At 37.7% G+C, this 144179-nt stretch overlaps 2 protein-coding genes and 2 non-coding genes across 4 annotated transcripts in view; 2 read left to right on the top strand and 2 right to left on the bottom strand.

Annotated features, from left to right (window-relative positions):
- Nucleotides 1-48868: 48868 nt before the first annotated feature.
- LOC139701121 (phospholipase B1, membrane-associated-like) lies at nucleotides 48869-119189 on the bottom strand. Its single transcript, XM_071599698.1, has 8 exons — nucleotides 119102-119189; nucleotides 113009-113235; nucleotides 61309-61585; nucleotides 57210-57439; nucleotides 54693-54852; nucleotides 53979-54133; nucleotides 51063-51249; nucleotides 48869-49029 (listed from the first exon to the last, which is right to left on the bottom strand). The coding sequence occupies exons 1-8, from the start codon at nucleotides 119187-119189 to the stop codon at nucleotides 48869-48871; spliced, it is 1485 nt and encodes a 494-aa protein (XP_071455799.1).
- Nucleotides 72181-72252, top strand: TRNAD-GUC (transfer RNA aspartic acid (anticodon GUC)). Its single transcript has one exon. It is a non-coding gene; the product is annotated as a tRNA-Asp (tRNA).
- On the top strand, nucleotides 75979-76050 carry TRNAD-GUC (transfer RNA aspartic acid (anticodon GUC)). Its single transcript has one exon. It is a non-coding gene; the product is annotated as a tRNA-Asp (tRNA).
- Nucleotides 119190-139226: 20037 nt separating the features above from the next.
- LOC139701120 (phospholipase B1, membrane-associated-like) overlaps nucleotides 139227-144179 on the bottom strand; it is a 9501-nt gene continuing 4548 nt past the window's right edge. Inside the window, exons 6-7 of the mRNA XM_071599697.1 lie at nucleotides 141650-141836; nucleotides 139227-139387 (exon numbers count right to left, since the gene is read on the bottom strand). Coding sequence (XP_071455798.1) covers nucleotides 139227-139387; nucleotides 141650-141836 — 348 coding nt within the window. The remainder of the gene's footprint in view (nucleotides 139388-141649; nucleotides 141837-144179) is intronic.

The raw sequence follows: 144179 nt of genomic DNA, 5'->3' as shown, positions 1-144179 counted from the left end.
GAAATACATGACTCGAGAATTTCTCTTTAAACTGATGCTCAATTCCATTGAGAAATGTCCAGTGATGTCAGAAAATTCGTGGCGTGTTGGAAATTGAGACTGAGGGTATAGCGTTTTCAGTTTTCTGTTTTGTGATGTGGGAAATTATTGCTGAGTATTTGTGAATTTTTAATACCATGGTAGTCACTTATATCCTAATATGTAAATTTCAAACGTCGTCGTGTTTAGAATGGGGTGATATATGCCCTCATTTATCCACACCAAAAGGCAAGTTGATAATTGTGTTTGCACTCCGATAGCCTGCATTGGTATAATTCATTGGCTTCCGATGTGTAATAGAAATACGTAATGAGTGCGCAAGTAAACGTAATGCCATTTTGGTTGTCAGCCTCGCCCATTAATATTCATGACAACTGGTTGTTTATTAATTGAAATTAGAATTTGCAAAAAATTCAAAAGTAATATTGTATTTGTTCATGGTATTCTACCTATTTAAAGGTTGCTTTAGGACAGTCCATTAAGAATATTTACTTCATGTAACGCTTTCCCAACGTTCTACCTCCATCACGGCCTTCAACATGCTCTACCTTTGGAAGTTCCCTCTCTTCCCCATCCTATAATAACGTCAGTGTTAGTCTTCTTCTCTGTCCAACATTCAATTGTATTTTTTACATTTTCTATCACATCCACATCTAAGAAGCCTACAAAATACATTCACCCTCTTGCCTCAAAGAGTAGGTCTCGTGTCAACAAAGCACTGCGTACCCTGTTTATAGTCTTTACTCATCTTTTCTTCACGTCAATACTCTGTGTACCTGTCATGATTCCTCTTTTTCTAGCAAATGCCTCGTTCCAATGGCGTTCTTCTTCTAGGATTCATTTTTTGTCTCTTTTAGATATGCCAAATTTATAATTTTGCGGACATGGTAATGCCGCAACTCAAAGAGGGTAATATCATCATTGTATGTCATAGCGTCAGTCATGGACATCAAACATCCAATTTTACACTGATTATATCTTTAATTTTTGAGAAGAATACCGCTTCATATCCATGTCTGCTTCTTCCAACCTTCTTCCCCTCTCCCGAGTGAAAACATTCCACCTTTTCCACTTAACTCGTGCTCGTCCGCTATATTTGATAACTATATTATCGATCCTAAGCCTAAAATATATATGGACCATTAAAAATATCTGGGTAAAATATATGCGTCAATCCATGTAAATACAAAATAAATTAGAAATATTTTCTCTGTACCTTGTTCAATACCTTAATCAGTGTTTTATGAGATGGATCCCATATGGTTGCCACATACTCTATTGGGGAAGGGGTCACTAAAGAAAAATTGAGCATCTCCTTTAATTTCTCATCGCTTAATTTTCCAAATAAACGTTTGATGAATGCCAGATTCTTTAAATTTCCTCCACTAATAGCGTGGCATAAGTCCTCCCCATGTAAGATCCGATGCGAATGTGACATCCAAGTATTTTTTGCGGTCTGCAACGTTCATCCGAACACCTCGGACTGTGTCAGTTGATAACGCCTGCTCGTGTTTGCAGGCACTATGAAGCTTAGTTTCGCCAACCTTCTCCAAACATCTCAGTGGTCTTTAGTGAGTCTAACTACTCTGCCTGTGTTTGATAATGCAAGTCGTCATCACATTGACTAAAAAAAATGTAACTTTGTGAAGAGGCTTTAAGTGTTCCGTCATTCATAATGTTGAGCAGCAAATTGGTTTATGTTGCGAGGATTTCAGATAAATTATTCTCTTCATTACATGTATAAGTATTTGAATTTCAAATGGGAAGTATTGAATAAAGACCAATCCGAGTATAAGTTGGTTTCTGGCTCAACTTTGTGGAAGTTCATATTTACCAAATTAAGAACACAATGCGTTTTTCCGCTGTTCTTTATTTTGGTTCTTAGTACAGTACCTGTAGTGGTGCGAAAATAAAGAACAGTGGAAAAATGCATTGTGTTCTTCACTTAATGCCCCATCCGAGGCTTGCATAATCTCCGTTTTCTGCATAAATTTTGGCATTGGTTGATTATTAATTCCTCTTTAGAAAGGACTTCGCAATTCTGGTATTGAGCAATTACATTCTCTCGAAGGCACGACGTATTTGAAGAACTCGAATGCGTTTAGAGTCTTTTAGCAGTGGCCCTAAGCACAGACTGTACCGTGATAGTGTGGTGAAGTAACATAATATCGCTAAAGGAAGCGGAAAAGAAGCAGCCAATGATTTTCGGTATTTATTAGAAAATCCAATTCATTACGACATCGCACAGTCATTGGTTGATTCGAGGATAGTTTTATTTTCACTAATTATTGTACATCATAAAATATAAAATACAACCTTAAATTCTTTTTGTGATTACATGAACTAATGTCTTAAAATTTAAACATCTGTTCACCGAGCTAATGCGTTACATTTTACTACACTATTAAAAGGACTCGAAAGAATATATTTGATGAGAATAAGAAAGGTTTCCATCGATTTCTCTTGAACCTCTTCTTTAGTAAATTTCCTGGGTTGGATACTGATTTGAAAAGTTCTTCCACAAGAAAGAAAATGAAGCCTTATTCTTCCGGAAGGAATAATATGTTGAAAATTCTGTGGAACTCCTTGCTATTCCAGAAATGCTGACTACATGTAAACTGTGTAGGAACGTTTTATGGTTTAGGATTAAGAAAAAAATGCTGCCTAGATATACACTCAGCGGACAGTATACCTTCTTCCATGGGAAACCAGCTGATCTTGCGAATCCAGGAGAACACCACAGGAAAGAAAGTGCCTGTTGTAATGGGCGCATAGTCTCCCTGCATAGACCGTAAATTAATCATGGTATTGAACGTAATGAATGTTTAAAAAAAACTCACTGTTGATTATTAGCAGAGTTCATTTGGTGTGCACTGGCTTTCACTTATATTAAAGCCAAGGCCAGGGGGGCAAAACATGGCTATTCCATTTCCTTGCTCGCAAAAACAGTAGCCACACGCATCTGTGGGAGAAGGGACCGGACCAATTAAGTCGGGAGGGCACTGAACACCAATACACTGCTCATCTGCATTGTGTGATGTTGCCGCAATGATGCAAGCAAGCGCTGCCATCAAAGTGAGCTGCAGCAATTGTCGGCCTAAAAAAAGAAAGTAAGCGAATTAGTTCAATCAAAAACCAAAACACGACTAAATTTGAAGAAGTTGGACAAAAAATATGTTATTTGTCCCATTTGAACTAGACACCGAATTAGAATACACTTGATTTGCTCTTATCATAGGGACACCAGAAAAGGGGAGATAATTTTCGTATGAAAATAAGAAAATTTTCAATTTATTAGAATGCTAATTTAGGAATTAATTAACTTATGCCCTTTCACTCTGGACGATGCTCATTATTTCAAAAAATAATGAGCTGGTAATTGTCGTCAATAAAATTTTTTGACTCAGCTGCTTTCCTTCGGTTAAATAGGCCATCAGAATTGTTTTACACTCACGTTTTCTTAATATACTTCCTTAGCGTCCCTGTACTGTAATCAACTTTTTTCTATCTTGGGGATGCTTCTTTGTATAACACAATTCTTCATCTTCATGATATATCTCCTGCTATGACAATCTTGGTCGAAAAGTCTTTCAAGATAGGTAAACTGTTTTACTTTGATCTAGTTTTTGCTCTCCCATTTTAACTTTTAATTTAGCCTTTCTTCATCACGAAAACCTCATATTTTCTGTTCCAAAGGAAGTATGGCTACCGGGCTGTCATGCTACATAAAGTTTTTTATTGTGAAGCACGAAATCGCTTGGTTCAGTAAACTAGACAGTTTTCTACTCTCCTTCCAATCGCCATTCTTCACGTTTATATTGAATTCATTACTATTTTATGCCGATTTTCCTAATCTAGTTGGTATGCATGTCCATTAGTCTTTTTCTGGTTAATTCGTCATATGGAAGAAGTCACCACTAAGTTTTTCAATCCTTTGAGGTTGAATTATAATTCCATTTTTTATAAATCTGTAACTTTTGTATTACTTTAATTATGAATCATATTATGTATAAACGTAACAATATTTTTACTAAGCACTAAACTTAATGATTAGAGGTACAGATTTATTAAGATCCTCTCGAGAGCGTTCGTAAATTCTTGCCTAGGGCCGGTTATAGGAGGCCACCCTTAGGCCACCTCCGTACTCGTGTACCAACTAACTGTATGAATAACATTAGTGTAGCCTTTAAAGGTACCCTAATTGCCAATCTGCAAACACGAAAACTAGATGTTAAGGACACATCATACACAATTACCAAACAAGTTACCTTTCATGATTGCAGGCTCGTCAATGTTGCTTCGCAATAGACGGTTAGTTTATTGACGTGCATCTTGCTCGCACTCCGTTTTATATCGTCAGTGATAGGTTACAATTTTTATCATCCTCTTCTCTATTTATGATAAGATCGCGTGCATCGTTTTCGCACTCCGTTGTATATCGTCAGTATTAGATTACATTTTTTCATCATCCTCTTCTATATTTATGATAAGATCAAAGTGTGGGTTGTGCTAGGTGATAAATTATGGGAATAACAATTATCTGATAATGAGAAACAAATTTGCACTTTTCGATAGATTTATTATAGAATTATTTTAGATTAATTATAGAATTATCTGATGTCCATTATGAAAGAATTACAACGGATAACAGTCAGAAAAGTGAGTGAATTAATAATTGCTCGATTGTTTTTCATTAAATACGAGGGTAAGTAAATTAATAAGTCGCAAACGCAACAGAAAAACGCAGGAGCTGTTACGAGGATTTCATTGGGAGCGCTTGGAAAATCCACCATACAGTGTCCACAGCTTAGCCCCAGGGAATTCCATTTTTCGGGCCCCTAAAAAATCATTTGGGTGGCCGGCTTTTTCTAAAAGATAATACCGTAGTCTCGGAGGTTACTGGTTTGCTGCGGTAGCAAAGAAAAGCAATCTTTACTGTGGGTTATTAAGGGCTTGTAAGAAGACGAAATTCCTAAATATACCGGGTGAATGTGTAGAAAAGTGAAAAAATTTTAAGATGCTACTTTGATTATTATTGCATCTATCCAGTTTTTCAAGTTATTTATTGACTTACTTTCGTATTATATGGAATTTCTATGCGCATAGCATCACGAAATTCACTTAAGGTATACGAAGGGTAATTTACAATTATTTTTCTTCTGCAAGCACACAAAGTTCTTCTACGAGAATTGAAATGGCAAAGAGGAAAAGTTTTATTTTTATGTCGTCTCTCAGAAGTTTTCAAGATTCTTTATCCCATCGCCTCAATACGTTATTTTACGGGTATTTAAACCCTAATATTTTGCAGTGACATCCTATATCATTTGAACTGTCAACAATTTTTTCAAAAACTTGTATAGCCGCTTATTTATAGCATAACGTCTTATCTCCAAAGCTGGCAACGAGCATTCTCGTAGCCTGATTGGAATATGTGAAAATCTTTGTGAGATGTTTTCTTAATTTTGCTTTATGACTCTAGTGTGGATCGGATATTGTGGAAAGCTTCTTATCTCATTTTATTCGTCTAATCCTTGAATTTTTGCGAGCCCTGATGATCACACACGGGGTAATAAATCTTTCCCACTGATTACTTGTGGCCATGTCTTTGTAGTTTAACTTTCAGTTTGTCTGTCGCAAACGGTAATCTCGTCTTTTTTGTTTTCAAATCGTACTTTTTTACCGTAAGGTAGTCAGTCTCTCGAAAAACAGTGCTCGGAACGTGAACTTAACGTAGACTCCTCCGATAACAGAAGCTGTGACGCATATCCAGTAAAATGAGGAAACCATAGGGACGCATACGTGCATTTCATCTTTTGTTGCTGGTATACACGTAGAATTTACTAGTGCTTCGAGCTGAGTTGTACATTCCTCTGTTAGAAGTAGAATATGAAGTATGGGAGCAGTGAAAGAAGACATAAACTGTAGCTTAATAATGAGCAATAAACGTTTTTGGGGCATTCATTTATTTAAAGGTATAATCAGGCGATTTTTAAAGGGTTATTCATGAAGTCCGCTTTTCTACGATTCTGAGACTTGGACGATACGTAGTAGTATGTAGAAGAGAAAAAAATAATGGAAGCGATGGAAATGTTACTAAAAAGATTAGTGAAAAAATTGATCAGAGTAATTAATGAAAAATGGCTTTGAAGTGTGCAATTGAAGAGGGAAACTTATGGATTACACTTACAAGAAGAAGTGAGAAGTTGATTGGACACATCTTGAGCCATGATAGCTGACTGAAAATCATAATTAAAGGACACATTGAAGGGAATAATAACATAGGAAGACCTAGGATGAATATCGAGTTGTGTTCCATTGGAAAGTCTTTATTTGTCGGCCTGGATCATCGCTCATTCACGGAGGAATTAACTTATTTTTTTATGTATGACATGCAAGGAGAAAATAACAGGGTCTTATGACAAGGAATACTTGGAATTTTAGGAATTATTTTAGGAGCCCATAAACTAATAACAAACTATCGCCCAGAAACGTCCAGGACACTTAATACGGGAATTGTTGAGTTTAAGGCAAGTGTAGGGAATGATGTTGTTGAAAGATAACTATGTCCTTGGGATAAAAATATGTCGAAGATATGTACAATATATGGAATAATAATCTCCTTATCCATTGAAATAAATGAAAAAATACGTAATTGAGATTTTTTAATGCCATTCATCCCTCGCACAATTCTCGAACGCAATGAAACATTACATACCACAACCTCTATGCAAATACGAGATAAATATTATACGGTATACATGCAGGTGTTATCGTAGATATGGCCTCGTATAGATATCTTAGAACTTTTAATTTCCTTTCCTGAACTAAGAGGTAAATTATTATTTACATTTCGATGCAGGTGTGAAATTAAAGGCAGGTGAAACATCCAGTCTAGAAAATCTTACTACATGGGTTTGTAACAACTCGATGAAAATGATAACTGACAACACGGACCAGGGGGCGTACACTATCCTTAAACTCTATTCGTCTTGCATACTTTAATAACAACTCTGTGTAGTGGTACTCTCTACTGTCATTTTTTGTCCTCATTTTTGAATAGGATAAACCACCCTCTTCCCAACAAGAGTATAATGCTAATATAATAAGGAACTCCTGGTTATTCATTGCCGTAAATTTTACACAAGTAATACAATTTAGGGTCGAAATAGGCATGCGTGCATATATTTTTAATCCACATTTATTTGACTTGAGATGCATTGATAAGAGCCACATCGACCCATAAAACTTTCCAGTTTTTTAATCTTTTGTCACATTTTTCGCTAGAGGGTAACATTTTTGGCATTTCCCTACGAAAAAGGTGAACATATTTATTATAGCAGTTGGCAGGTTGTGTAGTCTCCTATCTGGTCATGTTTCTCTTCTGCGAGTGTGATTTTTTATCCCATCGCCGTTTCAAGGTTGGTCATAATAATTTTCCACCCACAATTTGTACATTGTCATCATTATACAGTCGAATTTCACCAATATGTTGTATCATAACCTCGAAGTCATGACCTCGAATATTTTCTCCTTAACTGCCACCCAACAATCTCGTTCCTACATATATAGGGGTATAAGGAAGTTTTTGTTAGACGTTTTCTTATTTCGCGATGCTTGTTTTACGTCACGAATATGGTTCAGATCTTTCAGGAAACCTTCTTGATTTCATATTATTTGCTACTCCTCTTTTACCTACCTCTGGAGGTTTACCTTCTGGAGGAAGACTTCCGTGATCTTACTGAGTTTTTTCTCAAACACTCCGGCTTCCTTTGGAGCGGGAAAGATTTCCAGCAAAACGATGGAACGGCCGCGAAGTTACCCTTGTGACAAGTAGTAGTCAATCTTTGTATGAAAGTCGTTGAACTGAAGGTCGTAGAATTATCCCAAAAGAACCGTTTATATGAGTCAAAAAGGAGAAAAATACATTTGTGGCATGGTCACACGGAAGAAAGAAACTTGTTGTTCTCGGAAAATGTGGACCAACAACAACCTGCCAGTCGTTACTCCCACAGAAATAAAGCTAATCTCTGAATTAGGGAAAAGAGACGAATGGTCCTATAAGGGACTATGCAGAAAAAGGAAGAACGTAAGAAGGGCGCACTGGACTGGTGAAGATGCGGAAGCAACCAAGCAGGAAAATGAAAATTAGGCGCATACGCCGCTATCTCGTATGTTTCTAGAACATCAAAAAATATTCCGAGTATTTTGAAAACAACTTGGTTATGAGGTTCTCAATGGCACGGAAAATCGGATATATCTTTTTCTCGACGAAAGATTTCATTGCAATTTTCTTATTCACGAAAGACTGTGTCAGGTTGGTTATCCCGTGGAAAGATATGCCTACAGCGACCCTAAAGAAATATAAGTGGAATACAGAAGGAAGGAACTTGTAATGCTAGCTATGAAAAAGTAACTTCTTAGTCTCTCTACCATAGCCGATCATGCGTAGTCGTAACATGGACACCAACAACAGTCTCGAAGATGCATTCTTTCTGGTCAAAGGAAAATAGGTGACCTCCCAGAAAAAATATGAAAGTAGTATAAATAACGGAGATCTGTAATAACTTTAGCCGTGAATACGGATACTGCATCTCCTCAATATGGAAGAGGGTCTTTTAGACAAGGGTCAATCAGAGGGCTCCGGTGGACTACGCGCGGGCGACTGATGGGATACTTCTCCGAGGGCGCCGAAACTGAAACGAATATAGTATGTTTTTACCAGCGGACGCCTCTGGGACCGATGGCGAAACCGTTATCCAGGAGATCAACCTTGGCGAAAAACCCGGAGGAAGAAGATCTTTATCTTAAGGCCTTTATCTTCAATTTTTATTAAAAATGGTAATGCAGTAAATCAATCTCAGGATGAGGAATACGTATGTGGGGGTCGAGCTGCGGCGATAACGAAGTCAGAAGCGAATATCTAGGAAATTATAAGGTCGCATACGTTATAGTTTTCTCATATCATTGGAGCAGATTGTACTGGTACTTCAAGTCGAGTTTTACTCATCATTTTGAAGAGAGAGAGAGATGAGAGAGGAGGTCTGAAAGGTGATGAACAAAGTGCTTGAGTGATGGAAGATAATGGATTGCGGAGATCTCTTCTATCGAGGTTGATAACCAGTGAAGAGTGAGTGGAAAGTGCCACTACGGTCTCTATTATCACTTAGTTTGAATTTCTGCAATTGGAGACAGGTAATATCTAATCTTGATAATTTGTCACCATTGTGTGAACTTTTTGACAATGCATGTTTCTGCACCAAAAAAAATAGAAATTGAATGGACCGTTTGGGTATCTTTTGAGGAAGCACAAAATAACATTTCTTTAAACTTTCGCATGCGATTTACGCATTGCTAACCGTCTACAATATTATATTGCTATATAAAGATCGGGGAGTAATATTTTAATCGATTACCAACCGACTTTTTAACGTAAAATATAATGTAAAAAAATTAAACGTGAGAACGTTTTCATAATTTCAACATCAAAACATGTTCCGTAGAAATACATGTAGATTTTGTTAACTGATTGGTTATGTCTCGAATAAATGCTTCCAAAACATCTTTATTTCCTTTAAGCTAAACCATCGGTTTTTCCAATTATCTCAGGAGTAAATTAGTTAGAGGTCCCACGCATGACATCTTTAAGAGACTAGACTCCTTATATTTCGATGGGAATTTTTGTCGTTAAAGGTATTTTAAAATGCATCCCTAAAGAGTGGACCAAAATTTTGAAGTTTGCTGTTGTAATTATTGATTATTTTGGTAGCAAATATATATTATGGCCAAATCATCTTTAGAAGTCTACTCTGTTGAAAAAAAACTATTTACTTTATTTTTAACTTTAATGTTGACGCTTTGAGCAAACTGCTTTAAATTTACCTTCCATTGTACCACTATGGTTTTACAAAAGATTTTTTGAACCCCTAAAGAGTAGGTAGAAATTTTGAAGTCAGTCATTGTTATTACTAACTCATTCGGCGGAAAATACACTCATGAAATAGCTAAGATTTTGTTCAAAGTTTTATATGATTGCAAATTTAATTTATTTTTAACGAAGCTTTGAGCCAACGACTTAAAAATTTATTGTATTGTGCCATCCTTAGTCTGCTGGAGGGGCTCTATAGAGTTGCATAATTTTTTCAGTTTAGAAATATAAATTTATGGACTCAAATCATAAATTTAGTTTAATGTATACTGGCCATAAACACCATAGGGGGTCGCGGTAGTCCAGGGGGTAGAGGGTTGGACTACTGACCGAAGGGCCCGGGTTCCCGGGCATGCCTCCGGGCACCCTTAGCTCCACCCAGGCTAGGTGATTTTTGGGGTACCAGATCTTCCTGGGAAACCATAACCGGCACAGGGAAAGAAACTGGTCCTCCTTCTCTGATATGTGAATTTGACACACCGTATAGGGCTTAGTACTGGGTGTTTTTTAAACGCCGCTGAATTCAATAAACCTCTTCTTAATATCATTTTAATTAGAGTGCATTGATAAACATTAATTAGTTGTTAAAATAAGGCTAATAGAGATAGTGAAAATAAAAATTACATCTGTACAATGATTGGAATTTTAATTTACTCCGTTTTTCCTTATTCTTCTTCATGTAATTTCTCCAATTTCAATTGACGATAAATAAGTGACATTTCTCTTCATATTAGCGTTAGACCGTTTTGATATCCAATGAAGGGGAACGTACTAATCCTCCACACTGTCAGTATATTTGTAAGAAGAGTTCAATTCCAAAGGTTAACTAATTTGAGGTGTTCTCACAAGAAATAATTTTTTAAATACTGAATTGTTTTATTTGTAGCTGTCTGACTGTCGTGATATTATAATTTAACATAATACGTAGTAATGGATACACAAAAAGTTAATGGCATATATTTTTATGAATTCCAGATGGAGACAACTCGAGAATGTGGACAAGAATTGACAGCCGTTAAGGTATGGATATTGTAGTATAAGTGCGTGCAAAGTACTTAATTAATACAGGTATTCTATGAAGAATACGTTATATTTTTAGCAGTACCTAAAAATTATGTTCCCTTCAAGTTCCAAGGTCTCGTAGTTTTTACGGACAAAATACTTGGGTACACTCGAAAGTTGAAATTTCTCCTTCACTTCTGAACTTAAATTTCTCAACTTAATCTACCTGTAGACGGACACATTTTACACAACGATGACGCCATGATTCCTTGGCCGCCGAGAACGCCTCTGCAGGGATCCTATTTATCCACTTGAAAATTGATGATGGCCTGTGGCCAATGCTTCTTGGGGGCATTATCTCACAACATAAGGCCTTCTTTGAACTGTCGCACCCGCGAACACACATTTTTCACATCCATAATACCCTGACACTGTATGCTTCACTCAATTGACGATGAATTTAAAAGGGTGTTAAACCTTGTAAGTATCGAAAACGAATGATCACTGGCTGTTCCTGAACATGAAACGATATCATTTCAATTGCTAACTATGCTTCTCAATCACGCGGCAGCATAAGAGCCCTTTCCTACAACCATATTTGTTTTGCATTTATGAAATGTACTCACGTAAGCTAAACTAAACCTTAGAATTTGAGCCCACCTCGTGCATGCTTAAAGTTATATTGGAAAGGGCAAATAACACAATTAAATGAATAAGTTGGTTGATTTTTAGCGTCGAATAGCTAAAATGAAAACATGAAATATATACTATTATTACAGTACTATATTACATTCCAAAGAGAAGGTTTTTCTATTCAAACTTTAAAATAGATTAAAAATGTCAATTTCACGAAAAAATTTTGGGGTTACTGATATCCTCCGCGTTATCACCTCTTGCGCGAGGTGATAACGCTACCTGCTGTGATGTTTTCAGCCTTTCCCGAGCTACCCGGAATTAATCACGCTCAGTCAGGTCGTCTCACGCCACTTTTCCCTCGAAAAGTGAACCTGGTAACACCGACCTTCAAATCTCTATCATGAATATGTGAATTTTACTTATCATTTTAAGCTTACGATAATACCATCGAGGCCCTTGGTGGTAAAATCGACTTATTTTCATGAATATTTCAAAAAGCCACGGTAAACGGCGTTGGTGCTGCAAAACACTGAAAACCTTGTATAATTTAGCTTGATATCCTTAGTAATTATATTTTATTTATTTTGCAAGAGCGAGATAGAAATACAATATTTCAATCGATCAAATTCAGTATAATTATGGCATTGGAGATATATCTCTCGGTACTTCGAAACCATAGGATAATTTTATGTTCAATTTTTTTTGCAAAAATACTAACATTGAAAATGTGTCCTTTTTGACAGCTAAATAAAAAAGCATAAAGTATTTGGGGATATCCAATTTGGATATCGTATCCCGTGTGTTTCTACTCTAGAACACTACAGGTATAAAGATTGGATGGCATTTATATATTTGGGAAATATACACTCATTACTTTTTTTTAGTTGGAACATGATGTTTATACTCGCTAGCCGTTGTGAATTCATTTGTTTAAATTCGCTAAAGGCTATATGGTGCATCTCATGAGGATTTTTTTTGTTTTGGGAAGTTAAATAAATCTAATTATTAGTGAATTATGCTAGTTGAACAATTTTTTCATGGATGTACAAACATTTTTTTTGTTGCTTGTCATTACATCATTTGCATGGTCTGCTGTTAACAAATTTATCCTTTACATTTAGCGTTAACGCTAAAAAAAATGTTTTGCATAAGCCTTTCTTTTCCCATCCGCCTCTGTCTCCAGATATACGAAAAAATGTGATAGGTGATATACTTTATTGAGTAAAGTCATTTTAACATGGGAGTACTGATTGATAATGTTAAAGTTTTTTTGAACATGCATAGAATAATTCATCGTCCGTCAGCGGCTAAATGTATTTCTGAGTCATTGGTAGATAATTGATTGTCATTATAACTCTTGCTGCTATATGACTGCCGCCGTTTTGATGAAGTACGTTGCGACGTAGAAAACGAATTTGTTGCATGCATACCTCCGTTGCCTTAAGTCGTTTAAGGTTTTTCTGCGTCTTACTGATGTCCTTCTTTGAGAAATTTCACAGAATTCTTTTTGGTAAAGAGATAAGGTCTTTCTTTAGTGGGACACTTATAGTATCTAAATAGAAAAGTCTCTGCCTTATCACTTTTATTTCCAACGGGCTCCATCAGATTGTTCCAGAGACTGCGAGAAACTGAAAATAGAAGGAAGTTATTAGTGTTAGACGACCGACAGCTAAGGTCAATGACGCCATTAGGTATAAGTGGGTAATTCGTTATGGGTAGGATGTTCAGGGATTGGAGAAGGATGGAGAGAAACCCTGCGTTGGCATTAGCCTACGCTCAAGGAAAGGCGCCAGGGGGTCCACAGGTTAATATCCCGTCCGACGGACTTGGTACTTTACTTGAATTGCTCTCCACTAAGCACTGCAAGTAGGGATTGGGATACTTCTAAAAAAACCTTTCACCTTCGGGATTCTAACCCTGGCCTGGGAGTGGGAAGCCATTAAGTAAGCCACCGCAACATGCCGACCTCCGGTAAGTTGATGCTGTCCGTACAGCAATGATTATATACTATCTTAGTGGCACTCGTAATTTTTACAGGTGAACAGGAAGCTTTAATTTTTCTATGGCATCACAGGAATCGCAAGTTGCAAGAAAATGATCTTAGGACAAGTCTCGGCCAAGACCCGTGAGCAATTTTTCAGTGAATAAAAAGGGCCTCTGCAAAAGCTCTATCCGCGGCCATGAAATCATTGCGTCCACGTTGTGAGAAATTTGTGCAAGGAGAATATTTTGAGAAGTAACGGAAGTTGCCATTATCTGCTGTTAATAGCTTGCAAAAAATGATTAGGAGATATTAGACTTTTAAAGCACCTGGTGAATAATACTTATAAAAAAAGTATTTTCATTACTCAGAAACTCCGGGTCCTCAAAAACGTTAATCAGATGTTAAAAATATTTGCGAAATCATCTTCCTTCTGACGTTCATTGGCTTCTTTAACCGCGAAGGGAATTTTTCAATAGATTCAAATTATCCACACTCGTTCGTTTCGTTGGTATGACCGAGTGTGAATAAAGGAACTTAAGTATAATCTTTCCATAGTAAAATTAGTTGTCTCCGGCGTAACGTTATCGACTTTACACAACATATATAAATGAAAGAAGTAACTTCTAAGTAAGTCTAACGTCGGAACCTAGGTCGTATTTTAATTCATTTCGTGTTAAATTACCAAGTTACTTTTTTTTTAAATGTCTATGATGAAATATGAAGGTTATGCAGGGCAACGGTGTTTACTGTTTGCATGGAGCCGAAAAGTTTGATTGCTATGTACGAATTGCTTCTTCCTGTTTGGATTTAATTGCTGAAAACCTCTGGGTACGGGAGTTAAATAAAAGTGTTTTGTCAGCGTGAAATACACGTAATTCTTAAGGTTTCGGTGACCCTGAAAGAATCCTTATCTGCTCTTAAGACAGGAATTTCAAATAAAGACATTAGAGCCGTTCTTGACCAATACAATGATGTGTTACAGAAAGACTATGTATGCACTCCTAGCGAGTTTTTATTTATTTTTTAGATGTTCGTGTAAAGACAAAGCTAGTGGTAATAAGAAATCCGTATGATGCATCTATTAGATTTTATTCATAGTTTCATTGTGATTAGGAATTTCAACAAATGAATACTTGAAAAACGTCAGCTTGGATGTCTGTGTGTAGTTTCATCAAAGTTTCATTGACGTAATACGTTTTGTGAGGAAATACTGATTTACTGTATCTGAAGTATGCAGTACGTTTGTGAGACTTTTTATGAGTCATCTTACCTTTTTTCCTCTGTGATTGGAGGGTAAAATGTCTTGTAGTGCTGTTATGTACTTTCGAACATTTACTTTCTTATTGTGAGAACAAAAGGACTGCAGGGGTGAGCGTTCAGCTCAGTTGTAGCTGGGTGAAATCCATGGGAAGATGAAATTGGAGCTCACCTTCTGCCAATCCCCTTTGGTTGAAATGGAAGCAGTCTGCACTCCATATAGGTAATTTTCTATCTATCAATTCCCTCAGCAATGGATTTTCACTTTCTTCAATCTCTGTCGGTCCGTTGAGCACCTGAAGAAATGGCTGAAATTCCACAGTGAAATCCTCCCTTCCTTCATATCTGCCACTGAATACCTGTAAACAATATTTTCTCCAAAAAGTGAATAAGAAAAACAAGGTTTTATAAGTTCATGCATTACAACTCATATAACAAATATCAAATGTTGCAATTTCACAGTGCCATGTTAGTAATAAGATAATGCATGTTACGCCAATGGACCTTCTCTAATACGAGTATATTTCCCTGAGTAATGAGGTGTATTAGGTGAAGGTGTCGCCTTCACCTCATAGAGCGAATAGAAATGGAATGGGAAGGGAAAAATTTTTATTTATATGGAAAAATATTCCCTCGGGGCACTTAAGAGAGAATATATCACAGTTGCGTTGAGAAAGTTTTCCCTAGGTTTGGCTTGTTGCAGCTCTGCAAACTATCGCGTTATCTGCTCGTATCTTCACTCCCCCCATATCTTCTTACACCGTAATTTTGTACTACTTGCTTCTCGTTGCTCATCCTTGACCTTCCTCTGTAATTCTTCCTCTCTATGTTTCTTTCAGTTACGGTATTCATGGAGATATCCTGCCTCAGGATATTCTCGGTTAGTTTCCCTCTTATTCATGTAAGTGTCCTCCATAGGCGTCACTCATTAAGTACTTAATTTGTGACTCGGACAATCCGATTTGTTCTCATGATACTTCTGTTACACCATATTTCCCTATCCACCATATATCCAATATTCTTTTCTCTTCCGTCCCTATCGTCCAAGTGTTACATCCTTAGAAAAGTAGATTCTTTATTTAAGTTTCAATAAATTGCTTCCTCACCCTCCATGCCATAACTATTTAAAGTAGTAGTTATTTCCCCTGGTATAAAAAATCCCTTGCTATTCTAATTCTGCCTAACTGAAAAACTCTTTCAACTGTTTTAGTTGGTCATTTCCATGTTTTAATGTACGTCGTATTTCCAAATGTAGCTCTAGAACATCACCGTGGTGTTAATCTTGAGGTTCTGCTTCGATATCCTCTTCTCCAAAGCAAATTCCTTGTCAAGTCTTCTTCATTTTCTCCAGGTTTTGTTATCTATGCGCAAATTGCAGCATGCGTACAGTATTTCCTTGTATTTATATGCCGCCTCTTTATCCTTTCCTTGATCTCGTCAATTTTCTATGGTTCTAAATCAATATCGATCCTCACTTTAGTGCTTTCTTCTCCATCCTTCAGTATACTAGTGTTGCCCGAATCTTCGATGCTGGGATCGTCAGCTTAATGGTGGTGCAGTTTTGACCATTTCTGCCTTTTTATCCTTTGAGAATGGGACAATTCAATTGCCCTTAATTTTCCTTCTGATTGTTTTTTTCTCCTCTCATATACACTTAGCATAATAGGCTGCATTGCTATTTCAGAGTCTTATTTCCTGTTTTTTTCTTCGTTTCTAGGGTTTCGTCAATCTTTGGTGCCTTGTGTTTATTTAAGTCCTATGCTGCACCGTCACTTGAGAAAACGTCTTCATAATATAAGAAATTAGATAATGTTGCTGGTCCACAAACACTGTCTCATTTGCGATTGTTTTCGATGCATTGTTTCATCTTCGCGCGTATTTAATACGCTTGCCCGTGCTTAAATACAAATTTTGTTTTGGTGAGGTTGAAATTGAAGAAAACATTAAATTCTCTTCCTTTAAAATTGCAAACAGAAGTAAATGTATGGCGTATCTCATAAGGTGATTTGACGTATATTTTGTTTCCGATCGCAAGTAAAGTGTTTTTTGTGGAAGAATAACGCTCTGTTTCTTTCTTCATGTAGTTAGTTTTCTCTTCGTGAAGACGTGAATTTCATAGAAGGTAACCCAACATCGGAAAGAAATCTCATTTTTGCGAGAGTTTTTTCGGTGTGTACATTGCGAATAATGCGTGCTGTAAGATTTCAACGCGTTTGTTATAATTAATAAAAACAATTTAGACAGTATTCGATAGCTGATGTTTTCAGGTCGAAGGTTATTCATGCTGAAGAAAATTCTTTGGGTTAAAGCCGGTTTTTACAATAAGAAGAAGCGGTGAAACTCGAGATCCTGAAGCCTTTGAAATTATATTGTTTTTGGCCTGCTGCGTTTTAACAATTTACACACATGGTAACAGTATTTGGTAGACGGTAATGTTTGTTGGCGTTGGCGCAATACTGGACTGAAATCAATGAAAATTATATCACGTATAGATTACACATTTTATAACAACTTCTTAAAATATAAAAATTTCCACAATGAATCACACGACTAAAAAGCATCATCACCCTTAATTGTCCAAACTCTCTTGCCAGGGAGACTCCGTGTCTCCTTGACCGGGTTCCGTTGGAATCCAATAAAAAATTTAGTAAGATCACCCTAAGTAAGTAATTGAAATGTATCCCAACGCAGAATTTATTTGAGGTTGCTATATCGCATTTAATTTTAAATAAAAAATTATTAAACCACGTTTTAAACAGTTGTATTACAAACACAGCTGTCGATTCTCCTTATCCTTTGAGACAATATGGCTGATTTGACCAATGTTTATTTTTCACGTATTGAGCATCTAATGTAAGCTTTTGTTGAAATTATCTAAACTGAATGATATTTTCCAATAGTTCTTAAATATTTGTGGAGTAAATTTTTTAAAGCCCCTTTTAGATAAACGCATGGGAAATAAGGTGACTATAGGGGCTTTCACTTGGTGAAAATCCATCTTAAAATTAACATTGATAGATAAAATTACGAAGTAGATATTTTTTATTTATGAAGTTTGTACTTTGATTTTTACCCGTACATATTATATGGGAATATTTTACAATACAAATGGATACAATGTAGGAAAAGGAAATTAACCATATTGGAAATTATGAGTGAATAACATCAGCGCCCATAATTGCCCGGAAGGTATTTGTTTGTTATTTTATATTATTTTTTTAGAGACAAGTGATTAAACAAACTATTTTAAAATGTAGGGGCAACATTGTGATCAATGGAAAGAAATTAAATAATGTATTAAAATTCAAAAACTCTGTATTGTTGACTTTTTTGTTTCTTTCTCTCTATGCATGATCTATTGCATTCATTTATCCCCTATCTATATAAATTTTATAGACGTGATGCCACTCAGCGTACTTAGTTTAAATTACTCTACTTATTTTAAAATTTACATAACCGAGATTTTGTTTCCGTTCATTCTTTGCTTACATCCAAATTTCATCGCGTAATTATTATAGTTACCAGTTCCTTCTCAGCTTCCTGGTATCTGCGCACAACTCTGGACAGTTGAACCATGCCTTCTCTTAAGGTACTATTCCTGTGCATACATGTACATCCCAGTTTCGATAGGAGTTGGCAGGGTAAACTGATCGGGAGTCTCTGCTGAATAGTTGGATCTGAGGACAAAATATTTCTTTTCAAAACTTTTGAAAAAGTTTACTAGTCCGTTAATTTTAGTAAAACTACGTTATTGCATTGAATACTTTAATTATTGAATTAATTTGTTCATTTAGGAGTCAATTGCCGGACACTTATGGTTCAGATGGCTCAAGACATTATTTTAAATGCATATAAATGCCACCCAGCCCAATGTGGGTTAAGACATAATTCCAAGTAGCATTTTTTAAATGCATACATGCGAACGTGAGATCGAGTTTAGACTTGCAGTGGATTTCATGCCCTACTGATTAGTTATTATGACATGACATTATAGAAGATTTCGGTAGTTACAAATAATAGCGGAAACTGACCATAACTATTTTATGGAAAAGTATATAAATAAAGTTTTATAGAAAAGTTTATAAATGCACCTTTACGCCCAGAATGGGCCAGTTACTTTATTTAAGTGTATATAGGACTAGAGTTTGTAGGATTTTTTATGAACGGGAAAGATGTATGACAGTTTCATGTGAGGAATAACTTACCTAAAACACTCAGAATGTTTACGTATATTCTGGGAACATTTTTGTACAAGTAATCGAGAGCTTCTTGCAAGGAACTTTTGTGGATCTCTGGCGAGTTTTTCTCTCGGTCAATGCACTCGTAGGAGCACATGTTATTATGGCCGATTAAAATGGTGAGCATCTGTTTTGATGAGGGAAAAGAAAATGCCATTTAAATCGAAGTCCACGAGTGGTTTTGAGAGATTATTCAAAATATTTTTAGGCAGTTTTCCACGATGCTTATTTAATTTCCTGAAACCAGAACTGAAATCAGGATGAAGAGTGTTGGTTACTAACTTGTTCCTTTTGGTTGTTTCGTATACAAGCATTAACTACATTTTTACAGTGGCTCTTTTATTATTAGGATTGAGTGACTTCATTTGCAGCTTGATTCAGTAAATTAATCTGGACTTGATTAATTTTGTAACTCAGATTTAAGTATCATCTCTCGGTGGTAATTATCAACTCAAAAGTGTTAATTTACCTTTTGGTCACAGTGAGATATTTTTCCTATGCTAATGAATTATTTAGCAAGGTGAAATAAACATTTTCTTCTCAATGGTCACGTATAAAGGTTCCACGCAACTAGCCGCTTTTGATTGATCCTTGTCATTGATCGTGTTTCAAACTTGAGAAGCATCATTTTACCTTCCAATCCTTGTAGAAATTAATCCTTCTATCTCTTTTCATCTTGTACATGAATAACCCGATTTGGTTCATTATTTCGTAATCAAGGGATCCAGGGACGGCGACATTCAGTTGTGCGTTGTATGACAAGAAATCACCCCTGCCCAGTGCTTGGCCAATCAAATTTGGATTAAACACTTTGATGATATTTGGTAGCGTGGTGAATTCCCTCCAACTTCCCTGTCCTCCTGAAAAAAAGAATTCCTCTATAAGCGATTTCCTTCTGACATTGAGGTGGTCTATTCGAACGACCAAGTTTGGTCATTTGTCCGGATTTGAAATTGGACGGAATAAATATCTTTTTTTTCGTCATTACCGCCGGAGAAAGACACTCCCCTATCAATGATCAGAATTCCAAGAGAGGTCTCCTCCCTGGCTGCGTTGCCACCGGATATCGAGTCACCCATAGCAGCAATGACGTCGATGTCTCCCGGTCTGAGCTTGTGTACACTCGTGGGCCTCGTATCCGACCTCCATTTTGGTTTGTCTTCCGCGAGCCCGCAAGGAAACGGCGTGGACGGAGCAATTTTATCTTGGACTATCAGGTGAAAATCATCCGGTGGGTAGGTGGCAGTTTCTGCTTCCTGTGTGAGAATGAAGGGCAATATTAATTTCCTTAGGGTTTTTTCTTAAAGGTAGTCTCGCTTTTATTTATTAGTCGACTAAATTATGGGATTGAGACTAGTAATCACTTCTTTAACCTAAACTTTTAAGGCAGGCTTTGGATGGACCAAGACAAGACACGCCTATATATATTAACCTTACCTAACAAGATACAACCTGACAACCCACAGTACAATAAACCCTTCTTAAATGACGCATGCTTGCTATTCCCTTCCTTACGTCCGACATGCCTATTCTTTTCCTCCTCCCAACTCGCTTGCTTAATATTTAACCCGTCATCTCACTATTCAACATTTACTCACCAATCGATATGCTTTATATTCGCCTTTCCCACCTCCTTTGTATTCGTCTCAGTAATCCTCTCTGCCTTAGCATTCGTAGTACTTCCCAGTTTGTTTTATTTTCTGCCCATTTAACTTTTTCCATCCTTCTCCAGAGCCACATCTCAAAATTATCCTATCTACGCCTTTCACATTGCTTCAGCTTCATCTTACGTGGCGTTTTGTAGGTGAAGGGTGGATTTTTTCTTATCAGCACTCAACACAACGACATAAGAAAGTCACGGGGCAGTAGGGATCGGACCCTTTTCCAGTGCCACCATTGGCCAGGAAGGCATGATGCTTAAGAAGCGGAAGAGTTTATGTACAAATTTGTAGCTGGATAAATATAAATATCCATCATTATTGACAAATAATATATGAGACGTAAATGAGCAGTAGGTTAACTATATTCTTGAGTTATCTTTCCTAAGGTCGGTTTGTCAGGTGATGGTAGAGTTCACCCAGTACTAAGCCCAATGGCGTGTGAAATTTATACATCAGAGAAGGGGATAAACACATATATATATATATATATATATATATATATATATATATATATATATGTTTATATATATATGTTTATATATATATATATATATATATATATATATATATATATATATTTCTTTCCATTATATATCTTCTGTGGGATAGGTATGGAATGAGAGTTGATCCTAAGAAAACAAAGTTAATGAGATTCCTAATAAGTAGGATGGCTAAAATAAACAAAAATAAAGAAAAATTGGAGAATATAGGCTATAACAGAAAGAACACCTCGGATATTTAGGAAGTGTTTTGGAGGAATTTAAACAAACTATTTGAGTCATAAAAAGAAGAATTGTGGTAGGTAAGAAAGCGTTTATGAAGAGTTGGTAGTTGGTCACAGGAACCTGAAATAAAGATAGTGAAATTAATTGGAATACTGAAAAGGCTAGTGAAAACCTTAATAGGGAGCGTACTTTTAAGTGTCGGAAACTGGATCGTTTAGTCATAAATATAAGCGTATGTTGGAGATAGTCGAGATTTGGGCGTGGAGAAAATGAAATTCACGGAAAGAAATACAAAGCATGAAATTATCGGCTTGGTATGGAAGAGGGACTCGGAGCTAATGGCAGACTTTTGAAAAAGGCAGCCCAAGTGGATACAGTAGATGCTGTTAGGCAATGGGATGCTGAAGACGAAGATTCAGGGAAGAATTGTCGGAAAGCGAGGTAGAGTGAAGAAGAAAATGGGAATTTTGAGTGGAATTAAGGGAGATAAAATATATGTATTATTGATGAGAAAAGACTCGCCAAAACTTTTGTACGGAGCGAAGTTATGTGTGGCGTAGAAACATGGTCACTGAAGCATGATGATAGTTGTAGATTGGAAGCTCTTGAAATGTGGATGTGGAGAAGAATGGAGGTGAAGTGGAGAGAAAGGAAAACAAATGAGGAAGTGCTAGGTAAGTCGGGCGATGAAAAGGGATTGTTGGGAGAAATGATAAGAACACAGGAAAAGTGGATGGAGGGCGTTTCGGTAGGGGGATGTTGAAGACTGTTATAGAGGGGAGAATGTTAGACAAACGAGGGGAGGGCAGGAATAGGATAGGGATGGATATTGGACGGGTTGAAGGGAGGATGGAAGTACACAGAGATGAAGAGGGGCCTGTTGTAGAGCAGAATGTTGGGTAGTGTTTTTTTAGGAGAAACAAAATATTTATTTGGTAGTTGTGTCCATCCAAAACCTTCCTTAATAGGTAGATTACTTGATAATAATATGTATTTTAATATTTAGAGTTGGGTTTTAGGATTCTGTATTTCCCATTAGTTAGAGCTTACTAGTGCAGTAGTCTGCCGTGTTATGGTGCTTCGAAAACTTACCATAAGCCAGCAGACCACTGCTAATGATAGAGTTCGAGGAGTTTTTGTGTCATGTTATATAGGGCGTAAGAGTACAGTGGTGTGTAGCGCCATGGTACATAAAATCTCAAAGATATAAGCCAGGAGCCTACACATAATAATAATATCAACTATATCATGTATGTATTTAAACCATTGAATAATAAAGGGGCATAATATATTTTCGACAAATTGTAAATGAATAAATGAATTCGACGAAATAGATAATTTGCTAAGCAACACCTCGTTATACTATGGTAACTAATCATTACTGTGGTTTACCTTTTAAAAAGTATGAAATGACTGGTAATTTCAGTATACATATATTTTAGCAGCACTCAATTTTGGTTTAAAATGGGCTAAATAAGAAATGAACCGCTCCCTAGTGTAAGTCCGTGGATACTGGAGACGTTTTGAGTACGTGATTCAGAACACGAAGGCATCATTCACGACTGAGTTTTTCAAGGTGAATTTTGTCGGCGACCTTGGTGATTTACACTTTAAATATTCTTTTTTAACTTGTCTTTTCATTTTTATTTTAGGTAGTCATTTAATATATATTATAATGGTTGGAATTGGAATACTATTGTATTCCATTAAATTAATTGAAAACTGCTAGCCTCTAAACCTTGTGATTCAATTTTTCGCTATAGATATTTTTTAAATATTTTACCATAAAATGTAAAGTTAAAACGTAAGAAATTCTGAGAAGATTAAGGTCAATGCCCTTTTTCACGAGCTATAACACCTCCAAGGTAATCAACATGGTCAGTTTAACTGGTCTATTGGGAGTTTCCGTGAACTAGTCCCTCAGGCGTGCTAAATTTACATTCTTATGGTTGGGGAACCGGCTCTTTTTCCTGTGGCAACATTTGGTTCCCTAAAATTTCCAGTAGCCAGAGCATCACTCCAATTGAATTACGAAGAAGCACTATGCATGGTGGGCGAGGGGAAAGGGTTGTTGAGAGAAACTCGGAGGGAGGACAGGTGGATACAGCGCATTTTAAATGGCTGTGGAATACTAACGACTGTGAAAGAGAGGAGAATGTTAGGAAAACTAGGAAGGAGCAGAAATAGGATAGGCATGTTGGACGGAATGAGGGGTGATAGAATATATGCAGAATTGAAGAAGTTTACCGAAGTGTGTGATGCCAGGTTGTGTCTTGTTAGACCAAGCTAAGAAATTTAGTACACTTTAGACAGTATCCACCCAAAACCCATCTTAAACGCTATGCAAACATTTAATAATAATAAGAGGTATTCGTAAGAACAAATTGATTTGAAAAATACTCCCCCTCTCCAGACCCTTCCGGATCTGGCGTGCACGGATGACCTATAATTGCGCAAAACTTTCGAGTGGGAAGAGGGTGTACATCATTTAATTCGGGGAGGGGAGGGAGAGCAAAAACGATTTACGGCTGGTTTCTTACGTACGATTTTATTACATTATTTCAACCATTGCTTATCACATAAAAATCACTGATCACCGGAGAAAATATTGCGTTCCAATGCCATTCAAAAAAAAATGTAACCTTGAAGATAATATTAATTTTAACCGTAAACATACAAAGAAATCATTGGCTTGTATCACATAGAAAATTGCTTCTTTAAACCGAAATGCTCTTCATTTCTTCTTTAACGTCCCTTTTTTACTTCATTTTTTTAAAAGGTCACCTTTGGATATTAATGATGAATCTCATAATCTCGTAATGCTGGAAAGGGGGGGGGTTCACATCTTTCGCATCCCAACAAAGGGGAGAGGAAGGTTACAAGAATGGTGATAATAATCTTACATTTACATTGTATTGCTTTCAGGACACCTACTCGTCCCCAAAACATATTAAACATATAATTTGCAGGCCATTATATGAAAAATTGTGGATTGTTTACTCAGTATTTTTTTATGATTAACTTAGTGAATTTGCAAATAAAGGTGTAGGTATATTTCAATGTAATAATATTTAACCTACTAAGCTATGTCGAATATTGAGTTTTTTGTGTAGCACCGCAGTCAAGTAATGAAAGATTAGTTTTTTATTATAGAATATGAGGTATCAGCTCTATGTGCTCTTTGTTTTTATTCCGGGCTACCTTTTGGCTGAGATAAAGCAGTGAGCCCCTTACTTGTTTCAGTATTTTCCTTCAAGTCTTGTTTTTTCTAAAAATACCGTGACTAAGTAACTGGGTTGCGTTTATATTCTATCAATCACAGTTGATCTACCTGTTTCAGGTGGATTTTTGACGGTGCGTAGCAGCTATCATATACTTTGTTTCTCGTGAACTTTCCTTTGCTTTCCCAACACTATTCACACATTCATGTCCTCATACTTTCTGCCTGCCTTCACTCTGTCTGAAATTACTCTTCCTTCCTTCATCATCCACCTGACCTATAATTCTCCCTTCTAACGTGGTCTTTGACATCCCATTTCCTACCTCTCAATATAACCTCTACTCACTCTCTCTACCTTTTCCAAGTACCACCGAGTGACTTCCTCTACGTCAAATAAATTCAGCGCTTAATTACAGTGGTAAGCTAGATCATGGCGGGCACTTAAGGAAAATTGACTATTGATTGATCAATAAAAGAAAAAGTTTTCTTCTCGCGTTAGGGAAAACGAAACTTCTGCTCCTACACTACAAGCCAAAGCAGTAGAAACCACAACTTATGACAGTTTGAACTACCCAAATGCTTTCCATTGCCCATTAATCTAATGGTTTGCGATACTACACTTTCTGCTACATGCTCGACTGTGTAAGATATGATTTTAACGTATATTTGTAGTTGAAATTTAGTCTATATATTTCGACGAATTACATCGAGATTCATGGATGTTTCACCCCGATGGAGGAAGAGGTCGGATTAGAGGGAGGCCCCTACAATATCTTTGGAGGAAGATTTCGCTCATTGGGAGAAGTCCCTTTTAGACCTCTACTCGAAACTACGGCGGTAGCCTAACCGGTAGTGTCGGCAGAGCAGATCAGGGGACGGTTATCGATGGCAAGGTGTCACGCGTGGGCGGGGACTGCGAGAGAGGAGAGTGAGAATCCAGTGTGGTTGGTTTCGTTGTTTGCGATACCGGTTGAATCCAGATCGACCGATGTGGAGGAAAACATGTACTCTAAGGGCAAACTGGAAAGCCGTCGAGGAGGGACCTACTACCATTTGAATCGCGCGCGGATCCTTTCATTTTCAGTTATCAAACTTGTGCTCGGAACGGATGGCAGGGATCATGCTAGGCACTTCCAGTGAAAAGCTGCTATGCTAGAGGCTCCGTGAAAACTTCTCCGTAGATGCATTGTTTCTAGGCAATAGCTTTCCTAGTTTGCTCAGAATGCAACCGTATAAATAGTGGAAAATGCAACCTTATCAAGTGGAAAAGTGCTAAGATCAGTTATTCCTTATGAATAGTCTTCTTGCCTCTTTGTATTGAAGTCTCAAATCCCGAAATGTGTTGTGAATTTGAGTGCGTGCGTTCTCGTCTCTATGAGTTTTGTGTGTGCGTTCACTTGCTTTTGTCAGTGTGTGTGGGTTTGTGTTGTCTCGGGTATTATGAGTCTATACATACATAAACGGCGTGTAAATATTTATGTATTGGCTTTTGCCTAGCGTAAATGTGCTGAATTGTTCAATGATTTTATTGTAAAGAGTTATTGATTAAATTTATCAAAGGTTGTATACCACTTAACTTAGGTCTAGATGGACTCATGGACTAAGAGCCGCTACATTTTTGTGTTATTCCACTCGACACAGTGTGAAACCCCACACTACCATCAGCCATTCTTCAATTCTGTCTATCACCCTTCATTCTGTCCAACATGACCATCCTTTTTCTCCCCCTACCCTGCCTACTCAGAATTCTAACTCTTTTCAGGCAATATTTCATGCTCACTCAAAATTCTCTGAATACACCTTTTCTCCGTTATGTGTGTTTATCCCATCAATATTGTCTTCTGCCTCACCATGACTAGTGCTTCGCTCCATCCATTTCAACATGTCCAACTTTTCCCGACTCGCATCTCTAAATCTCCAATCTACGCCTATCTTCTTGCCTCAATGACAGCATTTCCATGCCATACAAAATTGCACTCCATTTTCATGATTCTGCAAATATTATAAGCCCTGAATTTGCAATTGTTATAGATATTTATTTGTCCATTTGTCTCCAAAAAATTAACAAATATAGATTGACTTTCCTACATCTCACAATTTTTTAAAATTAAAGAATTACTCGCACGTTTTGTAAATATATTATGCGGAACAGAATAAAGTGACTATTTTGTAATACAGGTACCTGTAAATCATATTGGATATTGTTTTTAATTAATTTCCCACCAATATTGAAATTTTATGTATTGATGTAGTTCGGAGTACAGATGACTTGTTTTTTTTATCCATTAATTTGCTACGTGAAGTTGTCTTTGCCATTTATCAAGTTTTTGTTTGAAACGAGAGGGACATAGTCTTGCTGACCAAGGGAGACTCTTCACCATCCTCACTGCCCAGCGCCCTAAAAACGAATTCAATTTTAATGAATCAGCTAAATTCTCGCTTAGTGAAAGAGTTGTCTTTTACGAATTTCGTACGAATGATGGGGGTTATATCATGAAAAATACGATTTCATGGTTGCAACGACGCCATAGTGGGCAGAGCGTTTGACTAATGGTCGGATGATCTGGGCTAAAATCTTGGTGACGCCCTTGAACCGCTAAAGTTTCAACCTACTTCACACGAAATGTTGCACATCAGAACTTCCTGGAAAAACAAATTTGGCACAGGGGAAGGAATTGACTCCTTTTTCCACACTGATGTTTAGTTTCACACGTACTAGGGTATGATGACAGCTCTACACTAATCTATCAAATCAACCTTCGGGTTGATTACTATGGTATTGGTGGCTGACTGCGATCTTTCGAAAAGTCGAGATTCCCAATTAAGTACGACTATTCATATTTTAGTCTAAACTTGATGTCATAGCGGATGAAACGAAATAATGGAATAACCAATATTTTATACGGGAGCAGTAATATTTTTAGGTATTCTGTTTGGTGAGTATTTTGCATGTATAGGTTCACATTCAGAAATTATATTAGCCCTCAACGCAAAATCCAATAAAATATTTCTGGGATTATATTTCACTCGCAATGTTTTCTTTAGCAGCTAATCACTTTATATGCTCATTACATAAAAGTCGGAGTGTCGGTGAGGGAGACACTGCCCTTGTCACGGGAACTTTTCACCCGTTTCCCTTTTATGCGATCACTTTTGCCATGATTACTTTCCAAGCGTCGTCCTAGCTAACCCGCATCTTTTCCTGCCCTTCGCTGCGACGGAAGTCTCGCAAAAACAGCGATTTTGCGTCCGATTCTAAATTAGGGTGCCTATTCTGTCCAAAAAAATCGATGAAATTCCAACATTTGAATTCTCTTCCATCGAAACCGCGGCAGAAACTGGTAGAAAAGGTCTATTATTTTTGGAAAATCGGAAATGGGTCTTACGAAACAGGAATTTCCAAGGAGATCGAGTTTACCTTTAGTCGTGAGACCAGTTGATATTACCTGGAGAGCATCTCACTTGCGAGCCAAAGTTCTAAACAATAGTTTCGGAGCGACTTCATTGATACTAGTGGAATGCGAAGCGATTAGGTTGTGCTTAAATGAAATAGATGCGTAATCCAAGGCCAACCAGTCAAGGGACGATTCGGAATAAAAGTAAGTTACTCAGATAAATGAAGGAAAATAATTTTATTCATTGCACTTATTTATACACCCTGTAATCCGCCGCTAGGGTATGTGGCAGGGGGTGAATATACACCAGAATAATTTGACCCGAAAATGACCCTGCCGAGGTAGAATAACTCGAGTAGGGGAAACCGTAAAACAAGTGGACACCCTGAGAATATTCTCTCGGGTGACGGTAGTCCGGTCACTTCGATGCGAAGCCGAAGCGAATGCAAAAATATTCTCACAGCTAGAAGTTTCACGGTCACTCGCGAATCAATAACGATTTACGCAGTCGTAACAAAATGTGACTGGACTGTAGGTTTTCACGTCACAGCTTTGTAGAACTGACTGGGATTCAACGGAGAACTTGAGGTTTTCGGGAAACGCACTCACCTTCACGATGGAATCAATCCTCCTGGGCGAAAAAAGCTGTTGTGAGAGATTAATGAGCGAAGGAAGCCCAAAATTTCGCTGTCCCACGGTGGTTTTTGCGTTCCAAATCAGGAAGAGACAGGCAAGAGCGACGCAGGATCGAAATCGCTCCAGCTTCACGGGCGACGAGACCTCGCTCACGTCTTCTCCCATGGTGGACGATGGTGATTAATGAGGGATAAACTCCCTGCCGGGACCTTTAAAATCTAGAAATCCTTGTGGTCATGGGGCGCTCTGCCATAAAATTGGTCTTTCCCGCTCGGAGAGTGACCCACGAAAACGCAGCCGCCGAAGGCCTCCCCTCTGCGGAGGGACGGGCTCTTATTTCCGCAATTTATTTTTTTCCCACTGCCAAGGAAGGCCCTTGAATTCAACCAGACATATACGTCATTCACTGCACATACGGCCCCGCCCCCTCTTTTTTTCCCCTATGGGTGGAATTCTGGAACGATATAAATAAATATTATTAGCCGAAAAACTATTAGGAAATTTAGAAGTTATTTTATCTATTATTTATTAGCTGTTGTCCACCATATCAGGGAACCTTTTTTTGGTGAACCTTTGAGCTATATCGTACTGTTTTTCTAAACTCGAACTAATTTGAAACCTAAAACTCCCGGAATCTCATGCTGCAAAATACAATAACTCATCCTTAAGCTCTGCATAATAATTACATCCCTTGATCCCAACGAAAACGCCTGGAATTTTCCTCCCTCAGCCATTTTGACTAACATTATACACTCTATTTAAGTATTCATCATTGCATAGCCTCTCAATATTTACTGCATCCAATTTCCGGCCTACGAATTTCGCCCAACGGCTGCCTCTCTTCACCTACCTTGTCTATGAATTCTTCGTTTATTTTCTTTCTATCCATTATATCTGTTCCATTTTTCTGCACACGCGCATCTTAGAAGCCTCTAATCGACGCATATCCTCCTGCCTCAACGACCAAGTTTCCGAGTCATAGAAAACTTTGCATCATATTCAAGCTTTAACCAGTTTTGTATTTACGCCTTTACGTGTCGATTCGTGTCATCAACCCCTAACTCTTTGTAAACGCTTTCTTACTGACCCTAATTTCTCAAATCTCCCTACTACTCTGCCCATCTTCCTTGAAAACTCTTCCTATATAGCTGTATTATTTTGTTTATTTCCGGCCAACTTTAATGTTTATATTCTTCCTACTTCATGAGAATCTCATTAATTTAGTTTTCTTTTGTTTGATCCTCATCCCATGACGAATACAATGATTCTGCAATTCACCTAGTAATTACTGTAACTCTTGGCTTAGATGAAAAATTATTTCTCTCATTTTCTCTTATTCCAAACTTATTCCCACATATAAGTATAATAAATCAAACTGCAATGTAGTTTGTTTTATGATGCTTGGGATACGTGGGAATGGCCCTAAAGTTGCTCTATGTAAACGATATATCTAATGAATGTTTTGCTATCTGCATTCTGTAATTTTCCTCTTCGTGATAATAATAATCAACTCAAAGGTTGTTTTGATGGCTGATGGTAGAGGTTATAGCCTGGACTTATTGTTCTAATTCGCCCAGAAAGATCTAGAACCCGAAAAATCACACATATTAGGTTAGGCTAAATGTCCCCGGGGCCCTAACTCGTAGTCCATTCTGGAGCCTTCAGTCTGTAGCCCAGCGCGTCACACACTGGAATACCGCTTCTCTATTCCTTTCATTCGCTGCATTAATTTTTTTAGTAATTCTTTCGACTGCTGAGGTCATTTCGAACCGGAAATTCCACTCGAAACTGTCCATTTCAACGACAACATATTATCCATTCTGGGGAATGTACCTTTCCATCCATGGCCTTCCAGTCAGCCGCAGACCGCATTATGTGGACGGATAATCTTCTACTTTTTTTATCTTCTACTTGACGACCTGCGAGTCACAATCGGTGAGTGCGGCAAAGAGTGATAAAATATTATGTCATATCTATTGCCTGCTAGTCAGTCTTAGGCGCCACCTGCAGCTTCCTCCGTATTTATCTTTATATCTTGTATCTTTCTACTGTCTTTGACCTCGTGCATATTCATTGTAAATCGATTGTCATTATCTAGTTCTCTTTTCATATTATCTAGTACTCAAATGTAATCATATTTTCATGGAATGTATTTGACGATGGGTCAGATGGAAGAAGGGACTGCCACAGTTTCAATATCATCCGAATAAATAATAATTATGATCGCCTAATTATCATTATCTTACATCATAGTAGTAGTATTAATGGGAGGCTGAGGTTATGGGAACGGACGAAGGGTGGAGAGAAACCCGGCGTCGGCATTAGCCTGCTCTTATCGAAAGACGCAAAGGGGTCCACAGCTTAACGTCCCATCCGACGGACGGCGTACTCACTTAAAGGGCTCTCCACCAAGCACCTGAAGTAGGGATCGGCATACCACTAAAAAAGATCAACCTCCAGGAGTCGGACCCAGGCCCTCTTTACTGGGAAACCAGTAGTTAGCCACCGCACCATCCCGATCCGCCTCCTTCATCATCTTCGTGTCTATACCCGTCTACTTTTTTCCAGGTAATTTATCTTATTTTTCTTCTTACTGTACCATCCTACGAATAATGTGCATCTTCTCAGCGTATATATTAAATGAATCATTGTTCATGATACTCTTGCTATGTAAATGTGAGAAAAGGAGTTATTTCCGTTATAATAATTTTAGATTACAATTCGGCTCTCGGTTACAGGTTTTTCGGTGCGTATATCTCCTTCCTTTTATTTTGACAAACCGAATTATCATTGTTATAGAGAGTACACCGGTTACCATTGCCTCTCAATATTCCTTTCATCCACTTGTACTGGATTCTTTGAGTTTCTCTCGACGACCTTCCCTTTTCCTCTATAATGCCTACGCCGCAAAACCTAGACATTTTAAGCCAAAACAAAATTTGCTGAAAATCATCCAAATATCTTCAATTCAATATCTCGCTATCAAGTTTTTCTCGTTAACATTTTATTAAATTCCTAGATTCCTAGATTAGACCGCAGCCCATCTAATGAAGCCAAGTTTATTTACGTCGAGTTCGTACACTCTTTTAATGCGTTTGCGCCGAGAAAGATTGGGGGTCATGGTCATTGATTAATTTTGTCAATGATCATTTACGAAACTTAAAAGTAGAAAAAATAATGTAAGATACGCTGCTAAAGAATATGCCGATATTTATTTAATATTTCAATAAAGCTGTTTTGTTCATCGAGTATGTCATTCTATGAATATCATGTATCAGTTCACTGATTAGAAAAGTGCTGCTCTTTCCTTTTTTTTAATGCACTAGGCTACCAAGGTGTTCTGTATCAAGGCGGGTATTGGTTTAAAGGATTACTATACTTATTAATTTGCTTGTCTTAATGAGATGCCTCTAATATATAGCTTTAATTAAGTTCCGTAGTCCTTTTCTTTTGTCAATGGGTTACTAAGGTCGTTATAACAATGCCTAAATATTGTGGGAATAAAATATAAGAACTGTTTTTAGGCTACTAAATTTTAACGCAAAGGTACCAATTTATAAGCGAGTCGACCTTGTTTTTTCGGCGGTCAAAACAATCTCCGGAAAACTAGAACCACCTTTGGCATTTCGGAATGCCTCCTCGGACTTGGTTTCTGTTTTTTTTGAGAATCGGTGATGACTCTCATTCACAGCCATAATAATAATAATGCAATTATACAAAACTAGTGGTAATAAAATATTAGCCAAAGTATCTTTACCTCAGTTGGAAGATAATCTATTCATCCGCAGTTAATGTTCGGTAAACGTGAGGTTTTCGCAATACGTAGAAGATAGAGATCATTAAGGAACGTCCAAAATCCATCGTTAAATACGGTGAACACCTTGATTTGATGACAGGTAGCTTTGAACGTAGTAATAGCGACTTTCAAAACAAAATTTCATGAGCCCAATTTTCCGAAAATAATACACATTTTTAAAGGACATTTTAAGTTTGCAATTAAACGCGAGGGACAAATGATATTGTAACTTTTAAAGTTCGTTTTATCTTCCATATAAAAGAGTGAGTATTTTCCAGAGACTTGCAAAGTCTTTTAATATAGGCATCAAACAATGCCGCGAAGTAAAGTCTGGAAGTTTAAAGTGTATTGGTTTTATTGTGATCATGTTTAACCCGATCGAGCTCTGAAAAATTTGATTAAACTTGATGAAATTTAAATACTTGAAAGTTGTAGAATGGTAGGATGTTGTGGAGTCAAAAATCTTCCTACATTATTTAATGAAAATAAAATTTGGGCTTGCCAAAGTAAATATTGAGAAAATGCTGTGGTTACGGGGTACTTCAGGAGTGTTTGCATTTAAAATAGACGAAATCGGAAGATAACTGATTGGGTCATGAAAAACGGCTGATTGGGTGCACGGGAGTGAGATAATCATCAATAGTGAAAGAATGGAGAAGAGAGTAATCATGTTAACAAATAAATGACGAAGGAGTGAAAGGTGTGAAGGAAATGGATGGGCCGATAAAATTCGTGTGTGACTGTGGTTGAATACGAGGAGAACTGTAACTTGAGGGACTTGAAAGCATGTCTGAAACAAGGTAGATCTATGTCTACCTATTTCCCCCTATTGTGTAGTTCGGAGTATTAGGCCACTCTTTGCGCGTAAATATTCACTCGCGCATAAGTATATGAAAACGAGTTAGCCGGGACCGTAAACTTGACCGTAATCAAATTTACGGTCTCAGCTATCTCGTTTTTATTGCTTCACGACCGTAGGTACGTCCATTTTATATTTACGCATGAGTGTATATTTCGCACAAATACACACATTTACACCTACCCTTTGAAACGTTTATTTACATCATGCATTAATGGGTGCTCTAGTAAAGTTTTAAATATACGTTTTTGAATTTAGAAAGTAGTCGTGGTTTCGTCTGATATTGTAATGATTATGTATCTTAAGAAAAGAGGGATTACCTAAATTAGTATGTGGTGGGATCTCTATTTCTTTTTTTATCCTGTTGGTCCATTCATTCAGTGTAACTTAGAGTCATAATAATTCCCTTGTTGACAAAAGTAAACTCAGTTGTTCTGTACCTATCTAGTAGTCTTAGTCTTGACTGCTCTCTGCGTGACTCCTGGGGATTCCATCCGAATTCGTTAGTATACCCGTCATGCTCACTCTTACAAAGCAACTTTTGACAAACCTAGTGGATTTTACCTCGAACATTTTCCCATTCTTAAATACCAACCTTTTCTCGTGGATTCCAAACACCCGCCGCGGATTCCAAATGTGATCGAACTAAAGCAAAGTCCAACCTCTCGTTTAATCTCTCATCGCACTCTCCCACAACCCGTGTAATGAAACCTAAGGCTATTTTCTGTTAGGCAGGCGCTCACTTTTTCTGATGTGCGAGCCGCAGGAAAGGTTTGATGATGGTGTGGAACCCAAGTATTTGACCTGTTCCGAGTAGCTTAATTTGAGCCTCTCTATTGTACACTTGTATTCCTGCTTCTTTCTTTTATTTCAAAAATACAGTGCCGTAAAATTTCATATGATTAATTTTGACACCTCAAATCCTTTACCACTGCGATGCCTAGTTGAAATCGCTAGAGTGTAGAATGAAAACTCCGGGGGTTTTTGTTTATTTGGAAGTCGTCGGCAAATAATCTGAGTTAATGTGTGAATGACATAAAAGTTGAAGGATCATGTTAGGGTAGGGATGTATGGAAGGAATTATTAATGTCTGTTTCCTGGAATTAAAATTTCAATTATCTTACCCAACCCGATACGAAATAACGCGAAAAATGTGTTTGTCTTCCCTATTGGTGGTGGGTTACAATCCTCGCCTTCCAACCTGAAGGTCGTGGTTTAGATTCCCTCGTACCTACGTTTTTTTTCACCTACGGCTAGGATATTTGTAATCGTCTATGTTATTTTATTCAGGTTAAAAATCTGAAGTACAGTGCCAAAATAGGTAGTTTTCGAATTGTGCTAAATAGAAAAGTAAATGTCTGTAACTATGATTGCAACCGGCTGAAATAAGTGTTTTTTATTTTTGTATTTATCACATGATGATTTTCGCAATACATCGGCTAAATGGCTGGGTAGTAAAGGATGCGGTGAGTGTAGGAAATTTTGTCCCTTTCTTTTATAATATGCTGAGAATATTAATTTGCATGAGACTCAATATAACTAAATGACTCACCAGGACAAAACTGTTAATTTTATTTAGCACGAATAGCAATTATATTTCGCACTGCCCTTGTGAATAGCATTTAGTACAGTTTTTTTGCTTTAGCCTCCAATACTGTCCCACTTCTTCATTTTAAGTACCCCGCTACCCATATTATCTCCCAAATATATTTCCTTGACGTTCTTTCCACGCCCAAAATGTTTTCCCCACCCATTCCTCTTCCCTTATTTGTATACCACAAACAACTCGATAAATGAGTATAAAGTTCATTATATCTTTTCCTTGATAAGATACTGTCCACTCTGGGTGAATCAATTCTTTGCATCCGTATGAGAAACTGCGAACTCACTTCAGTTAGATTAAATTTAAACAAAATTCGCCCGTGTTTCTTCCTGTGAAAATCTTTGGGCTGTACAACAGACCGTAATAAGCAATCGTTCCTATTTTTTTAATACTTCAAATTTATGTCGATCCCTGCCTCTCAATATATTAATTCATCATCTAATAGAGTTTTTATTTTGAAATTACATCATCGTTACTTAATTTTTAAGAATTTTACTGTGTTATTTTGCTCTACAAAGTGGTATGTGCCATCTAATATTAATTTTAAATGCTTACCGGAGGTATTTTTCATCTAAATCCACAGCTTAATCAACTCCTTACTAAATAGCTTTTCATTATTTGATAAAAGAGTCAAAAATTGTGTACTTTTTTATTATATCTGCAAAGCATTCCTTTCTATTTATTGGCCCATTGATAGGACAGAGGATGTTTAGTTAAGTGTAACGGCAAGGTTGCTACGCGTCTTGATAGGTACGTCAGATCGATTTGTTTATGCGAGTGGTTAAATGAGCGCAACAAATACTTGTATATAGCGCTATACTTTGTTCATTTTTACCCTTTTTGAAAATTCAGGTATGATTTGATAAGTATACCCATCCCACTCTATTTTTTTATAAAATTACACATTCCCTTCAGCTAATTTTCATCTTACATCTTCGATTTATTGAAATTTCTCATCAACCATGCCTATCCTACGCATAACTTTTTCATAAATTTTATGTTTTTATATTGTTCTTTAGAAGGCTTAATTCAGTGAGAAATTCAGTAAAATTTTACTTTTTCCCTGTTTGATAGAGTGGAATTTCAACTATGATTTAAAATAAATGGAGTTTTTAAACTAGTGTCCATGTGCAATAATTTCAGAGTGGAAAAATCATTCGCCTTGACTGGGAACTGGGATCCCGGTCAAGGCGAATGATTTTTACACTGTGAAATGGTTGCATTGAAATGCATAATAGCGGATGACTCCGTTAAAAATAGTTACTGTTGCGGCATCTCCCGCAGCTCCTTATTTAGCTTCAACGTGATTATGGTAAGAGGTGGAATCGAGCTTCTTACGGCCCTTATAGAATAACTATTTGAAATAATTTTTTCCTCAAGACGTTAAGGGTTTTTTAAATTTACCTTTTAAGGCTTAAAGGAAAAATTATTTCACATAGTGATTCTTCAACGTGATCATACTATCTTAAGTACCCTAGGTAGTCCAGCATAATAAAAATCAATGCAATTCAATTATAATTGGTTTGCTCATGTTATTTAAGTAAGAGACAATACTACCAAGAAAACTACGGGAAATCCTGCGCTACACTCAAGCGTATATCATGCATAGAAATATTCCCGATTCGCCTTTAAAACTGATTCGCACCAACGGTAAATGTCCTCTGGAACTTACATTATCTGCCCAAGTTCCATTATGACAGATAACCATAAAGTAGTAGGTTTGGGGAGTCAGTTATCTAATCCAATTAACGGTGTTAGTGAGTTGGGGAACTCCCTTCACCCTTGCGCCTCTTAGTAAGACATCTCCTTAGGGAAGACATGACTGTTCACGTCGGAGTATACAAGTATCATATGTCTCGTATAATATGGCACCGACATTGATAATCATTAATTTTTAGGTACATTTTCATGTGTTATTTGTATATATTGCAATTGAAATTGGCAATTTAAAATCAACGGAACAAACAGTTGCCATACATTTTTATACTGTTTTAAATGCAAAGGCGTTGATTGGTGGGATTATTTTGAAGGTAATATACACTTTAAGGTTGGTTTTGGGTGGACTCTTACCAATCACCGCTACTTTTCTAAGCCTTTACAAACAATAATAACCCTAAACCTCTACAGTTGACCCTTTAATTTCCCATAATTTTTACCCATCTTCACGTCTTGCAAAGCTGAATCAAGTTGTAGATTTTTTATGAAAAAGTTTTTGAACCGTAGACTCCTTGATGACAAGCATACTGGAAATTACGATACAGTTCTATGACTTGACTATGATAGTTCTTTTAAGAGTTTTCGTTATTTTAATCCACTCAAAAATGAGTGTGCATAGAATTTGATTGAAAGGAGAGGTTAGGCTTTGTTTCTTTCCTACATTCGCCGGTGTACATTTAGAGGTGACGTTTACTTCTTCCTAATCTCTATGTCGAAACTTATCAACCAATGGAAAATAAAAGTGCTTGGACTTGTCTGATTTCGACACTGTTTCAGGCAAAACTTTTCGGAAATCCTTCACGATAGGAATAAATGAAATTTCTTTGCAGCTTCCACATGAATAGTCATTATTCATGGCCGCTGTTTCGTAGCAAAGCTTCATCTTCGAGCGTGCGTATCTTCATCTACACCTAAAGCTATAGCCACGGAACGATAGTCGTGAATAATAAAAATTCATGTGCTAACTACAAAATTAATTTACTTACAGTCTAATCTATTTGGACATTCATCATTGACGATGAACATTAAGAGTTACTCATTAACCTTAACTTTATTCAACTTATCAAATAAGAGTTAAAAATAGTTCCATCTGCGTTCGTCTCAGTTGCTGACTTATTTCCGTTCCACTCAGAATCAGGTCTCAGTGAAAGCGCTCTTCTCCTTTCCGACTGGCAAAAAACGGGTTGCGCAATAATTGAGATAATTATTCGTTTCCACAGAAACTTATGAAACCGGTTACGATAATTAAGGAATTAACCCCACTAGGTGTCTGTCGCTTCCCCTAATGCTGTTGTGATTATTTGACAAACCCAGAATACTATTTGTAATTGGCTTACATATTTCATCAGAGTATTCCACTTAAAAACATATTTATTAAATTAAGTTTTGAAAACTATATTTGATCGTCCACAGCAGCATCATGGGGGTTTCTTTGATAGGTGGGGCTGCAGGTCATCTAGTACTTATTATCTTAATCAGACAATTGGCTGAAACACGTGTGCGTTTAGGCAAATTATGTGAAAGTGCAATTGAGTTTCATTGGTAAAGTTAGACCTTAAAATTAAATTGATGTTTAAGAAGTCCTCGGGGTTTTGATTTCGAATTATAATTTTTCTTAATAGATTTTCGCTTCAATCCTATTGATTCGATTTAAAATCGAATAAGATTAGTTTGTACGTGTGAGATATTTTAAAGTTGTAATTTTAATTTTTTAATATGTTAGGCTTGATAATACTAAAATCATTTAATCTAGTGAAATATGGGCATTAGTATTCACGGGTGGCATTCATGTAAAGGGAGATAAACGAAGAGTTCTGACTACTTGGTAGGGGAATAATGATAATAATTTTAATTAAGGAGAGATTGAGACTAGACAGAGACCCACCTAACCGCTCGTCGTTTGAATGAATAAATAAATCAGCAGCCATAGAAACAAACACTGTTGATAGTTATTATAGGAGAATAAGAAATAAAATCTACTTAAAAAATAAAAATATTTAAAGAAAATAAATGCTACACTGAGGAAAAATAAAATTGGGTACATTGTAAAAAGACACATGTTACATTTGTGAGAAAAGCGTAAGGGTTGTGAACTGATATCCTTGACGAAAAAAACCACTGCGAAAAAAAAACTCGCAGAACGGGAGGGTTAGAAAAACCCGCGAAAACTACTGAGAAATGGCTAACGTGCGGATACCTACATAATAGCAGTGAAAGGGTGATGCATGTCAGGAGAAAACTGAGAAAAAAAATTCATTTTGTTCAAAATAAATTGTAGAATTAATGCATGGAGCAAAGTCAGCTTTAAAGAAAATCAGTAAATAAATCAGTAAAAAAAAAGAAAATGTATGTATATAAATATAAAAATAAAATAAAATATGGAAGTTACTACTATAGTGGTTACAATATTAAGATAAAATATTTATATGCATCGATAAAACCTATAGCTAAGAATGTATTAAATATATATTAATAAAATTATCATAAATATATTAATAAAAGATAAAATTGAAATTCAAACAAATAATATGCAATATATGAAGGTTTAGGAATATATATGCTTACCAATTATATAATATATGCATGTATAAAACTAGTGAACATGGAATTATTTTTAAACATGATGGAATGTTTACATATGGAATATTCAATTACCGATGGCGTTAATCCGAGCGTATTTTGCGGATTAATTTTACTTCTGGGACTTATGATGTCGAAATATATTTTTACCTGTGAAAATTAAGCGTCTAGTACCAAAAATTATCGTTCATAATGTTGTAGCAGACGTAAAATTTCCATGGTTTATTTTCCTTTCGCCTCTCCTGAAAGTTGTGAGCATTTCTTTTGTGTCATTCATTTGAAAGTGAGTTTAGGTTTCCTCACAGTTTTTGCAGTTGTTTGGAGCGCAACATGGAAAAAATAAGTCAAGCAAATCAAACTTTTGAACAATTTAAATACTACTTCTGAACTCAAAGACATAAGTGTTCTTCCTCCATGAAACCAGGCGCAGCTCTTTGCAAAACTTTCGTCTACCTTCTGACGTTTTCGGCAACCTTCGAGGCGTTTGCGCCGAACCTGGAGGATCCAGTTTTTCGAGAAACATTTTTGGTGCTAAAACTGGAAGTTGAAGGATTTCGAAAGTGTCACCTCTAATTTTTCATTTTTAATTCCAAACTTTCATTTTTTTAAATTTGATTTTATTACCACTGTCTTCAATTGCTCTTTGGTCACCGCGTGTCCGTCATATTTTAAGTAAGTTATCCTTGTACATGCACTTTTTTCAACTCCCTCCATCTGTGCTGTTTCTTTGTGCGGTGAAGGGAATCGTCATGGTGGCCTCTCCAAGAAAGTTAATTGCTAGTAACCTCAATTTTGTAATGGTGGTTGCATCATAATTTTCGTTTCTGTTTTGAACACGTAACTCTTGTAAGACTTAATCTACGTCATATAGCAAGGTGTAATCCCGTGAGATCTGTGACTAGGTTTTTACTGGCAAAAAACCATAAGCCAATTGAAATTCATAGGCAACTTTTTGAAGTGTACAGAGACCGAATGACGAGTGAAGGCAGATTGAGGCACTGGTGCATTCAGTTTAAAAATTTAGGCTCAACGGTCTACGAGGAGGATCGAAGTGGTCGGCCTAGCCTTGTGACAGATTAACTGACGGTGAAAATCAACGAAAAAATAAAAAAAATCGCCGATTTACTCTAACGGATCTCTCGCTAGACGTGATTTACAACAAAATTCTCTGACAGTGACGTAGAATTGCATGCTGGTGTAAACAAGTAGTCAGAATGTAAGGTTGCAGATTTCTTCAGAGATGGAATTGGAAAGCTTGTGTATCGTTATCATAAATACCTCAATTTAATTGGCGACTATGTAGAAAAATAGTTTAAGCACGTGCCTTTCGAATGTATGTAATAAAAATTTGTCTTGTCAATAGGTTCTTACTTTATTTCAAAACTTAAGTTAATTTTTGGACAGCCCTTGCTGACTACTCTAAATTTTAATACTAAATTAAAATTTACGAAAAATTAAAATTTTTATTTGATTCGGGAAAGTATTATATCGAAAGTTGCAACTGTGGGCTGATCATTCGTTAAAGATTTTGCGTTTGGGAACGTTTTAACATCATGTGGTATGCTGCGTTTGTGCCCACAGAAACGGAATAGAGGAAACTGGGATGAAAAATTAAATATCATAACGCCGATTCAGTTGCCTTCAGACGTAGGTACTTCATTCTTCTTAGCCGCAAAAATTCCTTCACTAAATAAAACATACACAATATGCCCTTTTCTCACCTTCTCCAGAGTTGATCTTAATTTGATTACCTAAAACCTCTTTTCCAATTTAATTATCCCTTCCTTTCCCTAACTGACCGATCGAGTAATACATCATAATGTTTGACATAAAATGCATCATTCGAGAGCAGGCGTCTCTTCTTTTTTAGCCAGATTTCCATCAGTCTCAATTTTCACTTTAATTAACCCTCTTGTAGTGGGTCGCGGTACTCCTGGGAGTAGCTCGCGAAAACTGGTTGATGTACTTCACCGTTTAAGTGGGTTTTGAATGGAAACCGACTGAGCACGCCTACAATTCTTAACCTCGCCCCTTACAAGGCACAATGTGACACCGCACAATAAAATAAACTTTTCTCCAACTATACATTCTACCTCCCTTTATTCCGTCAAGCATGCATATCATTTTCTTATCTCTTCCTCGTTTTTCGAAAACTCTCCTGTCCATCAGTATCTTGTAAACCCCATTGCCAATCAAAACGCTGTGCATCCATCTTTCCTGACTCCTTTGTATTTCTCCCAAGAATCCATTCTACTCCACCATACTAGAACTTCTTTGTTTGTTTACCTTATTCTTCATTTCACCTTTGTCATCCTTCTGTACACCCACCTTTCAAAACCCTCAGATCTGTGCCTATCATCTGGTTTCAACGACCTAGTTCCCGCAACGTAGAAAACCACGCCCCGTACCAATGATCTCAGTAGTCATTTCTTAACATTCTCACTCAATATTACTGCCATTTATTCCCTTTCCTGTGAAAATTTCCTTGACTTATGCATTTTCAGTCCAAAACACTTTCAAGATGGGTAAACTGTTCGACCTGCTTTAATTTATGATCTCCTATTTTAACATTTAAATTATAGTTCCTCTTTCTCCAAAGCAATGCCAAGCCAATGGTTTTGTTTACGTACATTAACTCTTATCTACACAACATTTTTAATGTGGACATTTAAACATAAGTATGACAAATAATTAGATATAGGTGTGCATCTGCAAGTACTTTCGGTTTCCTTTAGTCCAAGCGCAGCACTGGAGAGCAGGCGGAGTCTTCACTTACCAACTGAGAGCCTTAAACTGACCATAATATCAAAGTCATTGCTCTGCTTCTGCCAGGTTTTTCTCCTTAGTCAGAGATTTTATGCTGGCTTTAGCGCCATCCCCGAAAAGGATATATTGTGGTTGCGATCCGGTCGGGACAGCTTACCTGCGGAATATTGAAGACTTTTGACCTTTCCAAATGATTTTTTGTGTCTCTCGCTACTCAAATCATTGATAATTTGATCTGAAAAGTGCAAATCTATTCTATAAATCGTGCTTCCCAAATAATTGGAAAATAAGTCGACATCTTTGCGGACAAAATGTTTTGAAAATAAAAGAAATGCTTAAAAAGCAAGACTGTTGAAGATGAGGGTAAAAAATAAACTTTTCATTTCCACAATAAAAATTTAATATTTAACGACCATGGTTTCGATGCATCGCATTATCATCAGGAAATGATGACCTGATGATGATGCACAACATTGAAACCATGGATTGTGAAATATTAAATTTTTATTGTGTAAGTGTAAAGTTTCTTTTTTACCCTCATCATGAAGGAAATCCACAAAGTTAAACCTGAAACTGTTATGTTTATCAAGACTGTTGAACTTGAAGTGTCGAGACGCAAAAAGTTGCAATTTTTTATAAACTAGTCCAGATCCGCGTACTTATACGCTGTATTAGCATAGGATGGGGTTTAAATACGAACCCCGAATTTTCCCCTCGTTGACCTAAAGCGTTCAAAAATTTACTCTCTCGAATCACCTTAGAGTTTAACTTTGTCATGTATCTCACATTAAAAAGCACTCTTTGATCGCATTTGGGGAATCAATATTTAAAAATGCTGGTATTGGTTTGATACTTACCTCCACTTGTTCCTAAGTCCATTCGTTTTCACCGTGAGGGCTCGTACTCTAGAGAAGATGATAAGTGATAGTCATGGGAAATGAGTCGAAGTGTTCATGCTGAGAAGACCACCAAAGATTGGTAGTCAAACGAGTTAAAAGCCACAAATGCTCCCTAACATTTTATTTTTTCACTTTCTTCTTTGAAAGGTCTATCCCTTTCAGCCTTGATCTTTATTACTGTTTCAAAGTACCACTTTAATTATTTCCTGGCTCATAATTTGTTCCCAACTCGGAATAAAATCCTCGAGCAGCGTGGAAAAGATTAAGATGAAAAAATTGAAAATCCATAAAAATAAAATACTTAGCTATCGAAATTTATCGACGATCATATTGAAAACTTGTGTCATTATCACTTTTCTTGTAGTGACGACAGAAGTTTTGTACTAAAAGGTAATACTTTAATGAAAACTATATAATTTTTCACCCTTTCACGGTTTTGATGGCAAAACTCCACGATATCTTGGTTTCTTATTAAATTATTTCAAGCAATTTACTCTTTCTAACTTTAGCTCAAATAATTAAAGCATTTTGAACCTTCCATCCTATCACGTGGACGAAGGTTCCATCTCCGGTGGTGTGGATGTCTTCATGTTTTTCTGACTCTTCTAGTGTCATACTTTGGAAGTTTCAAGTGAAGTAGTGCTTGAAATAGTAGCTTCCTTATGCTTTTTAACCTAAGTAGGTTGTATTGAAATTTCAGGCTCATGTTATTTTAATAAACTGTCCTTTCTTGATTGTACTGTCTCAATCGGCGATGACGAAATAGGTTCTTCAATTGCTAGTTTTCGTAGAAATTGACATCGAAAATTCAAGATTTTATACATGCTCTTATTGCAGTTTAGGACCACCACCAGAAAAATGGTGATGCAGAAATGCATTTCGTTCTCACGAAAACAAATATCTTCTAAACGTTATATGTGAAATAAAAGTGTCAAGATAATAGGACCCACCAGCCTTTTTTAAGATGATATTTAATAATTATTGATAAAAAAAGCAGAAGTCGCAGAGTTTCAATAATTGGCGCCTCATAGCTAGTCCAAATTAAGATTTAGAGCCCGTTTCAAAAATTAATAAGAACCTCCGAGTGCTACATATGCACATATACACACCATATATATATATATATATATATATATATATATATATATATATATATATATATATATATGTATTTATTTATATTGAACGTGTATAATCATATCTTTTTATCATTCGGTTGAGTGACTATTGCATTAATTTCATCTTTAGTCATTAAAACCTACATGAACTACTGGTATATATATATATATATATATATATATATATATATGTATTTATTTATATTGAACGTGAATAATCATATCTTTTTATCATTCGGTTGAGTGACTATTGCACTAATTTCATCTTTAGTCATTAAAACCTACATGAACTACTGGTAAATTGACAAGTTGACTCGCGCAGTCCCGATGAAAACTTAAGAATAGGAGAATGCGGACGCCAGGATCCTCTTTACCCTGTTTCTGATATGCTAGCTGTCTGTATTTAAATCCAAATATTCGTTTTATTGCGGTCCCTCAATCTTTCGATTCTGCAGCTAACTCTCTTACATCCTGATAGACCTTCCGTGTAATATAGGTCATCCGTCACTGGGTTGAAATGTTTTAAGTTCCATGTGGTGCATTTAAAATCACTTGGCAGACTTTCACATGCATTTTATTACGCCGACAATTGTGTGGCGTAATACTTGGCGTTTTACCGAAATTATGATCAGCCCTCCAGGTCAAGTAGAAGAGTGGAATGATTCAGGACATATTTGTACGAAACTTTAAACGATAAGCTTAAACAGGTAGTCGACATCAGCAGATCTGTTTATTAATAATTGGTGGTTTACCTTTTAAGGTAGGTTTCGGATGGACACAGACTTAACACCCCTACATTTTTAAATAACTTAAACTCACTACAATAAACCTTCAACTTCGTATGCATTCTACGTCCCCTCATTTCGTATTACATGCCTGTCCTTTTCCTCCGTCTTCCTCACTTTCCTAGGGTTATCTCCTGTATCACAGGCCACAACATGCTATTTTCAATCAAAGTACTGCCTTTCCCGCCTCATTTGCATTTCTTCTAACAATGCTCTCTCCTCCTCAACCAAGCATTGTGCTTCTTCGTTGGGTTTCTACACATACATGTACATAATACACCGCAGCCGCCGAAAGGGCGCGTGGCAGGAGGGTGCTAGGTGACCACTCGAAAAAGAGAACAAAGCCACACGAAAAATCAACACATTCATGCAAACCTACACCCACAGTGGCGCATACATTCAGGCAAAAATTCTTTCAACTTATACGCATTCAACTATATATACTATCAACTAACAAACTCACGCACCTTAGAATGTGGTAAAAATTTATTATCCAATAAGCAAGCTAGAATTTGAAAAGTAAGAAGGCAAAATTTCACAACCATATGGACATGCAACATACAATTGTCTCCTTCGCCTACGACACCGGTAGGGAATATGACCCAACGTTGCAGGCAGCGGGAGGGTCCCACCTAGAGAGTGAGATGTGGGATGGAAGGGGAGACTTAAAAACAAACAGAAAAAGCAGAGCAGGCATGATTGTAACGAACACTTTATTCTTTAGTGGTATTCCCATCTGGTCATGCGGATAGGGTTTTGATAACAAAACACACGAGGTTGTGAAAGTGCATGCATTTGAGTAGAACTAATAATTATTCCCTAGACACTGTGACTGTAAAGTGGACTTTTTGGTATCTATAATCCTGGAGTCGAAATCCCGTCTTGTCTGTGGGAAGAAGTCATTGAGATGCTAGTTCTGGCATCCTGTTTCCCGAATTTTATATACATGATCAAAGCGACCAATGTATATTGAAGTGCGAATAATTTGCGAGACCTCGGCGCTGATGCGGATCTGAATTATTTCATTTTACCTTTTCCATTCTCCTCCTCACTCACATCTAAAAAGTCATCAATCTACGCCTACCATCTTGACTTAATGACTTAAGTTTCCGCGTCATACAAAACCACGCTTCATGTCACTGTTAACGAGTCTTGTCTCAACATCCTTACTCACAGTCCATGTCATTAACTCCCGCCTCCTTGTGGATGCTTCTTTGCCTAAGAGAATTCTTTTTCTTATGTCCCTACTTCTTGGACCATCTTGGGCAACCCCCCCAAGTAAGGAAATTGTTCAATTGTTCCACTTGCCCTAGTTTAGGGCCTCCTCCTTTTTTGACGCTTGACTTGGAATTTCTCTCTCTCGAAAACCTCATGACCTTTATTTTGTTTACATTGATCCTCTTCCTATACTTAGTATTGATGTTTTAATGCGCTCAGCAATGATTGTTATCCGTTGGCTGACTGTCAAATTAAAACGTGATCATCTATAAATCTAAGTGATTTTATGGATTCCCCTTTTAACTTTACTCCTGCTTACAGCCCTTCCCGTACATCACCATCGTTTTCGCATATATATTGCTCAGTGTGACGATCTCACTCCACTGTCTAGAGTACTATCCATTTTAACTCTCTTTCCACCAAAATCAGCTGAGCAGTCTGAGACATGTACATGTAGCGGATAAGTTGCTTATTCTCTTAATTTATTGGATGGCTAAGTTTTTCTTCAGCGTTTGCGAATTTAAGTTTTGAATGAAAACTGTGGAATCTGCAGATGTATTTTTTAACATTACAGTTAACTTCCTTCGATTTTTATTCTTCTTTACTTTGCTTGCGTATTTGATTATTCGGTCTAATCCATGACATCTTCATTTCTGTTTCCCGAGCAAGGTCATTTTTTCTCCGTTTTCTTAAGTAATCTTGTTTTTCTCTTCCTTATGGTATTCCGATATTCCGTGTCGTCTTATCCTCCTCTTCTCTTCTGTACCCTTCTTCATTTGATATATAGTCCATCCGCTCAGTACTTAATCCATCATCAGGTTTCAAGGTCTTCCACTCCACTCTATACACTCAAGGTAAAACGTTTTCCCTATTTCCCAACTCTCTAAAAAAATGCACGATACTTTAATAGTCTAGAGCCTGCTGTAAATGCTGTTTTTGTTCCATAAACTGTCCAACTGCTTTTAAAATTACTGCGCCACTTTGAAAAAAATTGAGTATTTGCAAAAATAAAAGCTACTGAAAATCGTGCTAATTATTTTATCATTCGCCCTTGAAACGGAATATATCGTGAAATACGCCACCGTTCAAAGTGCAAGGAATCCCTCTCGAAAACCTGTTTCATCATAATATCACCAAGGATGTCGTTCAAAGCGCGACATTTTAATTCTGTTCATATTATATGGCTACCTTTCCCATCCTAATGATATTGTAAGTGGTTGGAGCAGGAAGTCGGGTTCTTTGAACTTTCTCAATATTTGTATAATTTCCACCCTCAGAAATGCGGAACCCAGTTTCATCTCTGTATTAATAGATAAATAAGAACATCAGCCATTTGACTCATGACTGATAGGGCATTAGAGATATGATTATCCCCAACCCTTTACATGCCTCCCTTACCATTTTCTCTACATATGCATTGAAAAGGACAGGTGATAGCGGGCATCCCTGTCTTAATCTTCTTTCTAGCACCGCCTACCCCGATTATTCATCTGCCATGCACATCTGAGCAGTCTGGTACCTATAGGTTCCGTAGAGAATCTAAGCGGGCAAGGTGAAAAGTTCTCTGCCTGACAAAGAGATGGCGTTCCAATTGGCGAAAATTTATGATTTCTACCTGGGTGCACGTGTCATTAGTTCCCATCTCTTCCACAACCTTGTTAGTCTGTATCAACGTACGTTTTATCTCTGGCCTGCGAGGACGCAGTGGATAGCAGAATTCTATCAATTCGTAATGAAAGTGACAGCATTCAAAGTATTTACATTAAAAATATTAGTTTTTTGTCCTCGCCACACTGGGGCACTGCAAGAGCGATTGCTGCGCTACGCTGCCAACTGCTGTGAAGACAGCGAGTTGTGTTATCGGCAGTAATAGATATTTGTTTCATGAACAAACTCGTTAAATTTCATTTTACTGGTCTGTACCACAAATTTGAAACCCCTCAAAACTTTTGCGGAACCCAGGTTGAAAAACTTTGATTTACAGGATTGAAATTTACTCGTATATTTGATGCGTTGTGAGTCACGTGGTTAATTAGTGTTGGGAAATCTTCTTGGATGATATATTCAGGGAAATAGCTGTGTAACCTCGTGTGTGTTGTTGTCAAAACCCTTCCCGCATCAGAATCCCATTAAGTGGTTTACTGCTCTTAACAGTTTTGCTTGCTCTGCTTTATCTGTTTTTAGGTTTCCACTTCCATCCCTCATCCGTCTCCTCAGGGGGGGGGGGGCTCCCACTGCCTGCAGCGTTTGGTCAAATTCCCTACCTGTGTCCTTGGGGAGGGGAGCGTTATATGTTGCATGCTCATTTGGTGTTGGAGTTTCGCATTCTTGCTTTTCATATTCTAGCTTGCTCCTTGTTGGATGGATTTCATACTGCATCCTGGGGTGAAATTGCTTGTTGGATGATAGGGTATGTGTTTGTATGCGTGTTGGATGAAGGGATTTTTGCATGAGTGTATACGCCTCTGTGGGTATAGCTTAGAATGCATGTGTTGATTTTGTTTGGGGTATTGTTCCTTTTTACAGGTGGTGACCTAACACCTTCCGCCACACGCCCTTGCGGCGACTTGCGGGGTATAATGTAGATGTAGAGCACAGGTAATGGTTCAACTTGTGTCCGTTTTCTGTGTGATAGTTCATAGCGTCCAAATAAATAGTGGGAAATATCTAATTCGAGGAGTAAAAGAAGGTTCTTCTTGGATATCGAGCGGATCCCATGATAAGTTTACACACCAATGTTAGCATACAATTTCGTGACTCATTGACTTGAAGTCAATAATGGGCAGTGCATTGTTATATTTTACTGAAATTTATTGATGCTCTTCGCTGAAGAAAGTCTCTGAATTCTTTTTGGTGAACAGGTATGGGTGCTCTTTGGTTGGACACTTGTACTTATTGATCAGGAACCGATCAAAGGTCTCCGTCTTGTTCCCCACCGGTTCGAGCATGTTGTTCCACATTTGAATGGCCACTAAAACAGAGAAAGAGCGTATTACTTCCCAGAAGATACCAAAGAAACTTTCATTCAATTCAACTCGTTAATTACTCCTATTTTACTTCTAATATCCACTTCAAATGAAGGACTTGTTCTCTATACGGGTTGTGCAGATGTAATAGTAAATGATAGGTATATATAAAAAATAGCAGAGTTCCTTAAAAGAATCTGCAGCAGAAAAGGCCAGTTGATTGGGCAAGCACAAACTAACCCTGAAAGCCAGAAAAACTGATTTCATAAAAATAAAAAAGAAGCGTGTTGTGCCTCCTATAATTACATTGGCAAGGCCGACAATTGCTGCAAAATTAGATAGTTAAATTGCCGAACTGATAGATTCAAGTATTCGTTTTTCCCGCGCCCTATTTGCAACCGCAATAATAGCGGGAACACCTAAGAAAAAAACAGGTATACGCTGCCGAAAATAGGGGTATGAAAGATTAAATTCCCAACAAAAAATTCTCCCAGTCTGGCGCCCTAACGCCCCCCGCCGTGCGCCCTTGTGCAAGGTGGGGTGGAGGTGAATGTATATTAAGTCTATTGTATTTGTGAATTGCCCGTCCGGAAGGCGTTGAATACTAACTGGTAGTAAGTGTCTGAATTGCATGTGTGCCTGCCCTCTCTTAACGCATTTTCTTATCCTCTTTGTTTAGGCATAGGAATGGCTGCTAACCATGTAATACTCAAAATATATAGCATGTAGGCATGTTGCATGCTTGTTGTTCAGTCGTCCCCTTTCAACGCGGTTTTTGGTGGATCGCGGAATGCCAGGTGCATAAGGAAATAGAGGGAATATATGTAGAATGGATGATGACCTACCACCCCCAGTCACTTGTCCTTCCGACGGCTTGTGGGGTATTATATACGAGAGATGCAGATGATTATCGTAGATGTGGATGTAAATGCATGCGTTGGAGATGAGCAAGCGCAGTAAGTGAGCTCAATGTAAATTCCCTAGCCTAATTAATGTAAACCTTCACAATTAGAACGAGCATACACTAAAGTAGGCGGAAAACTGAAAGGAAAATACAATGGGTGTTAGCGAAGTGAATTCTGCTCCTCCAGACCTAGTTTGAAAAGTGCCCTTGGGCAAAGGAACGTAATCTTCGACAAACTGGTGTTAAGCCGAAGCAAATAAAACGCGTGGATGTTAAATTTTTCATAAATAGACTTAATAGTGAGCTGTAATTTAATGAGGAAGAATTAGATAGATTGGTGGATATTGGTGGATAAAAGTTTTTAATCGGGCAACATTAATGCCATAAGATCCCTTCTTCTATAGCGAGTGATTTTTTTACCGTCATTTTAGAACTGGAAATATCAGGACTGAATATTTGAGAGGATAGAAAGACTTTGAGATGCAATGAAAGACCATTGAAATGTTCCTATGGTTCATTGCTTTGTAATGCTTTAAAGACCTTAACCTTAAGGGTAAGAGAATGATCGTAATTACGTATATTACTTTGTGAGCAAGCTGAAATATGGAACACGTAAGCTGGAGAGAGAGGATTGTAAATGAAATGGTGCGGATCGGGTGTTATCATTAAGGCATTATTGGATGTATTTCGAATAAGACAGGAGAGGTTTATGTGACAAGTGGGATGCTGGAAAATATTAAGTTAATGAATGGCTTCCTAATCTGTATAAAAGAAAGGCCAACATTCCAAGTAGAAGAGGGAGAATCACAAGTATAAATTTGGGGAAAATGTTGTTTGTAATTGTTCCAAAATGCTAGAGAGCGTGGGCATGCGAGCTTTCAGGGACCAACTAAATCTTTCTTAGAGTGGTACCTCTAGCAATCAAAAATATATAAAGTGTAGGGAAATGAATTATTAAGAGCCTGGAAGAAGACTAAGGTCATGTTTTTATGTTGATCGGCGATTTCTTAAGGGTGCTAAGAATGTGTTCGTCATATCTACATTCGTAGGCGATTCTTTTCATCACTATTATACCACGCTAGTCAGAATTTCAATGGCTTGGATAAAATAAAATAAATATCTCTGTTTTCTCACTTGTCATGTGACCTCTTTGGTTGAAGTGAAAGCAGTCCATCGTCCATATAGACGCCTCCTTTTCCAGTAATTCCAACATTCTTGGATCCTCAGGCTCCCCAATTCGCTGCGGGGCGTTCAGCGCGCGGAAAAATGGCTGCCATTCCACGGTGAAATCATCCCTTCCGTCATAAAGTCCTCCGAAAACCTGTGAAAAAGAATAAAACATATTAGAGCATTAATGAATTACTGATAAAATATTTTTATATCCCTCTTGGGGTGTATGTATGTTTATTTCATGCTTATTACCGAAATGATCAATTTTTGATATTTTAAGCTCAACAGATTCAGGCTTGAGGTCGTGGAAGTTCATCATAATGAAATAAGGACAATTTGCACTTTTCCACAGTTTATTTAACGTACGACGCGTTTCAACTAACAGAGTCATCATCAGGTACAACCTGTATCTATCTGTACCTGATGATGACTCTGTTAGTTGAAACGCGTCGTACGTTAAATAAACTGTGGAAATGTGCAAATTGTCCTTATTTCATTTTGATATTTTATTTTTTCAAGTACAGAAAAATTACATTCACTCGTCTATTTCAGTATTAAAATTGAGATCAATACTTGAGAATGCCTTCAAATAAATCTCATAAAATAAAAAAGGACTATTTAGCCGCTGTCAGCGTGCATAAAGTTCTACAACTAAGAAACTCCGTTGAGTGTACTCATATTGCTAGCTTTTTCCGCAGGCGACTCATCGGCGATTGCTAATATGTTGACATAACAGGTACCATGCGGAATTAAGAGGAAGTGTTCCAATTAAGAGGAACATTTCCAGTGATATATATATATATATATATATATATATATATATATATCATCTACATAATACCCCGCAAACCACCGCAAGGGCGTGTGGCGGGGGGTGTAAGGGCGGGCGGAGGCACCACCGGTAATTAAGAAAAAACCGCATACAAAAGCCATAAATGTATACAAGCTACAAAAAAAACATGGCATGCATTCATGCAAAAACCATTTAATCCCACACATGTGCAAACATAATACCAACTGACATACACATGCACCTACAAATATACCTGATGTCTTTGCAATGTTTAATTTTGTTCCGACTCGTAAATTCAATGTTTTAATATTTATAAATTGACTTCGGTTTCTTACTATTATGATTATTGATTGTATGGGGAATGAATGAGTATTTGTGTCTCCCTTTTTTTATCTTTATGGTCTGATCTACCGAAGTAGCGTGGGGGCATAATAATGTCTGCAGAGTCAATGTTAAACTCGTTTGTTTTGAACCTTTCTAAAAGTCTAAGTCGCTTTTTTTCTTCGTAATTCAAGTGGCTCCCAGCCTAAATCCTCTAAGAGACCTGTCACAATCGCCTTCTTACTATAAAAATTTTTAACGAATCTGACCGACTTTCTCTGGACTTGATCAGATTCTTTTTGCCAAATTTTCTTCCAAGGATCCCAAATACTTGCGGTATATTCAAAATCAGGTCTAACTAGAGCATAATAATACCTATCTTTTACTTTCTCATTACATTTTCCAACCATTTAGGCACTGTTTAGTGAAGCTGAGTTTCTTTAAAGCGGATCCGCATATTGTCCTGATATGTGCTCCCCATGAAAGTGGTTTTAGAACTACCCCCAAAATATTTAACTCGATTGACCGTAGTTAGCCCTCTACTTCATAGTTTATGTCCTGTTCGCCACTTCCTTTGTTCCTAAATATCAAAACTGCGCATTTTTCTATAGAAAGCATAATTCCCAATTCCTTGCACCAATCCGAAATTGTGTCTAGGTCTCTAGCTCGCGATCTAATTGGCTCCTTATTTCCCTGTATACAGCCGTGTCGTCAGAAATATTCTGAGGCTACTACTAACATATGAGCTTGAGACGTAAATGTATATAGAATAGAAGCGGCCCTATTACCCTTTCCTGGAGGACGTATGAAGTTATATCTCTGTCTGTTGAGCACAACCCATCGATGGCAACCACTTTTTTGCGATTTAACAAGAAGTATCTAATAAAATTTATTATTTTCTCATTGATTCCATTGTATTTAAGTTTATGTAACAGTTCATTGTGGGCGACTTTATCGAAAGCTTTTTGAAAACTAGGAATACTGCATCGACTTGTATGTTGTTTCCTCCCGATCTAAGTATATCGTGAATGATAAAACCTAGTTGTGTTTTCTCAAAGATCTGCTTTTCCTAAATCAGTGCTGGTTGTGGGTTAGTATTTTCCTACTATCAAGAAATCTGGGTGGGTGTGGAGGATCGTTTGATGCGTTTGTGTTTTTATTGTAGGCGCTCTGGAAAAAATGATTTAAAATATTTGTCTTTTTCACGCTGTTTTATGTATTTCAGTGAAATTTTCAAACAATCTTTTCTCCTAATTCTGGAATTAGAAGTAATCTTCTCTAATTACCAAATACCCATATCTCAGATGATTTTAAAAGAAAATAAAGAAGACTAAAAGCTACCACTAACTTCTTTTATGGTAAAAATTCGTGCGTTGATATTCAAAGAAAAACCGTAGTTTTCTTACTTTTGAGGACCCAAGTGGAAAAAGAAGTTCTTCATAGGCCTGCGGGGGAGTATGATATATATGACTTCATTGCTAGTATTCATAGGACATGTTAGACAAAACATGAGCGAAGCCTAATGGTTAAATCTGTGAAAGATAATAGCATTAAAAAATATTTCGTATATAGTCAGTACACAAAATATGAATATTGTTTGTCACCCGGAAGACTTTAAGCATTGCATTAGGTTTGAGCCTTATTGCTAGAGCACTTCTTGTTCATACGAAAAACTAATATTTGCACCAGAATTTAAAAAGTAATGAAGCTTTAAATAAACTAGTAGACTGTGGAGTATACTAAAGAGTATAATTCAAGAATCTTACCAGATCTTTCTCAGCTTCCTGGTATTGGCGAACAATAGAGCTGAGTTTAAGCACTCCTTCTTCAACGGTTGATTCTGTAAAAAGACAGCGGCATCCAAGCCTCCTAATTATACTGCACACTACTCCAGAAGTTGTTCTTGGGTTAATGGTTGGATCTGGAAAAGAAACACATTTATTAATTCTTTCCATGCCAATAGAATGATATATATATATATATATATATATATATATATATATATATATATATATATATATATATATATATATATACATATATATAATATGTATATACACATATTATATATATGTATATATAATATGGCGTATATAATATATGGCGTAGATTTAACTTGTTTTTTGCTTATTTAATAGTCAACTAGGTTACGTTTCTTAAATTAACCGCTGACTCATCACATTTTTTCTTAAAACTTGTTCATTCGGAGGCTTAAATGTAAAATATTCGACAATAATTATTACTTCAACGCTTTGGAAACATACCCGTGGTAAATGAATCCTTGTGTAAAAAGTACGCGACTTCGAAATTGGACTGTGGGTTTCTTTAAAAGTGGTCCCCAGTACCCCAATGGATTCTCTCCCAGCATGCATTAGCAATTCATTTTTTTCAGGTAATTATACGATGCATTGACAGTTTACTCTTGGACCATGTGCTATAAGTTGTCATTACATAATTCATAAATCGTGAAAGGAACTTACCTATTATAGGAATTATGTTAATAAACAGCCTTGGAACATTATCGTACAAATAATCAAGTGCTTTCTGGAGATTCTTCTTATGAGCTTCTGGAGAGTGGAGTTCCTTATCATGGCATTCAAATGTGCATATGTTATTGTGCCCAGTAAGAATGCTTAGCATCTGTGAAGATATAACATATATTATTTGCGTGTACTTATAATACCGAAGGTTTTCATAGCTTTAAGTTGTCTCTTGAGATAAATTAAGTGTTGATGGTGGTGGTAAAGTAATAATTTTGCAATTCCTTTCATTTGATCAAATGTACAGGTATATCGAACTCCCGAGCCAGATCTTCCCAGCCATGTGAAAGTGAATCCATAGCGTTGAGTTGTTACACGTAATTTCTAATGATAGACGTAAACGTTCTGCATTTCACAGTAGCTAGGCAGTTTCTGTATGATTTGAATACACGTAGTCTTGGTTGGTTGAAATAACTGAGTGACGAAAAATGCTACCCCGTTGTTGGGAGAAGCTCACTTCAACCAACTAACGTCACTAGGCGCATGCTGATTAGCGATAGAAATATAAATTGTAGATATGTTGCTAATGTTTTCATGACATTATTAACGCTATTGAAAATATGTGAATGGATTCAGTACTGCGTAATACTAGGGCTGGCGGCGGTGGCGGCGGGGTAACGTCCTCATCTGGCAAGGTAATGTTCGCGGGTTCGATTCCCGCCGTAGTGGGTTTTCATAGAGCTTAGATGTTTGAAATCGTTGTAATAATTATCACTTTTAAGTACTGTTTTTGGGCTGAAGCTAAATAAATAGAAAGTAACCTCCATTAGGCTATAAGACTAAACATCTCTACTGTTTTTCTACATACCACTAAACATATTCAGTTCTACTAGTTCAGAGACATGACATATGTTTAATATGTCATGTCTCTGAACTGTGTGTCTGTCTCTGACATGACATATGTTTAATATGTCATGTCTCTGAACTAGTTTAGAAATTTTTTTGCATTAAAATCTACCGCCTAAGATCGCAGCCAACTGATGATGGCATATTAATGTTCCTCGTCGAGACGAGCACAAAACTTTAGACAGCCTGACTTTTTAATCTGGATTCCCTGCAAGGTACTCCTAGAAATCTGTATAAAAAAACTTTTTAAAGAACTCAGATAACGTAAAACGCTAGTTTTGACAAATTTTTATTCAGCTTTCTGTAGCAGTTTATTTTTCGCCACAGACGGGCTGCCAAATCTGTCATCATCATGGACATTTGTCCGTCCGCTCTTAAACGAACTGCACCACTGACGCACGACACTGTTACTCATCACATTTGGCCCGTATGCAGCACTAATTTCCCGATGAAGCCACCAATTTTGAAGTTTTTTGTCAGTAACAATTTTATTTTTGTACGGACTTAACAATAGACGGGATTTTAAATTGTATTATTTATTTTGACTCGCCACTGTAAACAAACGAGAAGCGGTTCGACCTTTCAACCGTTGCAACTTGAAGTACTGACCGTACTGGCATACTTTTGTGCATCAGTACAGCGAAAATTCGCCTTTACCTATTAGAGGTTACTTTGTGGAACGCTCTCCTAGCTGCTCAAATTTTTACCCGATTTGAAAAAAATGCAAATGTATTAATTGACTTGTGTTCTGCGGGCAAAATGCTGCTAAATAGCAACAAGTCGGAACGGATTATATATTTTTTACTTATAAATAATTTTAAATCTGCAGTTTGAATCCATTCGTGTGTAGAATAATTATTTGAAAGGTTTTTCTGCAAAAAGAAATACGTTTGTGCTCACGAGGTAATAAGATTTTTTGATAAATTGTACTATAAAAACCTTGTCAGCAAAATTAAATGATTGAATCGCGATTTGTCTATTTTAGTTTCTGTTTAGAAATACTGATTATTTTTTAGGTATACTTTGAATGATAGCCTGAAAGGACGTAAAAATGAATATTTTTATAAATTTTTAGCGAGTGGAGATAGAACACCTAGGAATTTTATCGAATGGAAACATATTTTATGATTAAATTTTGGAAGCTTCGGCGTTCTCTCACGATTATGTAAAGAGAAGTGTGTTAGGAAAATCCTTCGAGGACGGATTTGACTGTGTTTGTACGAACATTCATACTAAATACTTGAATTTTTTTCATGTTAATATATTTATCCGCATATAAATTTCTAAGTTTCCACGCTTATTGTGTAAGCATTTTACTCTGTCTTTTATGCATATGTGTAGTAAATTTTCATCCACGAAGCACATTTTTTCCATTTGCCCAAATGGAAGTAAACTAGGACTTGAAACGATTTTCATCGAACATACACATGCAAAAAAGGCAAGGAAAATAAACGTGCCAGGTCCGGGCTTGTGGAATAGTTCAAAAAGCATAAGTGTTGGTAAAATTTATTGTGCACTGTGGCGATTTTAAACCACCCTGTGGATCAAGCATTAATATTCATTATTGAAGTAACAGTTTTGTCATCGGCAGCCCTCCTATAAAATATTTACCTTCCAGTCATTGTTAAAATCATACGTTCTCTCTGTTCGAAGTTTCTTCACGAATTCTTTTGCCATTATTATCAAGTCACCATCGCGCGTTCCTGGACCTGCCAAATTTAATTCCCCCGAACTGCTCAATGACAGGAGACCTCTTCCAGTTGCGAAGCCAGTCAGGTGCGGATTGAAGACCTTAATAATATTTGGTAGTGTTGTAAACTCGTGCCACGTCCCTTGACCACCTATTTGAAAAAAAAGAATCAGTCAGTCAGCCGTCAGTAAAAGCCGCTTACGTCTATTAATGATTTATTTATTACAAATGGGAATTAATAAATTAATGATCTACGAAAAATTAGATTTTTTACTTTCAAGCATTCATTTAAATATTGCTGTATCCAAGATGTTCGTATAAATGAGAAGCCGAACACTTCCACATTATTATTTTTATAAACCAGAGTTTTTTATGCATATAACTGGTATACTGTGACATTTCAGCAATTTCTTCAATGCTCTATTAGTTTTAAACAATTGAAAATATTAGCCATCTACTACTGATGATACATCTTGGATGCTGGGCACTAACGTGTCTATCCGTACCATTTTAATTATGAAATTTAGGCCGCAAATTAAGTGAGAATAAGATTTTGATGTAATTTGTCGATTATTGATAAATGGTTGATGCATGAAGGAGATTTTTCCAGAGCCAGTGACTTCATTCCCTTTACTGATGCATAGAAAAGAGTTTTTCTTCTTATATTAGGACAATGAATATGTTGTTTATTGCCATTACATGAAAATAGGTTATTGATTTCCAGTGCATTTATAGTTTGGCTAGGTTTTATGCAAGTAGTTGTTTTGAGACCGATGTTGTTTCAACAACGGCAAGGATTTAATTAGTACCAGTAAGCATTTCCTGGTACACTTCATTGAATTTTCTTTGTGAGGCCAACTGGAACTTGTTTCCTTTTTGGTATTTGCGTTTTGGTTGTTGATATACGGGGTTGTTAATTGAGGAGTCGACTTTCAACCTGTATTGACGTTGTAAGTGTGTCCTGGAAGTGAAATTGGATGGAATGAAAAAGGGGCCGTGAGACAAGGAATTTATGGGGAACGAGTACGGCTTTACTTCCTTGGAATCAGGGCATCATAAGTACAGCGAAAGAAAATACATAGCCTCCTCTGCATATTAATTTTCTTACATAGTTGATTTTACATGAATGTTCAGATGCGGTATACGAGCACAAGCTTGTATTATCTTGTTCACCATTTTGCTTGTAACTCCGTAGATTGACAGTTGTTCGGCCAGTCCGCGTCACATCCCAAACCAAGCTTTTGCCTTCGCATACTATTTTCTTTGATCACCAATGACTGACATACGTAAAGCGATGGTTTGCTAGCTTTATAGAACCTCCTAATGGTCCTTGTAATCTGGAATCCCAGTCATCTACCCTTGACTCGTTGCAATGTTTCCCGGGGATCGAAACGCCAGGCTTTACAGGTAATGCATTCCTAACGCTTTAATCGAACTCATGACTATTCGGCTAGCAGAGGAAGCTAGCGTCGTCAGTCATGCTTATTGGCACTGGTCGGCAGCTTATGTCTGACCATGACGTGGAGTAGTATTTTGCTCTTATGCAATCCTATGTTGTTTTAACGATACGAAACTACCTAACCATTCCGAGAATCTGCACTAACAACCCGTAACTCGCTGTATATTTTTAACTGATTTGTTTAGTAAAAATGGAAGCCTTCACAGAACATTCAGCAAGAGAGCAAATTAACTGGAAAATGAGGAATAGAGGTATTGTAAGCAGACAAAGAAATAGTTTTTTTTAATTGATAGAAGTGTCAGTACCTCGCGACTGGAAGATAGCCCATTTAACTCCCATTTATAAAGGCGGTGATAAGGATAAACCAACCAATTACCGACCCATTTCTTTAACATCGATCCCTTGCAAAATATTAGAACATATTGTTGTCAGTAACATTATGAAATTTGTTGATAGTAGGAAGATACTAAGCCACAATCAGCACGGATTTAGGAAGAGTGGATCTTGCGAAACACAATCTACATCTACTTAATACCCCGCAAGCCGCCGCAAGGGCATTGTGGCGGACAATGGCGGACAATTTGGTCTTTTCATTAACGATATACTTAGATCGGGAGAAAACAACGCAGTATTGATGCAGTATTTCTGAATTACAAGAAAACTTTCGATAAAGTCCCGTACAATTAATTGATACACAAACTTAAATACTATGAAGTCAATGAGAAAATAATAAATTGGATTAGAAACTTCTTGTCAAATCGCAAACAACTGGTTTCCATCGATTGGTTGAGCTCAACAGATATACATATAACTTAATGCGTCCCCCAAGAAAGTGTAATAGGGCAACTTCTATTCTTAATACACATTTACGACTCAAGCTCACATGTTTGTAGTAGCCATAGAATATTTTCTGACGACACGGTTGTATGCAGGGAAATAAGGAGCCAACTAGATCGCGAGCTACTCTCTAGAGACCTAGACACAATCTCGGATTGGTGCAAGAAATGGAGATTAATGCTTAATATAGACAAATGCGCAGTTTTGAAATTTTGGAACAAAGGAAGGGGTGAGCAGGACATAAACTATGAAGTAGAGGGCTAACTACGGCCAATCGAGTTAAATATTTTGGGGGTAGTTCTAAAACCACGCCTTTCATGGGGAGCACATATCAGGACAATATGCGGATCCGCTTTAAAGAAACTCGGCCTCATTAAACGGGTGGTTGGGAAATGTAATGAGAAAGTAAAAGAGAGGTGTTATTTTTCTCTAGTTAAACCTAGTTTTGAATTTGCCGTAAGTATTTAGGATTTGGGAAAAATTTGGCAAAAAGAATCTGAGAAAGTCCAGAGAAAATCCGCCAGATTCGTTAAAAATTGTTATAATAAGAAGGCGATTGTGACAGGTCTCTTAAGGGATTTAGGCTGGGGGCCACTTGAAGTACGAAGAAAACAAGCGAGACTTAGACTTTTAGAAAGGTTCAGAACAAACGATTTTGACATTGACTCTGCAGACATTATTATGCCCCCACACTACTTCGGTAGATCAGACCATAAAGATAAGGGAGATAGATTCCAGTACAGATATATACAAGTACTCATTACTTCCACGGACAATAAGGAACCACAATAATAGGAAACCGAAGTAACCCCTGAAATATTAAAGACAATTAATTTGCAAGTCAGGACAGGATTAACCTTTGAGTGGACATATGGTGCATGTGTGTGTTGGTTGAAAGTAAACGTGTATGTATACGTGTATATGTGCAATTTTTAAAGGTTTTTGCATAAATATATACGATTTTGTGTATGTAGATTGGCTTCGATTTCTTTTGGTTTAATTCTTAATATTTGGTGTTGACCTAACACCCCCACACGCCCTTGCGGCGTCTTGGCGGGGTACTATGTAGATGTAAATGTGTTGTAAAATAGACATGGGATTGACTAAATAGACTTGTCAAATACCCTTTGCTGGTTAATTATGTAAGAGTTTCTTCGTGAATTACCGGTGAAAACCATTCATGTAAACTTGTAATTGTGCAAGGAGAGATTCTTGCCTCATGCATTCATGCATCTGCATGCATTCATGAATCTTGCATCTGCATTTATGAATGTAATTCGTGTCACTGAGGAGAGCAATCAAAAGTATTAATCTTCAAGAGAACAAATGAAATAAACATTTTGAAAATACTCTTTGATCGCCAGGAATCATGAACACCCATGGTAACTTTTTTTGTGCAAAAATATTTAATCCTACAAAATAATAAAAAATATATCAATTATCAATGAATAAATCATGATTTTATTAAATGAGTCCGTTATGGTAGATAGATTTGTGTTGCATGTGAAATGCCAACGATCAACAGGTGACTCTGGTATGGTTTGTTTACATTTAAATTTACACAAATATTTCTCGAAGACGTATGGAATCTTCTGAAATTATCATTTTATACAATTTTAATTTGTGCAAAACTCAAATATATCTTTTCTGTCATCATTTAATGCATTTCATTTCGTATACAACTATTGTGCTATGTACTTATGAATGGACCAGAGTTCCCTTACCTCCAAGGAATGAAACTCCTCTGTCTTCAATGAATATTCCCAATGCATTATTCTCCCTCGCTCCATTTGCCGACACGATGGAATCTCCAAATGCGGCAATTACGTCAATATCTCCTGGTCTTAACTTGTGCACGCTTGTGGGACGAGTTTCCGATCTCCAAAGAGGCTTGTCCGGATTTATTTCACAGGGGTGTGGGGTTGATAGAGGCAGTTTATCTTGCAATGTTTTAATGTACTCAACATCTGGTGGATAGGTGATTTCGTTGGTACTCTGATTCTGGAGCCAAAAAAAGATAAACTGTTAAAATATTGAGCACCAATTTTCATATTTCATATGCTCTTCTGTTAGCTTTGACAAGCGTTACTTGTTGAATTGATGTCGACTTTTTTGTCAGAATGAATAATCCAGAAATGAACCCATGTCAAAAATGGAGGGTTTTCACAACATATTTTTTCTCTTTCAATAACTCATCGCTTAAAACTAATTACACGCACGTACATACTGAAGTTAAACTGTCGAAAATATTGGCCAAAGATCTTTCTTTTCGCATTGCTATCCTTTGCAGTTTCACAACACTGTAAAACGGAAATATGCTGAATTGTTGTGAAACGCGTCGTGCCACTGTCCAATGAAGTTATGAAAAAATTAGTAAGATGATGCTCATTGTGGCTTTAATAATTGGAAAAAAATTAAGGTAATTTTAATTTAGTTCGTTAAAAACCGCTGCGAAATAACCCAGAGATCGTTCCAAAATGATGTGATTGAAAATTTGAATGGTTTTAAACATGGATCGTTCAATAACTCTGTTTCAGCTATATCCATCCCCCGGTTTCATTTTCATAGTCCATTGAAGTAGCAATCCTTTAATAATTTAGAAAAATGGAAAAAAACTGAATTTCGTGTGAATGTTAAACATATCCATTTAAAAGACAACCCTGAAAGAGAGCAAATACGAGTTTGAAGAAGTTCATGACACATATGCCCCTGTGTTTACGACTGTTCTCGATTGGGTGAATTAATTTAAACCTGGTCGTACATTCACAAGTGATGAATAACGTTCGGGACGTCCAACGGAAGTGACTTCCTCCGAAATGTTTGACAAAGTCCACGACATAGTTTTGAGTGATCGGCAAATCTAAGTTCGTGAAATATTTGAGGCCACAGGCATATGACGAGGTGCAGTGTTTTTTATTTTTCACGAAAAATTGTGTGAAAAATACTCAGCCAGATGGGTGTCGTGTTTGCTTTCAGAGGAGATTAAACGTAATCTTGCAGTCGATTCAGGGGTAGGTTTGGTGCTTTTCCGTCACAATCCTGACTGTCTGTGCAGATACGTACACCACTATGGACGATATGGATACGCTGTTAAACTCCAGAAACAAGGATTAGTCAAAGCAATCGGTCTCTACAGGCTATTCGGCTACAAAGAAAACGAAGACAATGAAATCGGCCGACAAGTTTATTTAGGATGCGCACGGATTCATCCACAACGATTAATTGTACAAGGGGTAACGATACATTGAGAGTATTATGCGTCGTCATTGCACCGACTGAGCGAAGAAATCAAGAAAAAACGTCCTCATTTGGCGAAGAAAAATATTCTCTTCCGTCAAGACAGCGCGCGAGAGCACCCGTGTGCAGTTTTTTGACGAGGAAAATTATGGAATTTAAGTTCGAATAATGACAACATCCACCATTTTCACCAGATTTGACCCCCAATGACTTTCCTCTCTTTCCGAACTTAAAAAAATGACTCGGCGGAAAACTATTCACGTAAAACGAGAATACAATCGCCATTAAGAATACCTTTTTTGAGGACCTTCCGAAATCCAAATTGAACGGTTTCAGAAAATAAAGAAATGCTGGTAAAAGTACATCGAGCTGGAAGGGGGCAATATGGATCAATAAAAGAAACATACCCTGAAAATTTTGTTTATATTTGTTGTTTATAAGACCTGAATTGACGACTCGCTTGCATAATTTATGAAAACATATCAGTCATGTTATGTTACTTAGATAATAATCGGTAATCTGCCGACCTGATTACATATTCATTAAGGCAGCATCTCAATGCTACGCCCACGAAAGGATACGCTTCATATTCATAAGTTTTTTACGAGCAACATTGTACTAAGCATTACAATTTATCATTCTTCATTTCTACATAATTTATACCTTCCGTAACTTCGGCTAATATGCGTTGAGTGAATTTGGGTCCGGTGTGTGAAATATGTACGATATATTCACAATTGTTTAGCAGTTCCCTGTTACTCCCAATGCTGCCTGTATTGAACTAATATCCGCTTATTACCCGGTTAACTTGTGCGCTTTCCTTCGGAAGCTATTTCACTGGTACCTGTATGCTGTCAACTTGTTCCAATCCTCTTTAAGTTAGCGTCATTTGATGATTGATTGAAGAAAATCCACATTGTTGTTGAAACTTTGGAGTGGAAAGAAACCGTTTCAGTTTTCAAAACAGCGATATCATATATTGAAGAGTAATGGATCGCTTTAAAGGACGATTAGGGTGAAATGTTTTCCACTGAATTGTACCTCCGGATTTAACCTCAGCCCAGAATAATTGCATTCTTTTCTAGTGCCAAAGGAGGAAAATCTTCCTTATGATTGAGTGCTACGGATGATTATTCCGGATAATTTAAGAGTGAAATACCCGCGGGTTATGCTAGAAATTTGTTTCTAAGACAGATATCCTTCACGGAATGATTTTTATTGACGAGGAGGGTAACATCATTGGCGCGGTAGGAATTCATTTACTATAAATACATGTAACTTATTAAGGCTCCAGCCTATTTATGTTTGTAATTGTTTGTTTTATTGTAGCCTTGATTTAGCGATTTCAGTTTACAATCTATGGTCTTATCAATTATCATTTATTATTTTCCACGCAAAACAGCATATATTATTTTACGTTGGTGCTAATGACATAACACCATCTTCCACACGCCTTGGTGGCGACTTACGGTGTATCGTGTGACCTCACCATTTCTTCGGGTAACTATAATTGAAATAATGATGCGACCATCTTTAACGGGCTATTGGAATTTCGTACGGTGGTTTGTGATGTACCGGACTCCCCCGCTTAGGGTTACGAGTTCGATGCTCAAGTATCCTCAATTCTTTGGTAGCATTTCTGCCCCTGCTGGACAGGACGTTGAAAAATTGAAAAATATTGAAATGTTCGAAAATTGAAAAATAATATTGAAAATGTTCGTGTGATATTTGAAAACCGGTGGGCAGAAAACTGGGCCACCTGAGATTTCTTTGAGAGTAAATATGCTTCTCAGGTTAGAGTAGGCGACGCATGGCTTCTCTCACCACCCCGTCCTCTCCACAATGCCCAGTTTTCTCTGATCCCCCAAACATTCTAAATAAACATGATGACCTCTGACGACGTCATGTGCCTCCTACAATAACGCCTACGTTACAGCCCACACTCAAGAGTACCGCGACTGCGTAATCGTACCTCAGCATTTTCATACAGCTCTCTCCCGACCGGTTTCGACTATTTTAGGGTACCTTGACCGATAAAAGGATGGGGGTTGCCAAAAAACGGATCGGAAAACATATTTTGGGTCATCGGTGAAGAACCATGTGATAGTTACGATAAGCAAGATGCGTTATATATCCCGGTAAACCTAAATAAACCTGATGTCATCGGCTCATGCATTCCTCCGTACGGTTTATGTTGCTATGCCCAAAGATAAGGACTGCATTTACTAATTTATTAACTTATTGCATTACTCATGCTTGTTGAAAGTTTTTGTGTTTGCCTCTGAAAGGCGAAGTGATGGAATAGTCTCGAAAACCTCACATCTTATGGTTATTTCTAGATACGCACATTTCTAATGTTTTCTTAAAATGTGCTTTTGATTCGGCATTTGGATTTTGAGCAGAACGAGTCGGTGGAGGTAAAATTCGGGTGAATGTGGTGACCACATTCAAAATTGCAAAGAGGAAATTAATAGAACGCCTATTAACATCGATTTATTATTCCACCATGAAAAATATGACAAATTGTGAACAGAATAAGAGCATTAAAACATTTATGCATACATATATAGCAATTCAGGTTACGCGCTAAAATCTCAGTTCATTTAAATTTTAATAGGAAAATAAAATGGTACTTCATGGATATTCGTGTTTTAAAAAAATTGCAAAATACTTAGTAAAATTATGTTAATGAAAATAGTTTCTTCTGCTCTTTTAAAAATGTTTTGCGGCATCCTTATCGCTGAAACCTTAAAACACTACTGAACCAAAACGCATTTTGAAGTGTTTTGAGCGGCCGTCAATGTCAGGTATTAAAAAAACAGGCAAAACAGTGACTTTGTTCGTAGAATTCGGGCAAAATATTATGACTTTACCTTCTCTAATAACGTATGCTAAATATAAAGCTTAATACTGATCAAATGAATAGTTTTTGAGCTATTCCGCTCACAGAAAACCATCACATGGACATGCAGTCACAAATAAGGACATTCTCGAAGAATGGTCGAAACTTATTCTGGACCCTTCAAAACATATTGAAATACCAAATTTTTTAAAGAAAAAGTAATTTCCCCTCTACTATGTATTAATAATGTAAAAAAACCTTTATGTGTCCTGGCTATTTTACAGCTTAAAAATGCGATTTCGTATCCAAACCTTTATGGTATATAAAGCGTTTTTTTCGGGCCAGTAATTATCAACTTCCTTAATTCCCGATGAAATTATAATCAAATTAGGACACGAAAAAATAATAGAAATATCATGCGCGTTGCGCTGCTTTAGATCTTTAACTTTCATTTCAGTTATAAAGAGAACGATTCAATTTTACAGTCATGTTTCAAAACGTTAAGTCTGGCTGTGTATTCAGTATCAAAGGGCCAAATCGTTAATAAATTCAATTAATTAAAAAGCCGCGTGTTTTTGTGTGATTAATTAAAGGACTGGAGAAAAGGGTCACGGCATGATCAGATCAGTTTTTTTTGGTGTTCTGATGCTCATGTGAATGTGGCGTGGTAGCTTAGAGGATAGGGAGTTTAGCTACTGACTGGAGAATTAGTGTTCGATTCCCAGGCACTTGGCACACATCTAGATGAGAACGTCCTAGAAAACCACTTGCGGCACAAGAGGAGGGACCTACTCTGATGAATGAACTTTACTTTCTTAGCATCCAATTCAACGTACCTGTCATCAACTCCGTTCTCCTTGTGCAAGCTTCTTTTCATAACGAAATTCTTCATTTTTTAACCCTATTCTTTCGACCATCTTGGTTCAAAAAACTTCCAAGATAGGCTAACTATTCTCCCTGCTCTACTTTCCCACCCCCAATTTTAACGATTCTAATAGCTTCTGCCTTCTCAAAAATATGAGCACCTTTATTTGGTTTTTATTGATTTACATCTAACATCTATTACGCTGATTTTTATTTTCCAATGCACTTGCCAATAATTGTGATCCTTATTGCTGACTTGCTGACTAAAGCTTAATCATTTGCAAAAACTACTGCTTTCAAGGGTTCCCCCTTACTTTTTAGTCTCTTCTCAAGCCTCTCTTACAATACCGTCACATACGTATTGGAAAGAGCAGGTGATAATGTGCATCCTTATCTCAGTGTCTTGCCTAACACTACCCATTCTAAATCTACATCCGTCAAGAGCATGTAATGGTTGGATGAGTTGCTTATACCTCAAATGTACCACTATTTTCAGCCGAACATTCATTAATTCTAATCGATTCATTCTATCGTTTGCCTCCACGAAATCTACGAAACGATTTTATTCTATGATGCTCTCTATAAGTGACGTTCCTGCTGTGACATTCATCTCTCATGCCTGTTGTGGTGTTCAAACCAAGTATTCGTTATAACAAAACTGCCTACTACAGACTCTTGTGCTTCCTCCCTGTGGTCATTCCTATTTCCAAACCGTAATTCCCTACCTCACTACTGTTTAGTGGGATTGAAGTGCCATGTGGCACTTCAATCCCACATCACTATAAAACGTTCTCTTCTAGGAACTACCACATTTATTCACTCTAATTTATTGAATATCCTGTCGACATCATCCTCCTTGCTTGATGGCACGTCGAACTGGTAAATGACTAAGTTCGTTGTTTCAGCTCTTTTTTCTACTAAGAATATTCTATCACTCCCCTGAACCAATTAAGCTTCTTAATTGCTTTTTGTCCAATATTCCAGCCATTATTTTGGCATTGATTGGATATTTAGGCAAGACACTGGACAATCGTATTGATCTTGTAAATGCTACAACTTGATTATATTGGATTTTAATGCCAGAGCCATTGACACTTCCACCAGAGATGTGAGGGGTAAGTTAAAAGATTCTGTATTCCCTTAAGGAATACAGAATCTCTTCAGATCCACGGTCGACGGCATCTTTGACGCCAACATGAGCCACGACCCGCAGCCTGGAACACTGTGCCCGCAGCCGCGCTCCAACCGTCTTCGTCACCTTGGGTACGTCGCCAGCAGGAATGCACTTTGCCGTCAGGCGCTCTCTCACACCCTCATGGTCTGCCCTCCCTGCAATAGGACCATTGCACGTCTGACGTTACAGCTGCCTCTCAATAGAATATCCCCCTTCCCACTCTGACGGTTCCTTATCGGTGGTGCTCTAACAGGGGCGGGGGTAGGGGCTGTAGACCCCTGCCCTGGGCTATCATCCAATAGCACCTAAATAACTAACCTGCCAAAATTTAAGCAGTAAATTTAACTTGTGTTTAAGCCTACGGTCAACTAATGGCTCCTATTCCAATTCTTCCAATAGTGTCGTGACACTGCTACCTTGTTCAAAGCAAGTTTTCATAAACCTAGCTGCTCTTCGACCTGAACAGTTCTTCGACCTGAAGACGCCGGATGAAACTTCGGCGAAACTGTTGTCGGCTTCAAACAACAACGCGGTGAAAACCCGGACATGCAGAATTCTTCTAGCTGCTCTTTTAATATAAATTACAGAGTCAGGTGTGATGTGGTGGAATTGTCCCATAATAACAGAGACGAAGACTGTTACAATATTCCTCTTTATAAAGATGTATTTCCGACTAGTTTTGATTCACTATATCATTTTTAAGTGTCAAGTGTTTCAAGTGTGAACTTGAAAATGATGCAGTGCTTCGAAACTAGTCGGGAATAAATCTTTATCAAATGGAAAATTGTAATAGTCTTCGTCTCTGTTACTACCTGCTCTTCGTTGCACTCGGCCTAGTCCCAAAATTAAGCCTACTTCATGAGGATCCCATGCACTTGCCGCATACTCAAGGGGGGCCTTACTTAAGTGAAACAACAAAGCTTCATGACCCTTTCATTAAATTTCCCAAGTGTTATTTTTATGAATATTAACTTTTTATTAGGTATTCCATAAATTTCACGAATGTGTTTTCCCCAGGAAATATCATTTACCCCAAGGATTTTACCAATACCACGTGTACGAGTATCATATCGGTTCCCTGTATAGTGTAAATGTTTTCTGGTGAAGTACTTTTCCTCCAAAAATTTATCGAAACTTTATATTTATTTATTTATTCAAGTTTAATTATAGCTTCCATGTCTCGCACAACTTTTGAATTCCATTTAGATCGTTAGCTAATGATACTCTGTCTTCATGATTGGATATATCGCAATAAATCACGGCATCGTCATTGAATATACGAAGTTTACTGGAAACCTGAGACCAGATATCATTAATGTATGAAAGGAACGATAGCGGACCAATAACACTTATTGCGCCCAATGGCACGTCAAGGCAATGGAATCTTTAAAAATGTTTGCTATGACTGTGTCATTGATAAATCAGGATTTTTCTCTTGCTAATACATATTTATAATCGTATTTCGAGAAATCATTCGGCAGGTAGGCCAGCACTCTGGTTTGGGTTCAATTTCAAAACATATATTATGGTCTTCCAAATTATCAAAATATGTAATTAATATTTAACTATATCAGGTATTCGACAGCGCATAGATACCATTAAGTTCCGTTGACATCTCACTAAGTTCAAAAGACTTCTGAAAAGCACCTACAGCCTCTTCACAGTACTCTACTTCGGCTACTCACCCATCTCACGCTCATCTTGCCTTCAGAATTTTAAATTCTCCTCCATCCAAACACTATTCTTGTTGAATGATATATATATATATATATATATATATATATATATATATATATATATACACATACTCTTACTTATTCATTTGTGGAGGGCACTTTGAGTAAGTACGCCGTCCGTCGGATGGGACGTTAAGCTGCGGACCCCATGGCGCCTTTCGTAAAGAGTAGGCTAATGCCGACGCCGGGTTTTTCTCCACCCTTCATCCTTTCCGGTTCATCCCCTTTGGCGCAAATGACCTCAGTTGTCGGTCGCCTCCCCTAAAAACTACTACATATTTTCTTCATCCACTTTCTCTTTTCCTTTCAGTAGTTTTCGTCAACCTCTCTGCCTTAGGCTTACATTAATTACTTCATTCTTGACCATTGTTTCGTTGGCCTTCCGTTCTATCCACGTTAAGTTATTCTATCTGTCTTCATAAATACCTATAGAAACCTCCAGTGTTCATGAAACAATAGGCATCGGGTTCGGAAAACATTTAAGACTACAGGTACTTCGCATTTAGGCTTTTAATTATCTTTCCCTCTCTACTGAAAAAAAATCTCGTGAATAAATCTCTCCCTTATGGTGAAAGTTGGTTATGACATTCGCACGCGGAACCATTATCCCGTTTTTATGTTGTTATTTATCAAAATACTAAAACATTTCATTTCATTTATTACTTTGATAAGTTTTTCTACGCATGAAATGTTTCACCAAATTCATTCCTTTCTGTGAATAAGTTAATAACAAGAAGATGGATTATTTTATGTCATTTTCTTGAGGGGTGGAGAACTAAATGGGAATAAAATGTGTGAATAGTTTTCAATTTGCAAACACTAATATGAATACATACATTATAACCCTTGCTTTTTGACGTATTTGTAGAGGAAGTGATAAAAGAGCCATGGGAGAGTAGTAATAGGAATGACAGTCGTTGGGATATTTTTATCAGTTAGGTTTACTGATAATCAGTATATTGTTAGCCGGCCAGCTGAGGAGTCACGATTCTACATCTACATAATACCCCGCGAGCCGTCGCAAGGACGTGTGGCATGGGGTGGTAGGTCACCATCCTTTCTATATATACTCCTTCTACTTACTCATTCACCTGACATCCCACGACACCACACCGCCCGGGATCGAATGCCGGCGGCGGCAGATATTTTTTAGTGGTATCCCGATCCCTAGGTTCTTTGTGGAGGGCACATTGAGTACGCCGCCCGTTGAATGGAGAATTAAGCTGCGGACCCCTTGGCGGCTTTCGTTAAGAGTAGGCTAATAACGACGCCGGGTTTTTCTCCACCCTTTATCATTTCCTGCCCATCCCTAATGGCGAAAATTACCTAAGCTGTTGGTCACCTCCCCTGAATACTACTACTACGATTTTATTAGGTGACCTTAATGATATACAATGCTGGTTCGACACTTGGAAATTAGGAATGGGCTTAAAAAGTGCGTAGTGATAAATTTTTGGAAAATATCAATTCCTTCCCGAACGCCTACTGCATTGGAAATACTGAAATGGGATGTGTAGACTCAATTAAATACCTAGGCGTTACCCTCACTCGCCATATCTCCTGGGTGAAACACATTCGGGGATTAACAAAATTAGGATTTATTAGAAGAGTACTAGGTAAATGTGATGAAAAGATCAAAGAGAAATATTATCCGCCGCTGGTTAGGCCTCATTGAGAATATGCTGCAAGCTAATTGTTTAATTGATGAAATACCAATATACTTTTCAAATAATGGACCAAAACTACTGTTACTATTTTCATGCCTACACATGTTTCCGTGGGTGTCATCACTTATTAGAATAGGATATGGAGTCAGGGGCTCTATATACAAAAGAAAAAGCTTTAGGTACTTTTCCTTGATTAGGTACCAAAACCTCCAAGATACCAGAAGAAAAATCAAAATTATGATATATAATTTTGTGCAGGAGAAATTTGATAATTATGTCGTCAATGAAAAGTGGTTTCTCGAAATGATTGGAAGATAACCGGTTCGTCTCCTTTCAAATCCGCTTCGCTGAATAAGAATGAAGTCCAGATTTTCCTTCTGTGTGAAGGTTAGAAAACACGGAAGAATTGTAAATACCGTTCAAGTGATTGTAATAGCAATCGCTCATGCTGAGACACCAAGTATCCAGGGGTCATTTACACTTTTGCATAACTTAGCGATTGTAATTAATTTTTCTGTGGCTATTCGATACACGCCGTGAATTTTACGTGAATTTTTAAAACTTAAGTATAATTTCTATATCATAATATTACTATTTCGTGGGGCAAGGTCCGCTTAAGCTCAATTAAGTTTTTTTTGGGCTGGACTAGGTCAGGATCGGGATGCGTAAATACTTGTTTCGTTGTCTTTCAATTAGTCAATCGGGGTGCTGTACCTATTTTAAAAGTAGGTTTTATTCAATCTTTAACGACTTCTAAGTGGCATGGGAACTTCCTCTTTCTTTTTTTCATTTCTTCATAACCTCTGCCTTCCTTCGTGCCATCTAAAAAGACCACTCCCAACATATTCCCTTCTGCCATAACCTTAAACAAACCTACACTACTCCTAAGTGCTTCCTCCACTTACTTTCTCTGTCTTTTTCGGATGTATTCCCTCTAAGTGTCCTTCTACGCCCGCCCTATTAAAAACCATGTGCATGTACATATTGTTAGAGCGAATTTTTCAAAATGTGAACGGCATTCACGGACAGATACCTTCAATTGATAAGAACAGTAAAATTTCGTCAGTTAATACAAGTCCTCGGTAGTATAGTGGTCAGTATCCCCGCCTGTCACGCGGGAGACCGGGGTTCGATTCCCCGCCGGGGAGGAATTTTTTGCAATAGCATAAGCTATTCTTTTTTACTCAATGCTGTATAAATTTATTATACATTATCAGGAAGTAGATGATATGTAACGCGTTTGTCTGTTTTTTATGCTGGAAAATATAATTTACTTGTTATTTTGCTTTAAAATAATTTTAGGTCCTCATAGATCCTAGTTTTCTGAATAAAGATAATATGGTCGTAGTAATGCAAAATTTAACAAGGCTCTAGAATAAAAAGAGACGTTTCATGCGTGATATGGTGGAATATCATGATTAATTAAAAGTAGCAATTTTCCACAAAAATAAAGTTTAATGCGACCGGTTTCAATGTTACTACATCATTGATGATGATGATGTAGTAACATTGAAACAGGTCGCATTACACTTTATTTTTGTGTAAAATTGCTATTTTTAATTAACGCTCTAGAAATTTACATGAAAAAATAAATTGGTAAACGTCTTAGAACTGATATTTATTCAGCACATATACAGGGTTCGTCCGGAAAATAAGTGTAATGAGCTCAGGAAAAAAAATTATTACACTTTTACATATCTTAAGCTAATATTCCTCAAAATAGGACCCTTGTGAGTCGATACACTTGTTCCAGCGGCGTTCCCATTCCTGGAACGCTCCCGCGAAGGCATCATCGGGAACCTCTCGAAGACACGTTGTCACGGCCTCTTTGACGGCGTCCAAAGTCCCGTATCGCGTTCCTTTCAAACTCCTCTTTATCTTCGGGAACAGAAAGAAGTCCGGTGGTGCCAAGTCCGGGCTGTAGGTTGCCACGCCGTGCTTGGCCAAGAAGTCCGACACGACAAGCGCGGTGTGAGACGGCGCATTGTCGTGATGCAGCCGCCAGATGTTTTTGATCGCTGGCCGGACGCGGGCGACTCGTTTTCGAAGCCTGTCGAGCACTTGGACGTAAAATGCAGCATTTACAGTTTGTTGTTCAGGTACAAATTCGTAGTGGACGACTCCCCTTTTGTCAAAAAAGACAATGAGCATCGCCTTAATCCGAGATTTGCTCATGCGAGCTTTCTTTTGACGTGGTGATGATGGGGTGTACCACTCCGCACTTTGTCTCTTCGACTCCGGGTCGTACTCAAAGATCCACGCCTCGTCACCCGAAACAACGTTCTCTAAAAAATGTGGATCATTTTTGCAGTGATACGCAAGTTGTGTCGCGATTTCCAAACGATTGAGTCTTTGACCATCACTGAGCACTTTCGGCACCAACTTTGCACAAATTTTTCGCATCTGTAATTGGTGCCTCATAATCTAGTGCACTATTGTTTTTGGCACATTACACTGCTCTGCTATTATCCGGACACTAAGACGACGATCAGAGTTCAGTACATCGCGAACTTTTCGCACATTTTCGTCGGTGAGTGTCGTTGATGGGCGTCCAGGCCGTGGTTCGTCGTCGACCTCTTCTCTGCCCTCCACGAACATCTTGTGCCACCGAAAGATCATGTTTCTGGACATGGCTGACTCCCCGTAAGCCTGGTTAATCATACCGACAGTTTCGGTAGACGATTTCCCAAGCTTTACTGCAAATTTGATGGAATAACGCTGCTCCAAAAACTTCGGCATCGCGTTCCGTGACGTGGGTCGAGCGTAGAGGTTCGCGTTAACAGAGCTCCTCACTACACCACAGCTCAGAGCCGACTGCCTTTTTCAGCGTCGCTTGCCAACATACCCCCCTCCAATTGCAGCCCGTCAGAGCGGTGCTGGGCGCGTCTGGAGCGGCGGGGAAAAAATCAGTACACTTATTTTCCGGACGAACCCTGTATTCCCTTCACGCCCACCCTCATTACGAAAGTAAAGTCTTCAACAAAAAATCATATGGTGCGGGTAGCTTATTAAGTTATTGCTCAAAGATTAATAAGACTAATCAATTGTTACATACGAATTATTCGTTACTATATCAATAAGACGAATGAAGTATTTTAATTTTATCTTATACAGCAATGGTTCTGTTATACGCACGCACAATACTACCAATTCTTATGAAACCTATCAGGTCTGAATTAACAGAGCACCCAGGACCCTAACAATCTATCCCTATAACCTCTATGAGGTTAGATCGTGAATGCACGGGTCACCGAACTCCATATACTAATGACGAGTAATGAAATAATGTAGCATTCTTTTATTTATATTTGGTAAACCTATAAAATTCGACTCGAACATTTTTTTAGCGCTCTGAGGCTCTAATTAATTTTTAAAAAGCGCTCAAAATTTGTTTTTTACTAATCCTGAAACGCTAATTTTTGAAGCTTTGGGATTTTAGCAGTTTTTGCGAAACATTTATCGATGCCATCGGAATAAAAGCGGGAAGGTACGACTATTACATGATTTCACCCTTTGTAATATCAGTGTTTTGTGAGAACGGCATTTTTTTCACACCATGGATACATACATAAATCTTATGTTGGTAGTCTTCCACTGCCATAAATCTTGTATACGATATTGGTTTTTCTGTATCAATTTCTAGCTTTGGGACACTCTGTTACTTCATGATCATTTGCGATAGTATGCATGGGATTTCAAGCACGGAAAATTATTTCAAATTAACATATGCCTGACAACTCAGTGCAATCTTCTCGACTCTTTAAGTGTGAGGGAAACATTTCATGTAATAGACCATTTGACCGGTGTCTTGTGGTATATTATTGGCCAATACGTAATTACTCCCTCGGTGGACGGAATGAAATGGTAATAAAAATGATGAACCCATTTGATCGTAGATTTTCGCGGCGTTCAGATGAAAGACTCTCGCGATGTCACCGCGTAGGTTGTTTCACCGCAACCGTCTACCTCGTCTAGGTCTGGGTCACCGCACTAACGTCAAGGCCACCGCAACAACCTACGCGGTGACATCCCGAGAATGGAGAGTCTTCCATTTGAAAGGTTTAGGATCCAATGGGGGCAATTTCCGTTAAATAATTAAAACTCGAGGACGATGGGATGGATTTGTCCAAAGTGTTTACAATAGAGCAGTGAGTTTAGCAGATATGACCCACAGTCTACTTTATTTCCTTCTAAGGGAATATGGACATAATATTCCTATTCAGGAAAAAGTAACTCCTAACCCATAAACGAGTATTTAACTCATAGCTTTCCCTTGCACTGTTCACAACGACAAGTAAAGACGTGGCAATAAACCATAAGATATTTACCGTGTATCGATATTGTTTGTAATCTGCATTTTATGTTTACGGACATAGCATAACATGAAGTCCGAATCGCCACTGAATACGCAAGTAAAGGCTGACGTGCGCGACACCAGCTGTCACACGCGAATCATCGTCACAGCTATCGTATGCGACTTGAAAAGTACGATATGGCTGGTTCGAATTTAATGTTCAGTAACATACTATATTTCTGCCATTGCATAATCTAGATAGTTTGGAGGAAGAATACGTATTAAATTCCGTAAATTGGCAGTAAAAATGAGTTTTATAAGAATTTAAAAGCAACGTTGAGATAATATGGTATTTGGTCATGGGATACATTATATCTCCTCGCCATATTAAAACTCACGCAGAGTTGACGTAATTTTTCTTAAGCTAACAAATGCTTTTTATAAAGACCCATTGTTTATTCATCCTAAAGTAATTCTCGAATGAAAACGAAATATTGACGAGACTAGTATAAATGCATGTATATGCATGCAATATGCACAATGGAGATAAGAATTTTTAACTTGCTGCCTGAACGTGGAGTCCTCGGTAGTATAGTGGTCAGTATCCCCGCCTGTCACGCGGGAGACCGGGGTTCGATTCCCCGCCGGGGAGATTTTTTTCGTGGTTCCTTTCGTGTATTTGTCACTCAATTTTGTTTAAATTTCATTAATGTCATCTTAATAATCTGGAATAAGAAGATAGGCTACACACTGGAATTTTTTGTGGCTGCAAATTTTGTGTTGCTTTTATGTGATGTATTTGGCCTATTCGTTCGTAATGGGAGCATCCATATGAAACGTATCACATATCTCGTACCAGGTTTCGGCTCACCAGAAATACATTTAAAATGGGCTCGGGGTGAAAGTGGCCTGAAGGCGCCAGCTTTAACCAAATATAATCTAACACAAATATAAGATAATTTTATAGCGAAGGTAGCCCATTTGTGTCGGAAAACTGCACATAAAATGAGTTAATAATGCAGTTAACGTTACTGTTTGGTTGAAACCGCAGATTTAATTTGATTGTAGCCGTATATATTTTACAGGCTGTTGAGTCTACGTTTCGATTTACTCATATTTAGCGTTCCCTGTTTTAAATTAGATTTGCTTGATTTAAAGAAATGGCTGCGGTACCTCCGTATGCCTATATGGGGTTACATAAAATTGTGTTATCCACCTATTCCTAGTGGCGCAAATGGGCTATCGGTTGCCTCAAATAATATATGCTCTGTAGTAATGCAGAGTGACGACCAAATGTATGAAGTTTATTTATAATTATTAGCGCATTAAACACACACACATTTTTAGCACATGGAGAGCATCAGAGTGACGCCTTTAAACATCAGTTTAGGTAATTACAAAAAAATATTTTAATTCCACACTGAAAATTAACTTTAATGCGACCTAGGTTTCTCTGCTGTGCAGCATCATCAGGCCTTATATATTTTTTTCTGTATGGAAATACGAAGTTGTATTTTGAGGTTATTCATCATGGACTAATTCCACTAAATCGGGTCTGAAACGATTAGTTGTATCAGTTTTCGTTGCAATTAGAAACACAAACTTGGCAGGTTGAAATACAAGAAGGGCGAAAGACAAAGTTTCCTCAGTGATCGCTACCGTTCCTGCTCATTCCATTCCATTTAGTCGAGTGTTATAAGCTTCTGGCATATTTTCGTGTTAGATGAAATTTAGCTGTCTCTGTTACCGAAATAAATTAAAGTGCACTAGTGTAGTAGTAGATAAAGTTTACGAGAGTAATTTTAATGAGCATGTACCCTAAAACAGTGGGTAAACGCTTTTTAAAACGGTATGATTGCTCATATTATTAACGATCAAAGTTCTCAAATGTATTTTGCGCAAAAATTGCGTTCATCAGTAACTGAATCTTCGAAAAAATCATCCGTTAATTATTACATCAACTGATTAGCAAAGAAAAATCTTGAAACTGGGCTGAAATATAAAGAATGCTGTAATAAATAAATTTTACTTTGCGTTTGGAGATGGTTATTCTTTAATACGATTTATTTCGTACTTTGTGTGTCAAATGTTATGCCGCTAGTATCGAGTATGTGAAATGTTGGCCACCACTCCATTTGCTATACTTCTAAACAACGAGTTCGGCAATCAAGGTGCTAAGTAAACCACTGAATCCTAAATTTTTGCTGAGTTGTCAATACCTTAATTGTTTCAATTGCCTAAGATCACGTGGCGTTGGTAACTTTTGACATCTTCGCCACTTCGGGTGACGTCATAAGCACTCCAACTTTTCGTAACTCTATTCTTCGCGAATTTATGAGATGCAGAGCTCACAGTGTTATTGTTTATTACTTAATTAATACTTAATTAATATCGCGATCAATCTCAACAAAAACAATGTAAAAGGGTGTATATTTAAGTTTTGCACATAAACGAAAATATTACCTTCATGTATCTTTAAAATGTTAGTTATTTTAAACTGTATTTTCTCTTATAATTTTAAATAAAGTTTTTCGTGAGCCCAAGTTCATATTTTCAAGAAGATATCACGAAGAAGAAACAGGTTAAAACCACCCTAATTAAATTTTGGAATGGATTAAAACCCTTTCGGGTTGCTTCGTTGAACCTTTTAAAATGCCTATGTATGGCATGTCCGACTTGAAGCTAGGACCACATATTAAATAATGCCTGGAAATATTTATGGTAACAGCATATCCTAAGTAATAGAATATAACAGGTAGAACATGCCATCAAAATTTCAAGGATGCAATTTGATGATGAAAAATTTCCCATTTCGCTTTCGCTCTCGTCTTTTCGTGTTTTCATTTCCTCATGCGATGATGATCGATCGAACAATCACGAAAGACTGGGTATCAAGTCATGGTCCCCATTGTGACGGAGGAGTCGTGAGCGAAGGATAACGTCGGGTTGGACGGACAATGAGCCCGAGATGATGGAGAAATTTCGCGCAAATTACGACAACGGTTAATGAGACCCCGCGTGGAGGCATCAAGCGGCGTTGTGGCGATGCAGTTCGAGGGCGTCAGACTTTATTGGAATCTAGGTTTCACTGCGGTGGGCCATAATTTTCGTGCTCTTGCAAGAGAATAGTTTCTCTCTCCGCATATGTTGTAAGGTCCAAAATTTAATTCCAGAACAAAACAGGAAGTGCACCTTTAAATTGCAGTATGCCTATAGCATTCTCGGCAAATACTCTCAGAGAGCTGCGGAAGAGTATCACATTAAGAGCTGTCATAAATCCCGGTATTCGTTTTAGCGCTATAATTTCCATTGTTCCCAAATTTAACATACCATCATCAATGTCAGCAAATGCTCGAGGCTGTCTTATTTAGTAAAAAAACATAATGATTCGTTGGAAGCTATCTTAGAGTTTAAATTCTAATGCTTCTTTTGGCTTGAATACCGTCCGTAAAAGCACCAAATGAACACTTGAGTTGATTTTATATTTTAGTGAAAGTGATTTCAGAACTTTAACGGCAACGCCACCGCCGAATAATTTGAAAGCACAAGCACCAAGTGCATGAATAGTCGAGTCCTTGAGAAAAAAATGTAAATAAACTTTTCTGAGATGGATTTGTATAGGTGGTTTATTTACATACAGCCAGAGCACACCGTCCGTGGAAGAAGCAAAAATGTTATTGTGAAATATTATTTCAATGATATGAAGCACGATGCACAAAATATCTAGATTTAGAAATAAGGTTCTTTATATTAAATATTAGCAATAAGGTGGAATAATGTGCATTTTATGCGGTGTTACCTATTTATCCAAAGTTGTTGTCTTTGTAGAATCACAAAACTTTCTCGAACGTTCTCAGAAATATTGTAAGTACATTGCTGGATCGCACAAAACTGAAGTGCATTTAATATAGTAATCGGAATTAAAAAATAAGTTTGCTTACAATATCACTTTTTATTAATGAAGATAAATTAGACGTTGTGGTTGCTATAACGATCACAAAACTTTCTTTTAGTTTCTCTAGGATGAAGTTAGTAAATTGTAGTAGGATGAAACGTAGGTGACATGTGCCATACATAATAATCCGTATTGGAAATTACATATTACTAATAAAATCCTATTATGAGTAAAGAGACGTAACATACTATTCATACGTTTTCATCAATCATTAAAAATAATGCCAACATAACTTTTTGCAGGAGAAATTAATGAAACACTGGAGTGAAAATCTCTGATAACGTAGTAATGGATAAAGTTATCTATAGACATGCTTTCGTGACATTTTCGTAATATCCTGAGTAATAGGAAGTAAGAGCAGAACCACTTTAAAAAGCTTTTTTCATGAGTTAACAGGTGCACACGTGCGAACCAATTGCTCAGAAATGAATGAAGTGAGTCGGGAATACCACCGCTCACCTTGAATCAAAACCATGATCATTTAGCGGGTAACTATTTTCGTGACTTGTATATTTGGAAAGAAGTAGAATTCAAACACGTGTACCCTTCACGCTATGAAAAACCTTTCGTGGGGAAGCAAATTACACAAAAGTCTCATTTCAAGTTTCTCCAGGAAACTTAATCCCTTTTAAAAAAAATCTTCCATGCCTTAATCACGTTCTTGAATATGTTTTTCCAGCACATCACATTTATTAATTGCTTCACAAATGTTCACCGTAACCAGCCCTTTCGATGTTCCTTTCCTTGACTCTCTTCGAATACAATTGCTCATTTGTCTAGCCTTTTAATACAACCACTTTCTCTTTCCTCAGATATCGTTTTGGGGATTCGTCTATCAAACATTCTCTCAATTTGACCATATCAGCGCAACACCCCTCTGACGTAATTACGATCATCTATGTATAACCGGCGCAGCCAGTGCATTTATCTTCATAACTCACACCATTTCGTCGACATCTATCCCTGTTTGGACATACCAAAATTTCACTTCCTTACAAAAGAATTAATATTGTGCGCAAAGGTCGCGTCACGTTTGCAAACTTTCTGCAGAAATTTCAAAGTATAAAAATCATTCCCCTTGACCGGGATACGAACCGGGATTCCTCGACGTCCGGCCGAGTGCTTTGGCCACTTAAGCTACCGAGATGTGCTCTTGCATTCCGAAATGATTTCTAAAATTTGAAATATCATTTTAATGCATATTAGTGGATGACTCCGTTAAAAGTAAATGTCGCGACATCTCCCGCAGTTCTTTGAATTTGCAAACTTTCTGTTCTGGATTCCGACAGAGATATCTCATCCGACTTGTGTGCAGACTTAGATTTTTAGAAAGGTTCTGAACAAACGAGTTTAACGATGACACCAAAGGAATTATAATGGCCCCCACATTACTTATGTAGATCAGACCGCAAAGATAAAATAATGGAGATAGATTCCAGTACAGATAGATGCGCGCAAAAATACTCATTATTTCCCCGAACATTCAGAAATCATAATAGGAGGAAACCGAGTTCACTTTAGAAATATTAAAAACATTAAATTTACAAGACGGAACAAAATTAAACATTGTGAAGACATCAGGTATATTTGTAGGTGCATGTGTATTTTAGTTGGTAGTTTTTGTGTTTGCATGTGTGTGAGGTGTAAGGGTTCTTGCATCAATGTATACCTTGTTTTCTTTGTGGATTGTCTAAATTTGTGTCTTTTGTAAGCGGGTTTTTTTCTTTCTTAATTACGGGTAGTGCCCTAACACTCCCTGCCGCACCCCTTTGCGGCGGCTTGCGGGGTATTAAGTAGATGTAGATGTTTCTCGTGGTATCTTCCGACAAGCTGGAAGAAATGACTAGTGGCTTAGAAGGGCATCTTGTAATTAGCGTGTTTTCTGTTGTGAAGATGCCTTTGGATATTGTGATTCCTTGTGGGGTTAAAATTTCCGGGGTGTGTTTATTCCTGCTGCTATTTATATTTGCACTCGCGATTGTCGCGATATGTTTACAATTTATCCTGCTGTAGTACTCTTTTGTTCTCGTACAATCACGCCTCCACGCCACACTCCTGTTTAGTAGTTGTATGTGGCTCGATGGAGAAAAATAGTCACAATATTCAACTCTCTATGGAACAATTCCTCGTTTGATACTCATATAGGTATGATTTCTTTCATGTATGATTTCTATATATGCTCGAACGCGAGTAATTTCTGGATGTGAGCTGTGCAAAAATTTCGCACCGAAGTGACATGGCGGGAATCAAATTAATGAAATAATCCTAAAAACCTCATCATTTATTAGTCGAAGAACAGGTCATCGATTATAAAGGAGCCACACTTGCACCATCAATCATATATTTATCACACCTTTCGCAAGGGCTATTTTAGCCAAGTCAGGCCTTAATTGCAGTAGAAAGGCAGTACACCATTGTTAGTCCTCAAGGTCATCTCTTGGTACCGAAGTTTTTAGGACTACCGATTCGCTAATTTAGGTAAAAACAGGTCAAGGCCTCTTAGAAGAGAAGTCACCCATAAACTCCCACCTGACACACTTTAAGGTAGGTTTTTGATGGACATGGGGACACTACTACACTTAGCCCCTCTTAGCACGACTCTAAATACGCATCAGAACACTGTATTACAATGAACCATGTTTTTTTTAATTACCCGCATGCTTTATAATTGCGGGAATCCGAACTAGACAGAAAATGAGAAATATTATTAGCCGTCGAATAAACGTAAGCTGAAATTTAGTATACTAAAAATGAAATAAGTCGTTAGAGGAGGGAAAGGTTAAATTGTGGATTAAATCTCGTGCATATATTGAAAGGATGTCTCTTTAGCAATGGTGTTGCAAATGCATTTTATCCCAATCGTACTGCGGTAGGTGAGATCACGTCAATAAAATTAGAGAGATTAAGGGTAGAATAAATAGATGAAAGATTTCATTTGTTCCACGGACTATATGGAATCAGAACAATATTGTCCGACCGCGGTAGGGTGATATTCTGGTCAAAATTAGTCTGGTGTGTATTCACCCCCTGCCACACACCCTAGCGGAGGCTTGCAGAGTACTAAAATATCAACCTATCTATCTATACACACAAACTTTTCTGTTTGTTTTAGTATCTAGTGCATTTCTTGTCTTGCCTTCTTCGAATCCTTTCCTAGAATCCACTCACGTCTGAAGAGCACCTGAAATACGTTTGTCCTCTTGTCTCAACGACTAAGTTTCCGAGCAATATACAAATGACATGGTAGCCATGATATGGGAGAAACACATTGTCGATATGAAAAAAGAATGAGGATAGCCGTGATATATCTTCATATTGCATGACACTAGCGCGGAACAGCGTCATCAGCGCGGTATTCGTATCTTCTTGCACAGAATATGAGACTTACATGGGAAGTTAATTTTTATGTGCGAAAACTTGCGAAGACGATACGTGAAGGGTTCGTCTCCCACTGATCACTCACCCCGGAGGCGGATCCCACGTCGCCGGGTGCGACGGCCGTACCCACCGCGCAGGACAGCAGCAAGAAGAAACGGACTGCTCGGTCTAGAGTGCCCGGGCGTCGGTTGCCTCCTCTTGTCAGTCTTTCGGTCGACGGCGGCGGGGTCATTTTCACGTCAAGGGCTCAGGTGGCCTGGACCTTTAAGCGCGCGCGCTTTCCTGCGAGCACGCACTGCGGCTGTCTCCCTTTCGTCGGCCCGATATTTGGAATGGCCCGTGTGGGAGGACCCGAAAGTTCGAGTGGCGGGGAAGTTGGGAGGAGAGGGCCGCCGAATCTCACGAGAGGGGAAGGAGGGGGTCTAACGAAAGCGAGACGAAAATTGAGCGCCTTGGTCGCTAAAACAGCATGGCATTCACCGCGAGGAGGTGGGGTCGGTCTGTTCGCAATTTCGACCAGACGGTTGGATCAACGTGGGCTCACTGAGATGCGTGTGGGTTTCCTTGTTTCGTCATATTCTTCGTCACGAAACACGGATGATGATGACCTTGGGTTATTCTGCCATCGTATCTCAATGTGCAAATCGCATTTTCGTTCACCTCGCGGTGGGAGTTGAATCTCAAAGAGTCGGGTTCATTATCCCCGTACATCACTTCGAAGCAACATTGGGATGATTTTTTGCAGTATTTTAAAAATATTTAAAAGCTTAGTGTCACAGCGGAGGGTAGTCTAGTGGGGTTAGAGCCTTCAGCTATAGATAGGAATACCTGGGTTCGATTGTCGGTGATTATGAACACCTTCATCTTTAATGATGGTATTGAATCAATGTAAGCAAAACGAAGGCTATGCGGTTTTCGAGAAAAAGAAAATCTTGGATAAATATTAAAATAGGAATTCATAAACTAGAGCAGATGGGACAGTTCAGTGTTCTGGACCAAAATGGCCCAAGTAGTGAGACATTAGAAGAATTGCGTTAGGCGAAAAAGCTTTTAATTGGATGAGGGAATTGATGACAGGGGCTTCGATTTCTCATTGGTGTTCGCCCGGATTAAGTAGTGATTGGATGGCGAGAGCCTATGCAACTGTGCAAAAATGTATTTACTAGCTCCCTAAACAAAACGCAAACTGAAATCCGACGCTACAAATCCCTCTTCAATCATGCATACTTCTTAATTCCCTTCATTCCGTCCAAAATACCCACCCTATTCCTACCTCCTTTTCCTAACGCTTGCCTAACGTTCCCCCGTCTGGCACAGTCTTTAATATCTCATTTCCAATCAAAATTCTTGGCATCCATCTTTTCTGTCTCCTTTGAATCTAAAGTTGAGTGAAGATGTTAAGGAAAGACTGGTGTAAACTTTGATATGTGATTTGGCTATGTAATTTTTCTGAATTTTTAGGTAAGATTTTTGTGTAGATCAAAAAGGCACCAATGTTCCCCCTTGAAGAAGGTTGAAGTTTAATTTTAGTTGTCATAGTCTAATACGTGTTGACGATTACATACGACTTTTTAGTTTTGGATGGATATAATACATAATCGAATACGGGCGAAGGTTTGCGGTTTGAATTTCGCAGCCGATTTTGCGGTTAATTTGTACTCAAAATTACTATCGTAATTGAAAAAGTTGGGAGTGAGTTGCATTTTTCTGAGTGATTTTCCATGAGGGGATTCGAATTTAGTTTCCCCCTCACGATTTTATTAATTCAAAGAGAGAGTTCTTTAGTACCGTTGGTGCGCGCTCATTGTTGGAGATATTGCAAAACATCACGTAAGTGATTGTTATTTCCCTTTTTCCCTGCTGAGTTTCTGGTAGTATTTCCCCATTCAACGTAATTTCTTTCGGCGCATAGTTAGGTGTCATGTGGTGGAATCTTCCCATAATAACAGATGCAAGGAAAACAATTGCAATTTTCCACTTTTTAGTGGAAAAAATTGGTAAATTTCAAGTGTTTTCCTGTGTTTCTGTTGTAATGTACTTCTATTGTACAAAATTTATTTTCATATCATAATACACCTGTTATTGAATTGTATTGGAATTAAATGTCAAATTTTCTCAGTAGTTCAAGGATTAAGGTATTTTTTTCAGAATCTTTAATGACTGAAGAACGATATGTCGGCCATCATTGTGCAACTACTTAAGAATTGGGTACCGCTCGTAGCCCCATGATTACGACACTGATTGAGAAATGCTGGTAATTTAGCGGTGCATGCAGCAGATTCCTTAGAACGTTAACCAATTTTTACAATTTATGGCCAAATTAACAATTTGTGCAAATTCTGTGACTCAGGTTACGTTTAATTACTTTAAGTAAGAGTAGGCTAGGTCCAATTTGGATATACTTGTACTTTTGTGGACATTTTTGAGATCGAAAAAATGGAAAAAGCCATTTTTTTAAAATATTAATTTGTCGTACGCAGATTGCAGCAAATGTTTCACTTAGAATTAAGATTTAAATTCATGCACTTCATCAAGGGCAGTTAAATTACCGCATTTTTTCTCTACCCATTATATCTTTAACAAACGCATGTTATGATTTATACAAAACAGCTGGAGAAACGCTTCGTACATTGTGAATAGCTGCCGCAAAATTTGATATTCTCGAGTTTGTTTCTTTAAATGTGCATATTTTTTTCGGTAAAATACTACTGCAAAATTCGACTGCCACGACTAGGTTGTATGGCAGGATATAATTACACACCAGCATTGCATCATCAAATATTTTGTTGCTCTAAACTCTTAGTTACGATATAATTTTGTTAAATAATTTGAATAATATAGGTCATGCTAACTACAGTTACATGTACTACAGTATCTAAGTTAAAGCTTAGAATTCTAGGAGTGATGATAACACAACAAGCCCTTCCACCACGCCAAGGTGGTAGTCCATTCGAAGGAATATGTCACTTAAATTGGTAATTTGGTAATAAATATTTCTGTCGTCTATTTTTTAAAACACATTTGTTTTTTATTAACGGCCTTAAAATATCTTTCTGCGAAGAAGTCCCTGTTAAGTTTGAATTTAAGCAAGATAAATGCAAATTAAAAGGAGAGACAAATACAATTAAGTATTTGGATTGTTTGAATGGTTCCAAGAATTCCCTCAATTTTGATTAAAATAATGGCATTGGTTTGAAGTGCTTTTCGGTTGAAGTTTTTTTGCCATTTTTGAGGAGAAAGAATAATGAGAATCTGTTTTTATGTTCGACTTTGTTTTTAAATTCCTAATGACTTATAAACATATATCAAGCCATTGAGTTCTAATTTTTAATGTTGGAGGTTACTAGTCCATGTCCCGAAGAGAAAATTGTTGGTTAAAATTTTCAATATCGTTAAGATTCATGTGAAATAATTAAAGTTTAAAGTAATTTTTAATTCGGGGCGCAGTAGTCCAGTGAATAGACCTCTGACATACTGGTCGGAGGGCCTGTGCTTACTTCCGCTGGTCAGCCACAGCGGAATCTATCTATATGGTTATTACCCGCCACCGCTGGAGTGTGTGAAAGGGGTGTTTACACACTAAGCATACGAAATCATTGCCATGAAAGGCATTCTACCGGTTAAGGTAGTTTTTGGATCGACATAGCCAATACAATTGTGCGCGATGTATTTACTTTTCTCTCCTAACCAAAAACGCAACCTGATATCGGACATTACAGCAAGTCGATCTTCAACTCCGAATACTTTTTAAAGCAAAAATATACACGTTTATACATTTAAGGATATGTTGTGTCTTCTTCGTCAAGGCTTAAAAGTTCAGTAGGGTATAGTGCCATGATCCTGTTAAAACCTATGTTAGTATCCCTTCTAATTTTACTGCTAATAATGAATAGTAATTTAACAAAAGTAAATGGTTTTTCTGCTTTAGAGAATACCTTGTAACAATTAGGTAGTTCTTCGGAAATTTTACATCGTCAAAATTCATTTAAACTAGCTTGGGAGTGAATTTCCAAGAAACCTTGGATTACAATTTTAATATTATTAGTAATTCAGTAGAATGAAATATATATGAAAAATCAACACAATAGAAATGAGTATCACCTCGGAAAAATAAATAAAACTGTAAGTCTCTTTATATTTAAGCTAATAAATAGAATTATGTTTTTTCTATGCCTTGTGGCAAAGAACTCCTAGAGATATTTTCGGCCCCTCCGACAGGATTATGGCTAAGAAGAATGGATTATTTCTTATGGCAGCGAAAATATAAAAAATGTAAGCACTTATTATAAAATATCACGGTATATTGATTTTTTTACTTCAATAGCAATTAATGCCAAGAAAAGGTAGTGAAAACTTTGATATGGCACGTGAATTTGTACGGTGCGGAAATTTTATAGTTGAAGCAAGATGATAGGCGTAGATTGGAGGCATCTGAGAGATGTGAGTGTGGAGAAGGATGACAATTGTAAAATGAAGGGAAGGGAAAACAAACCAGGGAGTAGGCATGGGGGAAGTTAGGGGATTGTTGGGTGGGATGCAAAGCGGGCAAGAAAGATGAATACAGAGCATTTTGATATGCGATGAAATGTTGAAGACTATGGTAGAGGGGAGAACGTTAGGAAAACGATGAAGGGGTGGAAATAGGATGGGGATGTTGGACAGAATAAAGGTAAAAAGGAAGTACAGGGTCCGTACCAAACGTATCGGCAGTGGTTCACTGTAGCCTCTACGGGGCGGTGGATGGGGGTCCGACTGGTCGGCTCGGTAGAGGCCCCCCCATCACTCAGGCGCACTTTAGATCAGTCGCCTCAGGGCATGCGTTGAGACAGAAGGTGGATTTTTGTGACGCGTGATTGTTTGTGGTGTCGTCGCGCCCGCATGGAGCGCACTGTCGAGCGACGCTACGCTGTGAAGTTTTGCGGTAAACTCGGGAAATCCGCGTCGGAGACCCTTGAACCATTAAACAGGCTTATGTGGATGATGTCTTAAGCCGCATAAGAGTTTTTGAGCGGTACAAAATGTTTAAGGAAGGCCGGGAGCTAGTGGAAGACGAGCACCGCGTCCGACGACCGCTCGAACCGATGCTCAGGTGGTCAAAGTGAAAAACGTTTTGTACTCTGACAGGCGTTTAACCATCACCCTTATCAGTGAGGAGACCGGCCTTTCAGTCGGAACCGTCCACACCATTGTAATAGAGGATCTTGGGATGAGGAAAGTGTGCGCGAAGCTCGTGCTGAAAATCTTGAGCGAGGAACAAAAACTGTCGCGGATGGTTACTAACGAAATTCGGCGTGGCAACATTTCCTAACCTCCCTATAGCCCCGACCAGGCTACACCTGACTTTTTCTTGTTTCCACGAGTAAAAAGGGAACTCGAAGGATATCGGTTAGACTACATTGAGGCGGCTCAAGCGGCGACGACAAAGGCTCTCAACAGTATTTCGGAAACCGACTTCCAGCGGGCTTTTGACGATTAGCTGACGCGCCAAACTAAATGTATCGATGGAGGAGGAATGTATTTCCAAGATTATTAAGTAATTGTAATGATAACTGCAATAAATTATAATTTTTGGAACCAGTCCCGATACTTTTTGTACGGACTCTGCATGTGGAGTTTATTATTATTATTAGGTAATATACCGGTTAAAGTAGGTTTTTTAGATGGAAATAATTACTAATTAAATAATTTGTGACCCCTAGCAAAACACAACATCCTACTTTACATCAGGTCCCTCTTCAGCTCTGAGTACTTTCTTCCTCCCTTCATCCCGTCCAACATCCCTATGCTGTTCCTTCCCTTTCCTCGTTTGCCTAACATTCTCCCCTCTATTACAGTCTTCAACATCCCGCTGCCGGTCAATACCCCCTTCATCCACTTTTCCTGCCTCCATAGGATTGCTCCCAACAAACCCCTCTCTTCGCCCACCATACCAAGTACTTCCTCGTTTGTTTTCTTCTCTGTCCATTTCACCTTCTCCATTCTTCTCCACACCCACATTTCAAAAGCCTCCAAAGTACGTCTATCCTCCTGCTTCAATGACCACGCTTCCGCGCCGTACATAGCTACGCTCCAAATTAAAGTTTTTACGAGTCTTTTCTTAACATCCTTACTCAACGTACCCGTCATCAACTCCCTCCTCCTTGTGAAAGCCTCTTTGCCTAGCGCAATTCTTCTCCATACGTCCCTACTACTTTGACCGTGTTGGTCTAAAACACTACCGAGATACGTAAACTGTTCTACCTGCTCTGGTTTTCCCCCCTTATTTTAATGTTTAGCTTAGCCTTTTTCTTTCTAGAAAATCGCATAACCTTTGTTTATAAATATTGATTCTCATCCCATACCTGTCGCACTGAATTTCCAATTCACTAAGCAATGCTTGCAGCCCCTTGGCTGACTGGCAAACTAAAGCTTGGTCATTAGCAAACGTAACTGATTTTACGAATTCCCCGCCCACTTTCATTCCTACCTCCAGTTCTTCCCATGCCCCTTTAATCATTTCCTCTGCATACAGGTTGAACAGCAACGGTGATAATGGGCAACCCTGCCTTACACCTCTTCCTAACACTGCCCAACCGGACTCCCCGTTCCCCACCCGCACCTGAGCAGCCTGAGACATCTACAGGTTGCGGATTAGCCTCCTGTCCCTCCAATCTATTCCTATTTTCTGCAATATACTCATTAGTTTTTCCCAATACACTCTATCAAACGCTTTTTCGAAATCTACGAAACAGGCAAATACCTCCTGGTTGTGTTCTCTATTCCTCTCGATTAATAATCTCATTACTGCAATGGCATCACTTGTACCTCTCCCCTTCCTAAACTCAAACTGACCATCCCCTAAGTAATCATTTACCCTACTCTCTATCCTTTAGTTGATGATCCTGAGAACAACTTTAGCTGTTTGGGAAATCAAACTTATTGTTCTGTAGTCCTCACATGATGTAGCCTATAACTTTTTCGGAATAGGAACTAAAACTGATCTCAAAAAGTCTTCATGTGGAGTTTAAGAAAGGTATATAGTAGTACGGAGCCAGGTTGTTTTTGGGTGAGGCTAAGAATACTATAATCAACCTTTCAATTCCGATTACATTCTATCTCCCTGTATTCCGTCCAAAATTCCTATCCTTTTCTTCCCTGTTCCTCGCTTTCCCAAGCCCTACCTTCGATAGAAATATTAATCTTTCCATCGCCAATCAAAATGCTCTGCATCCATATTTCCGGCTTCCTTTGTATTTCTCCCAATAATACCCCTTCCTTCACCACCATTCACAGCCTCATCATCGCATTTTACCCCACGGTAGGTCACCCACAGCAACACCCCCCAGCAATCCGCTCACCGCAGGATGCCCACTTCCTTCCCATTCACCACACCTCGACCCCCACAGGCAACATCGCTAATCTTCGCCTGCCATGCAAGACTGAATTCCTCGAAAATGGCCTTTTGTGACCACATTTTACCCAAATACACAAAAAATACCCGTACCGATTTCAGCAAATCTTTTCATCCCTAAACCCTTTTACACCAGAGTCATTTCCTAAAGGCCATCACGGATTCCTAAACCCTCTCCCACCGGAATTCGTCTCTTCCAAACTTGAAGGTAAAAATATGCCTCGAAATCTTCCCTCTTCAATCATTGATCTAGGTGAACGAACGTAACTTAAATCAAATTCCATAGCAATCAATGAACCCAATGCGACATTTTTAGATCTCACCCTCGTTCTTTTCAAATAATTTACCTCAGCTCCCAAAGTCTCTCTGCACACTTAGGCGAATTACGCCAACTTTTACCTGACAATGACGTTCATGCAATTTCCATCGCTGAGACTTGATTTCAGCCTCATCTGTCTACCACATCTGTCGATATTTGGGGGCAGGTCCCACACCACACCTTTCGTGTGGAGCACATATCAGGACAATATGCGGATTCGCTTTTAAGAATATCAGCTTCATTAAACGGGTGGTGGGTAATGTAATGTGAATGTTAAAGAGGGGTGTTATTTTGCTCTAGTAGGACCTCATTTGGAATATGCCACAAGTATTTGGGATTCCTGGGAGAAAAATTGGCAAGTAGAGTTAAAAAAGTCCAGAGAAAGTCGGTCAGATTCGTTAAAAATTGCTATAATAAGAACACAAGTGTGACTGGTCTCATAGGGGATTTAGGCTGGGTGCCACTTAAAATGCGAAAGGAAAAAGCGATACTTAGACCTTAAGAAACATTCAGAACAAACAAGTTTAACGATGACACCAAAGGAATTATAATGGTCCAACACTACTTAGTTAGATCAGACCACAAAGAAAAAATAAGGGAGATAGATTCCAGAACGGATGGATACAAATACTCATTCTTTTATGAAATATGTGTGTATATATATATATATATATATATATATATATATATATATATATATATATATATAACCGGCACAGGGAAAGGAACTAGCCTCCCTACCCTGATGTTTGAATTTCACACGCCGTCGGGCTTAGTACTGGGTGAACTCTACCATCACCAACCAAACCGACCTTCGAGTAGTAGTAGTATTTAGGGGAGGTGACCGACTGCTCAGGTCATTTTTGCCATAGGGGATGGACAGGAAAGGATGAAGGGTGGAGAAAAACCCGGCGTCGGCATTAGCCTACTCTTTACGAAAGGCGCCAAGGGGTCCACAGCTTAACGTCCCATCCCACGGACGGCGTATTCACTCAAAGTGCCCTCCACAAAGCACCTCAAGTAGGGATCGAGATACCACCATTCAGCACCGCCGGGATTTCAACCCGAGCCCTCTGGGCGGGAAGTCAGTACGATAGCCTCCGCACCTATCCCGATCCCCCCGACCTTCGGGTTGATTACTGTGTTTATTGTTGTATATAAAAAAAATTATATATTATATTACATATATATAAATATATTTACATGAATATCTATGAATTATGTTTTCTATCTGTTAAATTTATTTATGTGTATTCATGTAATTATAAATTCCATGGCTAATATAATATGCATACGACAATAGATTAAATGGAAGAAGGGACTATTTGGTCTCAATTTCGTCCAAATAATGATCTTTATCTGTCTATCTATATACCATCACTACCCACTTCCCATTTGTTTTTCTTAATGTTCAATTCACCTTTTCATCCTTCTCCAAAGCCAAACTTCAATAACCTCCAATCTACGCTTATCATCTAGCTTCAATGACCGACCATGTCTCTGAACCCGAACTCAACCACGCCCCATATCGAAATCATAAATTGAAAAAGTTAAATAAAAAAATTCTGACCAATAAAACGCGGCGCCGCACCGAACAAGGTGTCTACACCAGCTGTCCCGAAAACCGGACGATTCGTAAATTAGTTAGGTAACTCGGCTTAAGGTAAAATTGTTTTTTTGTTACCAATGTACGATTAGTTAGTCAAATGGACTTTCACGACCGGTCTCCTGATCGGTCTCAGATATCACTCGCGGCGGCCCAACTTGCAAGACATTTTTTAATCACGAATTCATTTCCTGGTAGGTTCCCTTTGCCCGTCTCCTCTTACAATGGTCATACTCTATAGTTTCCGGGTTGAGCGATGTCTGGTACGATGCAAAGGCATAAGGGTTGATGATGTCGTTCATCGGAATAAGGCATTGACCTTTGGATCACTTGATTTCTTTTTTTTTTTAAAGGTATACTGCGTGCTTTCCATGTAATCTGCTACTAGCGTAGAAATATATTTAATTTTTGGGATATTTGGCCTTATCTCGCAATATAAAGGCTATAAGTTTCATATATGACTAAGAAAAATTAAAGGATTTTAAATACAAAGCTTATGTATTAATATTCAAGAGTTCATAAGTCATGAAGGAGTGTTTCATATCGATACCATCATTTCCTATCATGTAATGCATTACCAACGCTCCGTGATGTAAGATCTTCATGAATTTCAATTGACCTCGTAATTCAAGGGAAAACCGGTGCAAAATGACCTTATTTTTAGTATATGCACGTATATAACTATTTCTACTACTATAGTTGTAATTCTATTTTGCTTTATAAATCAATATGGAAGGAAAAAATAGTCGATTATACTCGTATAGCAATTCTCTTTCTCTTCGCTGGCGTTAGCATTAACTTTCTACGGACTGCCCGGTTCGGCTTCATACGGAACTAAGATCTACACTAGTTGTAGCTTTGGTTAGGCTTATGTCGATAGCTCAGAATACACTGTTCATTAATCCTTATTTTTGGGCCTCTCTTTTAGATTGTGGTTATTAACTGTGGTTGACGTTGTCTTTCTCCTAATAAAAGGTTGCTGTTTTGATATATGCTCTAAGAAGATGAGAAAAGAGGATTGCTGTTCTTTGAAGTGAAGAGAGAAATACTGCTTTTGGTCGTGCTAAGTGACATAAGGAGTCATAATTAAACTTTATGCTACTTATATGTTACTCTCTTCCTCCGTTTTCCTCGCTTGTCCTTCTTAATCCTCGAATGTTCGTCACACTCGAGCCAACGTTCATCACATGGTATAATTCCGTGGGTCGAAAATATCGGCCGCAAAGTGCCGAGATGAATTGGTCTTTATTGCTGATCATGTCAATGGCCGACGGGTAACTAATAATAAGATGGCTCTTTATCATTTCCAGGCGTCTCCTCAGATCTTAAAGCCCGAGCTTTGACTAATCATGATGAAAATAAGGTAAAATAATAGCTTGATGGTTAAAAAAGGTGTAACGCACACTTTTTTGTATGTGTAATACTATATAAGTTCCGTCGTCTGGAAAACACATCATTCATTGTGTTGTTTCGAATACTATCCGCGTCAAAGGAACCTTATCCAGTATTCTACGTTCACACCGTTATTCAGGGTAATTTGATATGAGTAATTTCTCTTCGTTTTCATAAAATGAGTGTCTTCGTCATTAAAAACTTTTTAGGTTCAATTATCATCCTCTTATTACACTAATTTGTATGCTCTATTCAAGGTAAATGGAAGGTAATACCAACCACTAGTTCCATTTTCCGCTTTTATTAACATCCTAATTATAATCCTAGTTTTTATTTTATATCCATCAAGTCACTAAAGAAACTATTGGAACCGTTAATGGGAAATGTATACAAGGAAACCATGGATTACGGACGATTAGAAAGATGGATGAGAGAAGAAAATGGAAGAATGTAAACACAGAGTTAGGCAAAATGAAGTTCTATGAGTTAAATAATAAATGGAGGCGGGCAGCAAATGAAGCAAAAGAAGCACGGTGGAAGACGCAGTGCGAGGATATTGGCATTTTGCAGAGGAGGGGTGTAATTGGGGCGCTATACAAAAAGTTTAAAATACTACCGGGAAGATCTATGCTACCAGTTACAGATAAGTCGGGTAAGATAATAGTTGACACAGAAAAGATCCAAGAGAGATGGAAGGGATATATAAAAGGACTGTACGGTCACGAACTAAGGCCGACAAGGTTAGTCATAGAAAGGGAATATGACGTAGATGAAGATAGCTCAGGTCCAGGCATACTTGACGAAGAGATAGAAAAGGGCATTCATCATCAGTATTTCAATCCTAAGATTGGTTTACTGCAGCCCTCCATTTTTCCCTATTTAGTTTTAATTCCCTCACCCTCTTATAGGTTCCCTGATTTACGTCCTTAATTTGCCCTATGTGCTTGTCTCTTGGCCTTCCTCGTGGAATCTTTCCTTCAATTTTTCCTTCTATTATGTTTCTGACTAATGCATGCTGCCTCAAGGTATGTTCAATCCATCAAGTTCTTCTTTGCCGTAGAGCTCTCCATATGGTCCTTACCTCTTCTGTGTACTTCATCGTTCCTCACTTTGCCTGCCATTTAAGCTTCAGTATTCTCCTCCAGCACCATGTATGCAATGCTTCTATTCTTCGTTGGTCCACTTTTCCAATATTCCATGTCTCCGAGCCGTAGAGTGCCATGCTCCACACGATTGTTTTGACGAAATGCTTCCTTGTTTGCAATCTTACGTTCTTTGAACATAGTAGTTGCCTCTTCTCAATGGACGCCCTCTTTTCTTGGGCTATTCTTCGCTTGATGTCGGTCGAGCTTCTTCCATCCCAGGTTATATTACTGGCCAAGTAGATGACGGATTCCACTAGCTCTGGTTTAACTCCTCGAATTGTGATATCTGAATTCAGCTTCTCTCTACCACACACAAGGATTTTCTTCTTGTTGATGCTCATATTTTATTCCCGAAGTCCTAGGTGCATAGTATTCAGGTTTGCTTGCAGATCCTCTCGCATCTCTGCTACTACTGCGATGTCGTCTGCGAACCGCAGCATCTTAATTTCTTCGCCATTCACCTTGTCTCCTTTGATGCCCAATTCTTGTGCTTTCTTTATTGGCTCTTCCAGATATACGTTAAATGGTGCTGGCTAAAGGTTGCATCCTCGTCGAACTCCTTTGAGTATTTTGGCTTCTATTTTCCGTCCGTTTTTCATTTTGTGGTTGTTACCTGATTCTTGCAGGGGTGATGGATTATTCTTCTTTCGTTTTAGTCCATTTCAAGCGCTTCTAGTATCTTGAACATTTTGTTTCATTCGATATTGTCGAAGGCCTTCTCCAAGTCCACGAATGCCACATATCTTGGCTTGTTTATGAGGATCAATTTTTCGGCCAGTGCCCTCAAGCTGAGTATTGCCTCTCCTGCTCCTCGATTTTTCCTGAGTTCGAATTAGTTTTCTGAGAGGCTTTCTTCTACGTTTCCTTCTATTCGTCGGCTGATTATCTGAGTAAGTATTTCTGATGCGTGAGAAGTCAGACTCAATGTTCCGTGTTCTTCGCAATATTTTGTTCTAGGTTCCTCTGTTATTTCAATCATTGCACTTTTCTCGAGTCCTAAGGTAGTCTTCCACTGTTGTAGATATCTTTAATTATTTCAAATAGGGTATCCTTTACATTGGCCCCGAGTGCTTTGATAATTTCTCCGTTTATTTAATAAATTCTGGTGCCTTGTTGTTCTTCAGGTCTTTCACGGCTCGGTCGAATTCACTTCTCAGTATCTCTGGGCCCCGTTCGTCTTCTTCTATCACGCTTTCTTCTTTAGGCAAGTCACTTTCAAGTAGTTCGGGCCCTTAATAGACAATTTCAATGTACTCCTTCCATCTCTTCCCAATGTCTTCATCTTCTGTCAGTATATTTCCATTAGCATCTCGGAACTTGTGGAATTTTGTTTTTCTAACTCCGAATTGTGTACTCACCATTTTATACGCAGGTTCACTGTCCCTTCCTTATGTTGTCATTGATTTCCTCGGAGCAGCTTTCTATCTTTCTTCCTTGGCCTTCTTGCACTCTCGTATGACTTGGTTCCGCAAATTTTTGTGAGGGCTTTCTCAGTTTCATTCCCTGGATTCTTGTATTTTCTTCTTTCCTCTATGGGGTATCTTTTTTGAGCTATTATCCATGGCCGTTTGGTTGGCGCCGTCTTACTCATAAGTTGATCATCTGCTGCTTCGATTATGATATTTTTCATTTCCTTCCATCATCATTCTATACTAGTCGCTTTTATTCCTTCTATTTTTCTGTCAATGGTCGTGGTGAAATTTTCTCTTGTCTGCTATTCCTCCAGCATTTTTCTGATCCATCTGGACTCCTGTGTCACTTTCTTAATTTTTTTGTATCGCAGTTGGCTGTCCATGACCACCAGGTTGCGATCGCTATTTAAATCTGCGCCGGGGTATTTGGGGGGGCTTTAAGGGAGATGAAATCAAATAAGACCGTAGGGGTTGACAAAATTCCTGCGGAACTAATAAAAGGTTTAGGAAAAACTGTGAGCAAGAGTCTATATGGACTGATTCGTAGCATCTATGAGGAATGAATCTGGCCGGAAGACTTGGTAAGATGAGAGAAGATGAGAGTTGGTTCCTATTCCGAAGAAGGTAAAGTCTACATCATGTGAGGACTACAGAACAATAAGTTTGATTTCCCACGCAGCTAAAGTTGTTCTCAGGATCATCAACTAAAGGATAGAGAGTAGGGTAAATGATTACTTAGGGGATGGTCAGTTTGAGTTTAGGAAGGGGAGAGGTACAAGTGATGCCATTGCAGTAATGAGATTATTAATCGAGAGGAATAGAGAACACAACCAGGAGGTATTTGCCTGTTTCGTAGATTTCGAAAAAGCGTTTGATAGAGTGAATTGGGAAAAACTAATGAGTATATTGCAGAAAATAGGAATAGATTGGAGGGACAGGAGGCTAATCCGCAACCTGTACATGTCTCAGACTGCTCAGGTGCGGGTGGGGAACGGGGAGTCCGGATGTGTGCTGGAAGTATGGCAGTGTTAAGAAGAGGTGTAAGGCAGGGTTGTCCGTTGTCACTGGTGTTCTTCAACGTATATGAGGAGGAAATGATCAAAGAGGCATGGGAAGAACTGGAGGTAGGAATGAAAGTGGGCGGGGAATTCGTAAAATCAGTTCGGTTTTCTGATGACCAAGCTTTAGTTTGTCAGTCAGCCAAGGGGCTGGAAGCATTGCTTAGTGAATTGGAAATTCAGTGCGACAGGTATGGGATGAGAATCAATATTAATAAAACAAAGGTTATGCGATTTTCTAGAAAGAAAAAGGCTAAGCTTAACATTAAAATAAGGGGGGAAAACTAGAGCAGGTAGAACAGTTTACGTATCTCGGTAGTGTTTTAGACCAACACGGTCAAAGTAGTAGGGACGTCAGGAGAAGAATTGCGCTAGGCAAAGAGGCTTTCACAAGGAGGAGGGAGTTGATAACAGGGACGTTGAGTGAGGATATTAAGAAAAGACTCTTAAAAACGTATGAAGCGTAGCTATGTATGATGCGGAAACGTGGCCTTTGAAGCAGGAGGATAGACGTAGGTTGAATCCTTTTGAATTGTGGTATTGGAGGATAGAGAAAGTGAAATGTACCGAAAGAAAAACAAACGAAGAAATATGGTGGGCGTGGAGCAGAGATTGTTGGGAGAAATCATAAGGAGGTCAGAAAAATGAATGAAAAGCGTATCGATCGACAATGGGATGTTGAAGACTGTAATAAAGGGGAGACTGTTCGGCAAACGAAGAAAGGGTAGGAAGAGGATAGGGATGTTGGACCGGATAAAAAGAGGAAGGAAGTACTCAAGAGATGGAGAGGGACTTGTTGTAGAGTAGGACGCTGGATTGTGTTTTGTTAGGAAATAGTTGTGTACTAGTTGTGTCCATCCGAAACCTACCTTAGCCGGTATATTACCTTAATAAAAATCCATTAAGTCGTTTTTAGATTCCAGAAACGGAGTCATTGTTTTCATTTTTCGAATCGGCGCTAAAGATACAATCACTTAACGCGTGTTCGTAACAATTGTAGGCATACAATGACTTGAAGTCGTATGTACAAGTATTGAACTCGTAGTTATCAAGGAATCGAATTACATCTTAGTCGGAGTTTAAAATTTCCTAGACTCCTATATAGAGATCTTCACATAGGAACAGAATAAATTGCAACGTTGGAAAAATTGTTTTTAAAACCTTAAATATTACTTATAGTTTGATTAGTTATTTCATAAAAGTGACTTTGAGATGTCGGATAGCCGACGATCGAAAAATTAATTATTTCTTAGATAGCCAATGGGAACTCAAGTTGTGTGGGCTGTCGATATATTCCCATTTCAATCTTATGCTGACACATTATTGAAAAATAATGTGTGATTAAAATTACAAGAAAAGAGAATAAAATCCTGATTGTTATTAATTTTTGCGTCATTTATTTTTTTTGCGATCGCCATTTATAATGAGCATATTTTCGTCTAAGAGCGCCGCGATCGCGCCCACCACGGTCTTCACCGGTCCACCTTGAAATATTCCCCTACAGCAAGTGGGGAGGCCAGGCATATCGCAACATTTGACCAAAAGTTCTCCTTCAGTCGCGGGGAAATATGTGTCAGAGTCGCCTTTTTGTGTGTCCCCATAACATATCAAAGGCCAAGGGCATTGAAAATTGATTACTGCTCCCTCTCCCACCATTCAGAACTCGTTCGTTATTCCGAGGTAAATAAGGAGCATATAGACCCTCTTAGAACATTTAAGAAACCCTGTGAATATTGGAATGGGCCGGGTGAAATATTTTCCCAACTTCTCCCCTTTTATATTTTTCTTTTCCAAGTCCATTACGGTGTCCCGGGGGCGCAAAACGTTTGCAATATTTCGCGTGTCCATCTAGGGATAGTTGGAACCAGCGGTGCACAAATAATGGCACACGAAAGAATCTTGATAAAATCTGTACATTTTTTTGCTAGGCATTCATGAAATGCGCAGAGTCATCAAAATTAGTTTCTGAGAATTGGTAGTCTAAATTTTGTGTGTTTTTGTATTCAGGGACCTCACAGAAAGTTCATGTTTGTTTCGCTAAAAGCACGCTTAAATTAGTCGTCGAAGAATTTGCGGATCAGTCCATAGATGGAATTGTAAAAAGGAGGGCAAAATCAGCCTTCTTTATCGGTAACTTCTAAAGTGAATCGTCGTGCTTTCACGTAGATGCCAACGTTGTAAGTATGTTTTGTTGAATACCCCCCTGCTCAGCGTGTGTACCCAAGAGAGAATTTTAGCAAACCGGTAAAAAATGGATTTCCTTAGCCTCATTGTTAGATCAGGAATTTATAATGAAAATAATTGTCATACATATATAAATATAATCATGATGAAGCTGAATAGGTTCGTTTTCTAGGGGACAGAAGATGAAGTTCATACCGACTCTACTCAATCGATGGGAAGTTTTAGCAAAATTCCCGACCCCGTTGATTTACGTCGACCATCACATTATTTACGCATGTGGTGAAAATTTGTTCCCAAATGAGAGCGGTATATTTTTTAAGGCCGACCATCATCTTATATTTTTTGCATCTGTGTTTGAGATTCAGAGGGAGCTGTTTTGATAACATTGCTTGCATTCTTATCGGGTTGAACTTCACGTTGCTCAGCATTATGTTAGTCGCTGTCAGGTCAGGTACATGTGAGAAATACCATGTGGATACATGGATTGGCACTCATTTTTGGATTAACATTATTAAAATCCCGCCCATGTAATACAACCTTGATGTGGCGGAAAGGGCTTGTGCGTTCCGATGACCCCTAGAGCTGTGCTGGTGGGAGTAATAATAATTGCTTCTGGTAGGGTCGCCCATGCCAGATAGGTCGAAGGTTAGGAGCCAGACGAAAGGTAGTCCACGCAGCGTCTGTTCCTCAGTGAGGCGGCTGCAAAGGCGTCTGACCCCACTGGGGTGGCCATTAAGTGATGGTGTCACGTTATAAACACTATTGAGGAAGACAATGGGAAACCACCTCAATTATCATTCCCAAGATTAAAATGATGGACACTACAGAGAAGAGGTGATTGTTGGGAGAAATCATAAGGATACAGGAAAAATGAATGAAAAGCATATTCTTCGGCAATGGGATGTTGAAGACTGTAATAAAGGGGACAATGTTAGGCAAACGAGGAAAGGGCAGGAAGAGGATAGGAATGTTGGACAGGATGAAAGGAGGAAGGAAGTATACAATAGATGAAGAGGGACTTGTGGTAGAGTAGGACGCTGGATTTTGTTTTGTTAGGAGATGGTTATTTAGTAGTTGTGCCCATCCGAAATCCACCTTAGCCGGTAGATTACCTAAAAATGGTATTAATTATGAAAATATTATAATTCAATCCTACCAGTTTGGCCAATTATCAATGGAGTCAGGTGTTTTTTTCATGGAACCTTAATTTCATTTTAATAAATTTTTGCATCAAATAAAATGGATTAATATTTTGATTACCACTTCATCTTTTATTAAAAAGTTTTATTAAAAACAAATTTACAAGATAATACACAGTGTGTGTCAATTAGCTTGAAAACAATTTCAGTTGGTATTATTAGAATTTCAGGCTTCTAAGTCTTCACATGAATTGATATTGATATGTGAAATGAACAAGGCAGACATTTGAGTGACAGCTGATGTGAGTAAAATACTTAATATCTCTCTATGATGCAAGGTAAAAACTAATTTTGGCTAGTTTGGTTGAATAATGTATCATCATGATGATAATTTTTTTTGGGTGATGAATTTATTGTAGTGAAGATATAAGGATGTTTATTTGTGGGGCATCTTAAAGGTTCACAATCCTCAGGATCAAACTGGATAGTTTTATGCCCCACAGGTTGTAGCAAGTTATTCCAGAGTAATCTTGCCACTGAAATAAAAATAAATTCATGCTCTTTTATTTTATCCATTTTATAGTGTATATAGCCCAGCACTATATATTTTTGAATCTATCAACCAGTAAAGACACTTTATGACTGGGATAATTCATTAATTTTAGAGATATGGTTTTGTAATGCATGCATATTTTATAAACACATACAGGACCTTAATTCTTACAAAATATTGGGAATACTCAGTACTTTCATTACCATACTTCTGAATATATACTTAAATCCTAATGCCATCCTGGAACTTTCAATTTTAAAATATTTAGTTCAAATTTAGGGATTTAAATCTTCGATTCCACACAGTGTAGTTTATACAGGGAAACACCTATGTACCATTCAACAGAAACCCTAAATTTTCTAGCAGATTTCCTAAATATATGATGAAAAGTATCACCTCTTCAGCAATACTTAAAATTAGGATTAACTATTTTTTTGTAGACTAGTGTTTCTTTCAGCAATTTTTTGGAAGAACCATTGTCAAACATGTAATGAATTCTAAACATTAATATGTTACTCAATTATTAGAGTGAAGAAATGAGAAAACCTATGAATGTAACTCAATCAAAAAAATTAAAAGTGCCTACATCACCACATGTCCTAAAGCAATTATATAAGAGGAGTCCATTTGAAATACATGCAATGTGATTGAAATATGTTGTATCAATTTACTTTTAATGAGTCACACCATGCACAATCATTCTTACTTGCAGAAAATCTGCCAGATAATCCAAAATTTACCAGCTTTAACCTTATGCAAGATGTTAACACTAGGATTATATTAATGCTTTTCTTTAGAATGCTTGTGGTTGTGAACATAATTACCCACTGAGTTCCTAAAATCCAAATGCTACAAATTTTATTCGTTTCTGGCTAAATATAATGGTGGTCATTTTTTGCCAGTATGATGAAATAATGAAAGATTTACCTACCAAGATGTATCTGATACCAAATTTCTATTAGAATTTGTACAATCTATGAGGTCAAAACCTTTGCAATCCTTATTTATCTCTTTTTTACTAAGTACTTCATTTTCAGTTTCATTCAAGCAATTACCTTTGAGAATAAATGCCTAATATTGCATATTTTAGAGCTGGTGTCCTAGCACTTTGTCTTATTCTGCTGTTGGTGCTATGTAATATTCCTGGGTGATATGACCTTTTTTTACATTATAAAAGGAAAAATTACAGGACAATACTTAATGCTACTGGCCACATTGATGCTCTTTACCCTATGTTAAAATTATGATAAGATTACAGTGGTTGTGTTTACCTTTCAAGTTAATCAATTACACAAATCATATTTTTCGACCAGCACACAAAGCAATATAAGATTTATGCACATACTTCTTTACATCCAAAAAATAAAATTTATTAGAGCAGTTTGAAAACACTGATAAGACAGTCATGAATTTAATATAAATCATTCAAAACCATGTCCTGTAAATGTAGGTCTTTGGTGCTGAATCAATGTATTGTCATTTTTATTCTCTTTATGAGCAAATCTCAAGCATGCATCATTTTCCTAATGCCTTTGAGGGGCAGTTGACAAGAATGAAAGAGGGTTGCGATCGAAACAAAAAAAATCACTCAATGATTGCTTTTTTCCTCGATATTAAAACATTTTTGGAATAAGAAATCTATCGGATGCCTAAAGTTAATATGGGCAAATACTGCTAGGCTATATTTCGTGAATTGTGTAATGCAACACTGAATGAATGCCCCATACCCTAAGTTGTTGGTTTACATTATCCTATCAACCAGTGGGGCCACAGGGACAGCCGCTCAATCTATTGCACCTGCTTAACCTAATGAACCCACATACATGTGTATTGGCTGGAGCAAGTAATTTCAGTAGGAGAGGGGCTAAGATGTCTCCACCTAGGCAGTTTCGAGGATGACTATAATGTCTATCTAATCTTGACATTTCATGAAGTACTTGAAGCCTTAATCATTTCACTGCTGTGAATGTACCTAGTATGTTCACATGGTAGGCTGCTGTGAACATACTTTTTCACCCTCTCTGTGGTGCACTCTCATATTTTTAAATTGTATAAAAATAATTTTTGCCAGAATATTTTAATAAAAATTTTCCATTAAATTAACATTGGATCTAGATTATTTTTATTTACTCCATGTTTTTATTACTTAGATTATTTCATTAATTCAGTAATAATAAAGGTTACAGAGATACTACACCCTCCATTTTCATGGTAGAGGCGGGATTCCAGAGAGTGAACTTCAGCAAAAGGGTTAAGGTGACAAAATTCAGAAACTGGAGACCAACACAGTGAAATTTTCTTCTTAATAGGCCAGGGCTAATCTCAATATCTTCAATCCTACATGCTACCAAACTCACTCTCTTGTATTCTTTTCCAAAATCATCAAAACCAGCTAAATGCTCTCTCTTCCTCTAGCGTGCCATCTGACACCATAGCTAAAATTCTTCCAACACAGGTCCCTGTATACATTGCTCCCATGATCATCCCTTTGCTCTACAAAATCTGCACTAATATATGACTTTGTGATGCAAACTGACAATTTAACTGTCATACTGTACAGTTTAGTCACTGAGAGGTGTACAACTTTATTATTAGGAAATCTACCGGTTAAGGTAGGTTTTTGGATGGATACAGCTACTAAATAAATATTTTGTGACTCCTAACAAAACACAAAATCTAGCATCCTACTCTATATCAGGTCCCTCTTCATCTCAGAGAACTTTCTTCCTCCCTTCATCCCCTCCACATCCCTATCCTCATCCTTACCTTTCCTCGTTTGCCTAACATTCTCCCCTCTATTACAGTTTTCAACATCCCGCTGCCGGTCAATACCCCCCTCATTCACTTTTCCTGCCTCCATAGGATTTCTCCCAACAAACCTCTCTCTTTGCCCACCATACCCAGTACTTCCTCATTTGTTTTCTTCTCTGTCCATTTCACCTTCTACATTCTTCTCCACACCCACATTTCAAAAGCCTCCAGTCTACGTCTATCCTCCTGCTTCAATGACCACGTTTCCGCGCCGTACATAGCTACACTCCATATCAAAGTTTTGACGAGTCTTTTCTTAATATCCTTACTCAACGTCCCAGTCATCAACTCTCTCCTCCTTGTGAAAGCCTCTTTGCCTAGCGCAATTCTTCTCCTTACGTCCTTACTACTTTGACCGTGTTGGTCCAAAATGCTACCGAGATACGTAAACTGTTCTACCTGCTCTAGTTTTTGCCCTCCTATTTTAATGCATAGCTTAGCCTTTTTCTTTCTAGAAAATCGCATAACTGATCGCATTGCTGATTTTTCTACCATTGAGCTTCATAAAACTTGAAATTAATTTTAGAATTTGAAATATTACAGCAGAAACATTTTTTTAAGTGAATGAATTTTGACATTTTTCCTACTGCCTTTTACCAGTTGAAGGTTGATATAGATTGCCCCTTAAAAATTTTTCATCGTTTCAAAGGAATTTTAAGCATTTTGTGCTTATTTCTACCATACTGTTGAAAGTGGGATTTTTTTTCAACCCAACCCTATCACCCTGGTATACCACTGCTTGAGTACAGTTGCATCTTTGCTCATCACTCCATATTGTTCTTGGTCATTACGCAATGGCTACAGATGACCCTGAAAATAGAGCAATATCATAATAATGTGCACTCACCTAATGCTGAGCCCCGCTGGTTCAAGTGGATGCAATCAGGAGTGCTAATACTTTCACCATTAACTATATATTTTAACCATGGAGTCTCAGGTTCTCCTTTTTCTGTTGGTCCGTTTAATCCAGTGCTAAATGGCATCCACTCCAGTGTAAAATCATTTTTGGCATGATATTTTTCCTTCATTGTCTATAAAAGTATATAAATTAAAATACATAGTTATATACAAGTAAAATGAAAATTATAATTGTTATGACTACTGTTATTATCAATGGTATACTGATATGGCAGTGTTTGGATGGACACAGACTGGACAAAAATGTAATTTTTGGCCTTGAATTGAATAAAATTTTCTAAAAAATAACAGAATAAAGTACAAAGAAAAACTATGGCAGTATTCTTATACATAATATCATTAAAGTAAAGGTGCTATTTAATTAAGGTATGAATGCCAGCATTTAATTAATTGCGGACATTCCAGTGAGTTAATCAAACAGGCTACTGTCAAGAGTAAGTGATATTGCTTTAAGTTAGGTATTCCTCAAGAGATTTAAATCACAACCATTTGCATGATAGACTCAGTGTTTGAAGTGTTAGATAAAGATTTTTCATAAGAGACAGAAGCAGTGAGTTAATCAATGTATAGTGAGGCTTTCATAAAAAATCCAGTGTTGGGCAAAAATTAGAGTAAGTGAAAGATTTGGCCAGGATTTTGAAGGACAATGATTTGGTATTTCATCCATTAGGAGTGGAATTACTTAAGAAAAGGTATTTACAAAAAGAAGGCAGTTATAAAAGGAAGGTACAAGTATGAGCTGCAACAAAACACTTATATAGGCTTTAATGTGGAATAAATAGCTTTGTGCTATCCCAAAACTTTATCTTACGATAGAGGAAAGAGGATGCGTGTAGCTAAGAGGTTTTTAAGATGTGAATAGTGAAAAAAATGGAGGAAATGAGTTTCATATGCAATAAATTTACTTTTACAAATGGCAGGGGTTGAGGTGAGATAGTTGTGGGAAGTTTAAAGGTTGATTGAAGGAGTGAAAGAAGGACATATTTAGAGACAGTGGGCTGTTGAAGCTGGCAGATGGGAGGAAAATGTTCATCATGTGAGAAAGGGGGATAAATGTAGTCAGAAATGAGGGTGTTTTAGAGAATTCTTCCAAGTGGGAATCACTGTTGGAGAAGAAGTGGCAAGCAAAGTAAATGGGGGTTGACCTGAAGGGAAGTACTTTAGAAGTCCACTGCAATGTGTGTTAGCACTCACTTCTCTATGGAAATTATACATATGGTGATAATAATGGTTTTAGAAAACATACTTATTGAATAAGTTGCATTTATAACTAAATAGTTTTTTTCAATTAGACAATTATCATTGTCAAATTGATGAAAAGAGATTTTTCACTAGCTTATAAATGATTGTGAGTATTCACCAATTCCTTCTCAACTTCCTGGTAAGCTATACTAGCAGCTGTCATATCCAGTATATCTTGTTCAAAATCATTAGACTTTGACAGGCAAGGACAAGCTGAATGTCTGCCAATCTGGCATGATTTGGTGTTTGGTAATCTTGCTCCTAAGCTTGTATCTGAAAAGAAGTAATCCTTCATCTTATTTATATACCATAAAAATAAGGAGGAATTTGTATAATGACCATACTACAAGTCTCATAGCAATTCTGTATAGCATGGATCATTCCATCTCATAATTTTTGTTAGAGTTCTGTATTAATTCACTTTTGATAAATAGCAGCACCCTAAAGTGCATAGTATGTATTCAATGTATACATCCATTTCAGTGAAAAATTTGAGTTCCTGTTTTCATAAAATTTATGAATTATATTTTAAAAACCTATTAACATTTTTCAATAAATACCTTGTAGTGAAAATGAAATGTGTCATGTATTTACATACTAACTTTATATTTTGAGTGAAATCCTCTTGGGTCTTTCACCAAGTTAGTGTGCAAGCCTATCTGGTGGAAGGCCTGAGAGGATCTAACTCAACATATACCCGGGGAAAGTGTAAGGTATTTCATAATGTAATATTTGTTTAAATTTTACCTATGCCTCAGTAAAAAGCCTGTCAACATTTGAAGATTCTGGTGATATATTGTAGAAATGAAGCATCACCAAGAATCACAAATTAATGGTTAGTTCTACAAATTGAGCTTAAAAGTCATTGCTGCAGCGAAGAAATTGTGGGCACAGAGTGAATTAAAATCATGGTGCTATAATTGAGATACACCAATGCATGGCAGGCACCTACAAGCAGTTTGACAACTTTTTGGCTTTCTTAAATACAACTCTAGCATCCATCAACTTTACTATGGAACTAGGGACTGATAAGAAGATAATTTTTTTTTGGAAATTCCCCTGATACCCAATCTGTAAAACATGAATTTAAAATTTATAGAAAACTTACACCAAGTAACCCCTACTGATTCTTGTCATCAAATGCCCAACAAACTAGCCAGTTTGAACTCCATGATCCCCAGTCTAATTACTCAACCAACACCAGAAACCCACTATGAAAAAGAACTCAGTACCGTCTAGAAAATAGTGGCGCAAAAAAGCCACTTCACCGCTACCATGGAGTCTCTGCTCTCAAGAAATGAAGGAGGTTGGGATTACATAAACCTAAGCACTTCCTTAGAACAGGATGATAGCAAGAATGGATGTTAGTGGTGTAAAGTTCCATTCTACAATAATAATTTATTTTATAAAATAGTAAACTTTATTCCTTAAGACAAGTACAAGGTTTCCTTTCAACAGCCCACATTATTGTTCGATGCATTCAATTGGATAGTAATGCACACTAAGTAAACACACTCGATGCATTATTCAATTGGATAGTAATGATTTAGCGGATAGGATTTTGCAAGGGAAGATTCATCAACTCCTAAATTTTTTGCTGGTCGCTACTCAATTATTTTTTTGACATTTCTACTAACAAAAATCTGTGGTAAAGCATATAAATTAAACCCCTGAATTTTTACCATATTTATGAAACCAAACCACCCATGTTGAATGGAAATGATTTCCTTTGAATGCAGATTCTCTAATTTATTCTATTTTTCACCATAATTCCTCTATGAATGGGTGGAATCTATTTCATTTGTGTACAGGGTTCAGTATACGATATTTATCATGATTAGCTCGGTAGTATGCCAGTGTAGGGATATTCCATAATCACACAAGCACTACCTACTTTTGAACACTAACCCTTGGTTGAATTTTGTCTTTCGTAATTAGCATAATGCTTTTCTATTCTATTTCTCTATTATTATAAACTTCCCTTGTCTTGAATTCTCGTCAGAATTGCCATAAAACTTAATTCATACAACTCTTCAGGTTTTATAAGAGTAGATGACTAGTAGAAGTTGAAATAATGAAATACCTTCTCAAGTTAATGCACTCCTATGTACTTCCCTTTCTCACAAAAAGTATACAAATCGATTCACACTCTATGAGCTTATGACTAATTCCTCCAGTTGTTAATGTTTATAAGAGTCTATTGCAGTACCTAGCTATGCGCATAAGGGAGCCCCAGATATATTGGTTTTCTAGGATTTCCCCACTATTGGATCTTTTGTTTTTTTAGTGTCGTAATATTTCCTGTGTTAGTGTAACTGATTCAAATTGTAGGCAACAGTATTATGTAGTACGATGTATCTAAATGACTGTTTTGAAGAGAAGAGTTTTTATATTCTTATTATTAATTTTTATCCAGTCATGTTGCACAACATTCTGTGTGAGATGTTATCAAGAAGGACAGCATAGGAAATATTTTACATAGTGTAATGTATATTCAGTGAAATCTTACTTCTATAATTCAATATATATATATATATATATATATATATATATATATATATATATATATATATATATATATATATATATATTTATTTATCAATGAGAGCAAGAAAATTGTGTTTGGCACACTTCACTGTTTTTATCAATCCTCAGAAGTTAAGCTGAACTTGACAATATGGGACAGAGAAACTAGATTTTAAAATATTTTTATTCCAATAAGGTAATTATGGTCTGCATACCAATAAAATCAGTCAAATTGCCAATAAATATCCTTAATTTCATGTTTTAGGGACATTGAAACATAATGTTTTACCAGTGAAAAGTATAATGCTTACTTAAGTTAGTTTAATGGTGCAATGATGATTTTAAATAAATTAGGAAGGTGGTGAAAAAATCAGTATTCTAACAAGGACAACATAATATATTTGAAATATATATATATATATATATATATATATATATATATATATATATATATATATATATATATATATATATATATATATATATATATATATACACACACGCACACACACATGAGTATATATATTTAAAAACGTACCTAGGACAGAAATGAGGGCCACAAACACCCGTGGTATTTCTTCATAAATATAATCTATTACTTTTTTTAGTCTTCGTTTATGTGCATCTACAGCTTCACTCAATGGATACTTACACTGATATGCACACAGGTCATTATGTCCACTCATAATAAACAGCAACTATGGGAAAATAAGGAATTTGAATAGAGGAAGTTTTGAATTATATATACCACAAAACACATATGATTTGCAATAATTTTAAAATAAAACAAAATTCATTGGAAGCTACAATGTTTTCAGTATAATGGACAATGCTAATTAAATTTATGATTAGGTAATCTAACATTGGAGTTAGATTTTGGATTGGGGCACACACTTAACACTCCAACATTTCTTTGCCTCACCCATGTCATAACCTGACCCCTTGCTGCAATAAACTGTTCTTCAGATATATGCACATTCTACCTACATTCATTCCATAACAACTTGCCTATTCTTTTCCTTCCCCTTCCTGCCTTGCTTAATGTTATCCCGTCTTCTATCATAGCCTTCAACATTTTATCACTTATCAAAATGCTCTGCCTACATTGCCTGCCTCCTATGGATACCTCCAAATTATCCTCTCTTCTCCCCTATCATGCCTAATACCTTTTCATTTGTTTTACTTTCCATCCATTAAAACTTTTCCTTCCTCTTCCAAATCCACATTTCAAAAGCCTCCAGTATATGCTTATCATCCTACTTCAAAGATCATGGTTCCACGCCGTACATAACTATGCTCCATATGAAATTTTTAATTAGTCATTTCTTAGCATCCTTACTCAATGTCCCTGTCATCTAATATGTCCTTCTGGTGTACACTTCTTGGCCTAATACTGCTCATAATCTTCTTATGTCCATACTACTTTGACCATCTCAGTCCAAAACACTTACAAGATTGGTTAGCTGTTATACCAGCTCTAGTTTTTGCTCTCCAATTTTAAGATTTAATATAGCCTATTTCCATCTTAAAAACCTCATAACCTTTGTTTTGTTTATATGAATCTAAATCCCACATCTATTACACTGTTTTTTTTAATGTTTTAAGTGATGATTGCAATCCCATGGCTGACAGGCTAGCTAAAGCTTCATCATCTGCAAATCTAACTCATTTATATGGATTGTTAACTACTTTCATTACTGTCAATAATGGGTGACAATAATTTTTTTCAGTGTAATATTTTTTTGTACAAATAATGGATCAATGCACTGAAAGAATGTTCTTTTTACATTTCATATGGCTTTGGTTGATATGATTTTGTGTTTTCTGTAGAAAATTATCACGTATAACATTTCATTTTTGCATTTTTTTAATGGTATAAGACTAACTTCTGTGTCTGTATTTAGCAGTATTCATTTTAGTTGGTATTCCATTTGATAAAACAACATGTATGTTTTAGCACACATGATATTTGAAAAATTCAATTTGCCTCTTATCCATTAATAATCATGGTTCCCATGTAACTAAACACCTACAATAAGAAAAATTTAATATGGAGGAGGGAATGTGAGGCAAGTGAGATGGGGCCAGGAGAAGGTTGGACATGTTGAACAGAATGAAGGGAGGTAGAATGATGCAGAATTGCAGATGGGTCTACCATAGTGCGGGATGTCAGATGAGACTAAGAAATGTTGGTGTGTTGTTAATTCGGTGTCCATTTAAAACCTACTTTGAATGGCAGGCTACTAAATCAGAATTCAATTTCGGCAGGGTAGGGCATTTTTAAATTATTTTAATTATTAACATTAATTCTCTTGTGAACATAATCTGCTGAAGCACAGGAGAGGTCTGCTTGAGGTTTTTAGTAGAGGGGTTAAGAAATGATTGGAGAGATGTGCTAGCTAGGAGAAAAGGGTCAGCACAATGGGGAAAATGATGAACAAAAGGATAACAGGACTGGGAATGGATTAGGGGACTTGACCAGCATGAGGATACATCAGTGATGCTAGACTAAGGCATGAGGGAAACTTTATTATGAATACAGGCCCACAACTGAATGCCTTCCAATAATTACAATGGAGGAATTCAAGTAATAAATAGAAAGAGTCAAAAGGGAACTGTGTGAAGGAACAGTCTGTAAAGTGGGAGCGATAGACATCTGAAGGGTGAAGAAAACTGATTACATAGTGGAATGGATTATGGTCGTACATGTGGTGGTCGCTGCAAGAGTGCTGAGTGATAAGAATGCTGCAAACAGTATCCTGGTTTCAGAGCTAAAACGGAGAAATGCCAGAGTGGTGGTTTACTCAAATGAAGGTATTGATTTGCTGTGCATAAATCTGGGAATTTGCTACTTCTTTTCGTCCAAATTTCTGGGTTGGTCAAAGTGGTCTAGGTTGGGATGGGAAGCATCACAGCAGGAAAGAAATTGAGTACTATAATAAGCTGATAATAGATGTGGCTTGTTACTACAGGACATGATACTAAAGGAGAGGCTGGGTGACTTAAATCTAAGGCTACATGATTGATAGAAAGGGATAAAAGTGCAAGATTAATGAAAGGAAAAGATGTAGGGTGGAATTAGTGAAGAAAGGAAATTAACTGTGTGCTTGGTTTTCTCAGATGTACAGTGAGATAAATTAATATTGTCAAATTATTAGTACTGCAAGTAATGACACTATTTGTATTTTATAATCTTATGATGGAATAATTTACCAAAAAAGCATAAGTGAAAGAGACCTAATTAAATCTCATGGTGAATTATTTAAGAACTAAAGGCACCTTCAATTTGTTCTGAACAATATTTTCTTCACTGATATTAAAATTTACAGCCGTCATGAAATCAAAGACTAACTTCATTGTAAACCCTTTGGCTAACTCTGAAGTTATTTGTCAATGATCATTGTTGCCTATGACTGGAAATGAGCGGAATTAAAACATGCTTAGAAAATATAGTGTCTATCGTCATAAATTAAATTTTTCAATGCATAAAGTAGCTATGTACATGGAACTGACTGCATTGATTGTATTACCAGGTAATGCTAAGAAAGGAGTAAAAATTTGAAATTTAATGTAATTATCTTACACTAAAGCATGGTACTTTCATATTCAATGTTTGCTTTTTCTTAACTTTTTTAAGGTGCCCCATGCTAAAAATTGATTCTACTATAATGTAGAAAGTGTCTAGTAGTGATAAAAATTGCTAATTTTTTTATTTTAAAGAGGGTCACTTCCTTAATGTGGTATACTGTTGATTTAACATAAATTAGCCATTCAATTTTTGTTTATTTTATCATTGAATAAATTTAATAATAATTACCGAAATAGATTATTATTATTAGGTAATCTAATGGTTAAGGTAGGTTTTTGGATGGACATAATTACTAATTAAATAATTTGTGACCCCTAGCCAAACACAACATCCTACTCTACACCAGGTCCCTCTTCAGCTCTGACTGAAAGAGATAATTAAGTAAATTATTGATCGACTAAAATAATCCATCAGTGCTTTGTTTTTAAATATTTAATTGGTTCTTTTTGCATTCACTCTTCAGAGGAGTATTTGCTTATGCGCTCATGTTTTTATACTCTTGGTGCAGCCTAAAAATGGACTTATGTCAAGTTGGCCACATGTAAACAATACATGTCACAGGAAATTGGTGCACAGCTGAGACATTTGTGCAATTAGGGATGGGCTGGAAAGGATGAAGGGTGGAGAGAAACCTGGCGTTGGCATTAGCCTACTCTTAACGAAAGGCACCTAGGGGTCCGCAGCTTAACGTCCCATCCGACGGATGGCATACTCACTCAAAGTGCCCTCCACAAAGCAGCTCTGAAAGATACCACTGAAAAATATTCAACACTGCCGGGATTTGAACCCAGACCCTTAGGGTGAGAAGCCAGTATGTTAGCCCCCACACCATCTCGATCCCCCCTTGTTTCCATTTATCAGATGAAAATGTATGTATTGTAGCAAAATTTTTTGAAATTAAGCATCAAATTTTGATTTAAACATGTTGACTCATGTTTATGTGTTGAATGCATTAACTAAGAGGTAGTATTAATTAATTCTATAGATATTCACCTTCCAGTGTTTTTCATAATCAATATCGGGGTTATCCATCATTTTTTTCTTCAAATATTTGGCTTGCACCAACATGTCTTCATCAACTGCACCTCTCACTGCAACATTGAAGCCAGCTGCTTGTGACTTGTAGTCTCCACTCCCGGTTGAGATTCCGATGAGATCTGGGTTAAATTCTCTCAAAAGATTTGCTATTGTTGTGACATTTTTCCAATTCCCAAGTCCACCTGCAGAAAATTAAGCTAATGTTAGAAAAGTTCATTCAACCTTAATTTTAGTGAAATGTGAACTGCTATAAAATTTCAACTTTGAGGTCCATGTGCTGGCATGTAAAACATTTGTGTATATTAAAATTTCAAGAGGTTAATTTTGATCATAAAGATTGCTCTTAAAAAAATAAACACTCAATTATTATTATCTTTAACTTTTTTTCTAAGAGCAACTCTTGATTAACTTTCATTGATGACAAGGAACAACTAATTGGTTTTTACCTCACATATTATGTGATATCAGATTTTTGTAAAGTAAAGATGATTTTGGAATGCCTATCTAAATAATTTCCTAGCAAAGGGATTTAAATAATCCCCACCTGTCAAAACAATGTTATGAAATAAAATCATTGTTTAATGACATTTCCACAATTTCTAATAGAAAAAAAACAGTGAGCAATAAAAAATTGCCTTTAAAAATATCTTAGCACGGGTATTTGGAAAGGAAATTTCAGAAAGATGAGAGATCTCTTTAGAATGGGACAAAGACAAAGTGCAACTTATATCTAAAAACAAGCATGGCTGTAATGAGATCTTGGCTAATGTGAGCAAACAGAGAAGAATGTAATGGAAATTATTCATTTTGAGAGTGGCATATCCCAGTTAAAAATTATGTAGTAAAAGTTATGGCATGCAAATGTATCTTATAACCAGAGGCTGCACTGCAGTTCCAATGACTGAGAACGACTGTTAGGCCTTTCTCTCTTGGGACTCCATCTTTTCCTCATTCTTGGCAGTAGCATCACTGAATCATTTTAAATATATTTTTAATTGAAATTCTAAGTAATCAAAAAATAGGGCTAATAACGTAAATATTTATTATTTTTATCATCTCTACATACATTGTTGTTAGTATATATGACTGCCTGTAGGGGGGAGAGAGAGAGAACGGTGAGTGAATGTACATGTCACATATTGCTGTATGTAATTGATATAATGATTCCTTTATAATTGAATGAACGACTACATAAATATTCATTCAACATATTTTTTATTTTACTTACATCAGGAAAAACTTGTGTCATTACCAAGGTTACAGGTTTCCAAACCATGATTGATGATGATGAAAATACAGTGTTAGAATTAACAAAGTTGTTTGCTCCGTGGCATGGTCATGGAAGTTTTCATTAATGTATGCCTAAAATAATAGGCATCTATAATGAGTGCATAAGAAGTAATGTCTATTTTGAGTAAAATTACGAGGGTCATCCGGAAAGTAGTACCCGTTCGTGCCGCAAGAAGTGCTGACGACGCGAGTAGCCGCTGGACGAGGTCAGATAGCTTCAGTGGCTTGTCTGCCTTCTCTGAGCCAAGTTGCGTGACGCTAGCATTGCCTGTGTTGTTTCTGTGATTGTTTACAATGTTTAAAAAAATTGAGAACGCCGCCAGTTGTGAAGTGAGGGCAGTGATTAAATTCCTCAATGCAAGAAACGTTCGCCCATGTGATATTCATCGCCAATTAAAGGAGGTGTATGGAGACAATGTAATGGACGAGTCGTCTGTTCGGCGGTGGTGTCGCAACTTCAACATGGGGAGGGGGAACACACACGACGATGAGCGTTCGGGGAGACCGTCTGTCATTACAGACCAACTGGTGAGCTCAGTTGACGAATTCGTGAGGAACGATCGGCGCGTCACAATTGATGACATCTGTGAGCATTTTCCCAATGTTTCTCGAACAATTGTTCATGAAATTGTTAAACACCATCTGCATTATGCAAAAATTTGTGCAAGATGGGTCCCTCGCGTATCTCAATGAGCTGGCGGCGAAGGACTATGCAGCAGGAATACAGAAACTTGTCACACGTTATGACAAATGCCTTAATTTGCTTGGAGATTATGTTGAGAAGTAGTTTAAAGTATCCTCTTTCAAATAAATTTTTTTATGTTTGTTAATATTTACTTTTGTGTCTTTATTTCACGAACGGGTACTACTTTCCGGATGACCCTCGTACATACAGATGTAGTATCAGCTGTAGTCATGATGCTGCTAGTATTATTGGGAATGGATTTGGTTGAAGAAATGACAGAGACCCTTGACATAGCAAAATAGTGAAGCATAGGCTGCAGTCAGTGGTCAATGAAAGTAGCAATTGATGCATTTATAGACTGTGCATTGGTATCACAGGAAATCCTTCATTTTGTCTTTTATTTATGGTAATTTGGGACCTGCTCTGTGGTAATAGGTGGTGCATAATCATCTCTGGATTTAAATAGTGAAGTAAGATGGTAAAGATGATTGATGTGATGCATATGTCATAGAGTATGAGTCTTTTTGAGGACAAAGATTCATCTGTTAATGGGTTATTTTTCAGATTTAACAAGTTTGTGAAATAAGTGCGAGAGACTTGTTAAAAATTTAACTTAAATAAAAGTCTTTTCTGTTGGGGGATTTGAATTTATGTGGTGTTTGGTATGCTCCCATTTGGATTACTTCTGGAGTGTAGTCTGTGAATTTCAAAAGGTTTCTCTTTAAATTTAGGGTCAGTGAGGGATATGGAGAATATTGAGATTGCTGTTCAGTTGAGTATTAGCATTTATTTGGGGATGTGACAGTTAGATAAGGTGATTGCGGATAGGTGGGAACTATTTTGGTAAGGTTAGGACTTGAAGGACATGTTGAAGAAATGGTGGAGAGAGACCCGGCGTCGGTATTAGCCTGTTTATAGCGATAGGTGCCAAGAGGTCTCACAGTTTTAATCCCATCCAAAGGAAGGTGAAGTCCACTCCACATAGCACCTAAGTAGGAATAGGGATTTCATTAAAAAATTCTACCTGGGCTGAGAATCGAACCAAAACCCTCGAGGCAGGAAAATAGTGCTCTAGCCACCGCACAAACCCGAGCCGCTATCAACCTTCGTCACCGAAAGGGATCGAAGGAAAGAACCGAACTTTCCATTGTGCCCGTCTCTTGGGCTTTGAGACGCAAATGGCACTTCGGACAACGTCGTCTTGCTCGTTTTTATGCGACGCCTTTTCGGGATAGGGTTGTGCGATATATCAATGCTACGCACTTATTTTTACGTATCAGTTATGTCCATCCCAATATTTCCATATCGACCATGACATCTCGAACACGCTCCGCAAACATCAGACGACTTACAGCACACCTTGACAAACTGTACCGGTGGATACGAACCTGGAAAATACGAATCAATCCTGACAAAAGCACACATATCCACTTTTCCCGCAGACGAAAACGCACACCCCACGTTCCTCTTTTCTTCCACCAACACATTATACCGAGGGCTTCTTCGCACCGATTTCTTGGTGTCATTCTAGACAACCAGCTCACTGTTCAGCCGCACCTCGACTTTTTCTGTCAGAAGGCAATGGTCGCAAGGAGCCGCCTCGGCTGCCTTTCCTCCGTGATTTCTCCTATGGGTCACGCCGACAGGAGGCGACTTTACAGGTCGATCATTCGCCCGCAGTTTCTGTACGCTTGCCTCGTGTTTGCCATCCGGAAAACGCTCTGGCGTCACCTTGAAACCATCCAAAACAAGGCTGTTCGGTCGTTACTCTAAGTGAGTCGTTTTACTAGGATGGCCGACGTGCGAGCGGCGCATAAACTCCCGTCCGTCGCGGAATTTATTCGCTCGCAAGTCGCGTCTTTCAAATCCCGCCTCGCGCCGTCTGGAAATCCGCTGCTACAAACCACCCGGGACTATAGAATCCCGGAGAGAAACACACTTATACACTACCTAAAGATTTTACTCGCCCACGAGTCTTTTCTATGTCCTTTAATTTTAAATTTTCTTCATAGTAATAAGCCGCTTCACGGCCGAACGGATCTCTTCCTCCGTCTTCTAAGTTATTTTAGTATCATTTTATCCGATTCACGGTCTTGCTGTCACCCGCTTCCTCTTGCCCAAGTGTAATTTCCCGCTTTGAGAAATAGGCGACCCTCGCCTCCACTTCCTTTTTGTCCTGCTCTATGCTCAGAGTGTGCCGGTGGGCAGTTGGTGCTGTTAGTGAGGTTCTTTTTTTTCTTTTGTAAAAAGCCGTTCCCTGTCGGCTTTCCTTTCTTGTTAGATTAAGCATTCATATTTAATTCCTAGTTTTAAGTTTCACTTTCTCGCAAATCACACTTCCACCTCAGCCATGTTTCTTTCTTCAATGCCATGCGTTTCTTATGTACAATGACCGGTAAAGGTGGGACTTCACTCACCTGGACGGTTTATACTTGCCCGCTTGGGCAGTAAATGAACATTGGTGGACGAGGCGGGAAGCAGGTAAATTAGCCACCGCAACCCACCCCATCCTCCGCATTTCATTGGAGTAATGAATGAATGGGATGGTCAGGGTGTCGCCCCGATCGACTTGTATCGCGCTTAGCTCCAACCGATATCTTCTTACTCGATCTCTTCTCCTCCATTCCTCTTCGATTGTGGGTAATTTTCTTCACGCATATGAACGTCGAATAGAATGTCGGAAACTGGCGAGAGTGCCCCAATGGCACAGACTTGAGTAAAATTTTGGACGGAGCATGAACTTTTGATACTTTGGAAAATTTTAAACAGATATTTATTTCCGTGTGTAGTTCCTAACCAGCAGAATTTAAATGGAATGACGGTTTCATGAAAATGAAAATATATTGTATGTCTTACGATTGAAAGTCGCTGAGCTGTTCATTTTTTTGGAACGCACTTATTAAATCTCTTGATTTGCACTTAAAATGTCAATCCTATTCCCCCTCTACCTCGTTTTCCCACAATTTACCCCTCTATTACCGTCTTCAGTATCCCATTGCTCTCAGTATATTCTAAATTCACTTGTCCTGCCCTCTTTGAATTTTTCCCAACAACAATCTATCTACCCCTGCCTAGAACTTAGTTTTTTTGTCCCTCCATTTAATATTATCCATTCTTCTCCAAACTCGCTCGCACAAATCTCAAAAGCCCCCGGATCAAGCTTGTTCTCCTGCCTCAACGACTAGGTTTCCGAGCCTTACAAAACTTTCCTCCACATTACAGTTAGTATTTACGTCTTTTCTTATTTAATTGAGTTGACCATACCATCTCCCTCCTTATTGTAAAAGCTTCTTTAACTACCTTTATATATATATATATATATATATATATATATATATGTATATATATATTTCTTCCATTAGATTTCCTAACTTCTACTAAACCACCTCAGAAAGAGGTGAACCCTTCCGATTGTTCTATTCCATATCCTCCCACTTTCTTCCGCCTGCATTACGTGCAGTTGGAGCACGATAAGAAGTGCAAACTGTGCGCCGATACAGTATATGAAAGGAAAATAGTTAAATTGTCAGACACACTGGAATACAATAGTGATGGAGTACGCCTCAACCCTAAATGGCCGCCCGTAAAATCTTACCACCACCCCCCTCCCCACACTTACGTGTGGGGAGGGGGGTGGTGGTAAAAACTGAAATGATTACTCGGGAAACGTATCTTTTGTGGTCTAGCAAAGAGAAAAAGTTCTGAGATAGGGCCAGACTAAGATGAATGCACACGAAATTTTGCTGAAGTCACGTGAGATTACTTGTCTTGAAAATAAAATTGGTGAATACCCACGGCGAAATGGGAATAAACGGTTTTGCTAAGTTCGCTCAATTGAGCCATTGTTGTCGAACATTGTGGGTTAGTCACATAGGCACTTGATGACCCAAAGGCTACACCTTCGAGGCGATTGGTTGTTGTCTCCCCTCTGGGAGTTCCCCCTGGGAAACTTGATTATAGGCCAAAGAGTGGTTTCATTTACAGGGATATCATCTCAGGAAAACACGAGGGTTATGAGAAAGAAAGCAAAAAAAAGCTTTGGGGGCGTTTGCATTGAGGAGAGTCTCCCTTACCTGTAGTAAACGCGTAACCCCGTTCTTCAACTGCGTAGACCACGCTTAGAGCTGTCATTTTATAGCCAGCCGTAATTGAGTCGCCCATGGCTGCAATTACGTCAACGTCTCCTGGCCTTAATTTGTTTACATTGTTAGGACGTTGTGGCGATATTCCTGGACTGCCCTGTCCCACTTGGCACGGGAACGGTGCTGTAAACACATCTTGAAAGAGCTCTGTATAATGATCTGACGTTTTTGTTTCCAAGATTAAATCCTGTGAGGGAGAAGAGCATCGTGATGAATAAAAAATGTATTTATTTCTTGCTGTCACTTGCAAATTTTCCCGGCTAATATTTCATTCAATGATTCATCAACTGTTACCGCTAACTGTTGTATAATCAGTATTTTATCAAACGACTGAAATCAGCAAAAAGGAATTTAAGTTTCAGCCTGTGAACATTCGATTTAATTAACGTAATTTCCATTGGCAATTGCGTCTTTACAGTGTTTTAAGATAGAAGCCCGCCAAATGGCGAACACCATGATTTGCATGCCCATAAATATAAGGAAAGGGGATAGGAACACATATAAATGACAAACACGGGATATGTGGGGAATATGGAACATACAGATCACTATGGAAGATACAGATCACGAGCGTTAGAAAGTTTCCTTGACCGGGACATGAACAACGGATTTTCGACCTGCTGGGCCGATACTCTTAACAAGAGAGCTATTGAGGAAACGTAATTTACACTGAAATATGCGGGGGTTTAATGCAACCAAATGCCCCGATTATTTGGCCAGGAGATGGAGTTTGGGAGCTGCTTCACCCATCAAAAGAGAAATTGATGAGAATATAAGGTGTGTATAAAAAAGACGAGACTGGTCTTTCCATGCCCGAACTCCTCAATGGATCACAACCAGTGACACGTCGCCTTGTCGAGAAGTGGCGAAGAGAAGTAAAAACCGCCTTACTCGTGGCCGTTCTCGAATTGTCTCCGCTCAACAGCGATTCTTGTCTGAGCTTGCACATACTACCTTGATCAAAAAGTTCCCGGAATAACCACCGTGTGGCGCTCCCATCGTTCCGATTTGAGTTCTGTTTTTTTTGTTAAATTGGTACATCTGTTGTTGATATTCCCTTTAAATCTTAGTGTCATAACTTGACATTTGCAAAAGTTACGGTCGGTTTTCGGTATGTCCATCAGTGCTTCCTGCGATTTTTCCATTACTTCCTCTCGGCTGCTAAAACGCGTTCCCCGTAATGGTTTTTTAACTCGATTGAACAGAAAGAAGTCACAGGGAGCCAAATCAGGTGAATTCGGTGGCTGTTGGATGGTATTTGTTGCATTTTTCGTCAAAAAATTACGAATAATGATAGCACTGTGCGACGGTGCGTTATTATGGTGCAAAATCCACGAGTTTTCTGCCCACATTTCTGGTCTCTTTCGGCGAATTGCTTCACGCAAACGTCTCATAACGCCCAAATAATACTCTTTGTTTACTGTCTGGCCTTCTGGCAAAAATTCATGATGCACTACACCGTTGTAATCCATGAAAACCGTCAGCATTGCCTTCTTTTTTGACTGAAAACGACGTGGTTTTTTTGGTCTCGGCTCATTTGGTGAACGCCATTCACTTGCCTGATGTCTGGATTGCGTGTCGTACTCATAAACCCACGTCTCGTCTCCAGTAATGATCCTTTTGATGAATGTGGGATCGGATTCAGCCTCGCAAATCATGTCTTTTGCGACGTCAACACGGTCTCTTTTTTGCATGAAATTGAGGTCTTTTGGCATGCTACACGACGGAAACCCAAATCATTAACCACAATGTCTTGGGCGGATCCATAGGCAATGTTCAAGTCCTCCGCTATTTCTCTGATGGTTAATTTGCGGTTATTGACCAACATTTCTTTTACTTTATCAATTTTTTCACCGACTTTCGATGTCGATGGTCTGCCACTGCGTTCATCATCTTCGATTGACTCACGACCACTTCTGAACCGCTCGTGCCACTGGTAAACGACCGTTTTTTTTAGAGAATCGTTGCCAAAACACTTTTCCAACATTTCCAACGTCCGTGCGCCACTAAATCCGTTTTTTACGCAAAATTTAATACAAGTTCGTTGTTGCAAATTTAAATCCATTTCTGCAATTGTAAAAAATCGCCAACACACACAGAGATAGATGTACTCTTGGCTACGTAACTTTTGCAAATGTCAAGTTATGACACTAAGATTTAAAGGGAGTATCAACAACAGATGTACCAATTTAACAAAAAAAACAGAACTCAAATCGGAACGATGGGAGCGCCACACGGTGGTTATTCCGGGAACTTTTTGCCCAAGGTATACGGCGTGTGAAAATTTACACATCAGGGTAGGGGGGCTAGTTCCTTTCCCTGTGCCGGTTATGGTTTCCCAGGAAGATCTGGTACCCGAATAATCACTTTAGCTTGGGTGAAGCTGCAGGTGCCCAGAGTGCCTTGCCCGGGAATCGAACCCGGGACCCTCCGGTCAGCAGTCCAACGCTCTACCCCCTGGACTACCGCGACCCACCATATATATATATATATATATATATATATATATATATATATATATATATATATATATATTTTTTTTTTATTTATTTATTTATTTATTTATTTATATTTATATGCGTGTGTGTGTAATTTATTACATAAGATCTGCAATAAATAAAGATACACAAACCCTATATTATGTATCTACATATAAATAGCCCCGCCAAAAGCTAAAAAAAGTACCACCGGACCTAATTTTAAGCTAAATCAAATCTCTAAATTTACTTCCTGACTAGAGGAAATATTTAGATTGAGAAAAATGATTTCCTGGAGTTAATAGACTATTTTCAATACGAGGAGCGCAGTTCAGTGATAGTTACAATAATATTTAAAATAACAGTATTGGTATACAACCAGTTAAGGTAGGTTTATAATGAAACGGACTATACAACGATACATTAATTTGTCTCTCCTAACAAAACATTATCTGACATCCGACACTACAATAAGCCCTTCTTTAATTCCGCATACTTTCTTCCTCCCTCCATTCCGTCCTATATGCTTAATCTATTTATTCCCCTTCCTTGCTTCCCCAATTTTCTCCCCTCTATCACTGCCCTCAACACTCCATCGCCAAATCAGAATGCCCTGCTTCCACTTCCTCGTTTATTTTCCTTTCCGTCAACTTAACCGTTTCAATACTTTTCCACACCCACATTCCAAAGTCCTCCAATCTACGCCTACCACATTTCTTCAATTATCGTGTTTTCTAACTATACAAAGACACGCTCCATGCCTAAGTTTTAGCGATCCTTTGCTAAAATCATTACTCAAGGCCTGTTTCATCAATCCCTCCTATTTGTGAAATATTCTCCGACCAATGCAATGTTTCATCATATGCCCAAATTACTAATACCATTTTGTTCCAAAGCACTCCCAATATACGTAAATTGTTCCACCTTTTTCAGTTTCTGATCTCTTATTTAATTATTGAAATTTAGATTTCCTCTGTCTGAAAAACCGCACAACCTTGTTGATCAGGGTCAGCTGCCTTTGCAACCGTTTCATTTGGGAACAGATGCTGAGCGGACTACCTCACACCCTTCGACCTATCTGACATGGAATACCCTACCAGAAGAAATTATTATTGCTCCCACCAGCTCTAGGGGTCATCAGAACGCAGAAGCCCTTCCATCATGTCAATACTATAGTCCATAGGGAACAAAATTATTTCATCAAAAGCTTCCATATTTACAGTAATTCCATTTTGATACTACCAATTTCTTAAGCATCAGTACATTCCTTAAATACTAACTAGTTTTTATCCATTCACAATCCTGTTACAAGGGACGGTTTTGAGGGAACATAGTTAACCGTGTGTTAATCCCTACGACGTGCGATAGTTGCACGAGAAAATCAGTTACTTGTAATATGCAGTTTGGATTTTCCATGAAGATTTGGTCCCCAGAAAGTTGTGCAGCCAAAAGTTTTCAGAGACCGTTATCCGGATTTTCCAACCCGAAACCCTCTCCGTAATAACCAAGCTCATTACTCCCTTATTAGTCACTCTGTGCTTTAAATCAATATCAGTGCGTAGATTCGTCTGGCTTGCATTGAAGTAAAAAAATGAAGTTTTTTTTGACAAACTCAGCCTTTGAGAACTCCGGTTATCCTCTTGAATTTTCAATGTCCATTCACCATAATAACTACCTTCCTGAATCCGAACACTATCATTTCGATATTTTACGATCGATCAGAATATACTTCAGTGGTCTTTGTTGACGCTTCAATCAAACTTGTTTGCGATCCTCGGTGATTTCCTTCCTATATTCCTGGAGGAAAGGGAAGGTGAATCGACATCCTCTTTTTGTTGAGGATTATATTTAATCAAATCAATGAATGTAAGTGAATCGGGATAGTATATTTTTTACACAATTTGATTTCACTGAAAGACAAATTTCGAGAGCCCGGCCCTTTTTCTAATTGCACTATTTTTTCTAGCCGTCACAGAGAAATTTGCGTGCGATATCACCGAATGAGAAATGGCTACTAGGTTATCGATCGCCAAATATCCGTTTCCACCGAAATTTTCCGTAACAGATTCATTTGCTTTTTGTGTACGGACAAGGCATGGCATATTCCCAACATAAATTTCCGAGATAATTGAGGAATTAGCAAATGATGAATTTAAATCTAAAAGGAGAAACGCTCCTGCTCCCTTACGGATACCGACGTTATTAATTTGCGATGAAAATATCCAAAAATTGAAATTGGTACGCACAGTACACGGATTACAAGTCTATGCAATGCGCACGAATTAGAAATTCTACGAAATGAGAAAGGATCTCTGACCGAGCACTCGGGTCTCTTTCTGAGTCCTCGCCGTGTTCGATCCGCTTGTTTTCCCTGGGTCAATTCTCTTTCGATTTCCTTCCGTTCCAATTTCTTACAATTTACTTTCGCAACACCGAGAGGTAGAGAGCTTAAATGTAATTTGTGCACCTCTTACCAAACGAGATGCCTAATTGTGCGGATATTTCCCTGTACCCACCTTAAAAACGCTTGGTTCTACATAGAGGTCCCCTAAAACCGTTCCATAAACTCTCCTCATGTGGTTATCCCAGTTGCCTCTCCCGGTAGCACCAATCGGGTATGAGATCAGAGCGAGAAGCACGATGGCGAGCGACGTCGTGGAGGCGTGCCTCCCTCGGCCGGACCTCGTATGCACAAAGGTAACCATCATCCGTAGATTCCGCTGTCCAGGAAAGGAACTGAGTGCCAAGTGTCCGTGCGCGTGGGCAGCGGAACGTTTAAAGGGAAGGAAGAATTGAGTACGTGTACACTGGCTTGAGTTGTGATAAAATTTCGTCGGAACCTGAGACTTTAAAGCCGGTCTGGTGAGCCTTCTGTCCTTTTATCGCCAGGGGATATCTCCGTTCATGAACTTGAAACCCAATTATCTTTTAAGGCTTAGGAGTATAACATTAAGGAAGTATGGAATCAAACAATATATTACCAAGTGGGGCGAAATTCAGGTTGTTAAGAGGGGGTGGATCCAAAGATTTGGGAGTCGTACCCATTCCCTGTGTGGCACATTTTTGGCCTTAATAAAGTTCAAAATATGAATAAATTTTGCCCGATATTACTTTTAATACCTGTTGTCTCCATACTTATCAATATCGAGAATGCGTTTCGGCTTTTTGAAGTAGGGTAATCAATTTCAAATTTAACACAATTCCCATTGTTAATTTTAGGAAAAAGGTTGCGATTACTTTTTCAACTGTCAAAATGACCCCCTTTCAAGAGTTTTCTAGATCCGCTACTGCTACCATGATGCATGGAAAACGAAATGTTCTTATTGAATGGTATACCTGTTTTGAAGAAGAGATTATCTGGAACGGAGCTAGGTTGATCGTCATTCGTATTCAGTAACCATTAACTACAGAGTAGTTATAAATTAACTCTGCGTTCTTCAATATTATTTAGCCACTTGCACCCACGCACGTAGAACAAGAGAGAGAGTTTTCATCTTCTACTTAAATTTGAAACTATTGACTTAGCGCCGAGCGATGGCCAAAAAATACCGAGGCTGGCGTATGCCACCTCATGCTCTATAAATGGCTCCATGGAAATCCCCTTTTCCACCAAATCCTTACCTCATTGCACAACGTATTACAATTAATTGCACGTAATATGCAATATAGTTTTAGGCTAAAACGACTGAAGGCTAAACATCACACTAGGTACGCAAGTACATAAGATTTACAAAGATACAAAAAGGCAGAATAATAAAGAGAATACGGGTGGTAAATTTTTTGGAAATACACTAATAATTAATCAGAAATGAATATACGAGCAGATCGTCCTTCGGCGACGATACACACATATAAAAACATTGATGAAAACATTTAAACACAGCGATGACGGCCGTGCCGTCGAAACGTCAAAACTACATATGTGAGTGTCATTTCTGTGTGTTTCTGTTTTTAAATGTGGTCTCAATGTTTTTATATATTTATATGTTTCCACACTAGTCCAGGGGGTAGAGCGTTGAACTACTGACCGGAGGGCCTGGGTTAGATTCCCGGGCAGGCCCATTCTCTGGGCACCTGCATCTCCACCCGAGCTATGTGATTTTTCGGGTACCAAACCTTCCTGAGAAACCATAACCGGTACAGGGAAAGGAACTGGCCCCCCTACCCTGATGTGTGAATTCCACACGCCGTCGGGCTTAGTACTGGGTGAACTCTACCATCACCTACCAAATCGACCTTCAGGTTCATTGCTGTGGTTATGGTTTTTTATAAATATGTACTCGTATGCATGTGTGTGTGTCTCTACATATATATGTATGAATGCATATCTATGTGTTTCGTCAACCGACTGTTGGGAAGATTTTTCTTCAGGGTCATGACCGTAAACCCATCACTCATCTCCGGTTATGATCTTTAATTCTTGACGTTGACGAGATAAAAGGGAATGAGAAGAGGCAGCTGATGACCATTCCGAAAAAGTATTTTTCCGATTGTTTTAAAAAGAGGAAGAGACGCTGAGATAAGCGGGTGAGGTCCCAAGGGGATTACTTTGAAGGGGACTAAGCCCTAATAGTTCTAGGTAGGCTGTTTTTTTCTCAAAATATTGCATGACTGTAGGTATTCTGCACATACCTCGTGTATGTATATCGATTTCTTCAGGTTAATTTATTTCAATTATTGAAATGCTATGCCAATGATTGCACCGAAGTTTTCCGACAAGTATAATGAAAAACAGGCCTATAGCATATCTTGGACAGTTCTGCTTTTGGATATATCGAATAATTATCCCTTTTTAAATGTCAGCGTGTTATATATTGTGTTTATAGTCAAATATTCAATATGCTGTTCTATTTGTCTGGCTAGTATTTTTAATGGTGTTCTATTGCTATCTGGGATGACATTTCATGACTTTTCATGCATCATTAATTGAGGATTTCATCATGAGATTTCAATAACATAAACTTTTTTAAATATCGGTGCGACAGGTATGGGATGAGAATCAATATCAATAAAACAAAGGTTATGCAATTTTCTAGAAAGAAAAAGGCTAAGCTTAACATTAGAATAGGAGGGCAAACACTAGAGCAGGTAGAACAGTTTACGTATCTCGGTAGTGCTTTGAACCTACACGGTCAAAGTAGTAGGGACGTATGGAGAAGAATTGCGCTAGGCAAAGAGGCTTTCACAAGGAGGGAGTTGATGACGGGTACGTTGAGTAAGGACATTAAGAAAAGACTCGTAAAAACTTTGATATGGAGCGTAGCTATGTACGGCGCGGAAACGTGGTCATTGAAGCAGGAGGATAGATGTAGACTGGCGGCTTTTGAAATGTGGGTTTGGAGAAGAATGGAGAAATGGACAGAGAAGAAAACAAATTAGGAGGTACTTGGTATGGTGGGCGAAGAGAGGGGTTTGTTGGGAGAAATTCTGTGGAGGCAGGAAAAGTGGGTGAAGGGGGTATTGACCGGCAGCGGGATGTTGAAGACTGTAATTGAGGGGAGAATGTTAGGAAACCAGGAAAGGGAAGGAACAGGATAGGGATCAATGCAAAAATTTCAGAGTGTAAAAATCATTCGCCTTGACTGGGATTCGAACCCAGATCCCTCAATATCCGGTCGAGTGCTTTAGCCACTTAAGCTACCGAGCCGTCCTCTTAAACTCTGAATTTTTTTTTGGGGCTTTTAAAGGAACAAGATGTTGTGACGAAATACCGTACATACAATGTCACAGGCATTCGTAGTCGTGCGCGAGGCGCCACAGTCCACGAGGTTAAAGCCAACTTTAAACACTTATGGTGTTTTCACTTTGACAAATTCCAAAGCAACTGCGGGAGATGCCGCAACAGTAACTTTTAACGGAGTCATCCGCTAATGTGCATATCAATGCAACAATTTCAGAGTGTAAAAATCATTCGCCTTGACTGGGATTCGAACCCAGATCCCTCAATATCCGGTCGAGTGCTTTAGCAACTTAAGCTACCGAGGCGTCCTCTTAAACTCTGAATTTTTTTTTTGGGGCTTTTAAAGGAACAAGATGTTGTGACGAAATACCGTACATACAATGTCACAGGCATTCGTAGTCGTGCGCGAGGCGCCACAGTCCACGAGGTTAAAGCCAACTTTAAACACTTACGAGGCTTACCGGTAGCTTAAGTGGCTAAAGCACTCGACCGGATATGGAGGGATCTGGGTTCGAATCCCAGTCAAGGCGAATGATTTTTACACTCTGAAATTGTTGCATTGATATGCACATTAGCGGATGACTCCGTTAAAAGTTACTGTTCCGGCATCTCCCGCAGTTGCTTTGGAATTTGTCAAAGTGAAAACACCATAAGTGTTTAAAGTTGGCTTTACCCTCGTGGACTGTGGCGCCTCGCGCACGACTACGAATGCCTGTGACATTGTATGTTCGGTATTTCGTCACAACATCTTGTTCCTTTAAAAGCCCAAAAAAAAATTCAGAGTTTAAGAGGACGCCTCGGTAGCATAAGTGGCTAAAGCACTCGACCGGATATTGAGGGATCTGGGTTCGAATCCCAGTCAAGGCGAATGATTTTTACACTCTGAAATTGTTGCATTGATATGCGCATTAGCGGATGACTCCGTTAAAAGTTACTGTTGCGGCATCTCCCGCAGTTTCTTTGGAATTTGAGGATAGGGATGTTGGGCGGGATGAAGGGAGGAAGAAAGTACTCAGAGCTGAAGAGGGACCTGATGTAGAGCAGGATGTTGTGTTTTTCGAGGGGTCACAAATTATTTGATTAGTAATTAAGTCCATCCAAAAACCTACCTTAACCGGTAGATTACCTAATAATAATAATAATAAACTTTTTTAATTCAATGCATCTCTACTAGTTGATTTAGTACTCAATCGCTACTCAGCAGTTTTCCGAATAAATAGATATTGGTCCAAATATATACTCGTAGTATTTCCTTTTTTAGTTTTTTTTTTCAATTTATGAAGATACAATGTAAACTTAAAATGAACGTGGCTACGGTCTTGAAGCAATTGAAAACGAAATAGCCGAGGCCGTAAACTTGATTGGCACTACGTTTGTCTAAGTTTAGTTCTCCTCCGAAGTTTAGTACTAGTTTAGTTCTTCTCTGAAGAGGTCTGCCTGGCAGGTGAAGCATGGTGTCAGGTTTTCTCTAAGCACGTACCTCTGCCCGCTACCTGCTACTTTCCTTATTATTTTTATCTGTGAGGACGGAGGGTCACTGGCACAGGAGAAATATTTTTAAACTCTGAACGAGTGAGTCCATGCGATTCACAAAGGTTTGACACACCCGAGCGATTGAATGATTGAGCTTTAACGTGTCCTTTGTTTCGTTTTGTATTTTTTGTGTGATTGAAGGGTCACTAGCATAGAAGAAATCCTTGTAAACCCCAAAAGTGTATGTGCGTGTGATTCGCAAAGGTCTCTGTTTCTGAACACACCCGAGCGATTGAGTGAATTAGCGAGAATTCGTGTCCATCCTTTTTATTTTTTGGTTGATCGAGTCACTGGAAGATCAGGAGTCCTTGTAAACCCTGAACGAGTGAGTAAGTACGATTCACCAAGATCTAACACACCCGAGTGGCTGCGAACGTGAACTTGGGCCTTTTTTTCTTTTTTGATTTTACTTTGTTTTTCATTCTTGTATGAGTACATTGGGTCCCTGGCATAGGAAATATTCTTGTAAACCCTGAGTGAGTGAGTGTGTGAATGCCATTCACGAGATTGACTGTTATTCCTTCACACATCCGAGTGATTGAGTGGTTGTAAGTTTGTTTCCGTGTTTATTTTCGCATTGTTTGTGTGAGATTGAGGTACACATGGATCACTGTTTCCCAAATACACCCAAGTAACCGAGGGTGTGTTTTCCATCTTCCCCTTACTTGTCGCTTTGTATTATGAAGATATTTATATTGCGAATAGAAAGAAATGTGTTGATTAAAAGTAACTGAAAATAGCATTCGAGTAATTAGAATTATTTTCTATACATAAGTAATAGGTGCTTTATTAAATGGAAATCTCCTGAAACGTAGCTATTAGTGCATTTCACTGAACGTTAACTTCAGATCTTCCATTTTAGAGAGTAGTATTTTGCTAACGACTGCTATTATTTATTATCTCCTGAAAGTTAAGCGCTAACGGTTTTATGTATATGAGTCTAGTGGTGAAGGCTGGACAAATCGGGAAGTATTTCGTGGGATCATTACTCCATTATATGATGGCCGGGGGAATATAAAAAGAAATAAATTTTTCCCCCAATGAAACATTGAAAAAAATCTAAAAGAGAGAATCGAAAAAAAAATCTGAAAGAGAGAGGAGAACTAAATGTTAGCTTAACGCACGAGAGCAATTTAAGATTCATTATTTTATTAGAGTATGAAACGATATTAGGGAGAGCATAGTGAATTCTTGGAATTGTGATCAGAATTAGTCGAACATTTTTTTTTTAACTTTATGATTGATATTGTCACGAATTTTACGTGATACTAGTAAGTTTGTGTCTTCATTCTGCCATCATTTTGCGCCGTCATTAAAATTACCGTTATAATATAATAATACAAAAAAACCTTAAAATCCCGAGAAGTATGCGTCTTGTACTGAAACTTATGGTTTCAGCAGGAACTACGCGAAAATACACGATTTTACAAAAATTATGCTGGTCTGGATTTAATTAGAAGTTTGAAAGTCAGTTTGGTTATACCTCCTCGGTTATTTCGTGAACTGTTAAGTGGAATCCTTAACAGCGAATAAGATACCTTGCTGCGTTTATCAGTATCTCAGTGCAGCGTAAATAATTCAGTTTGAATGTTACGAAGCGTTAAAAGTGTCAGGGGCGAAAGAAAATTTTCTAACGATTTAGTTGTTTTGCGATGGATTCGGATGGTGAATCGAGAGCCTCCGCGTTTTATTTTTTCGACGTGGAGATATTTTTGGACGAGCGTAATTAAAACAATCGTTTTTTTTCAGTCTATGCTGCATTTGTTCGACGTTCAAATTTGAATTACCTCTGGGCTACAGGCGCAACTCATCATTTTTTTCAGTAACGGTTTGGAGTCTTCTGAAAATGTTTAGTGCATTGGAATATTAAGATGGTATTTCAAAAATTTATCCCGTTCAGCTTAGCCCTGAAATGCATCCCAATGAGTCACAGAGTGATATACAGAGGGGAAAACAGTTTTACGTGTTCTGAAATCTGTTGAACCGAGGTTTCCCATCATTACTACTGCGCCCAGCCTATTCGTCTCAGCTACATGCCTTTAAGGCAAAATTCTTTGATTAGAAGTAGTCTTATCGCTTGGACTTTTCTTTTATTGCACGCCTTTTATCTTCATTGAATATTATTTATTAGTTAATATATATTCTCAACAAACGAGGAAGTACTTGGTATGGTGGGCGAAGAGAGGGGTTTGTTGGGAGAAATCCTATGGAGGCATGAAAAGTGGATGAAGGGGGTATTGACCGGCAGCGGGATGTTGAAGACTGTAATTGAGGGGAGAATGTTAGGAAAACGAGGAAAGGGAAGGAACAGGATAGGGATGTTGGACGGGATGAAGGGAGGAAGAAAGTACTCAGAGATGAAGAGAGACCTGATGTAGAGCAGGATGTTGTGTTTTGCGAGGGGTCACAAATTATTTAATTAGTAATTATGTCCATCCAAAAACCTACCTTAACTGGTAGATTACCTAAATAAAATAAAAATATGTATTCAAGGTCTGTCCCAAAAGTAAGTTGAATAAATCTGGGAGAAAAATTTATTTCACATCAAAATACAAAATGCTAAAATTCTTAATAAGAGCACCCTTATGTATCGACACACCTATGCCGGTACCTCCGCCAGTTCTGGTATGCTTCCTGTGAGGCATCAACAGGACCCTCGTTCAGACGTCTCGTCATGGTCTCTTTTTTACATAATCCAGTGGCCCAAAACGATTCTCAAATGGGTTATCCTTGGGTCGTACTCAAAGACCCATGTCCCGTCTACAGTAACCACCTATTCTAAAAAATTCGGGTCACTTCCACCGTGGTCCAAGTGGTTCAAGGCAAGATTGCCACTCAAGCAGTCTTCTTACAGCACCTTGGAGAGCGTCTTGGCTAAATCTTCTGTAAGAATGCAATGCACTGTAATATTGCACTCTTCTACTGACATTCTGACACTCGGGGGTCAATCAGAATTGAGCATGCATCTCAGTTTTTGCGCATTGTCATCACACTGTTATTGATGAATATCCAGGACAATCCTCAGCGTCAACCTCCTGTCTACCCCCCCGGGACATCTTGTACCAGCAGAAAACCATTCCTTGGGAAATAAGTGTATCTTCCGAATAAAATTTTCTGAGCTAAACATGGGTATCCCGATCCCTACTAGAGGTGCTTTGTGGAGGGCACTTTGAGTGAGTACGCCGTCCGTCGGATGGGAGGTTAAGCCGCGGACCCCTGGGCGCCTTTCTTCAAGGGTAGGCTAATGCTGACGTCGGGTTTCTCTCCACCCTTCATCCTTACCTGTCCATCCATAATGACGCAATTGATCTCAGTTGTCGGTCGCCTTCCAATAAAACTAGTTCTAGTGATGTTAAAAATGAAGGGACATGCGAAAGAGGCACCAAAAACCGAATGGAACTGGTAAAATTTGACAGTTGAATTCCGTCATATGGATTGGAAATACATGTATGTGCTGTTAGAAATGATCTTAAATAACACTGCTAGCTGATGATAAAATCGGTTCCTGTTTTGTCCAGTGAATTTAATCTGAGAGATGTGTCAAAAAGGAACATGTCCGCGAGCAAATGGGCTTACGGACCGCGGTAAATTACACAATGGAAGGAGAAAACTTTGAAATAATGTGTAAGACGCTTAAAAAAAGCAATAAACCCTGAAACGGGTTACGTCTGGTCACTCTAGAACCATGGTATCTAAATAGGAGCGAGAATCACGTGCAAGTATACAGGAAGTTGACGAACTCCTTAGTTGTACGATTAATCATTGTGGTCGACTCACTCAGCTCTGGCGATAAGAATTTCTGAAGGGGTAAATTTAGTCGGGTTGGAGTAATTCTGGTGATGATTTTGCGCAGTGAAATGGTTTTTAGATAAGAATACTGGTTCCGATTGTCTTTCACTCAAAGCAGGTTTGGGGAGTATCGAATAATTTTTCACAAAGCAATATTTTTTTGTAATTGTTTCCCGGCACTTTGAGTAATAGCGATTTGGGTCGACCTAATATCCTCATATCACCCTGTTTAATATAGTATTATAAATTCAGTCCCCCCGATATGTAAGTAAATGATTTTTTTCAATGGAGAATTTGATGTTGGCCTTATAATAATTTAATATCAGTCAATATTATCAAATGTAGGGATATAGGACGTATATAAAATTCTCTTTTAAAATTGAATTCAAAGATGACATTGGTGGTACAAGAAAGCAATTATTTCAGTTAGTTTCGATTGCCATATTTTGTGTTGGATTCTCATTGTCCTAAAATGATTCAAGAGTTAACTCAGAAGCTTCTGAATTTCTCTTTCCTTTCCATATATCAAGGCCAAACTTGTGACATCCTTGCAAAAGAAAAAGTCAAAATGAGATCAAGTTGATGTATATAATGATCGTGGTTTTCTAAATGATTAGATAGAGCGTTCTAAAATTTCACCATTATTGTAAAACTAGAATACGGTGGATATTTACGGTCAAGGATTAGCAAATTAAATATGGGATTAACCACGCATGAACTTTTGCTTGTATTTCCGTATTCTAACTTTCGTTGCTATGGACGCCGAACTTTCATCCCCTTCGCTTACATCTTTCCTCCTCGTTCAGGTTTCAGCGCGTCATCATCCATTTTTTCTTGCTTTCTCGAACTTGAAAATTTACCTGAATTTTTAAGGACACTAACGCAGGTATCTCATTTCCGGCATTATCTAAACTGGAATGTAACGTTTATTCTCGTCTAGAAATAAATGGGGATATTATCTCGAGTGCTAGCAGCGGAAACCGAAAAAAGAGGAATGAAAAATGATTTGCGCGTCTATTACGATAAACTTTTGACTCGGTGTTTTCCCACATAGACCGCACAGCTGTGTTATTGCCTTTAATGCGGGAAACTTTACTGAGATCGAAAACTTTGATTGGGGGTAAATACTACTCTGAGAACGCGGTATTGCTTTTTAGTTGAATAATCAAATTGCTTACATCATTTAATTATCAATAGGAATGGTAGTTTGAAAGTTTAATTCATATACAACTTATGAATTTTACATTTTATCATTAATTCGAGGTATTGAGTGTAGGTTTGATAGTTAAAAGTAGGTTTTGGACCATCCCCTACGCCTTAATACCCCTCTTCCACGCATAGCAAGAACTTCTTTTCAATGCGTTATCCCCTCTGTAATCTATTCGTAACTTCTGTTTGCCTGCATGCTATCTAAAATTTCCATTGGGTTCCCTCCTCCGCTCCGCTTAGCCGACGTCCTACTTTACACGCAACCCTCAGCATCCTGCTGCCTTTCAATGTTTACTTCACCCTCTTTCTCTGCCTTTTTCTGATTTCCTCCAGCAACTTCCTCTCCTCGCCTGTGTTTGCCTTCCTCACAGTCCAACTTATTTTCTCCCACTTCCCTCAGATGTGAACTGCTGACTTTTCTACCTCTCAAGAATCTTTTTACTTTCGTTTTTCTTGTGTGTGATCTTCATCCTGTGCCTCTGCCATCGCTCATGCAAAGCGCTCAACAATAACTAAAATTCTAAGGCTGTCTGAATGACGATTGTTACAACTACTCGCCACTATCCCATGCCATGGCATTCGGGCTACTGTGTTTGTTCATCAGTATAGCTCACTAGCTTGAAGCACCTCACCGCTCACTTTTATTCCCAGCTTAAGCACTACCCAAACGACCCTTGACATTTCCTGAGTATGTATGTTAAATATTTCCAGTGATAGGAGATAACCCTTCTGCTCTCCCCTTCGTATCACTGTCCATTCCGATTTTCCCTCTTTCATGATTCGCGTACAGGTTTCGAAAATGTCGCGTGTCCTTCCTGTCCACTCCCATGTTCCGCAGTACTTTCAATAACTTGTCTACGCAACTCGCACTCGGGGATTTTTATACGAATTAGTTCGGAAATTTTGGCATGCTCTCATTGAGTTCTTCCATTTATTTATGCATGCAAGTTTATTAGTTTATAAATTAACCCTTAATGAATAGTGGAGGCTGGTCGTCTGGAATTGAGTGTCGCACATAGCGCCCTCCGTAGGGAAGCAGACTCTAAGGACTTCTAGGAATGGTGTATCAACGTGCCGTAAAAGATCACACAACTGTTAATGGAGAATACTATAGAGATGTGCTGATATTCTCCAAGGACATATCAATCGCAAAATGCCGCATTTAAAAACAACGCACTGCGATAACCCTCTATCGCACGTTGAAAATGTTGTTCTTGACTATCTCGTAAATTTATAGATTGTTCTTCATCCTCTCTATGGCACAGATATGATCTGTCCCCTAGTGACTTTTTTCTTTTCTCCAATGTGAAGGAACGCCTTCACGAAAGGAATTTTTCTCGGACAGAATTATGTGTAGGCAAACTGAGCATGTTTCAATTTGGCACGGCTGCCGTTGATTCAACGCCCGAGTGAAATTAATTAAACTCGTGCCACATGGGCATTATAAATTGAGCCAATAATATAACAAAGTTACATTTTTTCACAATCAATTACATGAATAAAAATATTTCGTACACACTGCTGAACATTCGTCGTAAAATCTGCGCCACTTTTTTATTAGTGCGCAAAATACTCTGTTCTGCAATCTTTCAACTCTTCTGCATGGCTTCCGGTTTCCACCCGAAAACCCGGAAGCACTAGTAAAACTAGAAGTACGGTCTCTCTGGACAACAGTTGCTCCTACATTCTAGCAGGCGTCTTCAGGCCGAAGAAGGTTGAGGACAGTTCAGTTCAGTTTTAAAGATTTTTTATTCCGCGATCGTGACGGATACATAAGAAATAACAGTGAAAATAGTAAAATGTGGAGTAACAATAACGATTCGCAATCCCCGTTTTTGGAGCAGCGCCTCTTCGGGCTCGGAATGAAACAAGGAAGGGTCTACAAAGAGCGTAGCTATGGCGGAAGTCCTTGATATATAGTATTTTCTCCGCGTCAGCATTGGCCGGGTATTTGCCCAAGGGCGGAGGGAAACCCACCAGACCGCCGGGAGCGATTGAATGAATTATAAGTAAATGAAGGGAGCAAATGAGCAAATAACAATACGAAAGCGTAGATAAAGTAACTAGGAGTTGCAATGGTAAAATTTTAAGTGATAGCCAATAGATAGACAATATATTGTAGTTTCAATAGGGAATAGTTTTTAGAGTTTTTGATCGTGCGCTGTGATTCACTGACATGTGTAAACTATACACTTCACTAGTACTTATTCACTTTCTATTGATTTCTCTGTAATGTTTAGGGCAAAATCGTCATCTACTTATAGGCCGGCTGACGTCGTTCCTTCTCTGTGATCGATCGACAGCATACTGTTGAGATCTTTGCCAATTCGGTGGTCGTACGTTCGAAACTTTCATTTCCATGCGCTGTGGAACTGATATCCATTCTCCCTATTGGAATTTTTGGGTTTTTTAGCACTTAATATGAACTCTTGGATTATCATAGGGAAGTAGCGAGTGTACTTGGCTATCACTTTCGCTTCTTCCAAGTTCGCGTCATACCCCGGCTCTGGCCCAACATGTTCCGCTATTGCTGGTAGGCGGTTATGTTTTTTTCCTACCCCTGTGATGTTCTTGGGGGCGCTACTTCAACGCTCTGCCCGTTCATCCTATGTAGGATTTACCGCAACTGCACTGGATTTGCTATACTACCTCATTGGATTTTTTTAGGATCAATGGTTTGCATAGCTCTTTATCCATTCCCAAAACATAATCTTGTTTTCTTCAAAATAGTTTTTCCATATTTCTGCTTCTTCCAATCGTTTTCTTTCTTACCTTTTTCTACGACATTTTTGTGTTTGCATTGTCTCAGTAAAATTTCAATGCTATCTTACTACCTTTGTATGGCTTTACCTGCAGTCATCATCTTATTCTCTTTTGTTGCACTCACAGAATCTTACACTTCTTCATCCAACCGGGCATCAACTTCCATTTTCCCGACCACGACTTTCTAGCTAAACATTACTTAATTTAATATTGAAAACCTGAAGGTTGTCCAGCAAATCTTCAATGTTCATCCTAATGTGGGGAAAAATTAACTTACTAAAATTAAAGATACTCAGGTTTTCTAAAAAAGGTGATACCTGGAGATAAGTCATTGTTCTACGGCTTTGACCCTGAAACAAAAGGGTAGTCTTCCCAACAGTCGATTGACGAGATAAAGGAAAATGCGACGAGGCCGTTGATGACCAATGCGAAAAAGGACTTTGCCGATTGTTTTGAAAAGTGGAAGAGACGCTAGGATGAGTGTGTGAGTTCCAAAGGAGAGTCCTTGGAAGGGGCCTCATTGTTCTAGGTAGGCTGTTTTTGTCAAAATATGGCATGGTTGGATACATTCTGCACAGACCTCCTATGTCTTATTACTCAAAAAGGCAAAACTCATCCATTACAGTCATAATATCAGCAATGTAACTTTTAGAAAAGAAAATACTTGGTTCTTCAACATTAGTTTTTGTTAAACACGACCTAGGTTTCAACTTACAAAGTGAGGAAACGACTTACACCTGATGACTTAGTGAGTCGAAACCTAGTTCCTGCTTTATTAAAACGAATGTGGAAGAACTAAGTATTTCCTTTTCCAGTATAAATCACTTCCACAAAGTGACGCCTCCAACCATCCAATCAACCTTTTGTTTATTTGGCTATACCATCTTAGTTACATTTTTCAGTTCTGATAAATAGCCTATTGAGTAGTTCATAGGTTATGGGGAGTCAATGAATCCCTTGGCCAAACTTTATTGTAAATTCAAATAAAGTAAGGTGTTCATTTTTCTGATTTTGGTCTCCAGGGGTCCTTTTTAACGATCAGTCAAGGGATCCAATGCTACCCCCTACCTCTCTTTCTTGAACAATGACCGAAAGTATATAGTGCCCTTGTTAATTCACAATGATTACCCACATTTTCATTAAAATAAAAATCTTTTCAATACTCTACCCTCTTCTAATAAATTACCAAAGACTATTTACTATTTTCAAATCTCAGTCAGATTGGCATTCGTCTAATTAAGTGAAGAAGTTAAATTTCCTTGGCAGAACTTAATAAAAAAAATTGTCCCTAAATATTTCTTTCACAAAAAAAATCGCATGGTGGAACCATACTACTTATCTTTGGGCTTGCGTAGGCAATGTCTTTTTTGTCAAAAAAGTTATCTTTGGTGGAGAAATCAAAGATTTTAACCAGGGATGGAGTTTTATTTGTACTGCATGCTGAAATATAATAAAACCATTTGTGGAGAATAAAAATGTTTATATACAAGTAGCTACCAAAAAAGGGTGAATGTTCCAGAAATTAGACCAACCAAACAGAAGAATAATTTTTCTCAAAATTTCCTTTCCTTCACAATATAAGTTCAAAGCATGGTTCACTGCATTTATAAATTAATGGAGGATAAAGAAGCACATAATGGAATGAGATAGAGGCCAATGACTTGATAACCTGATTTTACTCTATCAGTTAACTTGGTGAAATTCACAGAAAGGTAAATAATAGCAAAATTATGTTTCTGATGTTTATTGTCTGTATACATTGAGGTCACTTATATCCTGCATGTGTCATCTCTTTATTATTTACTCCATTTTGACTTTGCCTTTAGGAACCTATCACAAAAATTTTTCCTAAATCCATGCATCAAAAAGTCCTTAGTGCCACAAAAAATTACAAAAATTTTAAAAATGATGTTCAAGTACATGCTAGTCCAAACTATGGGACATCGTCATTTCTGGTAAATTATCAAAAAATAAATAGCCAATCGGCGGATTCATAACACAGGTGTACATTAAACTGTCATTCATAAGATTTTAGCCAGCATAATTAGCATGAAAAAGCACATGGCACTGCATTTGGAGGTATTGTAGGAAGGAAGGAAGAATCTGAATCTCAGCTGAATATGTAGAAGAATGAATCAAAAGTCACAATATTGGGCTCAGAAGTATGAATAAATCTCCATGTATCTGAGGGACCATAAATAATACCTATTTAAAAATATGCTGCTCCAGAATAATTTAAGTGAAAAAAGTGAGTTATGAGGCAATCACCCTCTTTGCTAATGGCTATATATTATTAGAGTTACCTACTCTTGGCTTTAAGAACAAATATATGATAGACAGAACAATAAAGTAAATAATGGCAAGGAAATAATATAGGCAGCAATGCTGCAAGTGGATTAACCATATAATCGCTCAGATGAAGACAGGGATTATGGATATGAAACAGGAGGTTATGGATAATAACCATAACCTCCTTGGTTGAGAGTGCACGTTTACATGCTGTTTAGCATAAAGTTAGACACTGGATATTGTTTCACTGCTGTGCAACAATTAGCTATTTAATACAATTCTACATTACATTCATACAGTACTGTCCTGTTAGGAGTTATTGGTGAGAGTACATGCGATATTTTGCAGAATTTTTTGCTGTAAATAAATATGGCATTTCTTTGGTTGGGCATTTTATTGTTTGACGTAGAATTTCTTTCAAAGTGCTGGTTTTGCTTCCTACTGGTTCCAGCATGTTATTCCAGAGCATTCTTGCAGCTGAAATAGAAAATTATATCTGCATCATGTCAATGCTCTCAAAAATATATTTCATGCATGCAAAGTTAATGCAAAAGGATTAGAAAATGAAATTTGAAGCATTGAAGTTGTAAACTCATCAACAATTGAAGTGTTCATGTACTAGCGTTCTTGTATGGTATACCATCCATGGTCAGATATAATCAATTCAACGATCTATAAAAGAGTATATATTGTTAACGATAATTATTTCATATTTTATAGGAAAGCAGTTTCTGAGATGGATATGAAAAATCTTACATTTCAGTTAATCAACCCATGCCCACACTTTTTTCATGTTTATTTATCCATGGCATTCCATTGTGATCCATAATGTACCACTTACACTTTTTAGACTATTCTAATAGATAGGCACCTATTTCAAAAAATAAAATCAATGACATGTCCATTATTGAGGACATTGATTACATATATACATGTTAAATGACGATTCTGATCTGCTCCCCAATAAATCACAAAGTTTGGGTGGAGCAGAGGGTCCCCGGAGAGGCTTGCCAGGTAACAGAACCACTCTCTGATCAGAAGTCAATTGTTCTATCCCTGGGCTGTCACATCCCCCTTTATAATATATATTTTCACATGGAAATAGATATTAGGAAAAGAGATAGGAACACATAGGAAGGACAAACACAGGAAAGGAAATATATACACTTGTGATCTGCTTGATTCTGCCTTCCCCACCTCTCCTGTGTTCATCTTTTCTGTGTCTTCCTATCCCTTTTCCTTTTATCTATTTCCATTTGAATGAATATGGGTTTGCCATATGGCGGGATTTCGTGTTTGAATGCGGGGAAACCATAACCGGCACAGGGAAAGGACCTGGCATCCCTACCCTGATGTGTGAATTTCACATGCTGTTGGGTTTAGGTGAACTAACTCTACCATCACCTACCAAACAGACCTTCGGGTTGATTACTATGTTTATGGTTTATATATAAATACATGCATATATATATATATATATATATATATATATATATATATATATATATATATATATATATATATATATATATATATATATATATATATATATATATATATATATATATATATATATATATATATATATATATATATATTCTTATCCTTTTTCCTTATATCTGTTTCTATATAAATGAGTATTTGTTTGCTGTTTGGTGTGGTTTAGTGTTTTGAATGTGTGTGTGTATATATATATATATATATATATATATATATATATATATATATATATATATATATATATATATATATATATATATATATATATATATATATATAGACACACACACACACACACACACACATAAATATATATAAGTATATGATGACACATGTTTATATTATATTTATGTACATATAATGGTATGTAATATGGTTAATTGTTCACTATACTTCAATTTTCATGAAATTTCATAAAGTTCGGAATTTGGTTAACCTTTCACCGTACATTTAACCTTTCATCCAAAAAGTACAAATAGAAATGGTTAAAATTATTTGGCAAAAATTGAAGGTAAAATCATCATAATATGTATGTTTTCTCAAACACTTCTTAATGAAGTGGACAGAATAAATATATGGATGAAAATATGGCTTCAATTTATCTGCCGAATGTTCTATAAACCTAAGTATGAAAGGAAAATCATCTTAATTCATCATTAATCTAGCAATAGTTTCTTTTAGTATACATGAACAAACAAAGTTTACCAATGGTTGGATAATATCTTTGAGAAATCATGGATAAGAAACATGTATTTAGCATGAAATTGTGCTGGCCAATAGTTAAAATTGTGTTTGGATTACCAAACAAATAATTGAAAGAAAAAAATGGAGAGAAAGACTTGATTCATGCAATTTCTTAGTTTTTTGTATTGACTCAAGAAACATACTGATTATAATATCTGAGGTGCCTCAAAATTGAGAAATCAAAGTAAAGTCTAATAGTGGTAGCTGCTCGAATTATTGCATATTGGCATTTTGACTTGAGTCTCAGCATTTCAAAAAACTTAGGGAAAAACGTGTGTTGTATTGATTAATAAATTATTAAGATTACTTAATAGTTTTATGTTCCCACGCTAATAATATTTCATGAAGTCATATATTCTGCAATAAACTTTTACCTGTAAGATTTCAAGCCAATTAATTTTCAATCCCTTGATTTTGAGCCAGATGGAGAGAAAAGATATAATAATATTTATTAGTCATACATTAAATTATATTTCATGCAATTTTAGAACTTACCTAGTGCTGAGCCTCTTTGGTTGAGGTGAAAACAATCTGGAGTGTGGAATGGATATTTGGATGAAACTAATTTTGAAAATTCTGGACATTCAGGTTCTCCTGCAGACATTGGTCCATTGAATGCAAGAAATAATGGCTGCCATACAACAGCAAAATCATCCCTTCCATTGTAGCGTGGGTCAGAGGCCTGTACATAATGGATTGATCGTAAGTTTATTTTGGTTTTGTAAAATTATTGTAAAACTGCACTCTTTGCCTAATATAAATAATTTTAAAGGATGATCACACAGGAGGCAGGAAAGGTGGATGGACAGCAATTTGATTGCTTAGGAATGATGGAAACTGTCATAAAAGGGAGAGTGTTATCCAGGTGACAAGGGAAGGAATAGATAATAATCAACTATCCAGGTCTGTTGGGGTTGAATTGAGGAAGAAAGTATGTAGAAATGAAGAGGGGTTAATTGTAGTGCCAGATTGTATCATGCTAAGTGAGGCTTAGAAATTTAGCTGTGATTAGGCTGTATGTCCATCAAAACCTACATCTAATTCAAAATTTTAAATTCAGCCGTTTGTTTTTCCATTCCACCCTTACTATTTTCCTCCACAAAAGAGCCCTATATTTATCTCCTCCACCTCATATCTTCCATAGGAATAAGTCAACTGTTCATATCTGAAAAATCACTTAAGTTAACACGGTAGCAAACTGGCCTAATTGACCTCATTTATTCAGAACTTTGCAAATTCAAGTGAAATTTTGGATAGAAAAAATAGTCCAGTAGATGCCGCCATGATTATTGAAAGAGCATTTATGAAAAGAGTGTGATGTATGTTTTTACACTAGCTTCCTTTGAAAACAATTCTACCAAAATTTTCATAATAATTATTGTAATGTGCCAAAAACATTTTATAGTTCTTTTTTCAAATAAATAGCATTGAATTATTACTTCATACAAGTAGTAGTACAAGCAGGCTTATATCAACTGTTTAGGTAGGTAACTAATACAAAACTGGATATTAAGGAGTACACATTTCTTAGTCAACAAAGAATTTAAGATAAAGCTCTGTAAGTAGCAAATCGGGAATAATCATGCATTTATATATATATATATATATATATATATATATATATATATATATATATATATATATACATACATACATACATACATATATATATATACATACATACATACATATATATATATATACACATATATATATATGTATGTATATACATATATATATATATATATATATATATATATACTCATATATACAGAAACATTATTGTGTTCGTCCTTTATATGTGTTCCTATCCCTTTTCCTTATATCTGTTTCTGTATATATGAGTATTTATTCGCCGTTTGGCGGGATTTCGTGTTTGAATGTGTATATATATATATATATATATATATATATATATATATATATATATATATATATATATATATATTTATATATATATATATATATATACATTCATATACATATGCGCTGTACAGTAAAGTTAAATCGTTATCATGAACTAAGAAAGGAAGAGCTATGCTAACAGTTAGAGATAAGGCGGGTAAGGTTATAGTTGACGCAGGAAAGATCCAAGAGAGATGGAAGGAGTATATAGAAGAATTGTATAGTAAAGAACTCAGACCAACAAAGTTAGACATTGAAAAAGAAAATGTCGCAGAGGAAGACAGCTTAGGTCCAGGCATACTAGACAATGAGATAGAAAGGGCATTAAGGGAGATGAAACTAAATAAGGCCGTGGGGGTAGATAACATTCCCGTGGAACTTTTAAAATGCTCAGGAAAATGTGGGAGGAAGAGGCTATATGGGCAGATTCGTAGTATTTATGAGGAGGGAATCTGGCCGGAAGACTTAGCGAGATCCGTTTTAGTTCCAATTCCAAAAAAGGTAAAGGCTACATCATATGAGGACTACAGGACGATAAGTTTGATATCCCAAACAGCTAAAGTTGTTCTCAGGATCATCAACTAAAGGATAGAGAGTAGGGTAAATGATTACTTAGGGGATGATCAGTTCGGGTTTAGGAAGGGGAGAAGTACGCGTGATGCCATTGCAGTAATGAGATTATTAATCGAGAGGAATATAGAACACAACCAGGAGGTATTTGCCTGTTTCGTAGATTTCAAAAAAGCGTTTGATGGAGTGAATTGAGCAAAACTAATGGGTATATTGCGGAAAAAAGAAATATATTGGAGGGAAAGGAGGCTAATCCGCAACCTGTACATGTCTCAGACTGAACAGGTGCGGGTGGGGAATGGGGAGTCCGGTTGGGCAGTGTTAGGAAGGGGTGTAAGGCAGGGTTGCCCATTTTCACCGTTGCTGTTCAACCTGTATGCAGAGGAAATGATTAAAGAGGCATGGGAAGGACTGGAGGTAGGAATGAAAGTGGGCGGGGAATTCGTGAAATCAGTTAGGTTTGCTGATGACCAAGCTTTAGTTTGTCAGTCAGCCAAGGGGCTGCAAGCATTGCTGAGTGAATTGGAAATTCAGTGCGACAGGTATGGGA

The sequence above is a fragment of the Hetaerina americana genome, unplaced genomic scaffold (genome assembly GCF_022747635.1).
Source record: "Hetaerina americana unplaced genomic scaffold, ioHetAmer1.1.p SCAF_11, whole genome shotgun sequence".
Lineage (NCBI taxonomy): Eukaryota > Metazoa > Arthropoda > Insecta > Odonata > Calopterygidae > Hetaerina > Hetaerina americana.
Note: the sequence above shows the minus strand (reverse complement) of the source record. Positions and strands in the feature narration are given on the sequence as shown.

Bases quoted from the DNA above. Each gene is read 5' to 3' on its own strand.
- LOC139701121 (XM_071599698.1), bottom strand. From the start codon at position 119,189: ATGGGCGACTCAATTACGGCTGGCTATAAAATGACAGCTCTAAGCGTG. The intron at 51,250-53,978 runs GTAAGATTCTTG...TCTTTTTCACAG, and splicing joins AGGAAGCTGAGAAAGATCTG to GTTTTCGGAGGACTTTATGA. The intron at 49,030-51,062 runs GTGAGAAAACAG...TCTCTGTTTTAG, and splicing joins CCAAAGAGGTCACATGACAA to TGGCCATTCAAATGTGGAAC.